This window comes from Cygnus atratus, chromosome 10, assembly GCF_013377495.2.
Source record: "Cygnus atratus isolate AKBS03 ecotype Queensland, Australia chromosome 10, CAtr_DNAZoo_HiC_assembly, whole genome shotgun sequence".
NCBI classification, from domain to species: Eukaryota; Metazoa; Chordata; class Aves; order Anseriformes; family Anatidae; genus Cygnus; species Cygnus atratus.
Window position 1 is genome coordinate 10,580,072 of NC_066371.1, and position 143,250 is coordinate 10,723,321.

Sequence of the window (143,250 nt, forward strand, 5' to 3'; positions counted from 1 at the left end):
CAGTGTTAGGCTATTTGAAATGCAAACTGTGTAATTTGGTATCAAATTCATAGCCAGAGCATGAAGTTCTGTAGGCTTGAAATGGTAAGATGTTAGGGGTTTTTGTGCTCTTCACTGTAGACTAATTTTGACTGCTAGGGAAGATGACTGGAGTTCTAGTTCTGTAGCTAAGCATGGAAGAAGAAGAAGCTTGTCTCTCAAATACTGATGTATCTTGGTGCTATGAAGACCAAGAAATAATGTCAAAGACTGCTAAAATAGTGTGAAGTATTGGTAAATGTAATATGTAACTGCTTTGAAAATGCTGTGCATCGGCCAGTGGTTCAAGCTGGAAAGGCCTTTTCAGGCGTTCAGATCCACTGAAAGGAGCCCCACGCAACACTGAAATGCTTGGAATGCTGCTTAATTTTCTGCCATTTGCTAATTTAATTGAAATCATTAAACAATAGACCTTTTGTCCTCCTTGTTATGGGGACTGCAGTAACTGTTGCTTCTTGATATACAAAAACTGATTATTTTTTTTTTCAATTCAAAGAAAATAAACTTGAGGTGACAGGTTTCCCCCAGTAGTGTCAGAGGTAGAATGTACGGCAGTGGCTGCCTAATGTAGGGCTGTGATTTTCTCCTGTCTGCTGCTGACTTTACTTTCCTCAGGAATCCTTGGACATTTTATTTTTTTGTGCTTCCTCTAGTGAATTCTGTGCTCTTAGCATAAGCTATGGTCAGCAGTCAGAGCCTGAATGGAGATACAATCTCTAAATCAATAACAAATGCATTTTGTAAAAAAAATTTAGAGATAACACATTACAGACTAGTCTTGATGAATTAGTGCGCAGACCATTCATGAAGGCCCTGTTATAGCCAAAACAAAGAGCACAGGAAGATTTGTAATGATTGCACATTGCAGATTAACCCGGATGCCACAATGCTTTGAAGGGTCGTAGGATTTGCTGTACCAGATCTGATGACAGGTCCTATTGATTTGTTTGTTTCTGAAAGTGGCAAGTCCTTTATGCTTCCTAAGAGGGTGAAAGCATCCTCTCAAAATACTCTTACTCCTTTCACAGGGTGCTGTATGAGAGAGGGGTATTGGATTTCTGCATCTGTTTCCAGTGCTTTTTCTTGCTGTTACCATGCTGTTTCCACGCTGTTCCTTTTCCTTTTTATGTTGTCCCCTTCTCATATACTCCCAAATATTATTACTGCTTTCTTTTCATCCCTCTTCCACTGCAGCCAGTCACCTTTCTCCTTACAGATGCTTCGTTCCCTTCTTTGGCCCAAGGGGCCATCACTTCTTTCTCCTTGAGATACAAAGAGCCTAAAAATGACCTAAGTTGGATACAGCTGATACTGTTCTGATTTGGGACTGCATTGCACGGGACAAGCAAGGGTTGGCAGAATTTGATAGTTGGGTTCAGTGCTTGTAGTTTGCATTTCCAATGCTGTACATGAAGCTTCTGATTCAGAATTAGTTCTGTTTATAACCATTGTTTTTATAGTAGGAATGTGTACACGTGTTGTTAACATGTGATTTTCTCATAAGGAGCCATATTATGAATGAATTGGAGTTAGTATTTTCAGAGCTAGACTTAGAATTTTTGAAATACAGAAGAGCCGCAGTCCTGAGAATCTGAGCTACCAGAATCTGTATTGTATATTGTCCCTCTACATTGGTACCATGTAGCAGCTTTATGTCAGGTGTAGTGCTGCCATGACAACGTAACCCAATGCTGGACAATCTCCTAAAACAAAATTTTAATTCAGGACTCAGACCTGTGCGTTTAAAAATGGTACATCATGGCTTTCTCATCACAAGCTGCAAGACAAAAGTGTGATGGCAATATTCATCACATCATTACTGTATGAAGAAAGAAAGTTAGGCCTCAGAGGTACAGTTTTACAGTATATTGAAGAGTAAGTTCAACTACAACAAAATGTTGCAAAGGTAAGTCTCTGTTAACTTGTTGGGTTTGGTTTTAAGCATGGGGACCAACACAAGCAGCCTTCTAAGTGCTGAGCATTTATAGGTAAGGCATTTTCCACATACCAAAAATACCTATTTTCATCCCTTGCATCCCACAAATCAAAGGAATGTGCAAAGGAATAGTTAAGGACCTGGTAAGTATCTTTTTAGACCTCAAACTTGTAAAATTTCATGTATGTGTTTTAATGGGGAATTAAATACCTACAAGTACCTGCATGTAAGGTTTTGCAGCATTGAATTGCAATCAGTTATTGGATTAGCATAAATTAACAGCATTTGTTCTGTGTTTAATCTGTACATTTTCATACAAAATGGACATTTTTTTCACAAGTTAGTAGAAAAATAACATCATGGTTGCCTTATTGGCTAGATGCTTTTCTCCATTTGCCTGACTATGCCTGACTGTTGAAGCAAAAGCCTGATGTCTGTAATGCGTGTGGTTTATTAATTTAAAAAGAACTAATGTGCATGTGGTTTGAGGATTGTGTGGTTTAAAATTTTAAAAATAGATCCCAAACCTCACATCAGTGTAAATGTTTTGAGTATTTTTAATTGAAATTTGAAGTACAAAAAAGAATGTGCTGTAACACTTAACAAATAACACACTAACTCTTCCAGGTTTGGGGGGTTCTTCAGAGAGCACATCAGATGAATTATATTAATTCAAAGAAAACTTACATCAAGCAGCATGGAAAAATCATGAGACACAGTAAACACTACAGAGAAAACTTGTTCTTTATAGCAGTGAGCCATTTTCCAAAGAGCACTGCACAAGGGTATGCATAGATACATTTTCCTTAGCTGCTTGCCAGGAGCAGAAGAGGAAGAAGCATTAGTAATGATATGTTACTACGTTGGAGTTAAGGCTGTGCACTCGCAATAGCCATTTAATGAACTAATTTGATGCTTTGGGGTCCATGTTGCAAGAGTAACCATGTGTTAATGGCTACACATGCTGCACAGCTGCTAGAGAGCTATTTTGACCAGCAATACCAAGTTTGCTGCTGTGGAAACTTAAATGTGCTTCTCCTTCAAGCAATTGCCCGCACTATTACAAATTTTCCACAGCTTTCCAGATTTGTCTTGTGGGTAAATGCTTTTATTTAATCCTTATGCAGGATTTCCAAGTGATGCATTATTGCTACTGCTTGGTATGTGATTGCTACTGCTCCTGAGCCACCTTATCCATTTGGGTGTTGTAGGGTTGTTCATGGGGACATCTTGTAAGGTGGGTGCTAGTAATGAAAGAAGCTGTCCAACCACTTCTGTATTGGGCAAATACATCTTCTTTTCCACGTTAGTGCTATTTATATTACTGTGCCACCTATGACAGATGGGCACAAAGAGGATCACAAGATATTTGACATTGAACACAGATCTACAAAACAATTCCTCTTGGAAAGAGAGATCTTCTGTGGTAGGGTTTTGGTTTTTTTTTGTTAATTTACTGTGCCATGACCATGTGTACTTGTTCCGAGAAATATGTAACAGCTCCTGCTAGGAAAACAGTTGTCATCTTGCCCTGTCTCGTGCTCATCTTTTCAGATACCAATACGAAAATAACTTTTTTTTTTTCCTTTTCTGAGTCACATAATGATCACTTAAACTTTCTCATCAGTACCTTAAGCAGTAACCGTTCTAACTTGATTTCTGCAGTTCATGTTGACTAATTTTCAATGCTTATTTTCAGATAGACTGCTTGGATTTTAACACTGCAGAACAAATAGATTGCATGTGCTAGTCTGAGTTGGAACTTTATTCTTTGATTTTTCTTCTGTTAATTCAGATACCAGATCAGCAGACAGAGACATCAATAAAACGTCAACTTGCAGTGTTGACTCACCCTCATATGCTTTCATTTTGTATTTTGAAATTAAGTTCCATACTTATGGAATACCTGTTACTGTACGGAGCAAAGCGATTAAACAAGAACTAGTAGTTGGAATAAAATGTGCGTTGTTTCTAACTAATGGAGGGAATTACACTTAATTATACAGCTATGAGCAAATAAATTAGAGATTCAAAAAAAGGGAAACTAGGAAAATAAATTGGTTGAATGTTTTTAGGGTCACCCCCCCCACCATCTCACATGCTTTACATAACCCTCTAAAATGTGTGTGTATGGATATCACCCATTTTTGAGATATTTGAAGTGTGATATATTGATGGCTATCTTTGCACACAGCAGTGCTTGCAGTATGGTAGTCATTAATCGCTGTATTACAGTAGGTCCTAAGAGAACATGCTGGGGTATGAATATTTGCGTTACAGATGGTATTTCTCCTAGCAGTTGCTGGAAATACTTGTGAATGACCCTGTAACAAATAATTTTCGCCCACAGAAGGAACTATGCAGCTGTTTACTCTCTCCACAAAACCATCCATCTGGCACAAAAATTGAAACATGGAATTTTACTTTAATACAATACTGACTGTAAACCAAAGTGGAATATGATCACTGGTAAATGGGATGCCCCGCAGGTAAAATGACCTGTGTTGAAAAGCATGTTCCTTAACTTAGTTATAAACCTTCACTTGATTTTCATTTATACTGAGAGGCCCTTTGAGAACAGACTGTAAATTAATGTGCACATCTTTATTGCTACTTGGAAGGAAGATCGTCAATCTTTTTGTGCAGACAGCCTGAAGACTATAAAGAAAGCAGTTGTTATGCTTTAACTTCTATAAGCTTAATATAAATTAAGCCAAATATCCTTGTTAAAATGTGTTCTATTGCATTAATTAAATGGCTTGTTGGAGATGCCATATAGTTGGATACCACTTTAGCAACAACAAATAAATAGAAGGGAAGAGGAAAATCAATGGCAATGGAGAAGGGGAGCACTTGGAAAGGAAGGGGAAGAAACACTATTTATGCACAGTTGGGAGAAAAGCAGTGCTTTCATTTTGTAAATATCTGCCTGTCATCCATTTCCAAATGACCTGAAGATTTTTCAGCTGTTCAACCAATACAAAGTTAAAAGGAAAACAGTGACAAATGGAATTAATGAAGCTGATTTTTTCAGGTTCTCAGTGATAAAGAGAACAAACTGATGGCCTGAATGTAGCCTGGAACAGACATCCTTGTGCATTAGCTTAAGGTTTTCCTAGCTACTCCATGCACCGCTCAAGGAGTGCTAAATTAAGATATCTCCTCTTTCTTGAGAGCCCAAGTTGTAGACATGGAGCAGAAATATGCAGAAGTGGCACTTGTAACTACCTGGAAGTACAGACCGATCCATTATAATTTCTGCTTTACTTAACGAGGGAAGGCATTCCAATGAGCTTCATTTGCTCATGAGTCCCCTGTCCCACGGACAGAGTCTAGAATTACACTTTCCTCAAAATGCTTTGTTAGGGAACAATTTAAGTAGCTACCTCTCCCTTCCTATGGAGAAAGGTAAAAGAGATTTAGAAAGAATGCTTTTGCAGAACAAAACTACTACCTAGAGTGCAGGTGTTAACCTCCCCTATGTTTTTGTGGGGGGACACAATCCTCAGGTGCGATGGGAAGGCAGCCTAAGATCAGATCTTAACCTCAAGTATGACCAAGAGAAATAAAGCAGAATGAAAGCACTAAGTGCAAATCAAATGGCAGTGGTCTTGAGCACAGCTCGAATAGCCAGGTTGCTCTCACAGTACCACATCTCTCTCATAGCTACCTCATCTAAAACACAGTCCAGCCAACCCATTTACCTCCGCCTACCTCTGCAGCTTCTGTAGAATTACAAATTCAGCAGTAGAGCAGCTGATGTTCTTCACTTGTTTTGGCTCTTTCCTAGCGTAAGGCTTTTTGGTGGTAATCATTGTGAAACCTTTGTGTGGTGTTACAGACACAAGTACTACAGGAAAGAGCAAAATGACCTTGGAGAGCAAGAGTTGGATTTGGAATCAAGTTACTTTTTGCAGCAGGCCTCATCACTAAGCACTGATGATAGCAATGTACATCTATAGAGCCTTGTCCGATCTAAGTCCCATGTTAGTTTCTGTTCAGCAGTGTGATAATATTGTCCTCTAGAAAGCAGCATGTTATATTGGCATAACAACCGTTTGATGGTAAATAAAAATATCTGAGCTCTTTTAAGTAATTGTTATGTTTGACATACTTGACTACTATTATGCCACTTGTAAAGCTGAAAGAAATTGCTGCCTGTTAGTGGTCACTTATATAAAGAAAACTACACCCCAGTAATGAATGCAATATGTAAGCAGCTTATACATGCTAATATCAGGCTCTGACTTGAAGTATGGAAACACTAATCCATGTCTTCAGTTTGGCCTTGTAAAATGATTCTCTGGATACGTGGAATCAGGCTCAAATTAAAAACTGATTTGCAACCTAAGTATGATGCACTAGTTCATTTTGTGTGATAAGGCTGTGCATTGCTGGAAAAAAACGGTCAGATCCCAAAGTTTTCTGTCTAGGGAAATGAAAGGAGAAAGGGTGGTGAGCCTGCCTTCATTACTTCAGCTAGGAGCACAATGAATGGAAACATACAAACTACCTAAACCTTTCACTGCAGTGTTATTAAAAGGCAAAGTTCATCACTGTGAGTTTTGAAGCAGAAGTTACTTGCACCCAGTTCGAAGAATATCTGCTACTTGTTTTCCCAAATGTGCTTTCCAGGGTTTTACCAAGCTGTTCATGTTCACAAGAAGTTTGCTGGTCCTAGAGTCTTCCTGGCCTGCTATAAGGTAGTCAGTACCTAGTTTGGAGGAGGAAAAAAAAAAAAAAATGAACTAAGAAGAACTAAGAAGAAAGTAAGACTAAACACAGAATTTCTCGATTTCTTAATGATCTGGCATGTGGTATTGTGGCATTTTAGCTTCATGCAGTTTTTATATCCCAGCTTGTGCACGTGCAGGCTTACCTATATAGATACCTTTGTGGGCATGTTGTCAGTGCTGACTCCTGGACACTCAGGTTAAACATCGTACAAATATGTGCAGAAATTAGACTTACAAATTGATTTAGTTCCAGTGGATTTACCACTTGCAAATTCACTACCTCAGTGTGCAGGTGACCAGTTTTGAGTCTGATCTCTGACCTTTGTTTTAAGCCAGTGTAACTCTGTATGCTTCAGTAGCATTACTTCTGGTCTGTATAGGTATAATGAGTAGCAGAATTAAATTATTATATATGATAATAGTAAGCCAGACTTCCTAGACCTATAACCTTAAGATACAGGTATGAGGGCCTCAAAGAAGAAGGTCTGTGAACAAGCAGATAACTGCACATGCAGACTAGTAACAAGTACCACTGAAAATCATGTCCCTGACTTAGTAGATAGATAAGCACTCTGTGTTTTATGAACTGTGGCAATTAAAATTCCCTTGTTGATCAGAACTTGGAGGAAACAAGAGGAACCCACTGCAAATTATGTGCGGGGCTGGATATTTTGGTTTTGTAGTATTATTAATAGATGTGCGGAACATGGACTGCACATGTGTATTTTCTGGTTTTGAAAGTGCCAGAATACGCTATGCACGACTAGATTTGGACTGGCAGTTTATGATCTTTTATTTTCAGCAGCCTCTATGTGGAGGTGTTCAGGGAAGAAAAGTGTTTTAAAGTCATACACCCAGAATAAGTTTTGTATGTTTGCTGTTTTCTGTTTGTTTAATTTTACTTGTTATTGTAAAATTTTGTGCTGGCTGTTTGATCTTAGCTGAGATTTGTACATCCATCCTGATGGAAGGCAGACAACCTTTTTATATCCACCCACTTAACTTCCAAAGAGCAATTCTTTGGGTTCCATCTGTGGAACGAAACTTTTTGGAGTAAAGACAAGAAGGAACTCAGAGTCGAAACTCTTGGCAACAGAAAGACCACATTGTCAGTGTTCTGGAGAGAAACAAAATAAACACAATTACTGAAGTGCCTGAGAGAGGCTGCATGCGGGCTGGCTGGTGGGCAGCCTAAAGGGCCGGATTAATCTGCGTGCCCTGTGCAGCTCAGCTGGCGTGGCTGTTCAGTATGACAGCCATGTGTTCTTCTGCCACAGCAATCCACGCTTCCTTCTCGCAGTTAGGAGACTCCACAGCAATTCAGACCTCAGGAAACAGAACCATCAGGCATTCATGGCAGGATAAGAGGGCTAACATGCAGTGGTGGGGCACCCTAATAGGTGATCATTCAGTTACTGTCTCTCACAGATGTTTAAGGAACTGTTACTCAAAAAACTCAGAATTGCCACCACTGTTTACAGGGGAAGCAAGCTGTGGGCTGGAGTAGCTGCACTGCTCATACAGTAGCTGTTGAAGGTAGTTTAAGTCTAGCTCCTGTCCAGTGGATAAAGGTTCAACTTACTGCCTCCTAGCACACCCACCACAAGGAAGTGTGGTTTGGCTTTGAGTGTTTAAACCTGGAGTGCCTTAGAGCTGTCCCTTTTCTTAATAGTCCACAGAAAGGAATAGGTTTACTCTGCTTTACGTACCTGGAACTGCTTTACCACAATTGGTTTTGATCTCTGTCAGTCTCACACTCCATGAATTTCTTCTTTTCAGGGAGTTATTCCCAATTTGCAGCAGTGCAGATATAGAGTGTGAGACTGATGAACATCTGAGTGTGACCCCACAGAACAAGTACTATAAGCATTTTGTCCTTACCAGGATTGAGAATGGGACAGGTACACCCCCTGTTGGTCCAGGATTCGGGGTAAATGCTTCTGTTGCTCCGAGCAATTTTCACTTTGCCTGATTTCAGGATCTTCTTCACTTTCACAACAACTTCTGCATGTGTCCCTTTGTCATGAGCTGATAGGATTCTTGCTTTTATCACTGCCAGAAAACATCAAGATAAGACCAACAATGAATTTCTAAGTGATGTAACACCTTGGAAGAAGACATGAAAAAAACTGAAGTTTTACAGAAGGTGTGTTCCACAGCATTCATAGTTCCTTCTAAATGAGTTTGGAGAAGGAAAACTGGATTTTTCTGTTGAATTAGCTGATCCTTTCACCATGTTATTTATCAACTACTCTTTAATAGGCTGCTGTCAAACACCTGGAACTCATAGTAAAGCACTTGTGTGTAGACAGAGGAAGGGTGTAAAAACTGATCAGCTGTTAACAGTCTGATAGAAGCACACTGATTCTTTGCCTTATATTTGACAGTTTGAAAACTTGTGTTGAATTTGTGTAGCTTTAACTCTGACCTTTCAAAAGTCATGTCCTGTGGGAAGGGACTGTCTCTTCCACAGTAAGGAAGTCAAGAAGTTTCCTGTGAGGCTGTAGGCATGTCACATGGTGAAATTCCATGATTGCACAACAAACCAGAAAAAGTATTTTTGTTTTGTGGTCTAACATCTGGTTGCCATGATAAATTTCTGCTCCTTCAACTTAGTAGGATCCATAACTTTTTGGCAGAGTAGTCTCATCCAGATAGGCCCCACAAGCAGGCTTTGTTGTGTCATGACACAAACACATCAAACCTTTGAATCTCAAAGCTTTCCTTTCTTCATGTGATGGCATAAACCAGGTGTTCATAACCCACAGTATTAAATACATTCTCGGTAAGCAAGCATGGCCACGTGAGCCTGCACAATGAGTGCAAAAGTAATGGCAGTTTAGATGCAAGGCTTTTATCGTTTATTCTTGATCTAGAGGTCAGCCATTCTGCAGACTTCAAATCGTAGCGCTCCGGCTGCAAAAACTGAAGGTGGAAAGGAGACACCAAGGAACCTGGTATGAAACAGGCTATTCACTGATCAGCTCTGATCAGAAGTTGGACGTGTCACTGGACAAAAAGGGCAGAAGAAATCCTACCTCTTATTTCATGACTTTGCCAGTTCTGTAATTCTTCCCTGCTATCAGCTAATAATACACATAGAAAACATAGTGAAAGTATCATACCTTGAGGACACGTCATCTACTTACCATAAGCATATTTCATTTGGCAGAAGTCAGTGACACTTCCAAGCACCTTCTCTTTGCACACACACTTTTCTAGCAGGAAAACCACAGAACACAAGGTGTTGGAGAAGAGCCAGGACATGAGAGAGGAAAGAAAAGCAAATGCTATTCAGTTATAAATTTAGATGTATGTAACTTCTATAATCTGGGTGGACCTGAAGTTTGAGAGTGAACTCAGTTATTTGCAAATCTGTTACTTGTTAGATGATACAGTAATTGGTCTGATATCAGTACTGTTGAGTAAAATGAGGCCCTCATGGGGCCTATTATATAGATAATAAACTGATATTTAATAGAGTTTTTTTGGATCCAGGTATAAATCAAGTAAGTAAAAATACATTTTATTCAATCACATAAGCTAAGAAATGCTGAACTTTGCTGTTATTAAGGCAATATTCCTCTCAGGGGAAGTCTTGATATGCAACAGGTGGCACTGTTACCTCTGGGCCTTACAAAGTCGTTGATGCTACTAAGTGCTGACTTTCACATTTGGCAAGCAAAACTGACAACAGTTAAAGTATTAAAGGCTCCACCTCATTCCATAAGCTTGCGTCATTAGCTGGATAAAGTATAATTCTTTGCTTTCTCTTTTGAGCTGTTGTGCCATGAGGAATTCCTTATTCTTAAAATCATTTGAGTGCCACCCCAGAGGTGGCTGCATTTCAGTGACAGCTGACACGATATTTTTACAAATAGCATCTGAAGTTGTGGGAAACTGAATAAATACTTGAGAAGGAGCTGTGCAAATTCATAAGCATTGTGACTATAATTAGGATCACAAATGGGGAGTGTTTTTTCACACAATCTTAATTATGTCTCATCAGTTTCCAAAAACAAAGTGCTAGAAAAAACTAGAGCCTTGTTTGGAAAATAACAATGTAGGTATAATAATAATCAACGATAGTTCAAATCAGCAGATGTTGCCAGCAGATGGGGGACAGATTGGAGCTAGAGATGAGTAGGTGAATTTAAGTAGGGGTGGAGAGAAGAAAGAGCTTGCACTGAGGGAAGCTTCCAGCTGTTCCCAGACTCTGGGCTGTACCTGGGTGCCTCAGGGCAGAGAATCCCTGCTCGTGATCATTCCATTTCCACTCATCTTCACTCTCATTAGTTGGTGTTTGCACAAGGTCAGGGATTCGTCCCCCAATGGGGATATTAAAGAATGGCTCATTGTCATAGCTGGAAGGGAACAAAAAAGAGAAGACTTGGTTAGGACACAAGAAGGGGGGAAGCAAGTGTTTGTAGCATGTAGCTGCATCCAGACAGGTAAACTTTCTCTCCAGGTTGGGAGTGTAAATAAGTGCAAGACTTTATGCCATACAGAGAAACAACAAGATCTAGGCTTTTATTTAGGCCTCAGCAGTGCTGCTGACTTAATATTTTTAAGAAATAACTGTGCATTGAGCCTTCCTTGCCTTTTTTTTTTTTGAGGTTAGTTTTGGTTTTGTTGGTTTTTTATTTTGTTTATTTTTACTGAACCAAGTGACTCAAAGTTAGTGGTCACTTGCTGGCATCACTATGATCTAAGGACACCTGCAGAACCAATAATGCTGCAGCCAGCCAGCAAGCAAGCCGTGGGATTTCTGTACTGAGATTAAAGCATGTTTGGGGTGCAGATGCCTGTCTTCCAGAAACAAAAAGGGAGACCTTGTAACTTTTTACCCTGGGCACAGAGGAAAGGCAAGCTCTCCAGACTCTTCCATTTATTTCCAAGGCAAATAGGTGCATTTAGAAATGCTGTACAGACTACTTTGGTGCGGTGGACTTGCCTATTACTGCCAAAGTCATCATTTCTAATTCGCCTTGGATAATACAATGGATTTACATGTGTGCCAGCCACCAAATGGAATCCAAGAGACATTTTATGACTTACAGCCACCTTTTCAAACCACGTGCATCCCCTGGTCCCCTCCAGCAACCTCCATTTACTGTCATCACTGCACTATTTCAGCTAAACTTTGTTTCATTTTTACAGAATCCCATCTCAAAGCGAACCCAAACAAGGGCTTCTTTACCCATTGAAACAGTTTCCAGTATGCTGGTCGCAGTCTCTGGCACAGTCACAAGGACGACAGCCATTCTCTCCAAAGCCCCAGTAGCCCATGAGACATCTATCGCAGTTGGGGCCCGCCACACCTGGCTTGCAGTAGCAGAATCCCGTCTTGGGGTGGCATCGCCAGCTTCTGCTGAAAGTTGCGTTGGCTGAACCCATTGGCTGGCAGGAGCAAGCTATGGAAATACGGTAAGAGGTGACTGAGATGATGTGTCCAGGGGTCATCTGGTTAAGTGACATTTTTGCAAGGCTTGGTAGACCCCTTCCCTCTTCCTGATGCTCAGCAGTTTTACATCAGAACGATGCAGGTAACCATTGCATTGTCAGCCTGTGCTTGCAATACTCTTTTTAACTCATTAAACACAGCAAAACAAATCCAACCAAGACTCATGTATGTGAAAGTAAATTCTTTCCTGCTCCACAAGTCTGGAACATACAAGGTTTTGAAGCAGTGGCAGGAGGCCTCCACTGTGTGTTCAATTTTCAAGTGGCTTTCAGGTGATTCACAGAAAGATTCACTAACATGGATATGGTCTCAAATGACAGCTACTGCCTGCATATATTTCATCTTTCCTATGAAGGAAACAGCACAAAACTAGTGTTTCTTCTGGGGCTAGATGTGGCTTATGCAGGTGGTTCAGATGACCTGAAATATTTCAATTTCTGCCTCCAAGAAGTCCACAAATTTCCTTCACTGTGAATTCTAAGGGATGTCTCACCATGCAGTACTGTAGGTGTGGGGGGAAGCTGATTAAATTTATTGTCCAAATACACAAACAGTCTTCTTGAAAGAAAAGGTGACAGAATGGGAGAGGATCTCTAAACTCACTAGACGTACTTCATATATAGCTGAAGAGCAATACAAGGAAAAAATAAAAGATCTTCAATGCTATTGCATGTTTGACACCAGCCTTAGCAACTCAAGACAACATAGCAGTAGTTACATCTCCTGTGGGCCACTCTGCCTTCAAATACTACAAATAGCCATAGTCCCATGCCACCAGTATATTTCCAAGGTGACAGCATAAGGGAGTGAGACGGAAAGTCATATCTATATCTATCTATCTAGTGTTGCAAAGCCAGGCTCAGTTGACTTCTTCTCATCAGGGAAGAGGCAAGTTGAAATGGTTAAGCCTTGTGCCAACAGCTCTGCATAGGTAAAATAAAAGCAATAAACATACCCACCCATTTTGATATTCAAACAAATTAGATTAAAAGGAGAACTAATCTGAACTTTTATATTAACAAAGCAGTGTGCCCTGGCTTTTGCTTGTAGCAGAGACTGAGAAGTAAATGCATCACTACATCATCCATCTGGAAAAGGGGAGAAATGAAAGTCTTATGGCTAAGACCTGCTTTAACAGAGATTTTCGGTTAAATGTTGGACACCCAAGGTGTTTGGATAGCTTCGATCAGGGGCCAGCCTTTTGGATGGTTATCTGAACCAAACATGATCTCCAAAGCTTTTGAAGTTTGCCCATCGTTGCTACTAATCAAACTACTTTTCTTCATGAGCTCACAGATAGTAGAACAAATGAATGCTCTGATTCCACACGTCATTTTCCAAGGGGCGGGGGAGTATATGACTACAAAGAGTGTTAACTGTAGCAAGTGCAGATTCACTTTCATCTGCAACCTCACATTTGATGCTCAAGAAAAAACATCTTCCAAAAACAGTGTGAGAAAAAGGATGAGCAGTTTTGTTTAATAGGCATTTTTCTTATGATCTGCTTACTACATAAGTATTTTTTTCACCACGCCCTGTGTTCTTTATGCCAGTATTTTTAATAATATTATTACACTCTGCTGTAGACAGATCTCAGTCAGTTGTTTTCAAGGGACATTAGCACAATAGCCTAAGGACAGAAAATAAGCGTGCTGTCATGGGCAATGTACTCAACACAATGAGCTGGTAGGCGAATGGCAGCCGGCTCGCCTGTTTGCCACAAAGCAGTCTTGACTTTGGGAGCAAACCCAGGGATTTTGCTGTCAGTTCTGGAGAGCAGGTGTAACAACGAAGCGCTCATTAGCATTGACAGTTTCAAAGACAAGTTCTGATTTGTCGCTGCTCAACTTGAATTACTTTTGCTCAGATTTTTGCAGGGCTGACTACATCATCCTAAAAAACAAGACATTTAGTTCCATCCGCCACTGAAAAAAAATGGATGCCTTAGATTTGGGGATAAGGAGCAGAAACACATGCTTTCTTTAATACAGGTTGTCTGAGGTTGACAAGAAGTCAGAGGTTGCCAACATCTATGTTGGCTTGAATCCAGGTTTCTGATTTCATTCTAGTATCTCTGTAGATAGGATCTACAGTTTTCACCTGAAATTCCTCATACTTCTGCAACTTCTGGATCTGTCTTCATTCCTATTTTACTTCCAGTTTTCATGTTTTATCAGTGAGGGTCACATAACAGATGGGTATATCCTTAACATCATTAGCCTCCCTATTACCAAGTCTAGATTCTGATTCAAGACGAGGCCTTCTCCCAGCCTATCCCTAAGGGAAAGTATTGCAGGACAGTGAATGACAGCATTGACAACTGATAAGGAGGTAGAAAAAAAGCATGTTTTTTGTTGCTGTTGTCTTGTTTGTTTGGTTTTGAGTTTGTTTCTTAATTTATTTCAGGACTGCAGTTGAGGAAAACTGATGTTCCCAAATGAACTGTGAGGCATATTTCCCAATTAGAAACATGGACAGCCTTCTGGAGGATCAGAGAGCAAGCTGGATCAATAAACGTACAACACTTTCAGATGAGTTATACAAGTGGCTTGCAAATGCTTTACTCGGTCTATGTTTATTTAGCATTTCAGCTTGGGTGTGTACATTGTCTGGCTTACAGAGTGTTATGGCCAAATTGCAGTTATGCATCTAAGGAAACTCCCCAAATAAGAGCTCACTTGCCACATGCTGAAGGGGCAGTTGTTGATGACTGGGTTTTATCTGCTTAACAGTATCACAGATTTGAAAATAAACCTCATAATTAAAGGAACAGAAAAGCAAGTTTCCAAAACCTCATCCTTTTACATTTCCCAATATTTAACAAAGAACCTTCCCCTGCTGAGTTTTGCTTCTTTCCTCTTGGCAAACCCTCGTCTTCTCTTTATCCACCTCCCTGTCTAACAAAACATAAGCCAGCATGACAATGGCCCTGTTTGTCAAAGGCATCATCAATTATGTTAGGGACGGTGTGCGGACAGTTCTGGCCCAGAGATGGCTGGTTTGTATAGGTTTTCCCCTTGACAGCAGCGTAATGAAAAACGCTTCACTGTATATTAGCAGCATCCTCTTGGCTTTTACTCTCCTAAGTTTTTTGTCACTCTACTGGATGTAACATACTGTAAAAGAGGGAGACAAGGAATAAAAAAAATGAATTATTCATACAACAGTCTCCACTCAAGTCCTCAATAAATCTGTCTGCCCTCAGCACAGCTGTCTTCTCCATGTAATTAGACACAGATGTAAAATGTAATATGGGTTGCAACAGTGTGGTCCCACATTATAGGAAAATAGCAAGAGGTCCAAGTAGTTCAGTGGACTTTGAGGCATCTCCCCTTAAACTTCTGTCTAGTTACACTGCAGAATATATAGTTGTGAGCAGACTGGCTATTTGATGAAAAACAGGCAACAACACCTTTTGAATCTGAAATATATACATGTGCATCTTTTGAGCATATGACGACCAAGTCAGAGCAATTTTTAAAGCATGTCAGATGCAGGGATTGACTCAACCAATGATGCTTCTTAACTGAAGGCAATAAGATAGACAGCTGTGTGTGTGGCCGGGGCTGATTAAGACAGACTGAACCAAGATGTGATCAGGCCTTTGTGATATCACAATTAAAAGTTTACTCCCTCTGTGCAGAAGTAAAAGGAAGAGCAGCAGAGCTTTTCAGAGTGTGTGTGCATGTGCGTCTGGTCACATTTTAATTTTCAACCCTTGTGCTTAGAGTAGAAAGCTTGTTTTCCTGGAGAGCCTTTCTAATGGGTCTACATGCCTGCATTTTTTTTTAAGCTAAGCAAAGTGTGAGTACAAAAGATGGTGCCATTTCAGAAGGATCCTTTAAGCCTCCAAATAAGCCACAGGAAAGAGCCAAGGATACTGCAGCTTTTCTAACCATTGGTTAGGAAACGATTAAATTTATGAGTCAAAGCTCTCATACAAATCTATATTCAAACTGCTTAATCCTGTGTTGTCACCCCCAATAACAAGCAGGTGTCCCAGGCTTGGCTCTGGGACTTTTCTCATGCCTTCCTTTTTCTTTCTTTCTTTTTAAATTTAATAAATCTAAACAGTGTTGAAACAAGTCTCTGTACATGACCTGGCTCTCATTCATCCCCAGCTGCAAGGAAGAAGAGAAGCAAAGGGATCAGAGGCAGGCTGTCTCTGCAGATGAAAAGGGATAGCAGATTCACACTTACATGTCAAACTTCAACAGATTTTTTTTTTTTTCCAAGGGAATGTCTTTGCAGTCTCATACTGGAGGGTCAGCAAAGGGTGGTTTGGATAGTGCCAGGACATCCAATTGTTATACACCTTTTTTTTTTCCTAGCAGTGATTAAGAGACAATGCTGTTCATTATTATGACTAATGCTTAAAGACTTTCTGGGCCTGGGCAGCGTCCTGTTCACTTTCTGGGAGCCTGAGGGGGCTGCCACAGCTGAACCTAGACTTTGCTCTGGATGGCAGAGCACTCTTCAAGCGTGCTTTCTCAAAGGGATTAGCACAGCATTTCATTCAGCTTTTTCATCAGATTTCCTTTCCCAGCTCAGTATCCACTGTACACATGGGTCAAGTTTTGATCTCCCATGGAGATTTTTCTTCTCTGATTTCAAAATGGGAAGCTGAGGACCAGGTTGCTCTCACCAAAATAATCCATTCAGTCTGATGTGTGCAGTTTATTACTGCTTTTCAGCATTTGCCCAGCAGGTGGGTTATTTAGTGTTGTTTGCCTGGTACTGTTTGCATGGTTTTCTCAAAGTGAGTTGATGAGGTCCCTTCCAACCTCAACTATTCTGTGATTCTGTGAAGTGGTACATGTAAATCCTCACCTTCTGGTCCAGAATTGGCAGCTCTTCAATTTATGATCAGCAGGCTGAGAAAAAAAATGTACCTGATCTAATTGTTGCTTTTAGTACTTTTTAACAAGTAACCAGAGTTTTTAGGGTCATACAACCTGAACAATTTACTCATACCACACCAGATTACACTTAATAGCAATGCAGGTCTTGCAACATAAAGGATGGAGAAGATGGTCTCTGTCTTACAATCTGCATGAGGTCTGATTCTAGTCTGATTAATTATATCTGGAATACCCCTTCTTTTTCCACACAAGTACAAGCATCATGCACACACCAGTCTACTGGAGTCGATGCTCTCAAGAGTGAAATGCATGCCCTTCTCTTATACCTTAATATGGCAAGCATTCATGCACGACTTTACATGCCTGTGAAAGGTCTCATTGACTTCAGTTATGCACAGATAAAGTCAGGTTTACTTATTGGTGTTAATGCTTGGTCAAACCTGTTCGATTCATCTCAACCAACAGAAACTGTAGTGCAGGCTAGTGATCCAGAATACCTCTTAAGTCAGGGAAAAGAAATAGATACCCTTTAGAGGGCAATTCAGTTCATCTATCACAGGCGTCTATGTTGGAACGCAATAAATCATCCCCTGGACATCCTACTGCTTCTGCACTGACTGTACAGGGAGTATGGAAAAGACATAACTTTCAGGTGGCAAGAGTGGAATGGCAGCAATCTAGGCTTGATTGCACAAGGCAGAGTGGAAACAATTGCATTTGGGGGCCTTCTGCTGGCAGCAGCATGTTCCCAGGTGAAAAGAATGTTATTGTGCTTGATTGGCATGATAGGAATAAAGTTCTTTCAGCATGATAAATTTCAGCTTATCCCTCTGAATAGATTTTCTTTTGCTATGCAGGAGGTACTACAAGGCTTGTAACGGGACCAGACAAAAGATGCAGAGGTAGAGTCAAGGTCTGATTTCACCCAGGCAGACTGTTCTAGGGTTTCCACACAGGTAGGCTCTATTTTCAAACAATTTTTTTTCCTCTGCTTCTCTCCAGTGCACCTTGATTTTACTGGTTATCTAATATTACACATAACATTGCTTACTACACCTTCACCCTGCTGTTGTATACCAGTGTTCATACACAAATACTTTCAGATGCCATAAGACTGAAAACTAATCTTCTGGCATAAAGATGTATCCCCATTACAAACATGTCCCTGTAGAAAATCTGCGCCAAATAAAAATAGGACTGAAGAGAGACCACTGTAGAACACTATGGGATACAGAGTAAATTAGGTAAACTCACCCTAACCCTGTCTGTTGATCAGTTTTCTTTGGAAATTATGAAATCAAAGAGAAAGAGTCATGTGGAAGCAGTCTGTGCTGCCACTAATTGGGAAGATATTCCAGTGGAAAGCGTACAAAAGACCAGAAGCATAGTATGTGCTGTTCACAGAAAGTTTAAGCAATATCACAGGACATTAGTCCCAGGGAGAGAAGTGTTTAAGAGAAATCTTGATGAAGGCCATCAAAGTGTTAGGAAAGCTTCAAAGGCATATGCTGCCAACAGACATGAGTATAGATGACAGAGGCCAAAGTTCTCCATGCTGGCAACCGATGTCTGAGTTGAAGGGAAGACTATCCAAAGGGAGAATCAAAATGACATACATTGTTGAAAATAGCATCCTCCCAAATAGATGCCAGATGGAATAAGAGGCGTGAAGCTTGGCAGAATACTCAGAGAACATCTACAGTAAGTAAGGGAGATTTGGGCTTGTACTGGCTATGTTCCAGACTGTCTGGGTGCAAACTACCTTGATCCAGAGGTTATACATGCATGTTAGTGCCTCTGTATGAGAGTTACTTCCTAACACATCCTGCTGAAGTGTTAATGAGGCAATTAATTTGAGCAGAACACCCCATAATACAGCTGTAGAATTCAGAGATAAGACTGTGAGCTCTGATTCATCTGTTCCCATATGGATATGCACCTCCTGTAGCCGTTATCATATACATTTATGTTCACAGATGTTGCACAATCAAATGGAATTTAACAAAATCTTACACATAAGCCCATAGTCTTAAGAGAGATGCAGGAAAAAGTTAAATGAAATGTGCCTCAAGTGAAAAACAGAATCACATTATTTTGAATGCAAGCACAAGAGGAATGTACCTTTTGCCAGGATGTAATGATTTTGGAGAACTATAGCAGTTGGCAGAAAAAAATAAATTGTGACGCCATAGGGGAATAGACACAAAAAATCAGGAAAATTACCTTTGATCAGAAAACTGGAGTCTAGGAACAAAATACAAAGAAAGGATAGTAATACTTCCATAGTAGTTGATTCTTTCAACAGGCTTCCACCACTCATTTATCTTCACTGGATATAACAGTAATCACTTACGTTTGCAGACCTCTGTAGAAGACATGGGTTTCCCTTTATCTCGGTAATACCCTGGTTTGCACCTTTGACACCGATGTCCCTCTGTGTTATGCTTGCAGTTGTCACAGACTCCACCACTGCGTTTTCCTGATGCCAGCCAAACACTCAGATCAAAATGGCAGCTGTCAGCATGGTTGTGACAGCGACACTCTGATGGGAAACAGGGAAATGTACTTCAGGCTTATCCAATAGGCACGACATGCTATTTAAATAGTATCATTTTCCTACTGTGAATCATAGAGGAAATATCTGAATACAACACATTTCCTCTGCTTGCAATCCTTGATTTTCATTTAAAAAAAAAAAATCAAAATTGCAACACAGAGAACACCCAAGAAGCTTGGGTGGTTGCAAGTTGTGTCATATTCTCACAGTAAAACAAACCAATCTGATGGTATCGTAAGCCTTACACAAAACCCTAGAACGCTAAAATGCAGGAGGGGAATATAAGTGTGGGCAAAAAGATTTCCGCCTTGTGAATTCCACTTTCCAATAGCCCAAATGCATCAGCTGCAGTAAAACAATAAGCATACTGAAATATTCCATCAAGGACCAGCAACTTATCACCATTTCTGTAATGGCACCATTAATGTGAATTGATGACGCCTCAGCTAGAGAACTTTGCCTGCTGTCATTGTCAGTGCTCAACCTGAAGCCCTGGATCAGTAAACCCCCTCCCACTTACTTCTGCATTCATTTGGTGCCCCTGTTTTTCCATCTCCTGGCTTCCAAGGCTGATCGTTGTATAGTGGTGCACATTTCTCACAGTGGTCCCCTGCTGTGTTGTGTCTGCACACACACTTCCCATGGACCTGTCAGGAAGGAGAACACAGTTACAAGCATTAACACAGTGTAGTGCCCAACAGCCTCATGAAGATCTGGGACTTCTGCACAGCTCTCCCACAGCTGCCTGACTCTGTTAAGAAACCCACAGAGCCTGGAGCATACATGTAGCTTCATCTCTTCACAAGTGGATTTTTCTTTTATCTTGTAGTTTAAACACACATGACAACAATTTAACCCTTCTGCTGGCTATTTCACTTCTATGGACAATGGACAGAGGCCAGACTGTTTAAACTATGTGAATAAATGCAGCTTATTTTAACTGATAAATTCAGGATAAGAGCATGCAAAAAGCCAGAGCAGGTTGTCACCTCCAGACAGTGTCAAATACAGTCTTGGTTAGCAGAACTGAGTCACAGGAGAACAGAACACAGCCTAACTGAGGGTGTTGGACCCCGTCGTATTTGGTACTAACAGTGATCTGGAAGATGGTAATTAAATCATCATGAATTACTAAAATATAAATTGTTAGAAAAACAAGCAAGTAATCCAGGACCTCCCAGCACAGTTAAAAATTGAGCAAAAATAATTGTGAAACCTGGAAAAATACCAGTCAGCAGACCCACAGAGAAACAATCCAAACCACATGTTCTACGAGGACAGCACAGATGCTGAAATAGACCTAGGTACAATAGGCACCAATTTACCAGCCTACATGTGAATATGCAAAGAACAGATGATCAGGAATGACCCAGTTAAACTTTGGACTGGGTAAGGAAAAGCACTGTGATTCTAAGTAGAGAGGAAATAGTTATTTATTGTTCAGTTGTGAAAAAACTGTACCTCCACTACTGGTTTCAGTTCTGACCATATTGTTACCAGATAATGAGAAACTAGAAGATGTTCAACAGAAACTGGTGTGGATGAAGAACAGAGTTGATCTACAGGAACTAAACATATGAACCTACCTAAGCAAGGAAACAGAAGTTCACAAAATATTTGAAGGGGAAACAGTGAAGTGACAAAAAGTCTTGACTAGAGATGGCTGAGTACTGTAGTTTCCTCTGTGACTATTTGCTTGAAAAGTTATCTGAAGAAAGATCTTGCTTCCTCTGTACTTACCTGCTTTCAGTGGAATACAATAATTTAATTTTACTCATGAAAATATTTTAATACATATCAGTTTTGAAATCAGGTATTCACGCTAGAAACTTGATATTAGAAACTGGGCGAGTCCAACCTTCAAATGGAAAGGTACTATTGAAATTAGTTTCACACACAATAATAATAACCAGGTCCACTACAGGTGCATGAGATTCTATAATTGAACTATCTCCAAAAAGTGCTTTACACATTTGTTGTTATTGTTGTTAATTTATTAAGAAAAGATTGCAATATGTTTGCAATGCCTCAGAGAAAGGCCTCTGAGAAATTATTTGAGGAAAGGTGGAACCATAGGTCTTGTTCCTTGCCCACCACAAAAGAAGCTGTCAATTACTGGCATGTATTTCACATGGAGGGAGACACTTGTTCTACAGTAGCAAATGAAATCTGGGACTAGACTCTCTCCCTCGTGCACAGTTCAGGATGCTAAGCTCTGTAACCACCATCACAGCTCTGCCCACTGCACATTACACAAAAAGCAGAAACTGAGATTTAATTTTGACTGTGGTGTGAATTGAATGTAATCCTTTAATCTCACCACTAATGTGAATTATGCTTCTCCACAGTCTTTCCTGAAAGTCAGATTTCCCCTTTGCAGTCCTCCCTCAACCTCATCCCTCATAGCAGGTAGCTTAGGATCAAGACAGAAACATTCAAAAGAGTGAACGCTCTCCCCTGCCCCCAAAGCCATCTCCCTGCAGCAATTTGCTCTCCGCTGCCCTGGTTTTTAATCCTCCCAGACCAGATATGTCATGCAGCTAGCAAAGGGGATAGGCTGCAGCTGATGCCATTGCCCCTCTCTGGCCAGCTGGCAGATTTGCTGCTGCACAGAGCAGTTGGCTGCCTCCTCACGGAAGACTGAGCACAGACTTCAGGGTATGCATTTCTCTGTCAGGGCTCAGCACCAGCAAACCTCAGGAGGATATAGCATGTAGCACATTATGGGATGCCTCTCCAGACCTTTGTCCAAGAAAGTCATCCATGTTCAAAGTACTAAATATGATGACAAATTACAGAAAAACAATAATACCAGTAAGAAACAGTGTTGGGCTTTTCTACATCTGAATTCAGGTCTTCAGGCTTTTTAGTTCCCCCTCTGAACACAGTGACTTAAAAGCAATGAGCCCTTTTCAGAAACCATAGAACAGAGAAAAGGACCAGGACTGAGGAAAAAGTGAGCCTGACCCAGAACTATAGAATTATTTTTTTTTAGTGACCCCAAACTTCAGACTTTCTGAACTTTGCAACTGATTCCAAAACAGACTAGAACCAAAAATTTCTTAGTTTACAGGAAATGCCTGTGTATTTCAGCACAACATTTGTAAATTGTCTTTTTTCAAAAAGATTATAGGTATACAAAATATACATTTTCTTTATACAATAAAAATCACATGAAAGGAATACAGAGACTACACAGCTGGGAAATGGCAGGATTAACTATGCAATCTTGTTTTAGCCTTGAATGATATGATCAAATATTCATTATTCCACAGGACCCTGTGCCTACAGTGCACAGCACAGATGGTGTGAACACTCATGAACAGTTATTAAGAGTAAACAGGAAAGTTCAGTGAGAAAGGAAGAATGAAGTTGTTCTTTGAAGGTAAGTAGATGTGTTCATTTATCTGTTGTTCACTGATTTGTTTTGTTGCAAGTTGTAGTTTGTGGATGCTATCTAGGGATGACATGTTGCAAGTAAGACAGAGGCATAAAGGAAGCTTCCTGCCTCCCTACTCTTGAACAGTTGCAAATATACTTTAAAATACATGGAAGGATGACTGGCTTAGAACAGGGAAGAAGCACTAATAGGCATTAGGAAAGTAATAGAGGATAATTGAAAAGAACACAAACGTGCCTGTGTTTCATGTGACTGGGTAGAAGATGTTTAGTCAGTGAGAATGATCTCAGGCTGCATTCACAGGAGAAAGTAGTTAAGGAGGAGAGTGCAACATGAAGTGACAAGTACAGAAAGACTATCAAAAGAAGAGAGCAAAGAAGCAACTCAGTAAGTGGTAATGACAGAAAGACTGGAAGAGAAATTGAGCTGTGAAGAGACCTGTTACACTTGAACAAGATGTGAAATGAGGATAGAAGAGGCAGAAGTAAGTAACAAGAGAAACAATGTGTTCCGTTAGAGAAGAAGAGATAGGAAAGGCAGCCAGGGATTGAAGTCCAGGAAGTAACAAGAATGATATATAGGAAATTGTTAGATAAAATAGGAAATGAGATATCTGCTCAGGGAAGGAAGAATGTGAGAGTCACACTCAACACCACAAGAGCAGGCAGGTCTCTGACTTGTTATTCCCTGCTGAAATACACTAACAGCTCTTAAGTGGGTCCAAAAAGCAGTTTGTGCTCCCTGCATAACACAAGACCTCAGGATACACAGGATCTCACTGGATGATCACGCCACAGTAAATAAAATAGTTAAAGAAATACAGATATAAGGGAGAGACACATGTTTTTCTAGGTCCTAGAAAGGAAAGTAGAATTAAAAGTAGATGATATGATAGATGACTATCATGGAACAGCAAGGACATTAAGGGATAGTGACCACAGCAAAGACTGTGCCCTCACTTCAAGAGCAGCAAGAGACAGGCCTAGAACCAAGCTTACAACACCTGACCAAAGCCCATGCTAGAAGCAGAAAGGGAGACAAGCTACAACAAATATAACAGGTCTACCAGGAGGGAAGCCACCTATAGCACAAGCCCAAGGTCCATCTAGGAGGTAGAGGTGCAGGCAAGAACACCTACAGCAGTGCTCAAACAAGAAATACAGGCCCAGGGCTGAGCTTAAATGGAGCCTCTGGGCCTATGGAGAGAGGGCATGGGGTGTGAGTCCCAGGTGGGGCTGGTTACAGCCATTAAAGCCCTATTAAAGCCTTCAGGACCCTGATAATTGTTTGATTACCACTGGATTCATGTTATTGGGAGATTTAGGATATCTGGCTGTTAGGAGGCATTTGAGGCAAAAATGCTTCTCCTTTCTAGGCTTGGAGCTGGTGATCCAGACGGAGGGGATTTGAAAGTAAGGTGTGAGCAACACAGACTTATTTGAGATTCATGCAGTCACTTAAGAAGCCTAGCCATTTTTCAGCTCAAGTCTGATTAGTTTTTGACAGGGATTTATATGAATACATATAAATGTGTTGGTACAGTAGGGGAAAGATTAAGATCCAGGAGATTTGTGCCTCACAACTCTAATATTTCACTTTATCTTTAACATGCAATATGTGACACCACACCACTCAGCGCTTACTGAGCCGTAGATATAAAAGAATTTAGGCCTATATGGGCCTTTCTACAGTGCTCATTGCTGCAATAATTGAGTACTTCAGAAATAATAAGGAATTTATTTTCATGACATCTCCCTCCATCTGCTTCTCCTTATTACTGTGATAACTCTAGTTGTCTCCAAGGATCATTCCCCTTCGTTGGATCATCATTGTATTAAGAGTTCAGTTGGTCTGACAAAATTGTTTGAAACTGAATGGTGCCTTCCAAAGTTACTGTGCAAAATGGATCAGAGAAATAGGCGCACTCACAGGCAGGCAGACTGTGTGATTATATAAACTACTACATTTATAAAACCAGTCAGAAGTACCATGTTCATAACCTGTGATGGTTTGTATTCTTGCAGTCCAGCTTTTAGAATGTTTTCTGCCAAGGTTAGTCATGTCACTAATGCATGCTATGAGCTTTGAAAGATGAAAACTGTAGCTTTCAATACTGATATTCTTTCTACATCAAGCTTCCAGTTTTCTAATCAGCTTTTGCAAAGGTTAGAAGTTTACAGGCTGATATGCTGGCAGTCTGAAGATAGTATTAGTCCAGGACAGGAACAAAAATGTTATACTACACTCTCAATCACAATCATGTTGGATTTAGCAGCCACTTGAAAGCAAAGTCTGCTTTTATGTCTTGGTATAGTGGCTATGTTCTCAGGCAGTGGTTTTAGGATGTAAAGTCTTTGTCAGCAAGCAAAATTTAAGATATTTCTGCTTTTGTTACTGCTTCTGTCTATGCCTTTTGCATCATGCCCTGAGTCATGTGTAAATTGGACTGTGAAACTAAACCATATTAAAAAAAATATTATTTTTTAATTTTTTTTTTTTACCTTGGCAATAATATTCTTAATCTGGATTAATTCCATGATCTGACTCACAGTACAGTTGTGCTGTTACAACAGTCTGCTATTGCTGCCAAAGGCTGTGATTTGTACATCTACCACCTGAGCAGCTTTGAGTCATGACTTAGAGGAGGTTATAGCTTCATGGATTTTAATGCCTGAATGATCAATTTCAATCATTTAGCTCTGCTAATCATTTAGCCTGCTACACTAAACCATGAATTTCATCTGGTAGTTTTTGCATGAAGCTCAGTAACTTCTGGTTGGTTTATAACAAATAGTGTAGGACCATCTCTTACTTTTGTACAGTGCTTCCAAGAAATTACACAATACTTATTCACCTTTGCCTACACAAAATTATTTCACCTAAATTCTGATCTGCAGCTGAGAGAACAAGTGCATATTTTCCATCTCTATTCCACTTTTTTTTTTTTTAAACTCTGTTCAGCTTAGAATAACACCTCAAGCTTCTTGCTTTTCTGTCTGCCTGTTCAGTTTCTTTTACCTTTTGTCTTTTCAGCAAATGTTGTGGTTGTTAGTCTTTCTCCTGGGCTATTCTCAGTCTATTTTTTTTTTCCCTAATGAATGAAGGTTAAATTTGGAAGCCTTCCAGAACAGAGCAACTGTTGCTGATTCGGAGAAAATGTTTGTCTTTGGGCTCTGTATTCACTTTTGTAATGTTGCCAGAGCAATTTTGGATACAGCAGTTTGCAATGACATCAGAGGCTGGTCCCTTACCTGCTTTTAGTAAAATGACCTTTTCTGGGCCGTTTGAATGGTTAAGTACAAACTAGTGTCTCCTGTTCCCCTTTGTTTGCCTCACAGTTCAAATGGGCTCTGTTGTCTCTTCTAATTAAGAGGTGTATCTGTGCAGATTTATAATAAATTCTTCAATATCAGGTCCTGAGGAGAGCAGATTTGACTTCTAAGAGACCAAATTAAAAAATTACGTCAACTTTTTCAAGTTTGCAAAGACTTAAAAGAATTAGTGGCTTGGGAGTACAGTGCCTGCCATGGGTGGGTTGATAGTTCAAATTCCTGTTCTAATCAGGAATGAAAAAAGCCATTATTTTCCTATGTCACTTGCTGGTTTCTGGGGAAAGGTCTGATAAGTGTGTGTGTCTGAAAACTAGTACACATATGGGTGTTTTCAGAGGGAATTGGATTTCTGGCTTGTACTTGGTCACTGTGGTAAATTAAGTCTGAGGGAACTTGGCAGGGATAAGGAGAGCTGGAGCAGTTGGGGCAAGGCCACCTGAGACCATACAGGCTTTGGTCTCTACAGCAGTGAGTGAGTGAGCTACCACCAGTTCCAAATTCACTAACCAGGTAATGGTGACGAAAAAAATCAGTGACAGTGTTTAGCTGCATATTCAGACTGGCATCTCTAAGCCCCTATCCGAACAGTAACAAAGAACAGGATAAATAGACCGGAAGAGGTACAAAATCCATGCTTCGTGTGAGGGAATATAGCAGGCTAACCTCGGCCTGTGGCAGTTTCAAGACACAACTCCATCCTCTGCCTGCATTCACCTCTGTCTGTCTTTACACACACGCCTAGGCCACATTTCTCTCTGTTTTCCTATTGTTTTCTTCCTCAGTGCTAGCTTGATTTCTCTTCATTTTTGAGCTAGTGTCCTTTTATTTTTGCCTACAGTGCCAACAACTCCATTATCAGTCTATAACAGGCTGCATACAAGTAACAGCTGTCGCGCTGAAATGCCCGCCCCTGAGTTACAACAGGTCACAATATCTGAGGGACTGTCTTATGAAAGGAGGAGGCAGAAAGTGGAGCAGGGCTCAATATTTCAATAAGTGAATACCTGAGTCACTGTCTGGACTAGATGAGTTTCTGCTGTTTAATCCATAGTGGCTCTGGGGGTGTGAGATTCAAAACCCACTCCAAGTGTGGGCCTGCATACTCTTCTCTGAATTTTTACCTCAGTATTGAGCGAATTTGGCAACGTGCGTAGCTCCCATTCAAGTGAAATTATGTTGAGTAATGGAGCAGAGGAAGCCAAGAGAAAAATAGTTTTCTACAACTCCTCTGCAGATGGCTGCAGTTCGGAGAGTGGGGGAGGGCAGGGCTGACGTAGCACTGGACCAGCCAAATTTATGAGGAATCTGTCTGGCAAAATGGAGAAAAAGGGAGAGAAAGTCCATAATTTAGCAGAAAAATTGTACGTTGCAAGAGAAGGACTCTGAAGCCCTAACGGGCACAAGACTCATCCTCAAGTCCCTTCTAGTACAGTGAGTGAAACAAGGCAAGGAAATGGATGCAGAATTTTATAACTTTTATGCAGAGTAATATGATTTTTTAAAGATCCTGTGAAAATTTTTTCCATATGTTTTTTGCACCTGCCTCCAAATCACTTAACTGCAAACTCCATGTACCCACAAGGTATAACTCTAGAAAAATTTGCTTAAATTACTAGGAGATTTGTGGGGTTGAGTGCACTGGCTGAAAGGCCTTGAAAAGCTTTGGTAAAAGACTGCAAACTTTTGTTGTGGTGAGAGGTAGGTGAGCTGAGGACAGAAACAACATAGCAGTCTATTCATCCCAAGGAAGCTTAAAAACACAAGGACCTAACGTATGAGGCCAAACACAGCAGCTTCTATGATTGTCACATCACAGCAACTTCCTAGCATTGGTGGCTGTGTCTAATTTAACCTAGAGACAGAACAGTGTACATTGTGTGGAGCTTAAATGAAAGACCCTCAGAAACATGCTGTACTACAGAACATTAGAGAAGTGTTGGTAGCAAAATGGTGGCTGATATCTCTGAGATAAAGCAATTTTTTCTCCCTCTCACGCGTACACAGACTCTTGTAGCTTTATTGTGAAAAACAATTCTTAAAGGAATTGTAAGGCATCTCTTACCAGCCCTAAAGCATACTTACAACTGTTTTCAGTCAAATGTTTCTAGTAGCAGGGTTATCGTGGTTCCTTCACAGGGATAAAATTAGCAGAGAACATCAATTCAGCGATTAAAACACAACAACAACAAAAACATTAATGAAAGCAATTAAGCAATAAAAGTGAACTACTTTTAAATAGCTCTTTCATAGACATGCCTTTAAGAAAAACACTGTTTAAAGGCTAATAATGTGAGATAAGAAATTGTTTACCCCATTCCAAAAAATAAGAGACAGTTTCCTAAACGTAGTATGAGTGTTGCATGGGTGAATCTGCCCTGAGCCATGACTCAGGAAAGCATTTAGACATTTGTTTAAACACCACTCCTGAATAGGCATGTTTTTCTGATTTGGACTTTAGCCGTAGTAAAAGATATTTCCACAACAATAATAAAATGCAGGGAAAACTTGTTGACGTTATAATTGCAGAATTCCTGCTGGCTGAACCACGATGTGGATCATACCATCAAAATTGTGGTTATTCTCTAAACCATACGCAAAACCTCATGTTAATGGTCTGAATGCCAGATGCTGTGGTGGCGAACCACAGGTTCTTAGTAGTGCTTATGGAGAACCTGCATGGACGTCAAGTTAAACACACCAATTATAATCAGCAGAAACACAGCCCACAGACCTTATGTGCAACAAGTGAATTAAAGGTACAGAGTGACATCATATATTTTCTGGGTACACCAGAGTAGCCAAATAAGTTGTCTTTCATAGGATGAAATAGCCCTCACAGATGAATTTCATTTCAGAGCTCAACAGAAGGCAGGGTATGCCCCCTCCAAAAAGACGTGTCAGCCAGTGCAGATGTATGGGGCTGCAGAGCAGCACAAGGCTCCTCCTGCTCTTGGCTATAACTCAGTGGGTAGTGGAAAGGTAGGGAGTGGGCAGACCTGTCCTTACCTGAACCTTACCTGAATGTCAGTTCACAACTACTTACACATGTCCTGCTATTCTAGCTGAAACAGCAAAGTAGCAGGGATGCTGTCAGCGTGGGGATGACAATCTTGTTCAGGTTTGAGTCTACTGGTGACAGCCAGCAAAACCAGAAATGTTGTATGGTATTTTCACTTGGTTGCAAATTTTTAACATCTCAGAAGGAGGTGCTGATTTGGGGGTTGGCCATATCAGCATAGGCATCTGTTTCTATAATTTATTCTGAAGCTTTTGTGATTCTTTTTAACATTCACGATGCTACTCACATGGCTGATACTCACAGACTAACTTTTTTCTAAACAAAACCTGCTCTTTGGGTTGCCAGCTGCAGCATAGTGCACCTCCTGGCAGCTCTGAGTGCTGGACATCATACAGACTGGCACAGTGTGGATCAGATAATGTGAAAACTTAGTTGGGGGATTATCAAGAACTGCACAAGATATTTGAAGAAGAGATAATATTTGCAAGAGAGATGACAGCCAAGTTGCCTAGAAAATCACTGTAGAAAAACAAGTTTTACCTTATGTTACCTACTTTATGCCAAACAAGGAATCTTACTTAGGACCAGATCCTGCTCCCTTTGAAGTAAATGGAAAACTTTCCATTTGCTTCATTGTGGAGTATCAGACCCACAGGGAGTCTAGTTTGTCTCTGTAAACAGGATGAAGAAGGAAAAGAAACATCCGAGGCAACTTGTAAGAATTTCCTGGCAGTGAAGGTACCAAAAATTAACGAGTGAAAAAACCTAATGCTTTAGTCAGTAACATTTTAATCTACGTTTGCTTTCCTCTGTCCATGCTTATTTCCCATGCACCAGAAAGAGAATTGTGAAATGTTTGGCAAATGGAAAGGAATTTGGTCTAGATTCAGCAGAATTGTCCATGTGTGCTTTCTGCTTTGTAAACATTGTAAGCTCTGGAAGCCCCCCTGGATTCAACTAAAATATGTCATCAAAGCAGATTCTAAACCTGAAAGGTTCCTAACTTTGTTGGAGCTTCTTAAAGAAATCATGTACTGTAAAACAACACATACCCTTGTATACTCTTCATCAGCAACATCTTGGGCGGGATTAATTTCCATTGAATCCAGTGGCGGAAAAGATGAGATATGTTCAGATGGCTAGGTGCTGGTATTTGTTTCCCTTAGAAGAGTATATTCACGCCCTACATTTAAAAGCAAATGCACCTCTGCAGTTTCTGCAGCAAAATACAATGTCAATAGACAATTTTGCTCACTGACAAATGAGCTACCTTTAAAAGTTTGAATATTACAGTCAATGAAATTAAGAAGGAAGAAATTTGTTCGTAGTTATCGTAAGAAACTATTTAAGTTGGGTATGGCATCTCTGTGCCTCTTGTCTTTGGTCTGAAGAAGGGAAGTAGAAAAGAAAATATCACTGTCTCTAGCAACAAACCCCAAATTCAATATATGCTTGCCCAGAAGTTTCTTGACTATTGCATACAGTTCCCATCTTCATTCCTCAAAGCTTTTCTCCTGTCTGACATGATTCTCTCAGTAGTTAAGATGGGAAATAAGATCTGGACAAATTGCATTGAGGTGGTTGCAAACTAATTTAAAAAAAAAAAAAATGTTGAAAGAGTAATTATTACTGGTTTGCAGTCCAACGAAGAAGTCAAAGGACTTTTCCATGGTATCCTTTGCACCTCACTTAGTATTTTCACTAGTGACTTATGGCCAAATAGAGTCAATATACATGAAACTATCTAGATTCCAAGGTAGGAATAATTATATGCCATTTGGAGGGTCAATATGATAATTTGCATTTGTCTTGTATCATTATTTTTTGTGACACTGTGGCATCTGTGACATTACTTCTCATATAGCTGCTTGTCTTATTGGCTCTGTGGAAAAGCCAGAAGCTGAATGGGTTGTCCTGACTGAACTGACAGATCCACAAACAAACTGATGATTGATAGATCATCTACTAGTAATAAATCATCTAGTCCCTCCAACGTAGAATTGAAAAGTTGTGGTTCAAAACTGTGAAGAAATTTGTTTTAGTTTTCTCCATTATTTAGTTTCCATATAATATAGCAGTGGAACAAGTATTACAAATGGAACAGATTTCTTTCAAGAGTAAGAAAAGCAGACTTAGAAATTATTACAATTATGTCTTTTCCAAGACCTAAGTGCAGAATGATCTCAGTTTTTGGGCCTATCCCATGACAAATAATTACAGTTGTTTTCTACATGGACTTGCTTTTGTTTTTGTTAACTACAGAAAAGACCATTGCATGAGGACTCTGAAATCTTAAGAGACGTTGACTCCTATTACTTAGGCCTTTCTGTGGAGGTCTGTATTTTTTCCAGCATTTTATTTAATTACATGACAGAACGCAGGAAACTTGAAGTTGCTCTGCATTCATGCTGTTTTATCACCCACACTAGCCACATAATAAACTCTGTGTCTTGAGCCTTTCTCTGCCCATGTGCTTGTTAAATATTAGATGTGGCTAGTGGAATGCATCAGATTATTTCTGAATGTGCAGTGTTTGTTTTTAACATCCCTTTCTTCTGTTCTGTTTTAGTCTCTGTGTGAAAGTAGAACACCTTCCATGTCTCTGCTGAGAAAGGAGAATTGCAAGGTGGCAAAGATTTTTGTTGCAGTGTAGTTTGGCTAATATGAAATGTATCATTGGTGTTTGCCACTCAACATCAGAGACCTTTTCCTTCTGCTTGCAGGCAAGGAGGTTACCGTATTGTAAGATGCGGAGTTATACACTTGCCTAAATACTGTCATTTTAGCCAATTTTCAATGTATATATGAAAAAGAGCTAAGATTTAATTACCAAAGCATAGAAAACAAGCAAAATAATACGACCATCTTTACTTCAGGCTTGCATGATCTGGCATTAGAATTTTCAGTTTTGACCACTAAGGTTTCACAATTCTCTGGTTAGTAGAAAAAGCAAAAACCAGAAGAGGACATGGTAGGAACCTTCCAGTTCTATCAGCAGAATGAGGACTGACTGCTCTCCACAATCACTGGAGGAAAAGGGACGAGAAGGAACCGCCTTATTTAGGCAGGCACTATGGAAGATCTTTCAAACTGTCGGAATAGGAACAACTACTGAAGGTTGCTATTGAATCTCCTTAATTAGAGATTTTCAATAACTAGTTCAAAAGGTATTCACTAGCAAATGGCTTAGGTATGCTCGATCATACCTTAATGCAAGGACTTAAAGCAGCTCAATCACAGTCTTTTCCAGCCCTCACCTAGGATTCAAGAAGTAGTTAAAGGTCTGGAAGGCTTTTCTCACTTCCTGCTGTCTTTGAATCCCTGCTTAGGCAAAGACTTGATAATATCTATGCCTGTGTTGAATGTTGGGATGCATCCACCCTCTGGTCTCCTGAGACATGACTCACTCATGAAGTGCATTTCATCAAAACTGCTTCATCTTCTGCCCCATGAAGTCATTGATGGCACTAAAAGATTCTATTCCCTTGTGAACAGTGTAAAAAAAAATCCAGTCATAGTTTACAATGGTTATGTCAGTAACATACACAATATTTTGTTTTCCTCTTCTGATGGACAGAGTGTTTATTCTTCTACCAGCTGTATTCATTTAGCCTGTTATTCATCTATTTGGTTTCACCATGTGTGTATTTAACAGTTTGCAATGGGGACGATGCACTCTTTAAACAGCTTTTCTCCACACAGTTATGTCCTATGTGGGTCTATATTTGTAGTTAACAGAGTCTCATGACATCACCCAGTGCTAGAGTACTGTAAATTAGATTTATACCACAGATGGTACAGATTCAGAAACGATCTTTCAAATATTGTGAAACTCATACAGTCCTAATTATCCATACAATTTCTATGTCTCAGCTTAGAAAAGCTGAAAGACAATGAATATACATTCCAGAAGAAAATAAACCAAAATGTAAAGTACCACAAATCTAAAGGGACAGAAATTACCTGAGGATGTATTTCTTAAGTCTATTATGTCAGAGTGCATCAGGAACTAAAAAAAAATAGGGTTATTTTGGTTTTAAAAACACATTACAGAGACAGACAGCCTACTGGAACCAGTGGAATCATTGACTAGTTCAATGTGGCTTGACGTGTGATCTGTGATGTACATGTTTAGAAATACCTGGGTATTGGGTTAGCATCATTTCCCTGTGACTGTTATTACAGTTCTTCTGTATAATACTTGCAGCTAAATCAAAATGTAGACATCAGTGATTACCCCTGACTAGCAACATCTGAGCATGCGTATAAAATACTGAACAGGGGGCAGTCATAGTATTGTGGAAGATGATTCATGTGAAGTTTGGCTTCTTTTATTTTTTAAGTTCTAACTTATTTTAAGCAAGTTAAAGAGTAAAAAGGGAGGGAAGAGAAAATATTTTGACATCCTGAACACCTCTGGCTATGCAGTGAAATTAACAAAAACGTACAAGGCTGACAACCTAAAAGTAAAGACTAAAACCCCAAGTATGACAGAGATGCTCATGTCTCACAAACTCAGAAAATCTGAAATTCAAGATCTAATAACGAAATTCTGGCAAGTCAGGGCACTCTTTGCATTAAAGAGATTGGTTCCATTCTGTGCAGGTAGATTTCAGTCCCTGTATTTGGATTTGGACCTCTGTTCCTGTTACAAAGCTCCCTCGCAGTTTATAGGTGTTTGGAGATCCAGGGGTTTTGGAAAAACTCATCTCTAGCAATGCAATTAATGCTTGGAACTGTAGAAAGGGTTGTAGAAAATCTTTTCCCAGAGTGTTTTAGATTTCACTGATATGGATTAATAGTGCCGTCCTTTTTTTAGACAGGCTTAAGAAAGGTGGGACAGAATCATACACAAAATCCACACTTAAACTGAGAAAGCACAAGCAGGTAACGAGTCTAGGAAATCAGTGACTGTCTACAACTCACCACGTTCTCTATGTCTCCCGTCCTGTTGGCAAGCTCACATTCCTCTGCATGTCCATTGCAAAAGCAGCTTCCTCGGATGATCAGGTCATAAATAGCATAGTGGGCAAACCTCTGAGGTTTCTCTACCAAACCTGAGCCGTGACATGGACATTCCTGTCTTTTTAACAAAAGGAGGCGAAGGTTGGTGAGTTTCAGTAGATCTTGAGCCTCAGGGCTGTAGGGGTCTTCAATCTTGTTAGCTGGAGTTAAGGCACGATAAATCACCTGGAAGACAAAAAATACACACAGCACGTGACTGTGTACCTGCTTTCATTCCGTCTCAAGTGTGTAACAGGAAACACTTTAGTTTACATTTCTGTCACTGGGGTTACTGAGCCCAATCACTTTCTACAGGTCGGGAAATATATGGAAACTTGTCAAACACTGTTTACTTCCTCGTGTTTCTGAGCCAAGTGACAACAGAGTGTCACTCAGAGAAACCCAAGGCTTATTGGCATAAATACAGTATTGATGCCATCCAAATTTCTTGAGCATTTTAGGAATATGGCTTTAGCATGAGTTCTAGAGCCAGGTAAACTAAGGCACTAAGGGGATCTGTGACAGAAGTGAGAACTGTGATCACACTTTTGGCATGGTCACTTGGGACTATGTGCTGGAAAACACAACTTGGCTTAGGGTGAGTAAGCACTGAGAGAACCCTGTTTTCAAACAAAGCAAGCTGGTTTATTCATTGGAAGAGGAGAAATAGCTACATGGCAGCGAGCTCACAGGATAGGAGGGCTTTGTGCCTGCCTGCTGTCTGCCGGCTGTCTGCTGTATTTTAGCTCATGTACCACTCTGCCCCTCTCTGTGTCTCAGGGTGTGTTTGTCTCTGTTGGTTTTGTGGGGAGAGGGTGACAATGGAGGGCTGTGCCACAGTCCGTAGCAGTGAGCTAGTGGGCTGGATGCGTTCATTCCCAGGCTTAGACGCCCTTTATGGGTATGCTAACTCCAAACTGAGAGCTATTTTCTCCTCTGGTTCAGTTTCTCCATCACAGCAGAGGGACTTGCCCTCAGGGTTCTTTGGCCCAGCTTAATAAGTGGTGACAGTCTCTGTCTGACTAACTCTGTTAGTGGAGTGAAAGCTTTGTTTCCACAGGGATTCCCTCTTTCTCTCTCTCTATTTATTTATTTTTCTTTCTTTCTTTCTTGGTTGGTGAACCAGCCAATTTAAATACTTGCAGCATGTAAAATACTTTTGTTTCATTTTGCTCATAGGATCCAGGAAAGAGCTTGTGGTACACACTTGGAAGATAATTTTGTTGCATGTTGATGGCACATGGAGAGAGAAAACCCCTTAAATTAACAGAATCAGCTTCCAGGCTTCACACAGAGCTGCACCTGACAGTAGCACAGTGAAGGCAGCAGTACATTTCCCACCTGTCTGCAGCATTTTCTGTTTGGTTAGTTTTGATCTTTTTTTCTTTTAATTCCCTTATCTTGTACTGTCAGCTATTTACAGAGCTACAAACAGCCCTGTTTGGTGCGATCAGAGGTGTCTTGTTTGATAGAGCTATGGGCAGATTGCCCAGGCTGTGCAGTGCAGGTGCCTACATTCCCCTGACCAATGAAGCCATGACAAAATAGCCTGGGCCTTTCCACACCAATGTGTACATTCCCCCAGTCAATGGAACCATAAGCAAATGACCCATCTGGTTTTGTCCTGGTGCCTAGCATTCCCCTTGTGATGGATTCAAAGGACAAAGACCAATCTCATCTGTCCAGTTCCCCTAATCCCAGGCGGTCTGGTCTTTTTACTGGAAGCCAGCTTTATGAATCTTTTCTCCCTCTTCCCAGTCCCCTGTGGACCACACAGAGGTAGAGTGGTTTGTCAGAGTCCTGAGCACCTGGTCACGTACAGACACACACATCCTCCTGCATGGGTTAGACAATTCATCTGAGCCCAAGGCAGTGTACTGAACAAAATTCTTCTGCAGAGCCTGCTAAGCTCAAAGATCCCAAAGCAGGGTTAAAAACTAACTACTAGGACATTAATAGCTAAAAGCCCTGGTGAAACTGTTTTAAATTGGTGTGAAACAGAGGAGCCAAGGGGTAAAGCAATCTGTTCGGTTACCAGTTTTTATAAGCTCTGTTCTCACACTTGACTTTCTTGTCTGTGGCTTCTCTAATATATATGCTTAGTAAAAAATGGTCTCTCCTTTCAGGATAGCTCAACAGAGGATACCTAAGAGATCACTGGCTCAAGAACATAAATGTTAGAGGTTTTTTGCTCCAGGACAAGACATCTGAAAAAAGGTAACCAGTATGTCTTTAGCTTCTGCAAGATCTGCACTGGTCCTTCCAGTGACCTCCTTATACAAGCCTGAGCAAGAGGCTTAATGTATCTGGGCACCAGAGCTCCCAGTTGTAAACAGGTATGCATTTCCTCACAGGAGACAGAAAGGAAGGGTGAATGAGGTGAAGAACCAGAGTTTTTACTGGGCTCCTCTGAAAGAAATGACTAGATAATGGCCAAAGTGTTTCTTTTTACTCTGCATCTCCGGCATTATACTTCTACTTGCTGGCAATACCCTTGCGTTGTGTTATGATAAATATGAAGGAAACCTTGTATATTGTGCTAGTAGAAACTTATTTTGCATATATTATGATAAGTTTAGAGAGATGTCCATGTCTTGGGATCTCCAGTCAATCATCCATCCTCGCCATGTCTTAACTGGTATCCAGACAGCACTGAGTTCTTTAGGCAAAAGAACAGATGTTGGATGCTCTTCTCTCAGCATAGTGACATTTGCTTTCATGAAGCTGGGTTGTTTTTTGTTTCTTTGCTTTACAGCTTGGAAAAAAGATTGGGTTTCCTGTGGATTTATTGTTTTCCAAATATTTTCATTTCAGGCTTTGCATGTCTTCAGGAGAGCTGTTTTGACATTTCCATATTCCCTTAGAACTCTGAACTTTATTTGTGAAAAGACATGTTAATAGCTTAGTTGTCCCATAGGGATTGCAATATCCTTTTAAGCAAAAAGAGTGTTCCATTCCAGTTGAGATACAAGGGTTTGCTTGTATGATTAATTCATGACACATTTCTGTCTGGAATAAGCTCAGTGGTAAGGCTGGATTTGTTTGTCCTCACCTCTCCCAAAGCAAGATTTGTTAAACGTTAAAGATCTGATTTGGGTGACATAACACTAGTGAAATCTTTTGGGAGTGCCATTTAGATGTTCTTGGATTCAACAACCATTAAAGAATTAATCTTCCCTAGCTTTGTACCAGTCAAAGATATTGAGGACTTAATTAAACAAAGATTGTGTCAGCAGAGTCAAAGCAGATATGTTGTGCCAATGTAAGTAGGTTTAGGTGAGCTGCACTTTGTGTGGAGGTAGCATAGTTTTAATCAGTATTTAGTACTACTTTAGTACATACATCTACTGTATGTCCTGCTTACATTTTTTAAAAATAGGATACAAGTACTCAAGTACTTCACAGGAGGGGAAGAAGATTAATAAATTTATATCTGTAAATTCTCTTAGAATCTCTAGGGATGGATGTTTAATACACGCAAAATTTTAAAAATAATAACAGGTCAAAGACGAGTTTAGCAATCTCAACATTTTGACATAAATGTTTGAAAGATTAGATTAGAAATGGATCTAAGTCTTAATGAACTCTTAGAGTCGTACACTGTGGGAAGAGACACTTCATTTTCACTGTATTATCTGTTCTTAGTTTATTTCACAAGGTCGTGTTTTGCTTTCTGAAGCCTATGAAGGAGATTCCGTCTGTACACATAGGCATTTGGCTTATGCCTTTTGCTTAGCTTAAGAAAAACATGTGCATTGTTCATTTCCCAGAGATATCTTGCAAATTTGCTGTTTGCCATTATATTCATGTAGAAGAGATTAAGAAAGTGTGATGAAAAAGAAGTATGTTCTAATAATTAAGATGCAAGCTCTGAAAAGAGCTTCCCAGTGATATTATTGCCACAAGAATATTTCTCATCTAACTAAGTCTCTCTCTGGTGTCAAGCTCCATGGAAGATCTGTTCTTTTCCTGTTGTAACAGGCTATCCCCCAGTCACTTCTCTAAGCATCAGTGTGTAGTCTTCATAAAAGTAACATATGCACAGCTACAGAAGAAAATCTGCTGGTGATTAAGTCTGCTGAGGGCTGAGTAACGTAAGGACACCCTAGGAATCTTTCAGTTTCCATAGAACTGTGTGCAGGTTAAGGGTATTCAGCACCTTTATAGTCTCGACCCTTTGTGGAAATACACCCTAGATCCTGAGTTTCCCTTATAATCAGGAGCTGCCACTGGAGCTGAATGCTGAGTAGGGCATTCATGCTTATCAGCATATCTGCTATCAAGCGCATATTTGTCATTCTCATTTTCAAAAGTCAATCAGCTACGCCTCAAAAAGATGGTCACTACCCTGTCCTCTCCTGACCTTTCTAAGAGCAAGGAAGTTTGGAGAATGCTGTAAGTGTGCAAAGCTAAAAACGATAGCCACTGTTAAAGGGCTGGTTTTGCTGTATGCAAGTTGGCACAGCTTCACAGAGGGTGATGTTTTATCCCCAGTCAGGAGATCATCTTCATTCCAGAGACAGTGTCTCAGATTTTTGATTTTTTGCCACATGTTTTGCCTCTCCATTCTTGATGCAGATAATTCTGTTTTCTTAACCTGATCTTCCAGCCAGTATTAGTCAGAAAAGATGTGGACACAGCAAAGGTTCCCCCTTGCAAGCTTATAGCCTAAGGTCAAGGAATATGAGTCACAAATGGAGGGCAGAGCCAATGCACGGCCTCCTACAAAAGAAGATCCTTGTGCAGAACAAGAATTTGGTATTACAAATCATCCTTAAGCTATGCTGATCATGTTGCACACGATCAGGTTAATGAGGTCAGAAATGTCTGTGTGCTTATACTAGGCCCATCAGAAGGAAGCTGCAATAAAAACTCTCATCAGCCCTAAATCCTCTTCATTCAGAGATTTTCATGTGAGTTGATTTTGCTCATAAAGGAATAGTAAACAATTGTGTCTCAGAATTTTTCCTACCCAGTGGCAAATATCCTCTGATCTATTTGATGGAGCCTCTTGACTAAAATTCTTCCATCTTTTGGAACAGTAGACTTTACTATAAAAGCAGCCTTTTTTCCTGTTTTGAAATAGCCTAGAGCACAAAGAAAGTCTAGGTACCCTGTTAACTATCAGAAGGCTTGTTCCGATGATTCATGGAATAGGGTTTCCTAGTCAAGATCCTCTGCGCTTCTGTTCTTCTGGAGAACAAAACTTAGTAGCCAGTATAGAATGTAAGACTTTGTTAAAGAAATAATCTATTTGTGCATTTGATTTTTTAAATTTATCTGATCTGTGTATAAACCAACTACTTTCAATACAGTGGTGTCTTGAATCCATTCTGTGTTTTCCAAAACAGAACAGGTCAATGTCCCTTCAATTTGCATCTGCTTTGAGGTTATTCCAGTAATCCAGTCAGTGTGGTATTACTATTAATATTTAAGCATTGCTGCCAATATGATGATGGGGAAAGACTGCACAATTATGATCAGAGACAGACAAATCTGAAGAACCATGCAGACTTTTTTCTCTTCCTCGAACCAAATGTTTCCTGTAGCTTCAGGTTATCTGCAGATATAAATTTCTACATCTGTGTAGAAAAATAAGGTTTGTAGGAAGGAGAAGTATCTTTTGTCAAGCCAAATAATGTAGCTGGAGTGCAAAATCTAGACTGTTGGGCACAAAACCCTTCAGTCTGCAGTCTGCATATGGGGAATGGACAAAATTCCTTCAGTTCTACACAGCATCACCTTACATGAGGATCTGAGAACACTTCCTTGCTCCCACACAGAGCAGTGTCCTTTTTCATTATGAGTTTTGATATTTGCTCTGAAATGGCAGAGGGTGGCATGAGGAATTCTGTGACGCAGACAGTCCTACTGGGACCTGGACTGAGAACAAGAGTCTCATTTCACTCTTCCGAATTGTCAGGGAAAGTTAAAACACCCAGTTATCATTAGCAATCGGCAGTGTCTACTGCATCCTCATGGGAGAGCATCCATTTCTCATAAGTGGAGCCACTTATATCTTTAGGTCTTGGCTGAAACCTTACACATGAAAAGATCTAGTAAAGAGTATAGTCTCATCAGGAGAGTGAGGTGTGGACAACACTCATCATCAAGAGCAAACAGTAAGTGGTTTTTAGCCTGGAGTTCAAAACTTACAACAATGAATCTCTAAGATCTGTAACATTTTAGACAAGAACTTTTTTTTCACAGTTGAGACTTTAAAAGTTGAGTCTTTTTGACACTCTGAAAGCTTTCACTAAGCTTTCATAAAACAGGGCAGGAAGAAAAATTGATTTGATATCTGCTGCCTATTATGTCAGGAAATTCAGAAGTAATGCTCAAAATACTGTTTTGTCTTCCTGGCTGGTTTGTAAGGTGCCAAATATCTCTGAAATGGCTCATTGCATGCCAGGTCAGAGCAGGACACTTGGTGCACTCCTGAATTCACTTGCCACGGATAGGAATCCTGGACTGGTCTCATGTCAGTTCAAATTCCCTTCAGACACAAATACTTGAGCCCCTTAATTCTTCCTCCAGGGAAGCAGGGCCTGGCAGTGCTATCTGTTTGTTTACACTGCTGGTGTTAACTGCTTCCTCTCAACTTTCCTCTGCATTTTATCTCCTCTACAGTTCAAGTTAAATGAAATGCTGAACAGACGGCCCTAGTCATAACAACCAGGCACTTACCTTCAGGAGTGACTAATCCCTCCTGGAATCTTTTCCATCTGTAAGTCAGAATAACATCATACAACTTTTAGAGGACAGCCCTGATGACTGTTGGACAATTCACTCCAGTGCAAGACCCTGCCCTTGCACCTTAGCTACTAGGAATTCAACCTCGTGACATGCTGAGCATGTTTCTTTTTAGTGACCCCACTGCTGTATGAGATCAGACCTTTAAGAAGTCACTGAAGTCTCAGTGGTGACCTCTTGAATTATTGATGCTGCCACTTAATGAGGTATGTGTGGGAGGGGAGGGGGATCCTCCTTTGTTTATCAAAAGGTTTGGTATGAATACAGTAAAAGAAAAACCTGAGAAAAGACAGCAAAAACTGTGGGTTTTTGGAGCAGGATCACACACATTCCACACAGAGCCCCATCCCTGGCCTGGTTTGGTGCACAAGTGGTTCCCCTTCACAGTAATCATTGCTTAAGGAGTCCCTGTAGGTGGAGAAAGGCAGTAGAGATCTACAGTGTCAGTGCAGAGGCAAAGACCTTCGGTAGGGTTGTCTGTGGCTTTTGTCTGAACTGCCCGGTGGCTTTTGAAGCAGAGGGAATTGCATCCCATCACACCATGTCTTGATCTGACACTCACAGAGTGCATTTAGAAGAGTGGTTAAAAGTCTCTTAGCTATAAAGCAAGTCCACTGATCTTTGACAAAAGACACTGATGGGGACTTCTGTCCCTAAAGAGGTCACCACAGGCTACAAAATGGAGAAGGAACAGGTCTTCTGCACAAGGCACATTTAACTTGTTGCCATAGAAACCAGTACCTAATTCAGCCACACACAATTCTTCCAGCCCCCAGTGAATTCCAGTAATGGGTTTATTATATCACACTTCGTTGGTGTCATCTGTCACGCAGACATTCACATAAATGAACCAGCTTTTGATTTAAAACTACCTTCCTCTAGCCAGACCCAATAGTGGTAGGGTCTTCTTTAGGGTCTTGTGGTTATAAGCAGGTTAGTGTTTTACCCAGCTTTGCATGCTAATGCCTTCCTTTCATGCAAACATCGCTGTAGATGGAAGAGAACATTTGTTTTCATTTCCCAATATTCCAGTTTATTAAAAACCTGCTCTTAATTTGTCAGATAGTTGACTGCACTCCTTAACTGCACATGCTGTCAGGATGCAGGTTGAAACATTTTGGTCCCTGTTTTCCCCAGCTGGTGTATGAACTGTAAGTCACACTAACAACTGATGCAAAATAGTGGTAATTTCTCCTTTTGTCTGGGTTAGAGTTAGATTTCCATTGGCTGACCTGAAGGTTTATTTTAGGCTTCTACTTAATTTGTAACCCAAGAAACTAGAGACTGAACTGTGGTAACTCAACTAACGCACCACCATTTTGGAAGGAAAGACCCGCTAACAAGCTTATTGGGTTATGATAGGCAAGTGTGTTGCTAGACAGAAAAAACGGCTTGGTTTTTAAAACCACTTTGACTGCTGTACCCCTAATTAACTTGACTTATCGAGGCGTGATTCAAACCCTTGACATGATGTTTGGAGCCAGCTGTCAGTCTGGGTTGGCCCTGACTCAGCTACAATTTGGAGACAAAGAGGAAAAATTGTATTGGAACTGGCAAAGGCCTATGGAGACACAGGTTTTTGGCATATTCGGTAACAAGGACTTCTAGGAAAGAGTGGCAAGAAACCAATGTATCATGCTCAGGTGGCTTGCAGATCAACACCAGTGAAAGAAAACAAAATGCTTGCAGGGATTGGAACATGCTTTGTAGTTTATTTCTTCCCTTGCTGCAATTCAAAACATATTGTATATGGCATTATAAACAAATGATTAAGGAAATTGCATGTCTAGTGCTTCTCCTAGTAAATTGCAAGACCACTAAGTTGAACTGGCAAAGTTTGAATGAATGAGTGTCGGGCTCACTATTCACTTTTAGATTTCAACATTACATGACTTTGGGTGATTAACTTAGCAGTGTAAAATTGATCTATAAAATATGTAGAATTAGCGAGTACAGGTGCAAACATAACAACTAATAGACATTGCTAAACAAGCTCGAGAATTAGAGGATCCTTATCACTCTCTAGTGGTTACAAGGACTGAGGAAGGAACAGTTTGCTGAAAACTGGAGTTCTGGAAGTGTAGCTGGAAGTTTGGACGCCCACCATAACTAATGAGCTAATAGTCAGTGTAGGTTTCATTGTGGCTAAAAGGTGAGACAAATGACAAGAATGATGTCCTGGGAATTCAGCCAGTGGAAGTTCGTGTTCGAAGAGATGAAACAAGTGAAGCAAATGATTTGTAGGCAACTGGCAGTGAATAAATTGCTCTTACTCCAAAATCAGAAACTGTCAATAGCCTAAGTTCTTTGCCAGAAGAATTAAGATGGGGAGATCCAGGATCTGAGATTTTATCTCCAGAAGTGCAGGAGCAAGGGATATAATAAATGCTGGAGTAAAAGAAAACTGCAAAAGGGACACTAAAAAGTCATCTCCTTGCATTTCTACTTGACTTGTTCCTGAATGTATGACACCATCTGTCTCAGCTCTGCCCCATCTGAGGTGAGGTGGAGATGTGTGACCCTGACAAGAGGTGAAAGATAAAGGATAATTTACAGAAGAGGGGGATACAGCTTAACTTAGTAATACATTGGGTTCTTTTGTGACATTGTAATATCACCCCCTAAAGGGATTTTGCTTCCATTCTAACCACCTCAAAGTTTTTCTTCTGCCGAGTTTCCTTTTATGCTTCCAGACTCTTTCATTGGTCTTGAAGGATCACCAGAGTGTGCCGACTCAGGGACATGCGTGTAGGTTTATGGATGCATATAGGTTACTGCAACTCTGCCACCTTCTCTTTAACCACCTACATTCTCAGGTCTGGAAGCCAGCTGACCAGAAATCTTGTCCCATGATGTGTCTCCCATGGGTTTTAAACCTAAGTGTTCTTAGTAAGCAATCTCCTTTTTTCAATTCCTTTTGTGCCCTGTTAAAAAGGAATATTGTGTCTCTTCTGAAAGTGATTAGAACAGCACCCAAGAAAAACCTGACTGTCCCTCAGTAGAGAAAACTGACATTCATCTCGGTGCATTAATTAGAAATTAAGTTGGAAACAGTTTTGATCATTTCAGAAATGTCAGCTTGTGATGTGAGCTCCTCAGCTCTCCAAGGCTTAGCCACCATCAGTAACTGGATAGGTCAGGGAGAAGGTGCAAAAGGAGAGAACACTGCACAAAGCACTGATGGGGATTCAGCTTCCATCCACCTCAGTTGGGAGTCAGTGCTTTTGGGGATACCCTTGTGACATTTGTGACATCTTTAAAATAAATTGTACAACTGCATTTCTGAGATGTGTGGGCAAAGCTCCCATGAGACTTGTAGTAAGAGTAGCAATGTCACTCAGGCAAATCTGATCAGGTATCACTTTAAATAACTACGCTCTGCCGCCTTTCATTTTCATTCACAAAAGAATCTGCTGTGTCATATTGTTGACCTGAAAAGTCTAATGCTTTTGCACCCTCGCCATAGCAGTATTTGATGGATTGGTTAAGAGTTCTCTGTAAAGTCTGTTCAGAACTCCAGAATCCTTTTGAGTTTATTTGCTGTGAAACTGTTTAGCTTGTTCTCTGTTAAGTAGCTGTACAGATTCCCATGTGCTGCTTTCAGCTCTCCATCCCATAGAGGAAGTGACCTCTGCATGTATTCAATTCATGTAACAGTTCATGAAAGTATTTGGGATCTGCAAGGGTATGACCTGTAAATATATGACTGTTCTTACTGTTACTGTTATTTTCTAACATCTACTACCATAGCATGAATTGATTAAAGATACACATATTCATTTTGGTCTGGTGGCTGCCCAAGTTGAAAGAATCATTTGACACTTGTAATGACAAAGGCTTTTGTTGGATGTATGTTTTATTATTTGATTTTCTGCCATCCACCCCTCGGATTTGTTTCAGCAGCAACACGTGGTCTTAATGATATTCCCCAAGGTTAAGCAAGCACAAAACCCTACATAATGCAGGGTAACAAGAGATACTGTATAGAAAAGGAAGAGTTGTTTTGTGTCTAAGGCCAAGCCATTCGCCTCAAACCCTGAATTCTATTCCTTATTTTACCAGAACTGTCCTGTTCCACCACAAACCACTTCCACCTTTCTGTGGAAGCTTTCCGCATCTGTGAAATGGCAACAGGACCGCTGTATGCGTGCTGAAGATCATTATATAGATCTTGCAAAGTACTTCCAGATTTTTCGTTGGATGGCACAAAACGGTGGAAAATCATAATAGTTGCCTAGATTATGTATTGACGTGGCAAATTCTAATCTCTCTACAGAAGACATTTGGATGTATATGACTTCATTGTATCCTAATAACTAACTAGCAGAATTACTACTCCAGGAAGAAGACAGTAGTTAGATGATTTGCTCCAGATTTCCAATACACAGAGATATTTCCCAGCCTTGTTGCACAAAGATTAACTCAGTCTCTCCTTACTGCTCTTTTTCTGTCTCAGGTATAGGACACTGATTTCTTTCTTCTCAAGTGCATTTTGAAGTGCACTGCTGAAACCACTGTGTTTTTCTGAAGGCTATTGGGATCATTTACCTCACACCTGAGCTTAATTTACAGCAAGTATTACTGCCAAACCTGTGTGATCACTTCCAGACAGGGAAACCAAGAGGACTGTGACTTCTCTAAGGAAGAGAGAAGGAAGTGAAAGGATTCCAGCCTCTGGCGGGACTACAGGAATGTCTCATAGTCTCCCTGTGTGCTTTTCTGTCTCCTCTATAAAAAAGACACCACTGATATTTACCTTCTTTCCCATCTAAATTGTTTTCAGATTAATGAATGCAAATATAGCTAAGCTAATTATCTGATTACTAAGCAGTCACTTATGTTCTCAGAGGAATTTATCAGAACAATTGTGCATTTATTTTAAAAGAAAACATTCTGCATGTTTAATCAGAATATTCATACCAAAGGAGGACCCTTTCCCCCTGCTGAACAGTGGAATCTGCCTGCTCGGTCACAATTCCTGTTTCTAAATGGTTTCATTTTTGGAGCCTTTGTCTTGATACAACCAGAATGGACACCGCCAGCAGGAGTAGTTGCATTAAATGTTCAGGGAAGGTTGTATTTAAAACATCCAGGACCTTTTATATGGTGAAAGACAATTTGAAAGTGCTGTTCATGTCATCCTAAAGGAGGAAAACATTTTGGATAAATAAGGCTCTACAAATGTGTATTTTTTCTATATCTGTTTTGGTGGTGTTTTACTTCAGTTATGGGCATCTGCAATGTAAAAATAGGCAAAAATGTTAATCCTATCCTCTGCAACTCTCATAAAAGAAACTTGCTAAAACATTTCCATTCAATTTCATTGATATATCATTTCTTTATTTCTTCCCCTTTATTTTCTTAACATAAAACCTTCGCGAAGGGGCTACCTTTCTTAATTTATGGGCAGTGTCTTTTTGAGCTTGTACTCTCCAACTTTCAGCTCGTCTTTAGCTGTTTGACATTAAACTTTGTCCAAACCTTAGTTATCGCTTACCTCTCCTCTGGTGCAGGGCACTGCATCTGAATATCTGGAAGTACACATGGAGCCCTCCTCATTGAGATCATCCTGGAGCCCGAAAGTCGCTGTACAGTTGACAGAGAAATACTTGTAGGGCCTCCAAGTCTGCCCATAGTCCTGGGATCTTTCCAGCACCATCGCGGCCGGGCGGGGGGACTTGAACACAGCGATGACGTGGGTCAGGTAGAACTCCGTTTCGAAGTCCAGCCTGATTTCTTCCCTGTGCACCCCTTGGGCAGACTGCCACCAGGAGACTGGATTTGCGAAGAAATCATCTGTCATGTCAGCAGGGAGGTGGGAGTTATCAGGCTGGTTGGCATTGCATTTGGTGCAGTGAGGCTGCCCACAGCCACGGGAGGCCAGGTGGAGGAGATTTTGGTCTGGGTAGAAGCAGTACAGTTCTGTGCTGTTCTGCCCACATGTGGTGAGGGTGACTGGTGTCCTCCCTCTTGCAAGGTTTCCCACTGGAGGGTTGCAAGAACGGCCATTACAGCGCAAAGCTTGTAGCCTCATGGGATCTGAAAGACAGGCAAAAGAAATAAAGCTAAGCAGAACTCCTCAAACAATTCTAAAGCTGTAAGACTGGTGACTGTGAAAATGGTTGGTGTCCTCTTCTGGGGATCGACGTCCAAGAGGACTTCTCCTAAGGAGAGCTTCTTCTCACACATAGTTTGGAGGCACTTTCTCAGTAAATCTAGTCATTTTTTTAGGTGTCTGACTTGGAAACTGAGGTCTTTAGAAAACTCAGCCTTTACCCATAAGCACTTGAAACTCTAACTTTGATACCTGTTGAGAATGCAGTTGCATCAGTCCATTAAGTTATACATTTAACTGCAGGAATCTTGTGTTTTCTTACTCTCACTCTTGTACAGCTGCATATCTGAGGGCTGAATCTGTGCAATATGTTTATTTTACTGTAATCAGAAAGCTAAGCTAAACTGTACTGTACATTATAGATTCATTAAGAAAAGAGATGATTCCTGCACAACAAATTGCAGACACTGTTTACACATAAAAACAGATGAAGAAAGCATATATCTCTCTAGTTATGTGTTATGTGTTATTGACCTAATTTTAAGAGGTGCTGAATTTCTGCTACTCCTATTGACAGGAGCTGGAGTTTCCAATACTTAGTAGAGCTGAAAATCAAGTCTTTCTTTCCATTTTTTTTAAACACATTGACATGGAGATAGGTGAATATATTCTGTTTGCCAAGTTTGCAAATACAGCAAAAAAAAAAAGTTTTGCTATCTTCAATGTATGCATCTACTTATTTCTAAATTAGGAAAGGTAGGGATAACTACAAAATCCTAATATTGTTTGGAAATTAGTAGTGCTTTGTGACACTGGATTTATAGGTCACTCCCAAAAGCTTATTACCAAATTGGAGAAAACTGCTTCTCTAATGACATACAATGTCCTCTTTGCAATTTAACAGTCCAGAATGAGTTAAAGACTGACCTTGCAAGGTCATAAATCTAATCCAAGAGGTCACAAGTCAGATGACTCAATATAAGTCCTACAGGAAATGACCCTTCCAATGAAACATAGGATGACCGTAAACCCTGGGTAATCTAGGAGCAGTTCAAAGGTCAGCTATTAGTTCAAGATTCTAGGTCAAATTTTAAAATCCCTGCTCAGGTTATATTTGGTCCTTCCTCAGGCAAAATAAGTTTTCAAATCAAGTTAGGCCAAAGAAAATTAACTTTGATTCAGCCTTATGAAATTAGCCAAATCATAAATGTATTTGGGTGAAGCTGATGTTCTTCTTTCCCAAAGAATTGTTTAAGGTGAAAAAATGCATCCAGCCTGCACGGTTTTCCCTCTGAGTTGCTTCTGTCCTTAGTTCTTAATGACAGTTCTGCACAGGCCAGAAGAGAAAGGGATAGACATTGTTTTGGAAAACATCTCATGCATTTTGCATTCCAGGATTAGGACACAAAATCAAGCTGCTGCACGTCCACTGAATCCCATTGACCAATGGTGTGTGCTATTTTAGCTTACATACAATGCAAGGTGATATTAAATTTCAGGTAGCATGGAAGTGCATAATCCAAAAATGCTCTTTACTTAGAAGAAGACGGAAGCCACCTTCAGAGGCACTTGGATTTGGTGTGTGTTTGCCTTGCAGACATTTTAAGCAGAAGTCTCAGGGAAGGATGGTTGTCAGGAGACACAGTATGTTTCCTCTTGATGGAGGTGCTCTTCCACCATTGACTATGATGGGATGACCAAGATTTATTTGGGTATTCCAGTGAAATCCTAGGAGACTGGTAGAGCTTGGAGGGCAGCAGTGCCTGATCTGCACCTAATTGTCCCTGGATTGAAGGAATGAAAGCTGTCCCACCATGAGGAGGGAATGAGGAGAATGAGGAGAATGACTTTCACAAGTCAGCTGGAAATGAAAGCAAAGAAGATGGTAATGCTTGACTCTATCAGTTCTGTTCTTTGCTCCACATCTTCAACTGAGCAGTTGATTCTTAGCACTGCTGGAGGTCCTCCACCAAGCCCTCTTACCATCCTGACTGCTTGACAACCATGTCAAGTGATTTTCTTTCTGACTGTAAACTTCTTATCTGAGGCTAGTAGAGTTACAGGGGAACACCAGGAGGTTCAGACATTTTACCTGGAAGGTTTCTTGCAATTTCTCTGAGTCTTTTCATGAGAAAGGACTCAGGTTTCCCCAAAAGTTGTTTAGAGCTTTGTCCTTTTTGCAGAACAATTGACATTGCAAATTTTTCTGCCTAGAGGGTGAATTTCACTGAGTCATGCACAGTTCCTGAGATAAACATAAATCCATCCTTGCAGGTCAGCAAAAATATAATGGCCTGCAACTGCAATGCCTCAAGAAAGTCTTCACAAGTGGCACTTAAATGCCCATATTACCAGGACTGGGTTGTTCATGTCTCAGCTGTTCAGTAGAAATTACTGGAAATAAGGAAAGCACAGCAATTTCTGTGTTTCAAGTAGATTGGATAGTAAGTGCTTTTGCTCCGTGCTGCAGAGAGGTGTCATCTTTGCCTCCAGAGAATTGTAGTGGGACCAGCTTTATAGCTGAGCTTTGAACAAGCATTAGCTCTGACAAGCATCCAGATTGCTAAGTTCTGAACAAGAGTGGGTTCGTGTTACAAATGCTATTGGGTTATGGATTAATATAGTGTGTAATTAAAAGAAAGTCCATCTTTATTGATGCACCACACCACTGATGCTTTCACAGAGGAAATGGCATGCTGGAGTTCTAAATTTAAGGAGTTGCACAGGGGAAGCTTTGCAGACAAGAATGTGAGAAAGTAAAAAAGGAAACATTTTTTAAAAGGAATGGCTGCTTTTTACATTTCCCATTAATGGGCTATCAGTCTTGCACCAAGTTTTTCAGCTGTTTTTATCTGAACCTGGAAAAGGAGGAAGAACGTGGTTGTTCTCCTGAACAACAGTCACAAGAAGCTTTATCTGCTCCGCCTGCTAATGCAGCAACATCGATAAATAGTTCCTGTCCAAACTGCTGTGTCATTAGGAAAACGGGAGAAGAGCAACATCTGAATTAGCAGAAGGGAGTTTGAGAGCAGGAGAGATGGTGGAAAACAAAATCTGCAGTTGATTAAAAACTTTGCATTTAAAGAAATCAATTGGCAGAACATTGCTTGGCTACAAGGATAGTGCAGCCTTCCCATCACTCACCGATTCTGTGGAAACAACACCAAGTGTGGAATTTGGACAGCGAGGGGGTACTGCTGCAGAAGAGAAACAGCAGCCAGGCAAGCAAGCAACTTAACCCGAGAGGGCTCACTGAATAATTCATAAAAAATGAAACAGTTTGATTGTGCACGGGCACTGCCTGGTATTGAAGTTGATTAGCTTACACTCCATGGTGGACGGCTTGGCTCCAGAAGTGATATCATTAATCTATTTGTCTTTCTGCTCCCTCCGAGCTGTGCCACAAAGTGGCAGGTCAGTGGCACTTGGCGGGCACGTGTTCTTACAATGGTGTTAGCTGGTGGCTGGGGAGCCGTACATTTCAGGGGAGGTCACACTGATGATATGACTGGGACACCATTTCAAAGAAAGGTGTCTTTCTTCAGGGTCTTGTAACCTTACGGATATTAACTAAAAACATATTCAATGTTTTATTTATTTATTTATTTTTCCACCCTCCATGGATATCCAGCGGAAGAAAGGTCATGTGGGAACTGAGTCAAAGCCTGCTGACATGAGTAGAAAAATGCCAAATATTTTCTGTGTGATTTGAATTGGGGGTTTTATTTCTTTTCCATATGCAAAAATTGTGATTTTGTGCATTTGAGTCTCTTACAGTGAAACAGGAGAGCAACTTTCACCCTTCTGAATAGAAGATCTTTGGGCTTCTTCTGCAAAGTTTTTGATGGAGCAGTTTCAGCATCTATGTCCAGCCTGGATTTCACTTGTTCTATATCTGCTTAACTTTTTTCTTAATAAGCAAAGACTTTTAAATGCCATTCTAAAGCCTACTATCCTGGGGACATGAATTGCTCAAGGTTCTATTAATCAAATCTAGGACTTTGGTCCTCGATGCTGGTTTCAAAAGAAGTGCTACAACCCTTTGGTTTGTCTGGGGCCAGCATGCAATAAGTTTGGCAAGTTGTCATCCGTTTGTGAGTGGCCTCACAACTGAAGCTAATGAGCTAGCCTTCATAAATACCCTAACGGTGATGTTCTGAATATGCTACAAGACCGACCTGCTCCTGAGACATGGCCTGAGGCACGGGCAGAATGAGTATAAGATCCCAGGTCTGGGCGCTCTTTCATATCAGGCAGTTGCAGTCTGCCCGCAGCATCCTTCCTGGAGCAGCAGTGGGCTCCAACACCTGCACCCTTATTGCAGAAGAACTGAACAATCCCAGCCCAGAGGAAACCAAACCCAGCTGATAACGAGGTCCTGCAGCTGATTATAAGCTTGGTGCAAGAAATGGCCATTTTTGACCACACCACGCCCCCTTTTGGAGGGCTGCCATCGGGAGGAGAGCTGGCCCAGCACCGCTCCCCTGGGTGCTGCTCCCTGGGGAGGGCTGCGGCTGGCCAGGGGCGAAGGGAGAGCCCAGGCTGCTGTCAGCCCCGTGAGCAGCTTGCCCCATATGCAAGAGTTTTCAGGCTGCTGTGGGGTTTATATGAGGGGAATAAGGTCCTCCACCTGGGAGAAGAGGGGAAGGTCCACATCTGACAATATAAAACCTAGGTGACTCCTCCAGCCTCACAACTAAGTTTTTTTTCCCCTTGCATTGTATTTAAAGATCTAAGGAGCCAATCCTGACAACTGCAGCTGTCTCCTCTGCACAGAGGTGGCAGAAGGCAAATATGGCACTTCCCACAAATAATGTACTCCATGTACTCCCCACACAACTGCCCAGCAATTTGTTTCACTTCTGATCAGGACGGACCAACTATAGTGCTGAAAAAGGAATTTCCTGGGTAGGCAAATAGATTATGACAATACTTCTCTGTATACCTGTCTGCTTCCTTTTACACAGATTGGCTAAATACTGCCAGAATTAGCTGTAGTCCAACCAATATTGACCCTGCCTCCGATAGGACCTGGAAAGATTCGAGGTTAGTTCAAGATTTTTACCTTGCTTCTTAAAAAGAAAAAAGACTTAAAAATGAACAGGTAGACCTTGGGCTTTCACAGACTGGTGGTTTGTGTAACCTTTTGGCCAAACAGTATATATTTATTTAAAGCGACTTTGAATCTTCAGTGTCATCACCTTCAGTAGCCAATTATTTTGCTGTTAATCACGGTGTCCTACACTGTTATTCTGAGAGTGTTTAGCTCCACACAGTCAGCTGCGGGCTGCTTTTCCTTGAAGATTCATTTTCATTTTGTGTATTGGATGCAGAGCAAATTAAGGTTAGTTTATAGCAGGCTGCTTTCTGCAGCAGCATCAGCAAGTTTACAAGACATCTTTGTAACCTTCCTGTGCTACGTTTCAACATATGTATCCTGTAGGGAGAGTTCTAGCCCAGGAGACTAGTAAATGCCCAAGATAAAACACTAAGGGGACTAAGATACCTTGTCCTCCCTCCAGTCAGTCCCTGTAATGTTGTGATAGCCAAATGTTTTCCCAAATGAGTCACAGGATAATCTGGCAGGACTGTAAATTTATGAGCTATTTTCAGTTTTTAAGAAAATAACTTCTGCAGTTAGGAAGTCTAATGTCTGTGTTATTAAAAAGGTTCTAACTAAGCCATAATCTGAGCTGAAGCCTCCTGATCTGCCTTTGATTTTACCGAATCCTGCATGGTATCTGAACACTTCAGTCACTTTAAAATCACTGCATGAGGAGCATTGCTCCAGTCCTAATACTCAGAGCACGCAGGTGAAATTTAAACCACTGGTATGCTTTGCTATGCAGAAAGACAGATCCCAAGCCAGTATCCCAATGGGAAAGTCACCAAGGACATATTGTTGTTTTGTCAATGCTAATTTATATTTTTCTGGGCTGATCTGCATAATTCATCCCTTTTAACCTTAAAGATGTGTTAAACCACAGTAGGAAGAAAGCAATCTAATGCTTTGCTTCCTTTCCCTTAAGGAATTAGTCTCTATCATAATCCAGGTATTTGTAGAAGCCTATGTAAATACCAATACAGCTATATCATTCCTATGTATGCTCGTTTGTACACCCACATATACACACACAGCTTACCAACTTCTCTTTCTGCCCTAGTCCGTTGTGTTTTTTTTTCTCTAATACTGATTTAATCTTGTCCACTGCATGTTAACTACTGAATCAGTGAATACACTGAATGAATGGGTTTTCTTTGATTAATAGGAACTCATAAGCAGTGTCTCTGACTTTTAATGATGAAAAATGGAGTTAGCAGAGAATAATTCAGATTCCTTCAGTGGTGCTGTCCAAGGATCTTGTCATTTCACTCTTGTCCTGCCCAGGAAGCCAGTGTTTCTTCCTCAAAACAAACATCCAGCATATCTCAATCTATCCACCTCTTTCTTTCTCTCCTATTTTTCTTTCATTCATAGAAATAATACAGCTTTTCCCTTAAAGAATGTATGAAAGAGTACATCCTATTATAAGTCTTTGGGGGCAGACTGAGCTGTAAAGCTGTGTATCATGGAATAAGAGGCATTCATATACATCGACTAACCCAGATTCCTTGTAAAAATGCAATCTAAAATAAAGAGGTTGACATAAAAAAATTACCATACTTTACAGATTAGATTTCTATTCCTTTTCCCCTTGCTCAACTTAGGATAAATTGTTTCATGAATGGCAATATTGATTTATTTTGCTTACCTGCTCCTCCGTGGCCAGAAATAAAATATTCCAAGAACACAATCAGCACGATGCCTTTATGCTGCATGGCTGTCAGTAAAATATCTGTCCTCGGTGAAGCAAAAAAGAGCTGCAGTAATCTACAGGTTTGGTGCTTGCATGGCTTTTCTGTATTTTCTTTCTTTCTTTCTGCTCACCTTCCTCTTAGTGCAGGGGTCAAGGCTGCTGTCTCATTCTTCTTGTTTTCCTTTGGGTCTGGAGGCTTTTTTTTTTTTTTTTTCCTCTTTCAGGGCTCAGATGCCTTCTGGGTGTCACCCGTACATCGCTTCCAATAAATAAATAAATAACAAGGATTTTCCGTGTCTTCACCCCTCTCCATGCAGCGGGCCGGGGATGTTCACATCCCTGCTGCAGCCCCCTGAATGCACCATCGAGGGCTGGTGCGACGCGGGGAGCTCTCTTCGGTCCGCTCTCTTGCGGATGCTAGTCCGAAACTTTCCTTTCTGCTCCTTGCTTTTGCTGGAGCTTCGTTTTGGCTTCCTTCCCCCTGGCAACCTTCCCTACCCCCCTGGCAGCCCCCGCAGCTAGCCGGGGTGGCGATGGGGTCCCGGCTGCGGGAACCCCGCTTTGGTGGGAGCTCTGCCCCAAAACCCGCTTCCCCTTTGCTCCCTGCAGCAGAGGGTCATAAGAAGAGAGTTGGCTTTTCTCGCTGAGAGCTGATGAGAAGCAAGTGCTTTCCTGGCTCTTCTCTCTTTTCAGTTTGGGTGGCTTGATTTTATTTCCTAGCCCTCCTCCCTCTGCTGGCACGGAAGCCACAACGAGCGCCAGGGGCTAAGAGCAAAATCCCAAAGCGGGGGGGGGGGGGGTCGCCGGGGCCGGGGGACCCCTGGTCGGGGTCGGGGCTGCCGGAGGGAGCCTGGGGCAGGGGCTGCGCTCAGGTGCGGGGGAAAAAAAAGGGGCTGGAGGGCAGCTCCTGCCTCCCTCCGGCTGCAGCGAGGCTCAGGGTTGGGGTTCCCTCCCTCCGGGGCTGGGAGTTAGCCTCAAGTTTCCTCTCTGCCAGCACATCCCTCGGTCCTGACCGGGCAGTTCGCCTCTCTGGTCCTGTCTGGCTGCAGAGGGGATTATTATAACATGTGATCTTCTTCCTGTTCTTTATATGTGCTTTTTTTTTTTTTTTTTTTTTTTTTTTTAGGGTGGAGGAGGAGGAGGATGGGTCGGTTCCGCACCTCCTCGTCGGCTGGGCTGGTCCTCGGTGCGCTCAGATGCAGGCGTTGTTCTCCGGCAGCATCTTCTGCTCCAGGAGCCTGCCCGGCCGTCTGCCCGTCCGTCTGTCCGGCCGTGGGTGTGCGGGGCGGGGGCAGCCCGCTCAGCCCGCCCCGGCTGCTGCCTGCTGTCCCTTGTCCCTGCAGCACCCTCTGCCAGCCCTGCCGGCACATGACAGCTGCCCCACACCGCGGGGACACAGCCCCCCCAGGGCACCCCAAAGGCAGCCCCAAGGCGTGGGGACAGCAGGGAAGGTTTGGGGGGTTTGTCCCTCGCAAGGTGGGCGATTGGGAGCGAGCATCGGGTTTATTTCCATAGGCAAGGGCAGACACGAGCTGGGAGAAGCCAGCGAGGGGACTTGGGGCTTCGCTGGGGGGCTGCGCTGGCACCGCTGACACATCTGCCTTCATGCAGGGCATGACCTTGAAGTCGGATTTGCCAGCCCCAGATTTTTTTGGAGGCAGTAAGTCCAACACCCAGCGAGGCTCCAGCATCAGGGGTAAAAGCACTCAGCCCTAGAAATAATTTTAATTCTGGGAGTGACAACCCCCCCAACCCACCCCCCAGCTCCATTCTTTCTTTCTTCAGCTTTTAAGGCAGTGTAATGCCATTACCTTCTGTTTGATGTCACGGAGGGAAGCAGGCTCGATGGGAGTAGACGAGGTTATTCTCGTGCCCATGTGTGCACAGGATCAGACCTTAGAGGGATTTGCAGAATGTGGGTCATACAAAGAAGAATAAGGAAAGATTTATTTCCCTTTGCGGTGGGAATGTTTATGTAAGGCAGAGTTATTTAGCTATGTATTGGAAGAGAATTTTCTAACTTTACCCTTATCTTTCTTTTTTTGTGCGTTTTTAATAAGAAAACCAAATAGAAAATTTTAAAATATGTAGGAAAAATTTCCTCTCCTTTTTGTCTTTGCCTTTTGTTTGAAAACAGTTAAAATACTGAATAATTACAAAACATAATTCTCTCTCGTAAGTGACAGTTAGCATCCTTCAGAGGGTTTGAGAGCGGTGCGCTCAGCTCCCCTGGGACGTTCTGAGTTCTTTCAACTCAAGCATCTTCAGCGGGAGCTGGGGAAATGCAGTATGTCCTAGAGCTACAGGCAGTGTGACATTAATGAGATGCTGTCATTTGATAATTATGCTTTGTCGCCATTGCTTGTTGATTGCTGCCTTTGTGAAAAAAATAACATGGCATTTTTTTTATCCCTAGGTTTTAGGCTTGTCACTAACTGAAAAGTTTCTTCCAGATAATTTCATCAGACTTAAACTGTGGCACTTGAGAAAATTCCCTGGCCGTGAGTTGTAGTTCCGTGGATGTAATAAAGGTCAAGAAGCTCCTGTATAATTTAAACAACAACTCAAAATGGGGAGCAAAGTTCATGTTGCTCTTTAAGTGGAAAGTCAAAGTTAAGCATATTCGTTTACTTGTGATGTCTGGATGGCAACAACGTAAGACTTTCCAGTTGTTGTTGACTGTAGGTTATAAAAGTGACTTAAAACTGAAAGCCTTAATTTCTCTTCCTTATTATTGCCTGTCTTGAGGAAAGCAGTAACAGAGCTAATGTTTTCAGTTTAGTACTACTAAAACCCAGGCATGCCTGTGAGCTAAGAGGAGCTAAAATCTAAGGGGGACATTTTGCTGTTATCATTGACAGCTGCTGCTGTCCAGAGGACAGCCTGATGATATCTGAGGAACAGCCCATACGTAGAGGTGTCAGGCAGAGAATGCACATCTTAGCTGAACAGTGTGTATGAACAATGACATGAATAATGATGATTTGCTTTAGTCAGTTCCTGAACTATAGAAATGTAAAAGCACAATCCCTGAAGTCTCAAGTTCATGCTCCAGACCCTGACTTTTGCTGGGGTGCTGGGGGAACCAGATAATGTGGAAAGTGACTGCTCTAGTAGCTTAGCACAGCACCACCTGACAAAGCATCCAGAGAACAAACAGCAAAACTGTGAATCATTCATTTTGGAGGAGGACAGGAGAGCCAATGGCATGGCACAGAGGGGGTAGGTGTGTCACCTGTGCTGCCTGCCCTCTGTGCTTTGCAGGCCTGATTGCAGAAGCCAGAGGACGGGCTGTCCTCTTGGAGATCGCCCCAGAGTGGTGGCACATCTCAATCGCTTAGCATCTTGTTTGCCTTCACCCTTTGTCTCCATTCCTTGTGTCTCTCCAATTTACCTTGCCTTTCCTCTTTGTATTTCTTCAGCAGCTATGACCAGCCTGAAGGAAATCTGTCGTGGCCTTCCTCTAAACCCTTTGCCTGAAAACAGAGGTCGGAGGAAAGGAATACCCCATGCACCTGTGAGAACCCCTAATCTCACTGCTCAGGAGAAAAAGGTAACACGGGGTTTCACAAGGCCTCACTTCTCTTCCTTTCAGATCAATGCAGCTTGGAGCGGCAGACCTGATCACCTCAAATGCTCTTCTGAGTGCCAGCAGATATATTTCCTTGGTGTTATATTTTCAGTAATGGTTAGTGAGACAAAATACTGGAAACTTTTCTGTGTGCTTGCTTTCTCTTTCTCCCCAAGTTGATTGATATGAGGGAAATTTGCCACACAACAGCTTTGTGCATGACTTTAAATGGCTAAACAAGAGGCCTTAGACTTCAATGCTGTCAATCCAGCATTGTTCCTTGGAGATGAAATTATGAATGCTGCTGCAAAAACGCTGCATATGTATGGGAGTGAATACTAACCCCTCAAATACAGTTAACATGAAATGTGTCAAATCAACATCGTGGTACAAGCTATGTATCTGTATGTTTGCGTAGGGATCCAAAGATAAATTAGTTTAACCAGCAGTCTGAAGCATCCTGGAATTTAGACAAGCTTGTAAGGGATTGAGTTAATTATTTGTCTTTAGTTGTGTAATTCTTTTTCTGCCTCTTTTTGTTTAAATAGTCTGTGTACACTCTAAAGTAATCGTTGAATTATTTCATGTTAGAGACAATAATAAAAAAAAAACAGCAGCAGAAATTAATGTTCAAGGGGTAGACATCCTTAGGAATTTTGTGCAGGACATGATGATAAGGTTGGTTTCTTAGTTTGAAAGCCTTTGCTTCATCACATGTAACTCTTACAATGTGACTTTCTGGTCAGAATGCAGAAGTTCATTCCCCACTAGCAAGTTACACGCAACTTCCTTGCCCTCGTGGGAGTTCCTCACTGGCATCAGCACGGAAATTCTTTCAAAGTCCACTTCCACAAGCAGAGGAGAGCCCAGCCAAGGGGTAGAAGGAGGAACAGCTGTGAGATATCCAAAGAGGATTTACTTCAATGTCAGGAGCATTCATGGCAGAGGCATCCTGTCTATGCCTGGGACAGCTCAGACAGATGGAAGTGTGGCTACTGAGTGTGCAGAAGGAAGCTGTGGTGATAGTTGTGGAGATAAAGGAGCAGGGAGTGAGCTTCACTGCATGGTAGAACATTGCCAACCATCTCCACTTTATTCCTTTCCCCAGGAGAAGTTTGATTTATCATGAGAAGTCCACGTTGCAGGAGAGAAGATGGTATCTCACAAAACAATGCCAAACCTTACTCTTTACCTGGGGAAAGATTGGTAATGACAAAGCCCTCACTCCCTATACAGAAACTGGAATTGTTTCCTGCCTCGTTTAAGTGTTCAAGGAGACAGCAGTAGACTGCTTTTCTGGTCCGTCTACTGTCTAACATCCTACCCTCATCTCTCCTTCTTATCTACCACATGTGATAAAAGGTCATGCTGACTGGGTCTTTTATTAGCCTGTTAAAAATTTAAAAGCTTCCTTTCTGATTTATTTTACTCTTAATCCTCCACCTTAAACTCTTAACAGGGTTAGAGGCTCAGATGGTATTTATTTTATATCTGAAAGGCCGAATCTCTTTTTTAAGAGGTGTTTCATGCTGAGAAAAGGTTGTCTGTCTACAAGGTGGTTCTTAAGTCTTGAGACAGGCTTCCAGATTTTGTTGGCAGTGTGTAATGCTGAGCATATTGTGAGGCTTGTCATGTATGACACCGCGTTCATTTTCTAATTGAAGTGTTCATGGGAAGCTTTGACAGTAGTGAAGTTAATAATGCTCTGCTAATTTTCTCACAGTAAGGATCTGTCCCTCTCTTCATATGCTTTCATTCTGACGTTTCCCTTTTTTACAATAATAATCTGTAGTAGTGCCATTTTTTAAATTTTTTTGAGGCTTCCTTTTGTGGCTATAACAGAAATCCTATAGGCAAGATTTATAAAGTTCTGCGTGTTTGGGGGCTTGCTGAAAGATATACAATTCCTCCTATCATATCAACTTTAATCTCTTTGGATAAATCAAGCTATTTCTCATAACTGATTTTTGTTTATATGTTTCCTGAGTCCTCTTCCTTCTGCATTCTTTGCCTGATGCCTGTAACATCCACATCCTCTCCCTTTCCCTCCGCAGGAGGAAACTCTGGTTTTCTGTTTCTCAGCATCTGTATGTTTGTGTAAATATGCTGCAAAGCAGATATCCCTAAAATCTTATGTGTATTGCGTCCTTTGCAAAACAAGGAAATTGCATGCTTGATATTCATTGACGTTCCAGTAAAGCCAGTGCCATTTGGGAAGAATGTACACTTTTTGGTGTTGCTTAGAATCAGAAAAAAAATGACGTCTTCATCCATGTAGCAGTTCCCTTAACTTTGAGCCAAATCACATTACAGTTTCTTTCTACCCAGCAGGATCACCTTCTAGCTGACTGTATTATCACCTGTGTTTCTGTCACAGGGCCCTGAGGGAATTAACCAGCCTTGATGGCTCTGACCAGCCTCACCTGAGAGCTCCACACACACACACCCTCTGCCCATAGGCTTAGGGGCTCCATTTAAGCTTAATCCTACTTATGTTGGAGATTTAGCTTATGTTAGAGCTCTGGGGTGTGCCTGTGCCTAGCCAGGGGCCTAACTGATCTGGACCCCAACCTGTAGGATGACTTGACCTTGAGTCTGACTTGTCATTATGGACCTTCCTGGTAATCTCCTTCTGGTAACCATCATCTGGTCCTGACCTGCATTCCTGATTTCACTGAGACCTGCACATTACCATGACCTTGCCTGATGACCTAGACCCCTGTTTGAAACTTGCTGCCACCCCATGGCTGCCCTGCTTGCTTCCCTTGGACATTATGGGCCTGGTTCTGGGCCATGGTGGGTGAGGTGCCTGTCCTGTTGGCTGTTTTACTCTTCTTGTCTCCCTGTCTCTCAGGGAGCATCTGGTCTTTGCTGCTTTGTGACATCCTGATATAAAAAGCTGAAAACCAAAGCCTGTGAAGTTGCATAGTACCTGAAGTTCCTGCTGAATTTTCTGGAGAAAAAGCAAGACATTTGTTCTTAATGGCTGCTTTACATGCCTAGAAATTAGGTTGCTTTTGGATGTTTGTATATGGATTGGAAAGGCTAGCCTGTTGTCTTCTGTTTTGGAAAGTCTGGATGATAGAGATCTTGGCATACTTTCCCAGCCAATGGGACATTTATAGCAACTGCTACTCAGAAATTGCCATGCTTACTTCCTAACAGCTGATCTGAGCTGGGGCCTATGAGTGAGAATACATGCAATCACAATCTTGCTTTTGCAGTTGTTTAGACAATAATACCACAAATGATTCTAGACCTGGATGTCATCACATAGAAGACTGGGAGGCAAGCAACATCTCCAGTGGGAAAGAGCAGAACTAAGAATGTTTCTCATTTCTTCTCTTCATGCTTCCCTTTCTCCTCAGTAAATGGGGCGAATGCAAATCATAGTTTTTTTTTTTTCCTTACGATCCTTAAACTAGAAGTCCTGATCAAGATGTTAGAAAAGGAGACTGAATGCCATTCTCAGAGAGGCACTGGCTCTTCAACAAACACCAATGGACCAACAAGCTGGCATACTTGGTTTCTCAAGAGAATCCCACCGCAAAAAAAATGTACAGATGATCAATTGGAGCAGGATTTCATGGGTTCTTTTGAGTATTTAGCTGACATTAAGAGTCACTGAATCTTGACTAAATGGCAGCAAGATCTTGGTTTGCTGTGTAAATGCCAATGAGAATCAAAAAAAGACCCTCTATTAATGACTAGAGCTTATGAACAAAAATTAAATGTTAGCTCTGCCGGGTAGATCTAAGAGCAAGATTCTCCATCAAATGTTTGCATTGCACTGAGCTGAACTGAATCATTAACTCAAAAAATTCACAGTAGGTTCTTAAAAGCAACGTATCAGTTTCAGAAGTATAAGTGATTTTTTTAATATATTTTTCCAGATATAAGTGATCTCAAACATGTTTTTTCAGAGGTGCTGAGCAGATAAGTGCAGCTCATGCTGCTGTCTGACGAAACTATGAACAGGAACACCTAAATATCAAATGCATGCTTTCTAACATCAGGGTGGAATGTGTCAGTTATGGGTAAAACTAATTTTACTTAAAGCTCAAAATAATATTTTGTATGGTGTTTTATTAAAACTTAAGGAATAATGGCCTTGTATTGAATTTCCATGAAAGCCTGATGATCAGTCTATTTAAATTTGTTCCTTAAATGCCCTTCTCAGGTTATCCAGGTTATGACTCAATCATGAATATGCAAAATTCTCCCTGATGCACATGGCAATTGCTTTTTCATGAAGCAGTCAGGCTCCATCTAAGCAATTTTAAGGGACCCAGCACTGCTATTGAGAGACTGCTTCAGAATTCGTTATTTAAATTCCTTGAATTTCAAGACTACATTTCTTCATGGCTAATTTACAGCTATTTATTCTTCTCCCAGCATTTCCCTGAAGCTCCTTCCTGCTTTGACACTTATCCAGCAGTAAGACAGCAATCAAATGTCAGCTTTGTTCTGTTAAGATAAACAAGCCACAGTCTTAGTCTTCTTTTATAAGATCAGCTCTCTATTGTCTGTGCAACCCAGGAGCCCTTCTCACCCTTCATGTAACATTGAAGTTCATGTTTCATTAATGTTTGCATCATCAAAATTCAGGCTTCTGCTAACATGGAACACTAACAGTACAGGGGCTCAGTCGAAGTGAATTTATTTGAAAATCCAAACAGATTTTGCCTTCTTATATTTTTAGAGCAAAGAAAAATATTTGCCCATCAGTTTCATTATAATACAAGTAGTATATTGATCAAGATGATCCTTGCCAGAATGGAAGTAAAACACTTTCATCCTGATAGTTCTCTGTAGCCAAAATGCCAAATGCAGCAACTTTTTTTTTTTTTTTTAATTTCTGGGGAAAAAAATATCACTGTTTTCCTCTTGTAGAACTTGATTTTGTTGTTGCAAGGTGTACAGCTGATTTCATTCTCACTGTAGGAATTTCTTAGAGCTAGAGCCCCTGTGATGGCTGCTTGCCTCTGAGATACTGACTTTGGAAATCCCCTCGTATTTTGTCACAGTGTGTATATAGCTGGAATTTTTGTGTTTAATAGCCTGCTTTTGAAAAAAAACTGCTTATCTAGCTGGAGAATAAGGCAGTATATGAAGGTGGAATTTGTGTTTGCTTGTCTTAAGTGGGTTTTACCCCTTGTCATTCTCTGTGTAGAATAGCCAAGCCCATTTGCAGGCTTAGTGTTGCTGGTCTGAAAGGGTCTGACCTGTGTTCCTGTTCAGTAGCAAGTACACCAACAGGAATGTCTCTTAGTATGGGGTGTTTGTAGATTCAGGGCATTGTACTTTGTCTGCTCTAAGGTACTGAGACCAATGTGATGAAGAGACTGGAGAACTCTCGCCGTAAGAGATGGAGTATACTCATGTTAAATGAGGAGGCTTGTCACTGAGCTGAGAAGAAGGCTTTGTAGAGCTTTTCAGATTTCATACTAGCATGTTTTATCCTCCCAGAAGAATAAGGAGAGTAAAGTTACCTAGGCTGCATGGCTCTATGCGCCTTTGTTCTAGATACCTATTTTCTGTACTATGTGCAACCCCTTCACTTCTTCCAGTAAATACTTCCATAACTCTTTGATCTTCCAACAGCAGGTTTTACAAACATGAATTATCCTTGCTATAGTCAGCAGTCTCCAAAACTGGGCTTTCCTGGTTGTTTTGTAGGCTGTTATCAGATCAGGAAGCAACTTTGATCCCTTTCTATCCTTTCCAAAACTCCTTAAAAATCATCCTAATGAAGATGTGGAAATTCCACGTGAGTTGTGAATCTCTTCAGTTAAGAGTCATTTGGAGAGTGTTTTCATTTATTGGGGAACTTATAAGAGCTTCTAGCTTTGCATGAAATTGGCTTTTTAAAGATTACAAAGTCTTTATTCTCATTATGGTTTTAATCAAGTGGAACATGGAATACAGAGACGACTTAACTATCAGACTGTTACTAAAGATGGTGATTTATTTATGATTTCTTTCATCCAAAAGGACACCCTGTACTTTGCAAAATATGGGTAATGTCTTCGAAGGCCATAGGGACTATAAGCCACTTAGTATCATCTGCAGAATTTAATTCAATGCCTACTAATCACTTTAGCTAATTTAGAAGTGATATGTGTAGCTTCAATAAAATAATGTAAACCACCACCCTCTGCAATATATTAGTATGCTAAATGTAGTGAATCTTTAATAAAACTTAGGCCAAGAACATCTTCATCTGTTAAGTCTCATAATTCAAGGCTAAGGTTCCTTTCTTGAACAGAAAGTATCGTAAGGTCTTCAGTGCCTCTAAGAGTTCAGGGTCTCAGGATAACGATTTCTGGACAATGTTTTTCTTGGTAGTTCAGTGCCCCCTAGCACTGTAGGAAGGGATTCATCTGTGTCAAGTGTCTGTAGGATTGAACGCCACATAACAAATCTTTGAGGTCTTTCCATAAAGATTTGGGGGGTGGGAGGGAAGGGGAAAGTTATATATGTACAGCAAATGAATTTACAAGGAAAGATGCAAATGGAAATATTTCAATGGGAAAGCAGGAATGGAAGCTGCCCTGGTGTGAGGTTGGCCTTTTAAATTAAATCATCTTTGTGAGAGCTGGGGCATGTTTCCAGCTGATAAAATTCAGGGCCACCCACTTACCTCCACCTCTTTCAGCTCAATTATTTTGTCTCTTTTTTTTTTTCCCCCCCCCGGCAGCTTGCTTTGCGTAACGCCTTGCGTTATTTCCCACCTGAAATACAAAAGAAGTTGGTGCTGGAATTTGCTGAAGAACTCAGGCTCTATGGACATATCTACATGTACAGATTCTTTCCAGATATTGAGATGAGGTAAGAACTGAGGGGTTCACACTGCATTTGGCTACCATTTGCTTACCAGCTTTCACCTGTGGAACTGACTTTAAATAGTGACAGCACTGTGGATGGCATTGGGACCTGCTGTGAGAGGCTGGTTATTTTCCAGTCTTCCTGGGCTTAAAAGAGAGGCAGTGCATTTTTTTTTCCTTCCTTGGAACCTGTAGCTGACCCTGGTTTTTAATATGCTGTGCCTGTTGATCTTGGAGCATTGCTTCATTATAGGGCTGATGGGGCTAATGTTTGTGAAGCAGAACAATTTTGGAGAGGGCTGCCAGGGGCTAGCTGCTTTTTTTAGACTGATTGATTCCTTTTTGCATCCAGCAGGGGTCTGGTTAATGTCTGTACATAAATCTGAATAAAGCAAGCAACTAGAAAGCACTCTGATTTCCACAGACATACATATTTCTATGCTGTCCATACTAGGCTGGGGTCAGCTCTTGCAGAAATCAGCTACGGGGACAACAACTGGAAGAGAGTCTGAAAGGTATTGCAGAGCTGGACTGCATATTTCTCCTAACTAGTTAAGTGTTTGAGAGCTTCTTTGGAATCGAATTTCAAGCTGGGCATTTTTTCTTAGATAGGATCTTAAATAGCAAGGGCTGATGAGCCTGAAGACAATTTCTCCCATTGCTCTTTTCCTTGATATTGCAGGACGGACTGAGCTGCTTTACCTGGCAATTGGGTTATAGAGGCCAGTGCAAGTGTGACCCAAAAAATTCTCGTAGAAAAGCAATGAGAGCTTGTGGCTACCATATTTATAACTGGTTGTGATTAACTGATTCAGCAAATGATAAGCTGAATATAATCTTTTTTTTCTTTGCTTAGTTCTGATAGAAATTGAAACCTTGTTTTCCTGTTAAGGTACATGTCATATCAGATCTGCACTTTCTCCTTCATTTTTTTAATCCCTCCTGAATAAAAACCTGTAACTCAAAGGGATGTGTTGGCATGCAGGGATATTTCTGTGCTGTGTGTTGTTGTTGTTGTTACCCTTATGAGTCCCTTGTGTGACTCCTGAAGTCTGATGAATACCATTTCAGAGCGTACCCCATCAAAGACTATCCTTGCAAGACCAAGTCAGCTGCTGCCATTATGCTGATGATCATGAATAATCTGGATCCCTCAGTGGCTCAGGTAAGCTACGGTGATAATAAAGGAAGCTGGATGCATAGAACAGAAACAAATCTGCAAGTTCCTTCCTGCTCACATAAAAATTGGAGAATTTAAGCATATAGGTGAAATTAATCTTTGCGCAAATGATGCTCCTTCAATGGATTAAATAGGATTTCAGTTGTTCAGAAGCCTTTTGATGATTCAGTGCCCCAAGGTACATGACAGTCCCTGTACATGTGGAGCTGGCTGCTGTGTTAGCTAAGCAGGCCAATTTTAGTAGTGCTAAGGCACTCTTTACAGAGTGATGTGCTAGAATGATCATTTCTGCGAGGCTAACCTTGCAATAGAGTAAAGGTGATTCTACCCTTTTCCTGTGATTGTTTTGGTACCTTGAGATTTGGGTCTTACTTGCTAAGTTCTTTAGTTTTGTGCTGTGCATTGTTCTTCATTCTGCACATGGGGTTCTGGTCCTATTTTAGACCTCTGAGGACTCCTGCAGCACTAACAAGGCTCACTCCATCTCCCACTATATACAGGAGCTTGGTTGCTATCTGTGAGATAGGCAGAGTTCAGCTCTTAGTACGCTGCTTCTACAACATATGTTGAAAAATTAGTGTTGATATTTCCTGTAGCTTGGCAAGCTCAGCCCCCAAGGACAGATTTACTAGAGGGTTACAGGACAAAGTCCCTCTTTACAAGCACTATCCAGTGTAATGCATCTGTTCTACAAATGGCAGGGGAGAGGCCGTTCAGCAATGCCCTGCTGGTCTTAGACTCTTCCAGCTGTAAAATCTAGTGGCAACCAAGCTGTAAGCTCACTCAGGGTCGGTTTAAGGGAGTTTACTGGTGTGTATGTTTGTTGTAGAACCTGCAATCCAGGAATTACTTTCTAGCATTCTGTATCACCAAAATGCCATTGTAACAATAACAAAGGCTTACTTTGAAAAAGAATTTTAATGATTTTTTTTTTTTTTTTTGCTTAACCTATAACTCTTTGGATGGTATTCTCTGTTTTTGATAGTGTCGGTGCAATAAGCTGTAAGCTATAGAAAGAATTCATTACTGAGATTTTTAAAAAAATACCTTGGAGATAATGTGAAACGTTTCAGAAAAATAATTGTGTTATTATTGTTAAATTGTCTTTCTCAGTTTCCCCAGGAGCTTGTCACTTACGGAGGAAATGGGCAGGTCTTCAGCAACTGGGCACAGGTAGGACACTGCTGGCTTTGCAGCTTCTTTCATGAAACCCATTTCAGTGTCCCCCAGGCACATTCTGCTTAGGCAGAGTTTGTGATAATTCTTGGCAGTCATTGTCTCACAATACTCCAAAACATCCTGTCTGGATAGAGGAATGCCCAGTTATGAACTGCATAGATGGGGAGAGCTTTATTTAGTAAGGAGAGCACAGACAGCCCAATAAAAATACTGTATTTTAAACATATCAAGCTGTGTAAGATGATGTAAAAGTTCTTTGTCTTTCTCTGATGCATGTGTATGTGCCTGTACTTTGCACAGATAGTTTTAGAGGCAAAATAAATTCTAGGAAACAACGTATAACTTCTGCTTGCCTGTTTGTGGTACTTTTGCACAATATATAGTGGAATAAAAAAAGAAAACAATATGGCTTTAAGAAAGTGTAGTCCTTAGTCTTTTTCCAATAAAATCAGATGAGCTGAAAATATTTACATACTAGCTGGTCAGGTCATAGTGCACTTTATTTTCAGGCCTAACTCTGAACTTCTGATAGTAATGGCAGGTGGGTAAAGTCCTGTCTGAAATCTGAACTGGGATGTTTAAGGTATAATTGTCTATCCAAAATTGGCACTAAATACACTTGATTTAATCCAACAACCGCAAAATGCATGTGAAAAACATTTTGAGGTATTTGTGGCTTTACCTGAATCCGGCTTCATGTTTATTAAAAATTCCAAGCAAAACTAACCTGTAAATGATGTTCCTCATTAAGGAAAAAAGAAATGGATTCCTCACTGTAGCACAGAACTGAGAGACCTGGTCTTTCTTCTTTGTGATTTTCATCTGTAGCTAAGAAAAAAAATCATGCTTCAGTTTCCAAATCCGCTAAATGGGAGTTTAATGGAAATCTTAGCTGTTGAGGTAAAACTGTTCTGACTTTTTTTACAATAAAGGTACTATGGCAATGCACACCATTTCTTTATTCCATGTTAATTCATAAATGTCAGTTATGCCAGTTAACACGTTGCATGAAAGTTTTACAGCATTTCTCATGTGTCCAGTGCCAGCAGTTCATATAGTGGCATTGCCTGGGCTGGCATCCCGAAGGCAGATGTTGGGCTGCAAGGTGAAGTAGAAGCACTGCCAAAGTCAGAAATACTTTCTCTTCTCTTGTTCTCATCCAGGTTAGAGCTATGACCTGCAGTTGTTTCACAGCAGAGCAAACAAAACCTTTCTGTTTTTGCTTGCTTAGAGTAGCAATCACATGAATGATTCAGTTATGATGGAACATTTTGTCCTCTGAGGCTTGAAAACAACATCCTTTTTGAAAATCTGTCATTGCAAAATTCCTAGGGAAAAGGCTGAGTTTGGTTTATATCATCCACACAGGCTGGTGCTTTCTTTTGAATGACTTTTAAAGAGAAAAACATGACCAGAGGTAAATTTCCCCTTACTAACTTGTCTGCAAGCTTGCAGGCTACGAAATACAGACTCCATCTTCCTTTTCCTTCCTACTTACTAGTTGTATCTTTCAGTCAATGCAGAAAAATCTAAGTATCTCACAGCTTCTGGTTTTGTTACAAGTTTTTCCCAGCCTGCTAAAGTTTTCACAGCTAGTTACTTGTTCTGTACTGGAACAAGTTCAAAACTTTTCATGACACAAACAAAATGAAAAAGCAAACAAAAAACCACAAGTAATTCTTTCCTGACCAACTTAACTTGCTAAACCCATCTTAGAAATTATCTGGGTTAGAAGGGACTAGCTTCAAATCTGTACCACTTTAATATGGGTGAAAGGCAGCCACAGAAGTTAAATGTGTTAACAGCAGTTAACAGCTGCTCTTCTTGGACCTGGTTGTCTCATGCTAAAATTCCCATGGAATATAATGGGCTTTGTAGTAGATGATGATGGATGTGAGTTAAATTTATAAAAGTTTAGATGATCAAGTCTACTTTTTGGCACAGATCAAGAGTAACTATTGAATTATGCAGTTAGATTTGAGATGCATTTATTTACAGATTCCGGGGTGTCTCAAGGGTTCTCTTCATTGTCCATAGTGAAAGCTATTTTTTGAGAAGTTATTTCATTAAGTGCATGCTGTAATGATGATCTCTTGAAAAGATGACAAGCACCAGAAGATGTTGAATTAACCATATCAGGTTAGGATCAACATTATACATGGGTGTTTTGATCTCTTTTTTAGTGAAAATTTCACAGATTGCTTTTGGAAAGATTGCCAGAAAATTGCTAGGTCCAAATGGTTAACCTCAAGATAAAATTAGAATGGCTTTAAAAATGATGCACTGAAAAGCTAGAAAAGCATTTCTGGGGTTTGTACTGGAGAAATTACTCTGGAACTTATTCAGACCTTTGCTAGTTGATTTATGTTTCCTGCTGAGCGGTGTCTCTTAATGGACTTTATTAAAAGCAAGAATGTGTTGAGAGCTCTGGCTGTTATTCTGTACATCAATACACCTCATTATCTCTGTAGCTGCCTTCATACTCAGTTTAGCAGCTTCATGAAGAAACATAATGCAAGATAGAAACAAATTCCCTCACTTTCCTTGCTTTTCCTTTCAGTTCTGGTTGGTAATGCACTATTTGTCAGAAATGACTGAAGAGCAAACATTAGTAATGTACAGTGGACATCCTCTGGGACTCTTTCCCAGCCATCGATACGCTCCTCGGTTAATCATTACTAATGGCATGGTAGGTGTTAACATCTTGTTTTCTTTCCTTTTTTTCTCCTCTTTGGTTTATTTTTCATGTCTCTGCAGAATTAAATATTGTTTGTGCTACCTGAACTTACAATATAGCACACCAAAAATCTGGGGTCTAAATTCTGCAGCATTTATTCCAGTACAGTCACTCTCAACTCAAGTGGGCTGATCTGCAGTGACGGAAGGAACAATTCTTGCCTTGTCAGAGGATTTATGTTCTGACTCAGCCTGAGCTATACATGTTCTTGACCAAAACAATTAATCTAGGCTCATTTTGGAAGACATGAAAGCCCTCAACAGTCAAACAGATGACCTGCATCAAATGCTCAGATACCTGGACTGCTTTGCTCAGAAGGCAAGCTAGACAAATGGGCCTGCTGGTCCATTGCCTGTTGTCTTGACCTATTCAATATTCATCTCTCTGTAGGCTAGTTTTGTGGCTAGACAACTGTGTTCTTTAAGACTTGTATGAAAGTCATGCTGATGGAAAGACCAGACATCCTTTTTTTGTGTAATACTAGAATGCACAGAATAAAACCCCTGAATTACTACTCCTGTTTTACATCTTTTTTTGTGTGTGTTTGACCACAGAAAATTCAGGTGGTGAAAAAGATCTGCTTAAATCTTTAATTTGCTTATCTGGATTTTCTTTTTGATTGTTTTCCTAGGTTATTCCCAACTATTCTACCAGAGATGAATATGAGAAGATGTTTGCTTTGGGAGTAACAATGTAAGAAGATACTATTAAAATATATAAAACATTTATCTAAAATTTAACTCAGACATTGCGCAGCGGCTGGTTAAAATCTCCAATGCAGGTGGATTTCAACTGTACTGCATAAAGTCCTGATGCTGCAAAGCATTAATGTACACTTAAGTGCAATTGCTTAGGAGTTTGAGTTATGTTCAGCCACATATATAAGGTTGTCATTGAGGTCTGCTGGGAATTAGTATTAGGTTTATGTGTAAGACTTGGCTGAATTACAGCCTGAAGCCATAATCATAACCTAATTATAGCCTGGACTAGTTACACTTGGCAGTGGTTGTTTTGCAATCTTCGAAAAACCAATTAACCAAAAAAAAAAAACATAAGTTATGAAGTTTTCCTTTAATTCTACACTAAGAAAAGGCTTTGAAGTAGAAAGCTATATTTTTTTTAATATATTTGACATGATTATTTACCCGTTTTTTTGAATGCTCATCTACTTGATGAGCACAGGGTTGTTATTCTGCTGTGTACGATGGAGAGAATGAATTTAAGCTATGAGAGAGCTGGGTGTGTATAGACCAGAATGCTGGAGGAAAGGAAAGGGCATGAGCAGAGTATGTTCACTGCCGCTTTCTCAGGGATTTTGTAGGAATGTGGACAATGATTTTGGGGTTACAACCTCAAAAACAATTGTGACTTAAAAGTGGGAGTGCCACTAAAATCCAGTGGTATATGCCCAAATGGGAAAAGGAGTCTTTTTGTGTCTTAGTTGCTATGCTAAAAGACAAAATTAAATTTACACTCAATTCTTTTGTTCTACACATTTTGGAGCTCAATTATTTAAAGAGTTAAATGATCTTCTGAAAGCCTGTTTGTGCATTGCAAATGAGGAAGGTCAGTTAAGTTAGGAATTTAATAATGCCAGATCTTTAACATCAAAAAGAAACACAGGAGATTGACTTGTTTCTTTCTTTGCTTTATTTGTTTTGTTTTTGTTATGCTAGAAATATATGTAGATGTATACAGCCCTCCTTCCAGCCTGAGTAACTTGTGGTATCATTGTTTTCATTGATATTGCCAGGTATGGCCAGATGACTGCAGGAAGCTACTGCTACATTGGACCTCAGGGAATAGTCCATGGGACTGTGGTAAGAAATTGAGGAAAGATTTATTTGTTGATAGCTGTTGGAGGAGGGTGTCCCCTGCAGTGGCTGGTGACTGGAGTGGCATGGTGACTGGAGTGGCATGGACTGCTGTGAGAGGATGTTCTGATTACCAAAGAAATTCTCATTGCCTGCTCCTTAAAAAGTTGGTGTCATTCTACTCAGTCCATGACATCTTAAGCAGAAAGCAGACCTGAAGGAATCTGTTATCAAGGTCTCAATCTGAGATCACATCTAGCTACAGTAAATGAAGTATGAATTGACCAAAAGGAACAGAATGTCAGTTGGACGTAGGAAATAAGTGCCCATGAGTCCCTTTAACAGTCCTGCTTGCAAACAGCCATGTGTTACAGGTATCTGTGGAAATTAATTGGGAAAATGTGGCATTTTTCATTAAATTTTGGTGACTCTAGAAGAAATACCTCCTGATAATTTCTATTTTGTGCTGTGTGTAGCTCACAGTGCTGAATGCAGGCCGTCGCTACTTGAAGGCAGAAGACCTATCCGGAAAGGTGTTTGTTACTTCTGGTCTTGGAGGGATGAGTGGGGCTCAAGCAAAGGCTGCAGTCATTGCTGGGTGTGTGGGGATCATTGCAGAGGTGAGAGCAATTCTTTTGTTGTCTTCTTGTCTTCATGTGCTGATTTAGACGCCTCATTCTCCTGATCAGATGTGTTCCTCAAACAACCCTGTCAGGCAAAACTCAAGAAAAGATACTGCCTTCCAAGATCTGTATGTCTTTCCATTGCTGAGCATTTTTCACTGCTATTCCACCCTCTATCTGTTTGCCCACTGGGTTGTACTGTAAAGATATGAACTGTTACTTCTTATAGTTGCTTCACAAATAATGCAGAACAATTCTGTTAGATAAGCCATACTCAGCACTTGAACTACTATCATTACATCTGTGAAAGGATATAACTTCCGCAGGCAATTCCCATGGGAACTATATCCTCTTTATGCCAAAAAGTCTATTAGGTTAAAAAAGTATTAGTTATATTACGATTAACCTTTAATTCCTCTAACACCCTTATCAGGTGCAGTGAAAATACCTGTTAAAAATGGTGGTATGATTCAGTCATCCAGGTTGGGACTAACAAATTTGCTTAGTGTTGCCATTCTCTGAAGTCAATGAGATTTTGTAAAACTGGAAAACTTAAAGTTGGCTTCAGTGTGAAAACGGTGAGGGTAATTACAAACACTGATGAGAATTTCAGTTGTAGGCTATCTTGGTAGACAACAAAGGTAAGTTCTGCTTAGAGAAAATGCTGTTGGGCAGAAGTTGTGTTATCATTTTCGCTGTTCCCTGAAGTTCACCCACAGTTATATTGTTTTGTAGAGTCTTCCATCCTGATGTAATATTAATGTTGCAAATATGTTAAAATAACCCAGCTGTTTCCTCCCATAAACAAAGAGAATCTAATAATGATCTGTGATTCAAAGATTGCTAATGTTCGAGTGATTAGAATAGTGTACGGTAGGATCCACTGGATACATAGATATCTCTAAGTATCCTATATCTGATGCTGAACCTGAACAAAGTTTTGATAAGTATTCATATGTGTAGTTTTCAAGTAAAATAGATTTTTATATAAAGAAAGTAACGTTAGGGTCTCCTAATGCTTGCATTTTTCAGCTATCATGGTTATCGCAGAATTCTGTTCTAACAAATCAGAAGAATGGACTATAAAATCATTGCAACAGTTTTTAACTGAAAATGTTGCTCTGCAATTCTGTGAAAATGGTAGTGAATTTCTTTAACGATAGCGACTATTGGGAAGTAATAAACCCTTCCATGCATTTCCTTCTTCATGACAGCCTTTGAATTCAGTACACTGGGGAAACATTCTTAGTGGAACAGTTATAAGAGCTGACCAAAATGCATTGAGCTCTTTGATTGGTAGGTAATCAGCTCTTGTTACTGCTCCAGAGGAAGAAAGATTTTGAGAAAATAACTTCAGAGCACACTAGAGTGGGAGTTTAGCTTTCTCAGCCAAAGTAGCTTATAAAAAGAATTAGCTGGCAGACCTCTGCTACGGACATGCCACTTGCTGCAATCAAAAGGGTAAGAATATTGCAATCTAACCTGTAATAATTGTAAGTTCAAAACATAATGGGTCAGACTGCTTACGTGGCACGCAGAAAATCTGTCCCACTCTGGCTAGCAGAAGTCTTACTCATGGAAAGTTAGGATTTCATCCATTTTGTAATGATGGTGCAAAAATATTTTTTAGCACAATGTGAATTTTGCGTGTGTTTGAGATCTCATCAGATAGTCCATGAAGATCAAATTTACTATTGAATAAATTATTATTGAATAAATTATCGTGTTCAGAATTTGACTCTGTCATCATGAACTTTCAAATGCTAGAGTACAAAAGGAGAGATTTCAATGAATGCTATTCAAAGCAGTCCTTTGTCCTTTTCATCTCCACGGCTGCAGATGATTTTGTTCAGGAGACTGAATATCGCCTGGTTTTTATCTCCTGTGAGATGATCCTTGTCGGAAATGAGTCTCAGGAGCACATGTGGATAGCTATATATATGTACATATTATTTATTTAAGGAACTATTTATGCAAATGGCATTGATGAATTGTGCAAGAGATGTCATTTTGTCAGCCAGGGCTTCCGAAGCTCAGACAGAAGGGATTAATGGTGCAAGTCTTTTACCTCTTCTGTTTGACATGAAGCAGATTGTAATTTTATGAAATAGCTGTGTGGAGGGCCAGAAGATCTCCTCTGAGCTGTGCTAAGCTCTCTAGGGTTACACTGGAGGTGACATTAGCTCATCATATTTGTGCAATTTTTAAAACCGAGCTTTAAAAAAAAAGATCCCATATTTGAAAAGATGGTTCAAAGGAAGCTAGCTTTGAGTGTGCCAGCAAGTCTGAAAGACTTTCCAAGACTGTCAGAGAGGTCTGAAATAAAGTATATAAGATGTGGTAACAGATTTAAATAGATCTGATCTGTATTATGCAGAGCTTTAAATGAACCCCGTTCCTGTAATTCATACGGACCATTTAATATCCTTTTCCCCTGTGATGATTTAAATAATTCCCAAAGCAGCTGTCCCCCACGGCACCTGACTTTTTGTTGAATAATTCTATTGGTAGTGACACTGCTATTATCATAATCTGGGGTTTTGGAAGGATAGTCTTTATTACTGATGTGGGAAATGATGGAAGGTTTCTCATGCTAAGAATAATTGGGAAAGAAAAGGTTTCCTGGTGTTCAAGCAACTCCTGAATACAGAACTTATTTAATTTACATATAAATACTTTGTTAATGAGAAATAATGAAATGGAAATGATGGGGGTGGATTATAGAGAAGTAAAAATGCTTTAATGTAATATTGTAAGATACTCAGGTTACGCATTCTTGTGCGCACACACAACACTCTGGGTGTCTAAATCAGTTGCCATTACAGAAAATTGGCTTGAATTAATTTTGCTACTTGCTTTATGCCACTGATAACTCATTATAAATGTCTTAATGATGTACAAGTTTGTGCATTGAATCATTAATATGGAATCTGTGCCAAAGCCTCCACAGTTTGTCTATCCATTTATATTTTTATCCTGCTGTCTCTGGTGCATACACACAAACTGGTTCCAGAAGAGTACCAATTTGGGATTGAGCTTGTTTGGACCTTCAAAGCTCAAAGCAAGAGGGGATTGAAGACGTAGTTTTGTTTTGATCCATTCCATTTTTCACAGAGGCACCAGCCAGCTGGGACAAGAAAATACTTTCTTCTTTTTTTTTTCCCATATTTGGTTGAGGTTTTCAACCAGCAGTCAAAGTACAAAAGTGAGGGTCAAAAGCAAACCATTCTTTTGTCCTGGGCAGTCTGGCAGAAAAGTCTGAGTTATTTAAAAAAAAAAAAAAAAAAAAGTTTACAGTTTTCAATGAAAATCATCAAAACAAACATTTGCACAATTTTAATGAGAATTTCTGGTTTGTAAAATATGTTTAGGAAGTGATAGGTCAGGTTTTTTCTTGCTTCTAGCCTGAAATAATAGAGAATGGGATTGGTAAATATCAAAGATGGAAAAGAAGTATTTGGACAATCACTTCATCTTAAGGCCAATGTAGGGCTATTCCTTTCACTCACTTGCTACTTTCTTATTTAAAAAAAAAAAAGGTAAAAGGGACTCAATGGGAGAAACAGGAGTTTTAAGATCCTCTGTTATTTGTCTTAGGTTGATGAAGCAGCGCTTTTGAAACGTTACAAGCAGGGCTGGCTCATGGAAATCTCTAACAACCTGGACCATTGCATTGCTCGTCTTAGGTATGATTTGTAACATTCAGTCACTTTATCTCTACTCCCTAATCCTTGCTTTACATCTTACTGCATTGTGCTATTTTAGTATGCACAGAGGGAGGGGTTGAAGGACACCTCCTCTTACCCCAGGTCTGCTTTCGAATGCGTATCTATCCTTCCAAACAGCAGCTTTCCTTGTTAGTGATTACCAATGATTACAACTTGCCATTACCAGTGCTTCATATAGTTTATATGTTAAATGTCTTCATTTTTTCATGATTATGCATATAGCAATTACAAATAATGTTACACTTGAACAATCAAGCTACATAAAGGTCAAAAGTTTTATTGCCTAGATCAGTGTTGGAAACAACATACAGACTTATAGTTTTGTTTGCAATTTGTATGTTGTGAGATAGAATTACATGAGGTACTTTTTCTTCAACCTGTCTTTTTTAAACTCTATTCTAGGGATGCAAGAAAGAATAAAATTGCCCTTAGTTTGGGTTACCATGGGAATGTAGTAGATCTGTGGTAAGTAGTATATATGGACATATTAATGTTCTTGCTTGCTAAGTCAACCTGGGATTAGTTCCCAGACTTGGAATAGAAGCAACGTTAAATGTAGTGCTGAGTTCATGACTCTAAATATTCATGAAAAACTGTATTGTCAAAAGAGGGATTTTCATCCTTGTGTCCCAGTTTCCAGTTGCATGGGAAATGCATCATCTTTCCTCACGGAACAGTGAATTTCTTAGGGAAAGAAATCACTAAGATTCGTCTTCGGATGAAGAGGGAATTTCTCCATCTCCTAAGCTTTTGCTATTTGGTTAGCCAGCAAATGTCTTTGACTTCAGTGAAGAATAGGAGTATTGAGGCATCGATTGAATAAAAACAATCAAATAATGGATGTAAATTCTAGCACTCTTGTGGCTTTATCCAATGGTAAACCTTGCTGTTACACCATACACCAAGGGTTGAAACTGATCAATATATGACTGATACATCATACTGGCATTTGACTTACCTGTTGGCATTCCTGTGCAGGGAAATGTGAAGTGTATGGTGACGAAGATTTGCATGCAGCTTTTAGTTTCCCACTACCTGCATGCTAAAAGACAGCTTGCCAAGGGCATACCTTTATAAACAACTTCTTTAGATGGAAGGAGTTCACCTGAAAGAGGAGCTTCAATGTGAGATAACAGCTTTTGTTCAAACATTTCATTCATTCTCTTCCCTTCCCTCTAGGGAGAGGCTAGTGTATGAGCTGGACACAACAGGAGAGCTGCTAGTTGATCTGGGGTCTGACCAAACTTCATGTCATAACCCATTCAGTGGGGGATATTATCCAGTCCAGCTTGGCTTTGAGGAAGCAAAGCAGCTCCTGTCCACCAATCCAGGGAAGTTCCGGACCATGGTACAAGAGAGGTAAATGTTTTGTTGATGCATGCTTTAACCTTTAAATTTTGTTGCTCTGCAAGTGATTGGATCTTTGTCTTTTTCACAAGAAGTTTCACTGAATTAAGTATAAGATACTGCCCTTCAGTAGAAAGCTGGGGTAGAGATATTGTACCAATAACACTAGTAACTGCTGACTTGTACTTACACAGGTGTTACACAAAGTCTGGCAGACGAGTCACCTACCTACCATTTTAGGAGTCGTCACTAGAATACAAAATCCAGAGGCCTGAATGATTTATGATTTATTTCACTTCTAAATATTCCTAAATTGCATTAAGTTTTAAACATCCAGGGCAATAAATACAATTCCATGTAGACTAGCAGTTGGTTTAGGTTCACTGACTAAGGCATAAAACAGCAATTGGTAAGCCAGGAATCCATGTAGCCTACCACACTTCCATCTGTGGCTGGTGATAGTTTTTTATGGAAGGATATAACAAGGGAACAAACTTTCCCAATGAGTCCTCCCAGCTTTCTGCAACTGTAACTAAGTTCTGTTTAGCATTTTGATTTCAGGGAGCTACTCCTGATTTACAAGTTTGCCAGTGAAATTAGAATTGGATATTATAAAGGGAAAAATTTAGTATAATTTATCTATAAAGAACTGTGGTATAGAGGCAGCAGACTGTACTGTTGTTCTCAGCTGGTACTTTTGAGACGTTATGACTCTGTTATTGTTCACCTTAAATATTCTCACTGGAGAGCTATTTTCTAGTAGAAGCTAGAACATGGGCATGTAATCTATTTGATTTTGGATTAGGAACCTACAAAGACCTTTCCAGTTTCCCAAGTCTGTATCATATGTACTACTGTAAGACAAAGGTAACAGGTAAATTTCTTGGAAGGACTCATTTGTAAGAGTCTGGTATGACCTAAACAAGCACAATTTAATTTGTTAGGCATTGGTTTACCTTTTTAGAGTTCCAAGAGGTTACACCTATGCATGTACAACTCCATATGCAACTATGCATTGAGATTAGAATTGGATATTACTAAGTGAGAAAGGTATCAGAGAGGATAGTCCTAGGGTATAGTCCACTATTGGAAGCAAAGGGAAAACTGGGCTGTTCTGGCCAAGGGAGAGGCCAGAACAGTGATGTCTGGCCATTTTAAATTTTTGTCTTTGCAGGCTTTCTCTCTGAACTCTTTGAATTGTTTTGAATGTTTGTATAAGCTGTTATTACTTTCAGTCCTCAGATCTGGCTGCACTTCTTTGCTGAAAGATATGACCCTTCACTGTTAATTAATTGTTAATTACAATGGCTATGAACCAGTTCAAGATTTGGGGATAACAGGCGCTACAGAGATCGAAAATATCTTATATATCTTATGGGTTTATGTCTGTTTTGTGTTTTTTTTTTTTAGTTCCATCTGTCTCCACACTGCTTCCCTGCCTTTAGTGAGCTCATGATATGATTCTCTTTGATATTTAATCAATCAGGAATAATGGTTTCATTCTTTATTTCAGTCTGAGGAGACACGTGGCTGCTATTAACAGACTAGCTGATAAGGGCATGTTTTTTTGGGATTATGGCAATGCATTTCTCTTGGAAGCTCAAAGGGCTGGTGAGTAGATTCTGGAGTTCTTAGGTGGGAACAAGAGCAATTCTGAATACTTCTTTCCATCCCTATTCTCTGGTAGGATAGGGTTGGTCTCAGTGTTATGCCAACTCTTTAGTCCCTCTTGTTCTATCACTGTTCTCTGGGGTCCCTTACTTCCTCTGTGGCTGAGGGAAGGCCTTCATGGGAACCCAGGTGCAGTCTGGTTATACATTTAATATTTTTTTCTTCATCGTCAAGCCACTGATGACTCTAAAATCCTTTTATAGGTGCTGATGTTGAGAAAAAAGGAGCCAATAAAACAGAATTCAGATATCCTTCCTACGTTCAGCACATCATGGGGTACGTTGGGTAGATCTTGGACTAAAGTACTCTAATGCTTTATGGCTATTGGAGACTTCACTTAGTGAAAATCTGGCAGTGTAGTGTATACAATGAAAAGGACTCAACTACAGCAGTAGGAAATTTGATCTTACAGGTGTTATGTCAGAGTTAGTCTAATTTTCCTCTGCTTTGGAGAAGTGCCCAGTGCAGCTTAGGAGGATGTCCTATAAGCATCATGCTTGTATTTTCTATTGGTTTCAGTAGAGCTACAATGAAAAGAAGTGCTAGATCTAGAGGGACATGTTGTGCGTGACTAGTATAAGACTGATGGCAGAGGTGTTTTGCTAATAATTTGTGGTGAAAGGCATGACAAGTCTTGTTAACTTGGTGTAAAAGCTTCATCCTTTTAGGATTAAAAAGCCTTATGAAAACAGATACCAGATGTCTGAACAGTAAGCTAAAACATTGCCAAAACAAAACTCTTTATTCCTTTACATGAATAGTTGCATTTTCTCTTTTGTTGCATCAATTTTCCTTAAGTAGCTCTTCTCAAGAAAATAGCCAAGTTGCTGCCTCAAATTGTAACTATCTGCAAATTCACCTCTAAGAGCTTAAATTGAAGAGCTTGTCTCTTCAGAGCAGTAGAGCATAATTTCAAATCATTGGAGCCTGTCTGCACCGAACTCAAAACACGTCTGAAATAAGACTCTTTTCTGCCTGTGTCACCAACTGCACTCCTCATTCAAGCTGTCCATGCACTACTTGTAGAAAGACCTGAGCTCAGGACATCCACTGAAAGACTTGGTTATACCACCACCTGACTCATGCTTAGCTTGCATGTGAATAAAAGCTTGAATGTAGTGTAAGGCACCCACCAGATTCTCTGAAGCTCGAATGAAGTGTGTCTTACTCTTGTGTGTAAACAATGTGGACAACAGATGAGTCTGGATTCAGGCATTTTCTCAAACCTACAATAGTCTGATAGCATAGATGTACTCTGAGTTAGCCTGGCTTAAGGAGGAAAAGACCAGGCAACAGGTATAGTAAATTCTATGAAACAGAAAACAAAATTGCAATTCATCTGATGGTGCACCTGTTTGATTGAACTGTCTAACATTTCTATCAAAATTGTTGTCTGGCTGTATTTTTACACACCAGTCAATGGCTGCAGGAAACAGCACTGTTTAATTAGTTAATGGCTCCTGATGCTTCTGTTTAGATTAGTTCATTGAAAATGTTTGAAATTCTTCCGTCTCCAGCTAATGAAAGAAAAGCACTGCTAGCAGCCAGGATAAATAAAGAAAGAATTTCAACCATCTGTTAATGAAACATGTTCTCTTCCCAGGGACATTTTTTCCCTGGGATTTGGGCCATTCCGCTGGGTTTGTACCTCAGGTGACCCACAGGATCTTGCTACCACTGACTCAATTGCGATGTCTGTGTTGGAGGACTCCATTCGTCAGGGAGGTAAGGCAACAAACATCCCATGCCTCCATCACTGGGAGTGTTTTGGGAACAAAAGGGAACTGAGTTGTGCAACATGTGATGGCTTTTGGCTGAAACCATAGAAAGCAGTCTCTTGCTTGTTCCATGTGAGCAAGAGATCTCACTCTTCCCCAAACTCCTATAAGGAGTGTAACCAGTAAGTAAGATGTAAAAACACCATGTAGAGAGGTTATCGATCCCAAAACTATTGTTTCAGTTTTGGCTAAGAGCATTTCTCTTCATTTGTTAAAGATTTTCCTGCACTCTGTCACCTTGAAAATTTAAGGCAAACAGTATCTTTCATTAGGCCTCCAAGAGCTTCATAAAGGAGTCAAATTGTTTTGCCCCTTTCTCTCAGGGGAATGAGGTATGGGAATCTACAGAGGTTTGTAAGAGGTTAGTAAGCAGATCGGTGGCATGAAAGCCAGATTTCATGGGCTTGGTGCTCCATCCAGTGTCATTTATTTGGGATTACAATTTTGAGATCTAAAAGTTTTTTGCTACTTGTTAACAAAGTGACAGCTGATTCTGCCATTTGTGGAACCAATTTGGGATTCATGGTTGTGTATACTGCTCTAGTATCTAGGAATTACACTTTCACTCTTCCATATCAAAATACTGTAGTTTCTTTAAAAAATAATGTAGCTATTCTTCTGCTGTGTACTGAAATCACCAGTCATCTCTCAAGACTGAACTGGTGCATGACCTTTGGATGGTTTGCATTGCAAGACTCAGAAATGGATCAGTTACTGTGTGTACAATAGGATGTGGGTGTTTATACAGATATTAATGTAAAGCTGAGGAGAGAATTCTCTTCCACATTAAAAAAAAATAAAATAAAAATTGAACTCTTGCATGTATATTCTTAATTCAAATTTTAAAACGGCATTTTAAAATCCCAACAGGTGAAAACAGGCATTGCCAGGGCAATGCTAGCAATGCTATTATTGGATTTGCTGTTGTATTTGGCAGGACAATGGGAATAGGATTTCAAAGAGAAATGAAAACAGAATTTGGCCAGAAAATAAACAGCCATTCATGGGTTCACGTTCTTAACTGTTACACTTGCTGTCCAGTCCCTGTGGGACGTGGGCTTGGACCAAATTCCAGGGTCTGAATATACTCATATACATATGTATCTAAAATCTGAGCCTGCATTTGAATTTTATAAAAGAATTGGTTGTGATGGTTGAAAGAAAACTCCACAAAGCTGAAGTCTATTGTATTCAGTCTAAACTTTTGACCTGGCCTTGAACTCAATGTTAAGCATTCTTCCTCTTTTGTGGAGATCAATTTTTATGCTTAAACCTCACAAAATGAAAAAAAATCCTATATAGTTTTACTTGCTTCCAATTCCAAGGCACCTCAGCTTTAAATTAGCGCTTGTGCAAGAGATGCAGCACTGATGACTGAAGTATAACTTGGATTTACTACCTCTCTGGCAGCTTGAAGGCTGAGCTGTTAACAACAACACATATCTCCCAAGAGCAAAAGGGAAGCAATCTCTGTGTTGATGAAGACTGTTCCTCTGCATACACAATGTCTTCTAGTATTTTTTAAAGCCTAAAAAAGCACAGGAGCCCATGAAATTCCAGAAGCAACACAGTAGCCTTGCCTGATTTAGGAGGGGATTCCTTTTGGGGTGTTGGATTGAGGGCTGGCAGCAGTTTAGCAAATGAAACACATGGAGCTAATCTAAAGTTAAGCTCTTTCTAGAAAAAGCTGTAAGATTTTCAGCTGCAGGAAGGTGTAAATAAAAGGGAGGATTCTTCACTTCCCCAGGGCTAACAGATGAAAACCAACCTGGTGGTCAACACCACAGCTTAGGACAGAGAATGACTGTTACTGGAGCTGTCTGGGAGAGACAGACGTGCTGTGTGGAGATATGTCCGTGTAGGCAGTTTGCTCATCTGGCTACCCTTCTGGTGATGATCTATAGAATTAACAGATGGATCTCTTCTATAAGTCCATGCACAGTGAGGTTATAAAACATGATAAGTATTCTGAGATGGCTTATAAATGTGGTAGAAAGGAACTCTTTCAGTATTTGGTTTTCTAGAGTAACACCTGTAAACTCTCACAAAATGTCTGTAATAACCTAAATGAGTACTACCCGTTACATTCTAGATGTTTCCTTGAAAATTCTGAATGGCAGCACAATCCTACTAGGACAGCACAAGCAGATGTTTCATCTTTCGCTCCCTGCGAGTCTAAGAGCTGACACGTTAATCCTCATCGCAATGTTTAGAAGCTCTCATTTGGAACCAACCCATAAAGCCCTGACAGGTCCTTTTAGGATTGTTAAAACTGTGTGGAAGGCCTGCCTCTGCAAGAATTAATGTATTTTGTATTTCTCTTTAGTGATATGTTTAACCCAGAGTAGTTATAGTTTTACATGCATATTTGCTGTCATATTGCCTAAATGGAAAGATAGCAGTCTCTCTCTGCTCAGTTACCTGGCCAATTTCAAGTTTGCAGTGTGCAGTTACTCCAGTTTGACTTTCAAATGCAAGTCATTTGTACATTATAATCTGACTTGAAAATGGGTGAGAGCTAGGAAGAGCTAGGAGACGTGCTATCTTGGCATCTGCAGAAATGATTATGATTTGGAGCTCCAGTACACAAGCAACTCACTGTGACTTAGCATGCTGCCACACACCAGTCCTGGTGGCTGCCTGTGTCTCTCAGGCCAAAGTGATGCAACATACCTCTAGACCAAACTTTGCCCATAACTGTGCCTACAGTGAGTGACTTCCTAAACCACTGTAACCTCAGCTGAGCTCACAAGCACCCTTTGTGGAAAGGCATAACTGTAAAAGTCTCCCAAATTAAGATAATAAGACAATGCTTCTGTGCTGTTCTACACTCCCTCTCCCTTTTGTTACTCGCTGCAGACGGTGTCATGCCTTTGGAAGCAGCAGGTTACTGATGTTGCCATGTATCTGATTGATATGTGCCATATTTGCCTGTCTTTCTCTTCAAATATCTTTGTTCTTTGTCCTCTTTGGTTTGGTTGATTGAGATGGAATTGCACAGGTATAAATGAGAGAAGCTGGAGAGTAGTTCAAGATGTTGTATTCAATTCTCAGATAACATACATGTCTAGACAAGGTGTAGGGTGGATTTACACACAGTTGCTAACCCATAAGAAGTTTTTCCATGCAGTTTGTGCTCTGCAGTGATGTGAGGCAATGTACCTCAGTTTGTAGGATATACGTGACTTTGGGTTTATCTTGGGATAAGAACGTTCACATGAGCAATTCAGTACAGGGCAATTGCAGTCCTATAAATCTATATCCCAAGCATAGATGTAACTTATTCTCAAGTATATATTACCAGCTGCTTCTGGGAAATTCTGATAGATGTTCAGAAGAGTTATTTACTACCTGACGCAACACTGGGCTGTGGTACCCAATATCATGGAGTTTGCTGAAGTTATTAATTTAGTAAAGGCTCAGAAAGGGTTTGGGCATCTAGTAGGCAGCAAGCCAGGTCACTGAAAATGAGCAGTATGTGCAGCCCATATTTCAAGGTTTAATTTAGTTTGCTAAAGATCTGAATGAGAGCTATCATTCTAACTGCCTCCTGCACAACATCTCATACCTTCCTCTAAATATATTTTACCAATTACTGAATTGGCTGTGAAGAGGACTCTCTACAGCTCTTCATATACACGTGCTTGTATCTCAGAGCAGAATATGACTTGCTAGCGCTGTCAGATGAATTTAATTTAATTTAGAGCATATTGCATTCATTTTCAAAACCTATTTTTTTCTTGCTTTCTCTTGCAAGTGAGCACATCTGTGAAGCAGCAGTACCATGACAACATCCGCTGGATTCGGGAAGCTGGCAGGCACAGCTTGGTAAGTGCACAACCTCCTTCAGCACAAGTGGTCCAGAACAGTTTCATTCCTGGTCCAGAACAGTTTCAAATGCTGGAGTGAAAAGTAGGAATGTGTATGAATGAAAACACTGTCTGTAAATACCAGGGTTCATAACTAAACATCTCTCCACAGCAGGGGTTTAGGGTGAGCTGGAGCAGTTTTCCCTTCACCTCTTCATCTGGAAATGTTAAAATAATACAGCAAGCTGTAGTCTTATATCTGGAGTGGAAGAGGCTAGTGATTCATTCTCCACCTGATTTGTAACTACCTTTCAGCACCATTCAAAATGTCCTTCATTTGGCCCAACCTCATTAGGCCTGCAGTTCTCAGTTCCCCTTTCAAAATAGGCATATTGTATTATAGGAAGCAGGATGGCAATGAAACATCCTTTGTTTTTCTTTTAGGGCAGGCTCTCACTGTGAAGCTAACTGGTAATACTGAAGGGCTTACATGTGCTCTCTTCATCTGGAAACCAGACTGGTCTGTGGAGTAAAGGCTGGAGAGGAGCATAGCTGTGCAGGACAGATGTTCTTTGACATTCTTTGTCTCTGTATTTCTCTTCCCTTCCAGCCCACCATCACCAGTTCCAAACCGCTGCTTCTCAGATGTTGATAAGGGGTTTGTTGATAGGGGGATTATAGTCTAGCAATCAGGTTGATTTAAAAAATGGGATTTATTGGGCAGTAGCGGCTGAATACAGAAATACATCTCACTGTTTGTGCAAGTGGAGATAAAACTCAGTTCAAAGAGGGGCTTTAATTTCTATTTTCTGGAAGCTGGATGTTGATGAATGAATAATCTGTACTTTCTCCTACAGAAGGAGGCAATCCTGTGACTATATCTATCTGGGCCTGAAGATAAGCCAGTTGCACAGAGAACCTTATCACTCTGTTTTTTTTTATTTTGCAGGTTGTTGGCTCTCAAGCTAGAATCTTATATTCTGATCAGAGGGGTCGTGTGTCTATAGCCGTGGCTATTAATCGAGCGATTTCTGAAGGAAGGATTAAGGTTTGCCTTTTTCCTCTTGATATGGTCCAGTAATTGTGTTTAGTATCTGAGACTAGGGTGGCAGGTGGGAAAGGAGAAAGCTTCAATCAATAAGAGGAGAAATGCCTGCCATTTACATGGGACCATTCTGTTAAAATATGTTAGAGGTCAGTCCTCCTCTGTATGTAACCAGTATTGTGTTGTGTAAAGGAAGAGACAGGTTTAGAAACTGAAATACATTACCCTTTATTTCATGTTGGAAATTTGCCTTATTCTATGTCTGAGCAACTACAAGTACAATGCACCACACTGTGACTTGCTGAAAACACAAGACAGGGTCTCAAACTCCTTAGCAGTGCCCAGACATCACGCATAACAAGAGGCCATGCCACCGCCCAGTGTTTCTTACCCTTAATCCCTTGATTTCAGCCATATTATTACATCTAGTGATTTAATTCAAAACCCTTTCCTTCTCTGGATAGTAAAACTTTTGAAAGATTGTGATACCTGCTTTTAAACAGTCTTCATCAGTGTCCCTGCTGTGTGTATACAGCAGCAGCAGACCTAGGCATGTTTACTCATCTCAATCTCTTTTATAGCCAAACCACAATAATTGCCATATCAAAAGGGGCAAATTCAAGTAAAATTTAGAATGGATTCCAGCTAGGAAAGGCTTGTGTTTCTGTTACTCAGAAAATGTTTGTTAAAATATTTCAAATGTTGAGCTGTTGACCTTCTCAGGATTCAAAACGAACCCCACTGCAAGCTAGTCTTAAAAAATAAACCTGACCAGGCAGAGCACTCCCATGGAGCTGTGACTGACAGGGTCAGACTCCCAGGCCCTTCAGATTTTATGTACTTTTTTCATTTCTTCAAATCTCCATTCTGCCTCTTGCAAGCTGGATGCTCATTTCTATTTTCGATTATTTTCTAATCCACTGCCAGCATAAAACAAAGCCAACTAATTCTATACCAAACCATGCCAAGAGAGTGAATTATTCTTACAGAAGCCTGGTGTAAGACCTGCAGCTAGTCTAGATTCACACTGTTAGTTAAATTCCAAATCAAGAATGGACTTGTTTGAGCTGCAGGAGATCACTAATTATAATTGTTGCCTTATTTTTAGTCTTGAAGTCTTCCAAAAGAATGAAAACAGTAACATTTTCTATTTGTTTGCTGTTGTTCAGAAAAAGAACTACTTGTGAATGAAGATTTTTTGCAGTCTGAAGTGTCTTTGAAATTTCAGTAAAGAAAGGCTTCAGATGAAATTGCCACACTGCTTTCCTTCTCCCTGTCCTGTTCGAGGATGTCATTGACATGAAAACAACCTCCTGTTACTGTCTATGAAATGATGATGACTCATGAACATTTCTTATATCTTCATATCAACATTTCTTTGCTGATAAATAATAGCAGGGAGAGAAGGAGATTTAGGGGGTTTAGGACATGGAACAAAGCTGAGATTTGAAATGACTTCAGATAAAATGAATTCAGCAAAATATGATCTGTGGTAACATTGACAGTCCATGAAGGACTCCATTTGCTTGTCCTTGGCTTTTGCAGGCTCCGGTAGTCCTCAGCCGAGATCACCATGATGTGAGCGCGACTGACAGTCCTTACAGAGAAACGTCAAACATTTATGATGGATCCGCCTTTTGTGCAGGTCAGCAGAGCATCTGAGACTTGTCTGAACAGGCAAACAAGAAAATTGCTTTAAAAGAGAATTTTTTATGCAACATTTTGAAATGTTTTTGTTCAACCCTATAATCCCAATTAATCAGATTTTCTGTGAACTTAACGTAGCTGTCAAGAGATAAAGAAATGACGGTAGAGCTAGTTAAATAGGAGAGGCTCAGAACAATGAAAATTCAATGAAGATGCACCAGATTTACTTCAATGTAAATGGAGAGCAATCTGTCTTAGAGGACTGCATCTTGTGTTTGATTTTAATTTTGCCCCTCACTCTTTCAAAGAGGTGATCTGACCAGAATTACAGCAGTACTTCCTTGGGATGCACAAAATCAGATCTATAGCAGCATTTTGCTTAAAGCAAAATCAAGGACTCGGGGAAAAGTCTGGAGTCTCTGAGAGGAACTTTTCTGGGCATAAGGTACATACATACTTTGCTAGTGAAAGCACAAAAATGGAAGTCAGGAGTTCTGGATTATATTGCAAACTTTGTTGTTCACTCAGTGTGACTGTGGGCAAATCATGTACATTTGCTGTTCAAAAGAAACCTGACCTGAGCTAACCAGAATCTGCTTTTAAGATTGTGAAATGGTGCTTCAGAAAAAATAAACTCAACAAATATCAGGCTGCAGATGTGAAAAATGAGTGAAGCACTAAATGTTTTTAACCTAAATCTTCCTCAATTTTCCATCCATAAGTGGAAATGATGACGATAATTTTAGCCCGGTAGTGTTTTCACATGCCATGAACTGACAATCATAAAGTGGCTTCGGACAGGAGGATGCAAGCTGCCATAAAAGGAGAAATTATGATTGAGGTAGCTGAGACTATTGAATGGCTTCCATTATGACAGGGAATTCATAATAGGAAACAAATTATGGCTCAATGTTAAGGAGAAAAGTTCCCTGCTATCTTAAATGGACTGCTTGAAGAAATGAGGCTTTTAGCAGTACCTATCAGTCCCACTTCAATGTTTTCTGAGTATGTTGGCTGGTTCTAATGTGCCAGATGGATAGAGGCCTGAAATAATGTTTGCTTCTGCCAAGCTGTGAGAAAATGGTGCAGCTGCACGGAGAAAAGCAATCCAAATTGATGTCTCCACCAAAGAGCCTAACCATATAAGTAAACACCAGGCAATGCCCTCAGAAGAGGGCAAATGGAAACAAGGCCTGCTAACCCGGTTGTTTACTATGTTATCTGTTTTTCTTTGAGTTTTGTGAATTACATGAACTGTTTGCCTTCTCCATGGGCTTATCCAAATCCTGTTGACCACTGATTTCACTGGTCTTTGAAACTAAGTCTAACTCTGTTTTACCAGATGAGCCTCTGGAGGTAAAGAACATCTTACATCTTAGGTCTTCCTCTCTCTTCTCTCAATCCTTTCCCGTTGTTTTAATGCCACATTTGAGCTAGTTCAGTTGAAATTGGCTCCTCTCTGGCACACAGGAATTTTTGAGTCTTTGCCTATCTCATTTTGTTTTGCATTAAGGACCTCAGTCTGATCCCTGTCAAACAGGGGTCATTGCTGCTCTGCAAAGAGTATTTCAGCACAGACATTTGCGCAGTTAGTGACCTTTAGTGAAACCAAGGAGCACCGTGTTATTACGTTGTTGGTCTATTTACCATGCTCCTTGTATAAGCTCCACTCTTATCATGCTAGTGGCTGAGGAAGAAATCTGTACATTTTTAGAGTATAGGGATTTGAATCTCTCCCATTTCCTCCTGACAGCACTGTAATTATGATAATTGGGTTATTAAAGTGACATAATGCCAGATAAAAGATGCCATAATAGGGCTTTTGACAGGGTTTAATGTAGATTAGTGCTCAAGAAAACTCATTTTTCCATCAGACGTGGAACAACTGTAGGTCTACAAATGTGACTAGTGGGACATTTGCTATGTCCTATTTTTTGCCGTTAAAAGCATAGCAAATAATCTATTGCTCCTGAATTAAATCTGGACAAGTGTTTTTGGTAATTTTACTCTTATCCTCTGTGTGTACCTCTTTCCACCTCTCTGGGTATATCTTTTAGCACAAGTTGTAGCAAACATGAAATTCTAGTGAACGCTTCAGCAGAAATTATGCATTTAACATTAGTCAAATTACATTTGGCTCCTACATTTATTAAAACAAAAGAAACATCCCATGTGATTTCAGCAGTTCCAGTTTTGAGGGCGAAATTCCTGTGTCCAGAGAATGGCAGCTTGTATCATTTTCATTGTGACTGTTCCTAAAATGCAACCCGTCAGCTTTAGACTGGTTTTCTGCACAGAGCTGAATTAACTCCTCAGTCTGATCTGAAAATACTTCAGCTCAGGCTCTCCTGAGAACTACAAGGTGTGTAGTTTTCCAAGTGTCCCCTCACTTTGAAATCTTCTATGTGGATGTGTCCAGCCTGTTCCATGACTGAGGCACTCCCAAGGAGGGGATTGTATTTCTTTCCACCCTCAGGAGCTGTCTCCCAGCTGAGGAGCAGTATGTTCTTCAGCTACTTGAACTGGATCACAAATACAGAAAACTCCTCATAAGCCATGTTGTGAAATTAGCATTTGGTTCCTGCAGTGTAGGGAGGAAAGAAAGAATGGGAGAAGAACTCTTGCCTGTTTGGCCCCCCACCCAACATGAGATGTTTACTATATATGTGAGAGAAGCTGTGTGTAAACCCTGCTTCCAACACTGCCTTCAATCAGCCATAATCAAGGTGGCAGTGGAAGGAAGTGAGCAGCACAACAACAAAAAAACAAATGCAGCATGTCAGAGCCCTGGTAACTCCTTTTCTCTCCTCACAGACATGGCAGTACAAAACTTCGTAGGAGATGCGTTCAGAGGAGCAACCTGGGTTGCCTTGCACAATGGTGGTGGAGTTGGCTGGTAAGAACTTACTTTTTTTTCTAAAGCTGGACTCTGAATCCAGTTATTGCTGCTGTGTATGTGTGTGGGGACGAGAGACAGGAGGTGAATTTTAAAGAAGGTGTGTGTATGACTGGAGAAGTATGATGGGAAGGATGGGTTTGGAGACAAGGGCTGGAAGGATGCATTATAAGGTAAAGTGTGGTGTTGTATGAGGCTCTCTTAATTAATGCCCATATGTCAAGAAAAAGTGTTTTGGACATTGGCCACAGCACAGTTTGGAGAACTTAATTTGCGAAACAAGGACAGTCTGCCATGGTCTTTTTGAACAGATCCCATTTCTAAAGTTGTCTTCACACATGCACAGCCAGAGTGTTAGTGGATGGATTATGCTTAGGTTTCCCCTTAAGCTGTATTTAAATCTGTGACCTTAGGACCCCAATATAAATGCCCATGTGCTAAAGTGCAATGAGGGGTTGTTGATACAAAACAGCTCAGGTGCCAGCAAACCCCCCGGTCTTCTTTCTCCCCTTGTTTCTGCATGGTACCATAAAAGACCACAGTTAAGCAAGGACTTGATTAAGCACCTTCTTCACGTAAGATGCAGAACTAGGATAAATGCCTAGACTCAGAAGCAGAGAGAAATATCATGTATGGAAAGGGAAATTAATCTCATTCGTATGCTACTAAAAGGCTACTCTGGCTTGGCACAGACTTAGGGAAAATAAGAGCCTGGCTACATTGCAGAGTCTTTAACTCTTGTTTGTTCTTTATGGTGTAGTCCAGCAAAGCCTCTCCCATTTACAGTCATGTCTTCATTTTGTCGTGTAGCCAGTCAAAAGGAGGACAACCCTCTGTTAAATACTCTGGTGATCTCTCACTTCACTGTTTCATCCAGCTCTGGAATATGCCAACAGCAGCAAACCAAAGAACTTGTTGCAGATGTTTTCCTCAGAGACAGTTGATGATACCTAGTTATTACTCATCTGGATGAGCTGGAGCTAGAAAAATAACCCTTCAAGTCAGATGGAGAATTCCCTCCCCTGTACTCTACCTCCTTTGATTTTTCAGTGAAGTAGCTACTGAATAGAAGGTATGCAAGAGCAAAACTGAACAATGGGATACGAAAGCTTTCTGAGGGCTTAGACACATGGAGTGACAATCTGACTTTACTGATTTCAGTAGTAACAACCACAATGGTCAGGATTTTATTCACAACTTCCGTAATTCTGAATGGAAAATACCAGAATATCTACTTACTCTGGTCATTGCAGTCACAGACTCCAGACAGTAGCAGACTAGATCTGTCTGAATGGCTCTAGTTGAGTTTAACCTTTTAAAATATTGCTTATGGAATACAAGAGAAGAAAAACACTTTCCCTGAACTGTTGTGCAAAATACTTGGAATGTTTTTATGGTGTTTATAATTACTGGAATAGCTTAAGTAATTCCTTATGCCATGAGTGTTCTGTGCATTAATGATGCTTAATCAAAATGATTTTATTCCCTGTCTCTTTCTGGCCTCTATAAAGCCAATCCTTCCTGCACATTCCTAGTCCTCTGAGCAATTCAGACTGGATCAATGGTGAGACTGCCCTGACTTCTGGAAAAACTGGCACTACAGTTTCACTTGTATTGTTGCTGCTTAAGTGAAACTGCACCATTGGAAAGAAGTTCTCCCTGCAGGCAGAGGAAAGGTGCTGTCATTTATGTAATGAATTGGGAAACTAGTGTGTGGCTATTCACTGAAATCAAAATATCCATGGAAAAGTAGAGCTTGATTACCCTCTTTACCAGCTCCTATGGCTGCTTAGTGACTTGTCATTGTGGCACAGTGTCTGCTCACCTTGTTCTCAGGAGTAGTCTTAGCCCTCTGTGATTAAATTACTGTGCTTCAGTGAAGAAGGCAGAGCCTGAAAATTAGTCCTGTCTCTGCACGAGCTTTAATAAGCCTCCATGCTGGGACTCAGATGCAGTAACAATGTCGTGTCATTAGATGCCGCGGTCTGCAGAGCCTCGAAAGCCGTGGCACGACAGGTGGTTCTGCTTGGTTTAACTAATCACGGCACCACCCGGGCTAGTTAAAGCACTGTGCCCCTCTGCCTTCTCAGGAGAAAGAGAGGGATAATTTAAAGGTGGGTAAAGAAGCAAAACCATCCCCCAACCATTATAAATGACTTTCTTTGCCTGAAAGACAGATGCTTTTAGGTTTTAGGACTGTTTTGCTTTCTCTCTGGGGAAGTAAAAATTCAGCTGACTTTGTCGTAAAAAATCACCGTGTGCCTGATAAAATCTTCTTGTCAGCTGATCTGGAAATGTAAAGCATGTGAAAGTTTATATTTATAAGCAATAAACATATTTATAAACAAACATGCATATGATTAGAAGGAAACGAAGTTGCCATTGTACTTTTTTTGTTCAAGGAGTTCAGAAATAGTATTTGCACTGTGCCAAGCTCCCAGTCCTCCTTGTAGAGGCTGGGCTCACCTGGATCTGTTGATAGATCCGCTGTGTCTTCTTTCTGAGACCAGAGAGATGTATTTTACCTGCTCTGACATCCTGCACTATAGCCTGGTGGGCAAACAGAAAAAAAGCAGGATTAATATTTAGCTGGAATCTGCATCATGTGCTGTTGTAGAGATTTAAGATTAACATAGTCTTGACTATAATTACAGCAAATGATTGTTATTCATTTCTTGCTGCCTCTTTATTTGCAGGAGAATATATATTAGCATGGAGCCTGGGTAACCCATAGTAACAAAAAGGCAGAAGTAATTTAAGAATTGAACTGAGCTGTTGACAGTGTGACATCTTGTTTGTGAGAGAGGCCTTGTTTTCTTTGATCACCTTAGAAGGAGACATCTGGAAATTATAGGAGGTAGCTTAGGTCAAAATGCCACATGTTTCTTTAATTACCTGAAAATATGACCCAATGCTAATGAAGGCAGAGAGTTCTCCTTTAAAAGTGAGAGGTTTTGCCAGAAAATCCATCCTAACAAATGTTGGCATCTAATTTATGAGTGATTTTTAGACAGTAGGACAGATTCTGATGAGTAATTCTGATTTACACTGGGGTAACTCTGTGGAAATTGATGGAGAGACTTCGAATTTATGGAGTGAAAGCAAGATCAGACGCTCACTGCTGATGCCTGAGCTTCAAAGGATGCTCTTTGGGATGCTGTGCACAGAGGGGATCTCTACCATTGACAGAACATCATCTGTCAGTGTGAAAAATCTTTATAAAGCACCAATCCAGAGGTCTCATCTTCTTATTGTCTGAAATCATCAGTAGGCTGCCTTGAGGTGTGATCATACTATGATCCTGATTACATTGCGATGACATAACTGATGTTTGTAAGTGTACTCTAGGCTTATACTTTGACAGTAAAGAAAGACTAGTGCGAATTTGGTCTCTGTATGTGGAAGAAGCAGAGTGTAGTGAGGTAACTGGCCCTGGTCTTCACACAGTGATACTTGTAACGTTGTAGGCCAATCTGGTCACCTCTTTTGGAGAAGACAGTAACAATGTGAACCATTCAAAAAGTAGAATTTGCAAGAAATACAAATGTTTGGATGCTTGTTTTCATCCCAAAATGAGACCAAGAGCGGCATTAATGAAAGATTTCATACAGTAAGAAGATCCTGGGAATTAAATTCCAAACTGAAACGTGTTGAGTGTCAATCAAAAAATGTTTTATTTTGAATGTCAGAGCTTAGGATATTCAAACATCTCAGTTAAAACGTGATTTTGTTTCAAATTTTCCTGCTAAAGATAAGAAAGTGATTCATCTTCTGATGTTCTGTTATGACAACTGTTAGTTACATTTTCTGTTGAAGTTGTTTTTGTTTTTTTTTGCATTTGTAATAGTGGTATATCTAACAATGGCAAAGTAGAGGGAGTTCCAGTAATGGGTAGGATGATTGTGAGACCTGGAGCTCTGAGCTCCTTGCTCGGCTATGTGGTAAGGTTCTACTTATCACACAGGTAGTGTATATAACTAGTGAAAGGGAATTAAAATCGCGTAAGTAACAACATAACATTGAAAAGGGGAAAAATGTGAGTTCTAGTTTCACAAAGCAGAGCTCAAGTTTGTTGAGGCTCCAATGCAGCTTGATTTTTCCCATTTCTTGAGAAGATCAAGTTACTGCTGGAAAATATTCAATAAGAAATGTTTCTTTTCTGGACACCTAACTCCTGCCTGATTCATGGATATGTCCGATGTTATTCTAAGTAAATTTTGTGAATGTACTCATTCTATTAACTATAAAACATTGAGGACAAAATCCTGCCCCCAGGACCTTCGTTAGTATTCTCTCATACCACATGTTGCTTTCCTGTAAAACATGCCCCATCTCACACACTGCTGATGCTGGGTTATAACGCTAGAAGTCTCTTACAGATTTACTGCAACGGATAATTTTCAAACTGTATTCTCCACTATTCACCATATGCAACAAAACAGGAACTTGAGCAGACCAGATTTTGAAGTGAGATAAGATGTTTTTCTCTGTGTTTTCCCTGTTCTTTTAAAACCAGACTGGTATTTCTCCCAAGTATAGTCTGTTAGTTTGGAGCATGTTTCTGTTCCTCTTCTGCCAATAAGTCTGCTTCCTGAAAAGTTGGCACTGGTGTCTTTAAACATCTACGTATCTCATACAAAATGAATGACAATTTTTGAAATGATCAAGGCAGATGTGCATTAAGCAGTGGTTAACACTTTTTAAATTAGAGATGCTCTCTCATTTGTCTTGAGAGAATATAAATAGATCCATCTGTCTGCTTCAGTAAGTACACAATCCTCCTCACGATCCTAAGTATATGGCAGGCTCTAGTGTAGCAAACACGATCAGCTTAGCCTTCAAAAATACCCTAAGAGAGGTAACTCGCTAGTCCATCAGAAGTGCTAATCTTTCTTTACTTGTTTCTAGAGCCAGTACAGAGTGCGGTTCCCAGGAAGCACAGCATAAGCTTAGTTTTTGGCACTCCTGCTTGGAGGAGATACTGACTGCTAGCAGCACTTTACATGAAAGGTAGAATAGGTTTTATGCAGCTCAGGAAACTAGTTCCACCCCCTTCCCCCCCTTTTTTTAAAGCATAAAAGAGGTCACTTAGTTTCTCTTATTCAGCATAATTTCTGTTTTCTTCCTTCTTCCAGTGCAACTGAACAAATTCACTCCCGTAAGTTTTGTGGGATTGGCTCCAGTTCTTTTGATTCAATTCTCTTATGTTCATATTTTTAGGGGTGAAGTGATCAATGGGGGATTCGGCTTGGTTTTGGATGGGTCCACAGAGGCTGAAGAACGAGCTAAGATGATGCTCAGCTGGGATGTTTCCAATGGAGTAAGCAAAACTCACTATATGCATTCACTTTAATATCTTCTTAACTTCTAGATCTAGGTATCTTGAAAGGCTTGTCACTGAAGTGTCAGTTTGCACAGCCCTTGCTACCATTAGCGTTTTTGTCTTCACTAGTGTCTAGATAGATCCTGTTTGGTTTAGTACTGTGATTTCCATCTCTGAAGTGGCCAAGATGTTGTTTTTTTTCAGTTCAGATAAGTCAGTATTTTTGGATCAAGAGGTCTTGATTCAGACACTATAGTGAACCTTTGAAAATATACTGCCAGGAATAATCATAGGTGAGTGGCAGGGAAATTGACTTGCTGACTTGAAAGGTCATTTCTAGCTGTTATTGCTATGATCCTGGCAACTTCTTATTAGCCTTACATTAATCAAATGTGTAAACATTTTGCTAAATTGGAACCGAAGGATTTTCTTGCTTGAACACTTTTGAGCCTGAATATTTCACACTCTGCTATGCAATTCATAATACAGAGACTTGTAAGCCATTGTATACAAGGAAGTGCTTATTCCCTTTGTGTCAATTTATGATGTTTTTTCATTTGGGGTACCTTTCTTGTACACAGACCTAAATGCAGAACTTTGCTATTGGAAGAGAGGTTTTATAGCTCCCTGCTTGTCTGTGGAGTTTCATTCATACATCCTGGCAGAGAATTTGGCTTTCGTATTTTGGATTTGGATTTCGTATTTTGAAAATGCATTGAGAGACATTTACCCTTTTAAATACTTATCCAACTAAAAAAGCATCAAGTGTTTAAATCATACTGTTATCTAAAGAAACTGCTAGTTTTTACCAAACTAGGATGGAGTACACAAGTTTTTGTAGAGAGAACTTTGGGAAGTTTATAAGGTACTTGGCCCTACCAATGTTATCAGCCCAGCAATATGCTTCTGCATGAAAATGTTCCAAGACCATCCAAATATTCATGAAAATTAAGTATTTAAAAAAATGAAGCTATTTAAAAAAAATTTACTTCCAAAATCAGTAAGGAAACTAGAAACTGGCAGAGTTGAAAGATATATTGTAATGAAATTGGGTGCCAGTGTTTGCACAAATATTGCATAAGATGGGATGTGGCATGAGAAATGTACGATTTTTACACTCACTGATTTTCTTGTCTAACAGGTTGCAAGACGCTGCTGGTCAGGTAATGACTACGCTTATGAAACAATCTGCCAAGCAATGAAAGAGAATGTCACATTGAAAGTGACTCTTCCTCAAAAGGTGGTAGATGAAGACATCTTAGAGCAAGCCCTGCAAAGTTAGTGGTATTCCAAGTGCAATGTTGTCCTGGCAGAAATATTTGAAGCTGCTTCCTTGGTATCCTGCCTGTGCGATTGATAAAAACCTTGCAACTGTCTCTTCCTTGTGAGTGAGTTTTTCTGTTTTGTGTGGGTTTTTTTTGTTTTTTTTTCCCCTGTTAATAGAGCAGGCCTTATATCAGTCTGTGACAGGTCCCCTGATGTCAGGAACAGCCTTTTCACTAACATAATGGAAGGCTATTTGCAATAAGAAACTATTCATTTTAAGAAAATGAACTGGAATTCTGTCCCACAAAATTTAAAAACAAAACAAAACAAAAACTTATTCCTGATAATTCAAAATTTGAGACTTCTTAGCTCTGGCAGATCAGACTTCAAATTGGAAATTGGAACTCTTCATTCTAATTCAGAGTCTGCTGCTATCAGCAAATAGTCATGAAATCCAGTAGTCAAACATGTTGATATGTAAAACAAATTTATTGTTTGGCTGTTGGAAGATGCACTAATATTACATATGCTAGAATCAAGCTTTTCTATATCACCATAAAAACATTTAGTTATTGCAACAGAAAGACAGGTAAACTGTAAATGGCCAGTGTAGCTTGCCTGCATGTGTTTCTCCCTGAAATCATTACCTGAGAAAAAAGAACATAATGTAGTGCCAATTATTTAGGTAGCATTTAAGTAGGTTGGGAGGGGTGGTGGTGGTGGAGAATCAGAGGGTGTTAAGTAGTAGAACACTTCCAAACATCTTAGACTAAAGCCAGAAAAACGTGCAACAACTCATGGTAAATTCGTGGGAGTCATTCTGCTTCAGTCTGAGGTAGTGCCCTGCTGCTGAATCTGCCGTGTGCTTTGCTGCCCCACACTGATGAGTTTCTTCTGTAGAAACACATTGCACTCGAGCAGTTTCCAAATGGATGAAAACCTCCATAAAATCTAGATCCTGAGTGCTGGCTGACTTTTTGATATGAAATAAACTAAAGCATCAAGGACAGGATGATAAGGGCTTCCTTCACACAGAAATTGGTTATAAAGTAAGAAAAAGGTCTTTTGGTCTCCCTTCTTCCAAGAAAGAGAGAGGAAGACGCAGACTCCAATATGCCTAGATGCAACCAAAAAGAAACTTCCTATTTTGTACTTGAACCTACCATTATATTTGTTAACAGTAACTCACTGAAGTATATATTGTTCTAATCAGCTATGAGGCTGAAGTGAAAACTGAGGCTTTCTGTGAATGAACCCCCTATACACATACGTATTGTCAGATACATATAGCTATATTTATATGCACACAGAAATATTTTACATATTGGTATGTGTACAAAAATAGTTCTCAGCTATCATTAGCCTCATGCTAAGTACAGCCCTTGCCTATGGGCCTCATTCTGACAGGAACACAGAGTGCCAGCAGTCCTTGCCTCAGTACGTGCGTGGTTCTGGACATGTATCGCTGATCCAGCCTGGCACTCGATCTGCTTGGCACGGGATCCATCACCCCGTGGTGGGAAGGGGGGGTTACACAGGTAAACCTGTGCTGCCTGCTGCAGGTGAGGAGTGATGAGCTGAAGTCCTCTGGACTGTGGGGTCTCAAGAAAGCAAATAACTGTTAGACCCTGTGGTACTTACCAAACATGTACTCTCTCTATTGCCTCTTGTGCCACGTAAAGAAAACTTTTATTTATTTTTTTTATCAGAAATCAGTTCTTTACTCTGCTCACATACTGCGTATGTCTCCAGATGAATAGTGAGAGTCTGGCATCTGCTTGCAGCTGAACCTTCTGTGAAGTGCAATCTGCAGTTCATTGGTATTGCTTTACCTTATGGAAAAAATGCACACATTGACAAGTTGTATGATTGAGACGTGAGTAGCTGACAGACAGATTTGACAGCCTTTGCTTTGACATATGTTACGCGTTACCTATTATTAATAACCACACTGGGTTGGGCCTAAAGTTGGCATCTCAGTAGCTGTATCATATAAAACCATTCTAGTTTTCACAGCCAAAAGAACTGGGGTACTGTTTTGTCATGAGGAACATACAAAAAATATAATGGCTTTCTGTATTATGGAATGTATACCTGCTCCATAGTAACCCTAATGCTGAACTGAAAATCTATCAAAGACAAAACTTTGAAGAAATATTATGGAATTTTCACTTCTGTGTTATTTAGTACTGACACCTGACAGCATGCTCACCTTCACATCCCAGACAAAAAAAAAGAAAAAAAAGGGAACCCTGTTTTCCTCTTTGCAACTTTACTGCCAAGAGGACATAACCTTGCAAGTACAACTATATTTAATGTCACCCAAGTCCCTGGGAGTTTGTAACTCTGCGCTACCTGTAGGGAGATACAGAACCTGAAGGCATATACAAGAGCTTCTAGCTGAAGATCAGGTTATGAAATCTTTGTCTATTAATTAGTATGAATATTGCAAACGGATTACAGAAAGGCAATGAGCTGACAAGCAGTTGGTCTTATTTAAGACTACACACTGATGTTAATTTTTGAGTTATAAAGTACATAGAGTTATGTGTTTACTCCTAAGCCTACTTTGTGGTCCTTTAACTGTATATTTCAAAGCACTTAACATATGCAAACTGAGGTTTACAGTACCTTTGGGAAAGCAGGGGGAAACAGCAACCTTTTCCTGCCTGCTGGGAGGAAAGAGCAGGTGATTTCGAGCATATAGAAGCCATAGACCCGGCCAGGGTGAAGATTCCTATTCTGAGCTTGGCTCAGCCTCCTTATTTTTTCTGCTCTCTGCTTGTTTGCAGAGAAACTGTGACTATGAATGAGCAATTGTTCTGCCTCGTTCAGTGAGGATGCAGATGTCATTTCTAGGTAGATGACCCCACTGCTGTTCAATGCAGGCAGAGCAGTCTCTCAAACCATGTATCTGCAGTCATTGTATCAGACCCTGACAGTGGATATAGAGGTAGTGAATTTTTGTAGTGAGGTTTCAAGCTTGCCCCAGGCTGAAATGTCCTTCCTATGAGCTGCAGTACCTCGATGCTTTCCTCGTAACAGAGACACCTATCTGAAAACCTTGCGCGTGGCTGCAGATAGAGGCAAGAGAATATCAGAGCCTGGGAAGGAAAAACAGGGTGCAAGATGTGTGTGTGTCTAAGTACAGTGGCTTTTGAATGCATACATTTTCTGATGTCTGCTGCTTGCTTTCCTAGTTAGAATCTTGTCAAGTCTCTCCTGGCAATGGCAAGTTAGATTTGTGGCTCTTTTTTTTGGCCTTCAGCTTTGACATCCCTCAACTGGGGATGAACCTATGGCTTGAGCAGTAGGTCCTGGGCAGATTTTTCTTTTCTAGGAACATGTAGGAGAGCTGCTCAAAGGTGAAGTCAGGATGGCCTGGGGCAGCCAACAACAGGAGTGACCCAGACCCAGCCCCAGTCAGCAGGGGGGTAAGAGGGATTTTGGGGAGGCTGAGCTCAGGCAACCAGAGCCTTCAGCGTCTGCAGAGTCAGCTGTGGAGGTGCAGAGTGGGGGTACCTACAGCGGTATTGCAACAAGTATCAGTTCCCCCAGAGCCAAGTGTGGCTGGACAGCAGTTCCCCATCCTTGCTGTTGGAGATTTGATGCAAAATTGCTCTGAGGAAAGTAGAAGTGATTTGCCCAGTGGAAGGATCACAGCACCATCTGCTGGGCCTGCTTGAAGGACTTATGTTATTTCCACCACGAACTACAGGAAAATTCTGTTTTGCTTAAAACTGGAAAGAGAAATTCTCCCAAATAAGTGGGGGGGGAAAAAAAAAGACCCACACCACTTTTTATGCATTAACTAGCTTTCTAGGTGGTGTTTTTTTTTTTTTTTTCCTCAGGACTTCCACCACCTTCAGCATCTGCATGTCATTTTAGAGCCCCTTTCCTACTGCCTGTCCCTCCCTCTGCTAGTGACATTGGCAGTAGGGTGAGGGTTGGACCAGGTGGTCGTGAAGGCCTTTTCCAGCCTTAATGACTCTAGGATTTCTCACTGGCCTCCCTCCCTCACGTTCCCTCTCTGAGGGGCTGGGGTGAAGGAAGCAGCACAGCCACGCTTTCAACGTGAGGGAAATAATTTGCATCCCTCCTGGCTGGTCCATAATGCTGTTTTTGTGATCCTAATAACAGTGAATGGGCTATTTTGCCAAAACATTCACATATTCCAACTCTCCCACCATGGCTGCACGTTTAGAAGCGCTCTGCCCTGGCACAACTTCTCCTTCGGCTTTAACAGGAGTAATAATAATAATAATACCGAAACAATTCCAGCGATGCCTCTTCGTAGGGCAGCCAGCACCACATCCCCAACCCCACTCCTGCAGCACCTCCCGCCCGGCCCCGCTCCGCAACTCCGCTCTCCGCCTTTTCCCCGGCGCCTCCCGCTCCGCTCCGCGCGGCTCCGCGCTCCGCGTTTCCCCGCGGGCCGCGCCGGCCCCGCCCCGCGGCTCCGGTTTCAGCCGCTGCTACAGGGACCCCCAAGATGGAAACGCAGGGGCTGCCCGCCGCGGAGGCGGCCCGGGCCCGGCCCGGCGCCCAACATGGCGGCCCCGCCGCGCCGCCCGCCGCCCCGCCGCCCGCCTGGCAACCGCCGCCCGCCTGGCAACCGCCGCCCGCCGCTGCCTCCTCGCCATCCTCCTCCTCGCCCGGCCTCTACGTCAGCTTCCCGGTGCTGCTGCTGGAGGAGAAGCCGGAGCCCGGCTCCAGCCCGCTGCCCGGCCCCTGCGCGCCGCCGGCGGGGCCGCCGCCGCCGCCCGACAGCGACGGGCTGCTGCTCGTCTTCAACGTGGTGCGCGGCGCCGCCGAGGCCAGCGGGGAAGCGGGGCGAGACCAGCAGGAGGAGGAGGAGGGCGAGGCCCCCGGTTCTTCGCCGCCGCCGCCGCCGCCTCCTCCTCCTCCTCCACCACCTCCTCCTCCGCCGCCGCCGCAGCCTCCGTCCCCGGCGCCCCGCGAGGTGCCGGAGGAGGAGGAGGGCTCCTTCTCGGGCACCATCACCATCAACAACCAGAGCCTGGTGGTGCGCATCGAGAACGGCGTCCTGACGCTGGGGCCCGGCGCCGAGCAGCAGGCCGCGGGCTCCGCGCTGCCTCCTCCTCCTCCTCCTCCTGCGGCCGCCTCGTCAACCTCCTCCTCCTCGTCCTCCGAGCCCCCGGGCGGGCCCCGGCCGCGCTCCCCGCCGGCTTTCCCGTGCCCGGAGCCTCGCTGCGGCCAGGCCTTTCCCCGCAAGCAGCAGCTGCGGCTGCACCGCCTGACTGCGCACGGTGGCGGCGGCGGAGGGGAGGAGGAGGACGGCCGGGGGACGGCGGTGACGGCGGCCCGGCCTTTCGGCTGCCCGGTGCCGGGCTGCGCTTGGTCGTTCGCCACCGCCTACAAGCTGCGGCGCCACCTGCACTCGCACGACAAGCTGCGGCCCTTCGCCTGCTCCGCTCCCGGCTGCTCCAAGCGCTTCACCACCGTGTACAACTTGCGGGCCCACAGCCGCGCCCACGAACAGGAGGCGGCGCACAAGTGCGAGGCGTGCGGGCAGCGCTTCCCCAGCGCCGCCCGCCTCGCCGCCCACCGCCGCCGCAGCCACCTGGAGCCCGAGCGGCCCTACCGCTGCGATTTCCCCGGTAAGGCAGCGCCGCGATCGTCCCCCGGGTTTTCGTGCCCTCCTTCGCCCGGTGGGGCTGGCACCTGATGGGGATGGGGTCTCCCGTCCTTGCCCGCTGGCTGTTTCGCAGCCCCCGCTCGGTTTTCTTCCCTGCCGCCTCGCCTTCGCCCTCGGATCGCCCTCTGGGTCTCCAGCAGGCTCCTGTTCCCCACCGCCTCGGTTATCTGGGAGTTTGGCACCTTCCTTAAGGCTTTGGTAGCCTGAGGTCGAAGCACAGGTCTTTGGCTATGTGCCCTAGGCCGGGCTCTACATGTTCTGATCACTCACCTTGTCTAAGTAGCTATAACCTATGCAAATAACATAAACTATGATTGTGGTTTTTTTTCCTGTGTGTCTGGATGTACTATCCAGGAAGACGATGAAGGTCCCTGACTAAAACAAAACAAAACAACACACCTTTCCTGAACCACTTGCGTATCAAGCTGATGTGCTGTTTCCCTTCTTTCCTCAGGCTGTGAAAGAACATTCATCACAGTGAGTGCGTTATTCTCCCATAACCGAGCCCACTTTAGAGAGCAAGAACAATTTTCCTGTTCATTCCCTGGCTGTAACAAGCAGTATGACAAAGCCTGCCGACTGAAAATCCACATGAGGAGTCACACAGGTATTCACAGGGGCAACTTGCACCTTGGGGAAGTACATAGAAGATAATGTGTGAGCAGTGAATTTCAGTTTGCTGGAAAGGCTGATCGTCTTGAAGACAGGAACAAAGACAAGAGTTACTTAAAGGCAGTGAAAATGTTTGATTCTTGGGATTCTAGGAGTTCACTAGACGTACTTGCCAAATCTGAAATAACGATCGACATGCGAGAGATAAGGCTTTTGGCATGTGAGCTTGTTCATAAAAATTATCCTAGTTCTATTTCCAAGTTTGTAGACGTTCAGATCATTGTGTAAATTCTAATCTTGTTCAAAATAAGATGCTAAAAAAGACTCTCAGAACACGTAAAATGTCTGTGCTAAGATTTGGAACAACGCAAAGATGAATTTCAGCTCAAGCAAGCACTCCTGACTTGGAAGGACTACTGCTGAGCTGAAATCTAGCATTTTAATATTTAAAAGACAATTTTGTGTACTTGCTGCTGTCCTCTGTTTTTGTGGTTTCATGGCTTTATGGTGCGTTTCAAGAAGTGTCACTTTATTAAGTGAAGGTTAATAGAAGTGGTGGAAACTAAGTACTTCATTGTGCTGTAATCAACATATAGTCACAGGTCATGAAAACAGGAAAACATCCTTTCAGTTATGTTTCTGTTTTGAACAATATCATCACTGGTTATTGAAGCACCTTCAAGATAGCTGTGGGTTATTTGCAAAGAGTGTTTGGGAGAAAATTAGGAGAACACTGGGGAAGGTCTGGTTTTAGAAAACAAACAAGGAAAGGTAGGGTGGACCGTGACTGCTGAACATAAAGAGCACAAAACCAGGAAGGACCATGGTTTTTGATAAGCATAAGATGGGTTGATAATGATCTGTGCTCCCAGGTGCGTGTGAGAAAAGGCAAAGTCCTTGTGTTAAACAACATTCAGACTTTAGGAGAGGACTTTAGGAGAGGGAAGGGGACATCGCTACTCAGAAATTATTTACTTGAGGGGATGGTCAAGTCTTCTTGTCTTAATCTTATTCAATTTAAGCAGCTTTTGAGATTCCTTGATAGTAGTGTGTAATTTGGTATTAGATTATTAATGTAACCTTTCTTTGCTTAAGGTGAAAGGCCTTTTATTTGCGACTTTGAAGGCTGTGGCTGGTCTTTCACCAGTATGTCCAAGCTGCTGAGACATAAAAGGTAGCCTTTTCTGGTTATGCTCTTCTAAGTCACTTGCTGTTGTGTTTTTTTTCGTTATTATTGCAGTAGTTAAACAGCGGGTTTAATCTTGCCATTGGTGGTTTCCTTCCTTCGTAGGAAACATGAAGATGACAGGAGATTTATGTGCCCGGTAGAAGGCTGTGGGAAGTCCTTCACAAGAGCAGAACACTTGAAAGGCCACAGCATAACCCACCTTGGTACAAAACCATTTGAGTGTCCAGTAGAAGGTATAGTTAACTTTTGCATTAACTGATAATTGGTGTATATATAGCCCAAAGGTAGTGTGCTTTTCCCCAGACACAAGCTAGTTACAGGATCAGAGAAATTTAGAGTCAGCCTTTTAACTGAGTTTGAAGAGGTAAAACAGAAGATGTAACTGAATTTAAGTGATCACTTTTAAATTTATGGATTGCCAAGAAAACAGCGTTTCTTGCTATAGTTTTTTTTTTTCTTTATGCTAAACAAAACTGCTTTACTCTGGAAAATCCTACTTTTGATGCTCAGTTTCTGCAGCTCAGATTTATGACTTGGTTCATCAAAAGCAGTGAAAAGTGGTACCATCCAACACTTCCAAGGCCCCATTTTGTTGCTGTGACGTGATCTTGGCTGTTCAGTGGTTGCTCTGTGATAGGCTCTGCTGCTGGAATGGCTGTGTGAGTGGTTTTCTTTTGTGGTTTGTGGTCACGTGGGAACCTAACTGACGCTCAGAGTTTCTTAGCACTGCATCCATCACTTCAGTAAGATTCCAGGAATGTAAATGTCTTGGGTCTGATTTTGAATATTCTTCTTCATAAAGTAAAACAGCTCCATTTTGTGATTGTTTCTCCTTTTAATGTTTTTTTCCAGCAGCCAGCATGAAGAGTTTTCTCTTAAGATGCCGTAATGAGGAAGGGATGTACTTTACACTGAATGATTTAGCATTTCGTGTTGTTGGAAACGAGGTTGCTGAACTATTCTACCCGCTGAGATATCCTCAATGTAAAACAAGAAAGTGTATATGTGGCTGTCTTCTGATTTCCTCTAAACATATGTCCAGACACTGCAAAGCAACAAATAGAGTCTGCAGAGCTCTTTTGATTTGTTTTGTTAAGACACTAAAAAGAAATATCAAATTGAAGCTAGATGAATCTATAAAGCCTTCTGTATCTTTTTTGCAGGCTGTTGTGCAAAATTCTCAGCGCGTAGTAGTCTGTATATTCACTCCAAAAAACATCTTCAGGATGTGGACTCGTTAAAGACGCGTTGCCCTGTATCAAGCTGTAATAAATTGTTCACTTCCAAACACAGTATGAAGACACACATGGTCAAACAGCACAACTTCAGTCCAGGTAATGTATTTGTTTCAAACTGTGGCAAGGTGTAGTCGAACACCTAAAAGTTTCTAAAAGCTTCCTCCTTTGATCTTTCATATTCTTTCGTCCCCATTGTCTGATGAAAAGGGGCCCAAACCCTGCCCAGAAAGATTAGTTGCATTTAGTATACTGTTGCTGTTTTATCTTCACTGTGTTCCCCAAGAGCAGATGATAGTATGGTCTGTTGGTGCATTTTCTTATCCATGTTTTTGTATCCTAATAGCTCCTTCTCCTGATAAGTCATAGCATTTTCTCCCTTGTTTTGTCCTAGCAATTAAAGATGTTTAAACTGTATTCTGTTGCAGATCTCCTAACTCAGCTTGAAGCAACCAGCTCCCTCACACCTAGCAGCGAACTTACCAGTCCGGGACAAAGTGATCTCAGCAACATAGACCTCGTGTCCCTGTTCTCCAATGTGTCAAGTAACAATTCTGGAATTGCAACAGATATGGCGTTAGTGAACTCTGGAATAGTCACGATAGATGTTGCTTCGGTAGGCTCAACTCTTGGAGGAAACCTGCCTGTCAGTAACAGTTCTTTAAGTCAGGCAGTTGATCCGTTGATACTGGTGGCCAGCAGTGATATGCCGCAGAGCCTGGACAGTTCTCTCTTGCTGGGAACCAGCACAACAGTTCTACAGCAAAGCACTTTAAATTTGGATGATGTACAGACTGTCAACGCAGAAGCCTTGGGTTCGCTAGCGTCTCTGTCGGTGAGGAATTCCAGTCAAGATGTGCACAGTTTGACGTCCAGCAATAATTTAACAATTGACACAGCCACTTTGACTCCTTCTAGTAGCCTTGGTGGTACCAACGTGCCTGAGTTACTTACGCCAACTAAAATTGAACGGAATTTGCTTCCCAGCTCGGACGTTGTTGGTCAGCAAGAGGGCAGCAAAGTAGTGACTCAATTTGTTTTCTCCAACCCTCCAGGAAGCTACAGTGCTCAGAAAGAAATGGATCTTAGCGCAGTCACTGGCAGCTCATTTTTGGTATGCGGTAGCTATATTCATTTACCCTTAGATGAGTGAGACACCCCGAATTTGGGGATATCCATTGCTACTTACACCTCATAGGCAGACTCTTTTCTTAGAGTTTGCAGGTGATGTGTTTTGGCTTTTTTTGGATGAAGGATGTAGAATGTTATGTTGAATTGTGTGTTGTCGAAATCAGCATGGTGGTAAGTTCTCTTAAGAACAGTTGGAATTCTGGTGGGGAGAGTGAAGGGAAAACCTCTCAAAATAAGGGATTTTAAAGATATCCATCCATCTGAGGATGAAATGGGATGTACAAGAAAACCCAAGAACAAGATATTCTCATGTACATTACAAGTACATGTACATACAAGATGATCATGTACATACAAGATGATCTCATGTACATTACATGTACATTAGTTGCAGGGAAAGATTTAAGTTAGGAGAGTAACTGAAACATATTCATCTCAGTCTTCATTCCCATAGCTGTTTCAAATAGTCATTCCCTTCTGCTTTATTATGTTATTGGAAGCCTGTTTACTTACAGCATGAAGTATTCTTTCTATTGTGATGTTTACCGTATTAAAGCTTATAAATACAGAGCTAACTTCTTTTTGTGTTGAACTCCAGATATTAAGTACATGCAGGTAAGTTATTGAAACCCTAACCTGAACAGCATGGGAAACTAGAATTCAGTGGTTGCAATATAAAAGATAACCATGACTGGGAACTCAGTCTGTTCTCATTGTCTTGGTTAGTTCTTGCATTCAAAACACTTTGCACCCTTTGCGTTTTTTTTTTATTTCTCCCCTCAGGAGAGCAGTGGGTCTGCGAGAACAGACTACAGAGCTATTCAGCTAGCCAAGAAAAGAAAACAGAAAGGGAATGGGAGCAGCATAGGTGAGAAGATGCTCATTTTGTTAAAGTTGTTAAACACAAGTATTTAGGGGTTTTGGCAGTGAAATGGGAGCAGCTATCAGAGTACGTTCTTAACTAACCCATCCATTTATCGGTAGTTAAAATAATTGTGCCTATGGTGTACCATTTGTTAATAATAAAATCACGTTCTGTGGAATATCAAATTCACAGTAAGTTTACAAAGAATTTTGCACCCTATGTTCTGTGATTGTTAAAAAGGTATGATCCTTCCATCTCTTCATCTGCTGTTGATTTTTCTTATTAAAACAAACAAACAAAAAGCTAAGGTTGCTTTTGGTCTAACCTTGTGGGTTCTCATTTCTTCTGTACAGACAATGAAAAGATCAGCTGGATTTCTTTAGCTTCTGTTTTTCACTTAGTAACACTGTGTAGGTAGTGTTAAGGAATTGATTTCTTCAGTTATCCAGAAATACTCAAACCTCTCTGTTAGATTTTAGTCTTGTAGAGAGCAGGGTGAAATTTAGGTCGTAATTTCAGACGTGTCCTCTTTATCTTAAACAGTAGTTTGACTCAAAGCTGTGTGATGTGATCATACACTGTTACTTTGTCAGATCAAATGTGTTCCATGACTCTCTAGGCTTGCACAGACTTGGGTATTTGAATTATGCCTACCCTTGAGGCTGGCGTGGTCTTTTATACATTTATATATAGTTTAGTTCTTCCTTGCTGCCTCTTCTACCTCTGAAAGTAAAGGTGGTAAGTTTTAAGGTAAGTTAAGAGACTAGTTCTGAATTGGTCACTGTCATGTTTCTGTATCTGTAAAAGCTATAGCGGCATGTGTTGTCTGGTTCAGTGAATCATCATGCAAAAAGATAGCTGCTTTATGAAGTTAGTTCTAAGTGTGTTTGTATCCTCAAACGTGCATGTATCATCAAACATACCTTCTGTACATCGGTTTAAACAGATGATTGCACTTAATCTGTACCTGTTTATGAAATGGCCTCAGAAAATGCCTATTTCCTTTCTTACTCAAGACTCCCAGTGGTCAACTTTTCACCAGCTGTTACTGCCTTAATGCTACTATGTGATTGTATTTCTAATTAGGCTAAATAAAAATTGTAGAGAGAAATTTATTTTTAAAAGGAAGTTACCAAAGCCTTTTATTTACTATAGATTAAAAAATAATCCTGTCATCTGGTTGTTCTTTGTATCCTTATGTTTATTTTGATTACGTTTGTGGTTTTCAGCCTGTAATAAAAGAAGCTGGTTCATCTTGTTTTAAGCTGAAAATAATTCTTAAGGTGGTGATAGGTGTACTTCTGTAGCCTATTCTAACAGTACTTCAGTTTTTTTTATCTGGAAGTATGCGAGCTTCATTGCTTCACTATGCTTTTTTCAATTTGGAAAAATTGTGTACATGACTTCTCAGGAAATGAGTTGCAAAATTCAAAATAGAAAATGCAGTTCTAGTTCCTAGTTCCTCTCTGTAACTCCACAAATGTGCTGGTATTTCAGTTCTACCAGAGGGGAGAGCCCTAGGCTTAGCAATTTGTGATGTGGTTTTAATGGCGTTCATGTAGAAAGATAACTGCTCAGTCAGCAGTTGGAGTTCATCAGCTGATTGCTGTCTGGCCTTTTAGCTATCAGATGGTGCTTAATTATATTGCACTGTTCCAGGCATTTGCTATGTAGTGCTAATTAGTGGTGCAGTGTAAATTAACTGCATAAAATTGAAAAATGCTAGCAAGAAACTTTGGCAAATTGCTTCTGACTATCTAAATATTAAACCGTCTTTTTCAGGGGCATCTGGCTCTGGTCAGAGGAAAAGCAAGGGTGGTAAAGTAAGCCCTACTAACTTTTCGTCATCCAATACTGGCAGTCGACTGAGTGGCAACATTGTTCTGCCAAATGGGGGGCTGACAATAAGGGACCCTGCCACTGGAGCACAGTATGTGCAAATTCAGCTTCTTCAGGTAAGAGTTGAGGAGGACAAACATGCTCGTCTCTGTTACTTGAACTAGCACGTTTATAGACGAATCTGACTGAACTCAGGTACGACTGCCCCTGGAGAAATACTCTCCTGGAAGTTTGTATGAAATGCGGCTGTAGAGAGGTCTAGAAGTGCCTGAGAACAGCTGGTTCAGTCATGCAACAGCTGGGGCCAGAACTCCGATGCATTGCACAAGTGGATAAGATATTTTTATTTGGTTTAGTGCTAACATTCAGTCCAGTCTGGACCATATGGGCCAGATTGTAGGGAGCATCCTATTTAACTTCTTAAGCTGGACTTTTTCCTCTTTGTAAAAGAAAGTCTTTCCCTTTGACAACCCACCTCCACTCCTGTCCCTACCTTCCACCAAAATTCTTGCATTGCTCCATCTTTGTCACATATACAAGGTAAATAAAACTGACATGAAGAGTTTCCTGCAAAATGAAGTTTCATCTAAAACTGGTATTCCTCTAAACTGTTGAAATAAAGTTTGGCTTTTTTTCTAAAAATGCCTAATAATCCATGTGAGCTAGTTAGTGGAGCATGTTGGGCAGTACATTTTTGGTCTGGTGCATATCTTTGTATTATCCAGAGAGAAGGTAAGTTCCACTTTATTCCTAACAAGGATATTCAGTATGGAGGAAGCTGTGGGCAGAGTTCTTCCTTTCTGTCTTTCTAGGTTTGGATTTAAGTGGTAGTTAGCTTTATACATATCTTGGTGGGTTTAGGCTTTATACTAGTACAGAGCAGTTGCTTTATCAGATCTTTTAAGACTCTAAGGTTGAGTGAAATTTGCTGTATTGTGCCAAGATGCTTCAGAGTCTTACAATTGCATCATGTTTCTGCCTTCACAGGATGATCCCTCAGGAGAGGGAGATTTACCCTTTCAACTGAGCTCGCAGTCCTCCTCATCACATTCTCAGCTTACAGTGGATTTACCTGTTCACATACTTCAGGTACAGCATGTCAAAGCTGTTGGGTTTTATTGGCTTGCTTGAAAGTGAATATAGCTTACGTGAACCCTGATGTTCTGCCTAATGGAAATACCCCGTTTTCCATTAGGAGTTCAGAACTATACAGCAAGATTGATCTTCTGTGTGTTACCAACCTGTGACGCATCATAGCCACTTGTTTTTCTTCCTCTGCTACTGAGCAATGAATAACTAGGCATTACTAATTTATTATTGAAGTGCCCCATTCTTGTTTTCCTGATCCCATTCTGCAGATATTAAGTAGGTCAAGAAAGGGGATCAGAATTGATATTCTGATCTGTAACAGGCTACGTGAAGGGTGGGAAGTGGGCAATAAAATCTTGATCCTAGATGTCAGAGGTGTCTATATGGGAATGGCTCTTGGATTAAAGTCTGCTCAGTTCTGCAATCGTTGGTTTCATTGCTTGTTAACTACTGAGTGTCAGTGGAAATTTAGTTGTTTGAATGCAGAAAGCTTCATATGGCGCAGTGTCTTGCTGCTAGCGTGAATATTTTGTTATCTGCTGTTCCGGTAAGCTGCTTGTCATTGAATATGAGCAGCTGAGAACCAAGCAGCAATGAGTGATTAGCACCCGATTTTCTACTTGACCATGTGGAGCTATGGTTTTGTTAAACTCTGCCATGCAGTATTCTTACCAAGTGTGTGTGTCTTGGATAGAAAATATTTTTTTGTATTTGGGAGAAGCACCTTACGATGATAAATGTAGAAGTGCAGGAGTACTAGGATCATTGGCTGTGGTAGAGAGTTAACAGAGGAAAAGCAAATAGTCAGTGATTTTAAATTTTATCTCCCTTAGTAATATTCGTGTGAAATTTTCCAAAGAAAAACTGGAGTGGCGTTGTCTGAGTGGGTCCCCGAAGTAGGAGAGCTTTAGGTTTCCTCTAAACAGTTAAAAGCATTTCTCTGATCTTGGTTAAATGTCAAGGTAGTCTTAGTGATAAACATTAAGAGCATCTAGAGCACCACTGAACTCTTCATGCTATCTGTTTGCTTTAACAGGAGCCACACAATTCCACTGAAGATGATGCAGGTTCTGATAACTCTCAGTTCACTGGAAGCACAATAAACTTACAGGATCTGGAGTGACCATTATTAAGAACTATTACTTGAAAACAAATTGGGCAATCATGTCTTGACAAACTGAGATAACTGTGTGGGTCTTTTTCCAAGGAAAATATGAAAACTAGGAGTACTGGATTGTGGTTGCACTCTTTGCAATTTGCTAAAGACAGTTACACCTGAAAGATTTTCTTTAAAAAAATGTAAATCCTACTTGATGTGCCTGTGTAGTATAACCTGTCTGCCTAATGGTCACAGAGACTGAGGCAGGCTGCTGTACAGTGTTGTTTCAGGGAGAAGTACTGTATTAAACTTCAAACTGAGGTAATATTTACTGTTTTCACAGGAAAGCAAGTATTCTACAGCTAACAAGTACAAATTTATAAACCTGCCTATGACAGTTCAGACTTCCCTTCCATTGGTCTCCTGCTGGAACCAGTGGCATTGAGGAATTAAAAGCTAAAATTGGCAAGTATTTTACGCGTGCACACACACAGATTGTTTTGGCCCCCGTGTTTTGGCAGAAAACTGGAATAAAATGTCACATGTAACAAAGTTAATGTCCTACACCATGAAAATGAAATGCTCTAAAGTCTTTGTTTTAGCAAGCTAGATTCTAAATGTTAACTTAGCTGTGAATCAGTTTGTAGCTCATGTTGAGTTTCTCCCTTTCCTTGCTCCTGCATCCCAAATTATCTGCTGAATTCTTCCAGCAAAACTTGAAAAAAAGAACTGCAATAGAACTGTACTCACTGTAAGTGATTAGCTAAGACTCCAACAGTGTCTGAGAGAGGTTAGTTTTATCTTTGTGTTCCCTTTTTTGGGAGAGATGTTGACCGTCACGTAAATTTTAAGCACCTTGATTATATCTCATCTATGAACTGCTGCCAAGTTAGCTGTAAACTGGCCACTACCCTTTTTTTTTTTTATGGAACACTGTTAACACTTTTTCTTTATTGATATCACAGAGTATCACATGCACGTGGAGCTTCCATCTGGTTTACAGAATATGCAGTTGTTAGAATATGTTGGGAGGGGAAAAGAATTGTTACCTAGTGAGATTTGTCCCGCTGAAAGCTGCAGTTTCTGCTGGGGGGTGGGGGGAGAGGTTGTATGTACTGTACTTATCTGGATTGGATTGCAGACACCTAAGTAAGTTTACGGTTGTATAGGGGGAAAAAAAACACCATTTGGTTACATTTAAGGTGGCAATTTAAATGTTTCTTATGTACTGAATGCCTATAAAATTATGTATAGGAATTTGATAAAAGGGTGTATGTACTGTTTTTTATTCTCAATGAGGTGTGTGTATGCACGTATGTGTATATTTTTTATGAAATAAGATATGTCATGCAGAAGAACGTTGTGATCTTTCTAATCTTGCACATATTTATTTATTTTACAGTTTTACTGATGTTGAATTCACACGAGGTCATTCAGAAATGCTTTTACTTCCTGTGCCTTTTGAACTATGTATGTGTCCAGAAAAATACTTTTTTTGGTTGATGGGAGGGGGTGGGGGGGAGTGTATACAGGTTACGTTTAACTTCAGGTCCTGGTTTGTAGGCAGTATTTTATCTTCTGGTTGAACCAGTTTTTATTTTTTCTATCTTTTGCTTAACTATCTGAGCACTGAAGTCTCTTTGTTCCTCTCATCCTGAGTTTACAGCATATGTCCAGGGAATCTCATAACCCTCTCAGGTGGGGTTTCGAAACCAAGCTAATTGGTAGGGGATATACTTGATGGCTGTGACCACAGCATGGAATCCACTCCTGAGAGGTAGAAGGGTTGAGGAGGAATCATGCTGAAGGGACTACTGGTGCTTTTCCTAGTGGTCACCGTGCTCTCTCTGGAAGCTGAAACTCCTCAAGCTCCCATTGCCTGTGTTAATCTGTTTTCAAGGACCATACCAGTTCTTAATCTAACAAAATGGCCAAGGAACACTCCATCTTTTTATGGGACTTGCAACTGAATCTTTATACTTCTGAAAATGTACCTCATTCAGCTTTGTAAATGAATGTAAAGCGCTAACCTCTGGGGGCCGAAAATTGGATCACTTGGCTTGAAGTCCATTGCTGGCAATGGATACCTGAAGAACTGCTGGTGCAAAAGGGTTAATAAAGCTTTTTTTCTTATGGTCAGTTTGTCACTGGATGGTGTTCTTTGTATGGATGCATCTGACATAAAGCTAATGGTCAACAGCTTGGTTTCTATATAGCTTGTTTTTTCCTTTTCTGGAGTTACTGATGTGTAACAAAACCCATCCTTTGGATTAAGGGATAGCCTTCATGTTTATAGTTATTCACCGGATCTCTGATTTTAATAATAAATGTCTGGTAAGTTCCTGACTTAGTTCTGCCATAACAAAAAATCGTTACTGTGATAAATCTCACTAGCCAGGCTTGTAGGAATAAAGCTTTCTGCTTCAAGAACTGACTGAGAAAAGCATTGTTGCCTGCAATGAAATGAGAGAAAATTTTATTTTCTTAAGGAAAAAAATCAGGGGGTAAAAAGCGTTTACCTGACACTAGCTCTTGTCCCTGGGATGTTGTGGTATAAGATAAGGAATTTTATGAAGTTCATATGCTGAGTAAATGGCTTAGACTCTAACAGACTGTAGATCTAGGAAAACCTTTTTTTCTGGAATGATTATCAGCCCTACATGGTATAGCAAAGGCTGTGCTGTCAAGTGAAATAATAGAGTAGTTCTTCCTTCTCCTTATCCATTTGTTCTTGGCTGCGCTTCTTCTTTTCCTTCTTGGCGGGTGGACTGGAGCGGAACATCAGCCTCCTGCCAGTCTGCAGAGAAAGCAGAGGCCGTGCACATCAGTGCTGTGCTGAGCAGCATCTCTGAGCCCCGCAGCTCCTGCTACAGCTGCTTCACACTGTGGGGCTCTCCTGCTGCCTGGAGCCATGGCCCCTTGCTGGCTGCTTTCTAGGCAGGCTTGAGTGTGTCTGTTCAGCGTGGTTTTTCTGTTAAGTATAAGCATCAAGCACCTGAAGACGATCCATGTACTAGTACTTCAGCTTCTATAAAGTACTGTAGAAGATGTTTTTGCAGCTGTTTTCTGACTAAAACCATTTTGTACTGCAAGAGGGTGGAAGGTTGGAATCTGAGGGAATACCTGAGGGAGCCTGCAGAACTACTTTGAGTAAAGGGGCCGGGACTCATGGTACCTGTTCTTGGTCACCCATCCTTTCACCAGCTTGGTATGTGACAGAGATGGGCTGCCCTCATGGTCACCTTGACCTGTGAAATGTGCTCGCTTGGTGTGCAGTAGGAGCCATGGCCTGCGGTTCTGCACGTACCTCTGAGGGGGGAAGTCTCAGTTTGTTGTGATGAGGACCATGCAACAAAAGGTATGGCTTGGTGATACAGCTGAGCTGGTCTAGGGGCTTGCTGCTGGTGCAGGGTGTCCTGCTGCTGCCTCGTTCCTCCTTTGTTGATTTTCCTGCCCATTTTTTTTTTTTTTTAATACTGCCAGGTTATCAAGTTGAAATGAACTTAATGAGAAAATTGGCAAGAAATGGAGAGGACCATTTGGTCAAGTCATAAGAATAGGAGGACAGTAGAAGGACACACAACTGGAATAACTCAGCACAGCTGCCTTCTAGCAGTTGTTTAACTTATATGAATCCTGTAAACTGGCCTACACCTGAGTGTGGGTGTCATCCCCACGCAGCTGTGGAGGCCTCCTTGTAACAGCTCTTCCCTTGAATGCTTGATGGTACCCCCAGCTTCTCTGAGGTGGGCTATGGAGACAAGATGTTCCTATGGATTATTGCACTAACCTTTATTTTTATGGTTGCCTGTGCTCTTTCCAGGGCCCGTTGCAATCTCTCCTCCTGCAGCTTCTTCTGTTGCTTTAGCTTTTCCTCTCTGAGCCTTTTGAAGGGAATGAAAAAAGGATTTAAACGTACACAGCTACAGAGAGTACGCTTTTGACATACGTGTCGTCTAACAGTGTAAGTGCAATGGAGCGTGGAGGTTGAGTACAGACAACGTTGGATTTTAAATGATCTTTGAATGGTGTTTTTTGGCATGGGGGGTGTGGAGGCAGGGGCAGGGGTTGGTCAGATTCCTTCCTGGGTTCCTCTCTTCCATTCCCAGAGCACGCTATGTGTGTGTCTTGTTTCTTTTGTCAGTTAAGAGTGCAAAATCATTCACAGCACATCAGGAAGAAGTATTGCACCCTTTCTACTACAAAGGTGAAGAAAAATGCTGAGAAAGAAACTAAGTAGGAGCAAAATGTCTGTGTTCTGGCTTTAAATGCTCAAGCTATTTTCTCTTCTGATTAATCTGGTTCACCTGGGGACAGCCAGATACAGCCAGCTCTCCAGTTACTACTTTGCTGTTTGCAAGGGGAACTTTCAGGTGGGTAACTGAAGCAATAGCAACATCTCAAAACCTGCATTTATTGTGTTAACTGGCTACTATTTCAATTAAAAAGCACAAATTAAATTTAGAGTTCTGTAGAAGAAACATTTGGAAACTGGTGTTGCTGCCAAATGCCCTTATGTACTTATACAGAGGATTAATTTTCTATTCAATTACTTTAAATATTGTTAATGCAAATTGTCTTCTTAAAACTACAGTTCTCATCAAATTTGCTCAGACGACTTTTTTATCTTTTCTTTTTCCAGATTTTGCCTTTCAGTTCAGGACACAGGCACCTTCCAGGTCTTTTCTAACATAGCTGTGGGCTGCTGCTTGCCAGTGAAGAGTTGTGAGTACTGTGAATTTGAAGCAATACAGGAGTAAAATGGGATCTATTGGTCACCTGGGCAGTTAGATTACTGTTACAGTTTCCAGGGTTGATTTGACAAATTTAGTTCTTTCAGTGGTTTTGCTTTTGATCCTCAGTGTTTAAAAATAGAGGCCCTGTTTCCAGAGGGTCTTGTCTTACCTTATCCTCCGTTCCTTTTCTTTGGCTTTCTCAATCTGTGCTATCTTTTCTGGTGGCACTCTCTCCAGGTTGTCCAGTAAATCATTGAGCTGTTTTTCTATCGCTGCTAGCATCTGCACTGTCGGCAGGTTTGCCTCATTGTCTCCAATGCACTGGCTGTAGACCTCCTGCACCTTTTTGTTCAAGCTTGTGAGCATTTTGTCCTAGGGATAAGAGGAGATAAGATGAGATGCACCAGTGAGCTTCTGTCCAGTAGAAACACCACATCCCTTCAAAAGAATAGAAAAGGAAATCAGTAGATTTCAATTCCCTCAACAAAACTCAGTTGTTTGCTTCTCAATTTGCTTTGCAGTGCCTGGGGTGGATGGCTGTATTGAGCCATTCTTTTGTTGGCCTCCTCATCCCAGCTTTGCTGTGGCCTGGGCCAGGTTGCAGCAGCCTGGGTGCCTCTCTGGGTCCTCGTCCCACCTCACGGTAGCTGCGTGGTGTGGGCACGTTCGTCCCAGTTTGCTGGCTCTGCAATGCCCCAAACCTGCCCTTGCTGCAGCTCCACTGCTGAGAAAAATGCTGATCCCAGCCCTCTGTCACTTTTTACCCACAATGATTACGGTCAGTGGAGAGGAACTGCTCATTGCCATGCTCTCCCACTTTGCCTTGATCTCAAGGAGTACCTGGACATCAGCATTGTGTTCTTCAGAAGAAAAGACTTGAACTCTGTGCTTCAGATCTGCTGCCCTCTCTTCTTCTTTGGCGATGGTGGATTTGAGGTTGACCACATCCTGCTTCAGCTGTCCTATCTCCTGCTCCCTAGGCCAGAAGAGAAGGGAGGTATTTTGAAAAAGGCATCTCAGAACCCCTTGGCTGCTCTTCTGTTTTCCAGCTCAGGACCATCCCTCCTGCTGCCGGCAGATGGAGGTAACACTGCATGCCATTTCTGGACAGCTTGCACTGTAGCTCTGAGAGCAGAGAGCTTTGGGTTTTCTGGAATAACAGTTATTGTGTTGGTGTGGGGGAGGGAGGAGTACCATAGCTAAATAACATTCGAGAATTTCTAATGAGTCAATGCAGGAAGTAGATTGCATTTAAAAACATTCACAAGGGGTTAAGGTGCACGGCAAATGGGAATAGGTGTGCCTACCTGCCATAGAAATACTGTGCTGCAATTACACTCGGGTTCCCTGCTGGCTTCCTCTGGGAAGGGTTTGCATTGAGTCAAAACAGATGCTGGTCTGGATCGCTCCAGGTTCCTTGTTTCTTGCTTTGATCTTTCCTTATGAGAATTACATGATACTTCCTGGTGTGTGTACCCCCACAGAATGCTAATTGCATCAGTTCCCCAGCCTGTGCCTTGAGGACTGTGCAGCCCGGTGGGAAGGCGCTAGTAGATGGGGGGGTCACTTGTGTTTGAAAGCTGGGGCACAAGGGACCCCATTCCCATCACTCACAGAATCGCAGGATCACACTTACGTCCTTTGGTGTGTGGTGATGAAAGTGTTTTGGAGCTCATCCAAACATTCCTCTATCTCCTGGGAATTCTGCATGAAGGACAAGTTCTCTTCCTCCATCTCCGTGAAAATAGACAGCAGTTGTTGGGGATCAGTAAAATATAGCTCAGGCTCCTGAAGAGGAAAACACGTGATGAGCTTTTGCCCTTTCCTAGCTTCTTTTCCATTGTGCTACGTGGAGGGTTGTCTACAGCTGGTGTCATCTGCCAGGAGGTGTTATGGCATTGTTTTACAAACAGCACAGCATACAAAAGAGTGAGGGCAAGAACTTGTACCTGTGCCAAAAAATTCGCACTGGAAAGACTTTTCTTCCATTCAGAAAGAAAGCATTCATTAAGCATTATTAAGGAGTTATTTGTGGCTCCCCCCAGCAGGACAGCCAGGCATGATCCCCAAATATGACTATGTTCCCTTTAAAAAAAAAAAAAAAAAAGTTTACTTAAGGGAAACTACCAAGTAGACCCTGCCCTAGGTTAAAGAAGTTTTGCTGCTCAGTGGAGTGGCTCTCTGGTTTCTTAGGGCAGTGTGGGCTGGAGGAGCTGTGGCTACAAAAAGCTGAGTGTTTTGCGCCCAACTCTGAGCATTGATTTTTGACTCCTGAAACCTTCTGTCTCTTTTTTTTTTCTCTAGGACCAGGCCTGTCTCTGAAGCCTTGCCTTTTTATGGAGAAGGTTTATGTGATTTGTTATCTGCAGCCAAAGTGATGAACTCAAGAAAAGAGGGAGGTAAGGCTTACTTGGATAGAATGGCAAGACTTACAAGAAGTCTGTGTGCCTTATAGCACTGGCTGATTTGGGGTGGTGATGGTGTTAGTTTTCCCTTTATTTCATTCAACTGGTATAAAATAGGGGAAGCTCTTATTTCCGTTTTTGCATAGATGGTACAAAACAGGCATGAACTGAAATAAAGGGAGTGAAGAGCTTATTCAGCCCCAGCTGTCAAAGTGCTCTTGCATGTAGAGAGGTACCTGGCTGTCCACATACAAATGTCTCCTACTTCCTGCCAGGTGTTTAGCTTGACACTACCTCAGTAGCTGCACCAAGTTGAATTTTGGGGAGTAAAAAGTGATGCAAACATCTGAGTGAGAAAATTTCAGTTTTGGACATAAAATGATAACTTTGCTAATCTCAAAACCTCCTGTTGTGACATGTCATATCTTGTTGTGGGTTGGCAAGCTTTGAAGTGATGGTCGGTTTTTGGAAAGCGGAGGAGGAAAGTTATATGAAGATACTTATAATGAAGGTTGCTAAAACCATGAATGTTTATGAATATATAAACATACATTTATAACTAGTGGCCACAATAACACCTCAACCCCATAATGAATGGTTAGAAGGTGAGAGAAATTAATAACATCAATAAATGACACAGGACAAAGTGTAAATATTTCAGTATAAAGACTTCTGACCTCATCTTCTTCGTCTGAGCAGGTTTCGCTGTCTTGCTCCTCCAGTGAACTTCTGAAAAAGCATTTTGTATATCAGGCCCTTAGAGAAAAGACAGCTCAAAGGAGACCTTGTTAGTATACTATGAACATGGCAACTAGCCAACACTGACACCTGCAAACAACTCCTAGTTTCAGCTGCAGGTAGCTGGCAGCTTCCCTTTCCGTTGTGTGTTGGCTGTTTGCTCCTGAATACTCCTTTGAACATTTGCAGGTTTGCCCCCCATTTGTCTGTGGACTACTTGGGGGTCAGTAGGAGCTAGAGGTCACACCAAGGTGCACTGTAGAAACTGTGTCTGTCCTCAGGCAAGATGGTTTTTGAGCTGCTCCAGGCTCTGCTGGCCAGCGGGGTGAGGACTCAACAGGTGAGCCTGACCTGAGGGTGTTGATCCAAATGCCTTTAAATGTGGTGGGAAGCTGGGCTCTTGCGTAATGAGAAGGCTGAGGCAAAAGACTTGTTAACAAGACTCAGCAGCGCATAAGTGTAGAGAAAGCTTTGTGCTCTGTGTGGAGTGTGCTACTGCTCCTGAACAACATGCTGTGGCCACCACAGGAGTCTGCAGCTTTTACTTGCCCTTGGAGAAGGCTGTTAAGTGCTTCTTCTGCACAGCCATCTGCCATTTGCCAGCAATGCAGTCTCTTTCTTCCTTGCTCAGCCCCAGGGATGAGGCTGAGCTGCAAAAGCAAGGCAAGAGGAGCCTCTCTGGCACTGGCAGCTGTCTGCTCATTGCCTTCATTTGCACCTATTGCCCTGGGGCCATGGGAGGGGTGAAAAACCTCAGTTTGCATCATTTTAGTGCCAGCCCCACTTGTGCATGCATTGTTTCTGCCATGTGGCAGCAGCCCAGTAATTGCAGTGGCTTCACAAGGGGTGGCACAAAGCAGCCCTGCTTGGGAGGGCCTGGCACCTGCAGTGCTCTGAAGGGAGGCTGAGGAGCTGGCCCTGCAGGTGGAGACTTGGCTTAAACTCTACTGATAACCAGGTGTTTTTTGGTCTCAGGAGGCTATACAATCACTGCAAACCCATGCTTTGCATTTGAAGGCAAATTAAACAGTTGCCTGGGAAGAAAAAAAAAAAAAAAGTGGGCCTTGCTTGTCTCTTACTATCACCTGCCCTCCACTGCTCAGTCTGGGCCTGCCCACTTTACGGAAGCCTCTTACTGCCTGAAGCCTCTTACTGAAAGCAGGTGGTCAGTGCAATATGGACCTCATTGATGAGATCAATGTGACCAACAGTGGGAACCAGTAACCCAGCCACAAACTGGCCACGGAGAAGCTTTGCTCCAGGACAGCGCCCAAGGTCTATGATTCCTCCCGGGGTCACCTTTGGGCCCAAACCCTGGGCAGGCTCTTAGCAGAGGATTTGGGGATGGAGCTCTTTCGGGGTAGGTGTACAGATACTGACTTGCACATCTTTGGAACATCTGATATGTTGATTCGTTCCAATAAGACCCAGACCTATGCATGCTGAGAGCAAAGGTGAGGAGTAGGCTTTCTCTATCCTGACTCCCAGTTGAGTGTTCTCTGTATTACTTAACTCTGTTGTTTTTGGTGTCTTGAACTTACATTTTTTTTGTTGAGAGAGGCTTCAGAAGGCTTTTGAGCTGTGGCCTGATCTCACGTAATAGGCTTAAATTCAAACTTTCTGCAGACAGCAGAGAACTTGGCGCATCTGTATAACCTGTAGTGTATGGACAGGCAGCATTAATCCCAGCTGTCAGGTCTGGGCCTGGACACAAGAAGGGGTGTAGACTTAGAGCATGGAGCTGTCCTGGTGAGCAGTGGGCAGCTCTTCCATGGCACTTACCCTCCTCTGCAGCGGTGGGAGAGGAGACGCTTTCTTTGTTAGCTTTGGAGGCTGTTTTCAACTGCTTTGTGTTCTTTTTCACACGTTCCTCCTGCCACTCTTTTGGAGATAGCTGATAGAGGAAGTCCTTGTAGATCTTGTACTCCTGCAGAGTATTCTCAAATCTGGATATGTCACTGGAGTGAGAGAAGTGGGCAACATGTTAGCAAGAAGGAAAGTCCCTGTTTGAGCAGGTTCTTTCGAACTCTTGACAGTCAGCTCCACTCAGAAAAGGGACAAGAAGGCACATGTCCTTGTGGACACACAAAGACAAATGCAAACCTGCCCTGCATGTGCTCTCTGTCGTTCCTGATGTGAAATCCCTCTGGTCACATCTCTGTGGCCAGACCCATTCTGTGGCACTGGGCTTACTGATATAGGAAAAATATGAGAAAAGTTTGACTGAGTGACTGGCATCTGGCCAGCCTGAAAAACAGACGGACGAGTTCAGATCTAATTGCACATGTCCAGAGAGAGTTACCTGATGTCAAAGCAGCAGCATTTTACCCACATCTCCAGCAGAGTCTTGAAATCTGAGCAGCAGGCCTTGCAGCTTAGTTTTTACATCTGTCAACTCTGCAAGGCCTGTACAGCTAGAAGGGAGTGAACAGAGATCTCCTTCGCCCACGTGTCTCCAGTAGGAGTGGTGACTTGCTGCCATTTGCAGCTTTGCCAGTGTCAAAATACACTGATGAATGTCAAAATACACTCTAATGGTGTCAATTGAGATGAAGAGGCAGAGAAGTACATTTAGAAGAAAAGAAATGCTTCCATTTTGCTGTCTTGTCCCACCCAAACTTCAGCCCCTGTGCCTTGGGAAGCCAGCAGAGAGCACCCATGCTCTGCAGATATCTCCAGGGGTTTAACATGGCCCGTGTCACCTTTGGTGTGGAAGACGGAAGCGGTGAGGTTAAAGGACCTGACCTGGCTCTGAGCTCAGTGTGAGCAAACATCTAGAAGGGACATTACAATAAAGCAGTCAAGTTACCTTCATTAAACATCTGTGTTTTACTTCAGAAGGGCTCAAAAGATGCACGTGATGAGGTATTGTGCCTTGGCTGGCAGGTAATAACTTGTTCAGCTCTTTTACTTTCCCCCAAGTATCTGTCACCTCAGGAAAGAAATACCTGCTCCCTGCACGCTGCCCATAGCAGGGAGCATGGCAGCATTTAACAAAATAAGTAATTAATGTATTACCAAGTGCTCCTGCTGCCTCTAAAAAACCTCAGTCTTTCAGTCAGTGAATCAAACCCCAAGCCACATTCTTAGCTTTGGTGCCAAATAATAGAATTTTTACTTGAAAAATGAATACAAATCTTGCCAGCTCCACTTGTCATGGGAATTATCATTTTTAAAGACACTATTAAAATGCCTTGCTGTAGTTTTGTTTTTAATCTGAGACTAGGCATTTCATTTTGGTTTTAGATTAGTTCTTTTTTAAAATACTTTTAAACTTGTTAAACTGTTAAATTGTTTTAGAGAACAAAATCAGCATCTGGAAAACAAAAGCTCTAACATTTTGTCTAGAAATCACTGAAATCTTTTGACTTTTAAAATAGTAATGTTTTTTGAACTTTTTTCCCCCCTAAGGATTGTAAGGGTATAGTGCTGTAGGGGCTGTTAAAGGCTGAGCAAGAATAACGTGCTGCTCTTACCTTTGGAGGTTGTTTATTTGGGAATTGATCATCTGGATCTCTGTTATTTTCTTTGTCTTTGCTGCAGATTCTTTTTCAGCACTAGAATGCATCAACGTAAGCCATGAAACAATTTAGCGATAAGCAGGTAGTGAGCTGTGATGCATATAAAACAGATCAAAGGTGGGGAGGAATCCTAGAAATCTTTTTTTTTTTTTTAATGGTACAGATGTACCACAAGTGACACTTTAATCCTGGCTGAAGGCCCCACTTGCCTTGGTAAAGGGTTTGTGGTCAAGGTCAAGGTGTCCCTAATTTGGCTGCTGCTGAGCATCACTTGCTGCTGTACTTTTATGATACCTGTAATGGGACAAAGTGCCCAACTTGCCTCTCTTAGGGAACTGTTCCTGCTGTGATGGGTTGGGGAGAAGAATCTGCCTGTTGTAAGGGTGTTGTGAGAAGAACGGAAGTGGTGGGGACGTTATGTTCTTCACTGCAGCCAAATTTTTGCAACAGGAGCATTCCCCTACTATTGATTCCTTCCTCTCTTTCATTGAATGTATGGGGAGAAAATGCTACTGGGACTGTAACTCTGGGAAAACCCTGACACACAGACTTTGAGGTTGGATGCTAGCCCAAACCCTCTGGGGAGGTCAAGCAAAAAACCTTCTGTCCTATGCAAAAGACTATGTGTGTGATTCCCTCAACGTCCTTTACATTTTCAGGGCTTGAACAGAATTTTTGTGGTTCTCCTTCAGGAACTCGTCAAACATGGCAACATCCTTCTCCAGGCGGTGTTCAGCCTTTTCCAGCTTTTTTTCCTCTTTCTTTGCTATGTTCTCTATCCTTTGAATCTCCTCTCTCTTCACTGCCATGGCATACTGAAATGAACCCAAAAGGCAAATTGGTTGGTATTAGTGGTGTGTTGTTTTGGCTTTATTCTTGGTTACCTTTTTGCCTTCTAGTTGTTGGCAGAGAGGGTAAGGATTTCAAACCAAGATATGTCTTAGTGCAAATGAAGTACACAGAGGCCAGGAGATGTTTCAGAAATAACATGTAAGTGGTGAAACTGAAGGCAGAATCAAGAAGTCCCATCACTGAATTAACTCCTAGCTGATAAAGATTGATTCAATGGTGTTATAGTAAAACAATAGGGGTGAATAATGGGGATATTCCCACATGGCTCCCATATTTTGATTTCATAATGGCTCCCAGCTATAAACTACACATGGTGCAGCAGAAGCCAAAAGGTCAGTGTATCTGCGCATCTTGTAAATGAAGGGGAAATAGTTGGATGGCTGCCACTGGGTGGTGTCAGTGACCTATGTTCACTTCTTAGTTGTGGATTGCTGGCCTATGTATAGATTATGAGCCTCTAACACAGGGCTTGGACAATCAGTTCATGAGGTCTCATGTATGCCCTACTAGTGTAACCTCTATGCAATGGATCTCATTATGGGCGAAAAAAGCAACACAGGGAAGAATAATTAAAAGAACAGAGAACAACATCCTTAAAGAAAGCCAAGTACCTCAAGTAAAAATATTTCTCTTCTGTCATTTATGTAGTCGCGGAAGGTCTCCTTTTCTAATGGGTAATCTGAAACAAAGACAAAAAGTTCATCAAAATTGGGGGGAAACATGGTCATGCAAAGAACAGTGAATATGGTGGCTGCTGTGAGCATGAATGTGCTTGGCACTGAAGGCAGCAATACCAATTATTTTATTACCGTTTTGACATCAGTTAGGCTCAGTTGGCAAAGCTATTCCCCATGTTAAAGGCAGGAAGTTTAGGGTCATGTCTACTAAGCTGACCTAAATGTGAATTTTAGTGGAAATGTCTCCATGACACAAAGTCCAGCAAACTCTCAGCTGACTTCTGTGCTGCTTCCCAGGACTCCCAGCTACTGTTGTGGCCACAGGGGATGGTGAAACCCTGGATACTGTGGTGGTGGTGATACCTCCTGCTTATGTAAATGCATGAGATGGAGACAGCCTAGCCACACAGAGGCTGGCAAGATGCAGCAGATAACTATCATGTCTGCAAGAAGAGCTCACCGAAGTCAGCTAGAGCTAACTGCTAGTCCCATCCCCTGTGTGACTTTTGATGTAGTCTGCTATCCAGCTGAGCAGCACTGCTACAAAGACAGTAACTGTTCCCTACCTTTTTTAATGGCTATCTTCCACGAAAGACACTCCTGAAGAGCTTTCAGTCTTTCTTCATCTGTTGCCTGTTTTCTGTTTTCTTCCTCCTCCTCCTTTTGCAAAGCTTTCCTGAACCCTTTTTGCTTTGCTTTTACTTTAGTGGAGTATGTCATTTTCTCATGGATTTTCATGGTCTTCATCTTTTCACGTTCCTGTGAGGAGGAGTCAGTTATGCAGACAGCTTGATAATGTGTTTTGTCTTCTGTGGTTTTTAATGACATCAGTGGTTATTCACAGTCTAGAAATTTGCAGCAATTGATACCCTGCTGATGCCTGTTTGCCTGGTTTATCTGACTGATCTCAGTGATACCCTCTCTTGGTGCAACCAAAACACTGTTTCTTTTCTTAGCATTTGTTCTCTTTAGTTTGTTGACTTTGCGTTCTGCATCCAGCCACCAGCTGTGACAGCTGGTACCCACTCAGTGTCCTCATTTTTCCTTCCTGGGTTATTCCTGGGACAGAATGGAAATTGTCAGAGATTCGTCCTTCCCCTATTCAAAGGGTACAAGACAGCCCACATTCAGTTATCACCTCAGCCAGCCTTCACACAGGCATGTAAACCCTCAAGTTTGAATTGAGGGTGTCTCTTCAAACCCTCTTTAAAGCTTTGGTCTGAAGTCTGTAATTCATTGCTCCATCCTCAGTGTGGGTCTGGGTTAGGCTGAGGACATCACGCAGCAGACATCCTTAGTGCACTTCCTGCTAGGCCCTTCCCCATACTTACATAGTGATATTGAACCCAAGCTAAACCCAGACTATCAGTCATCAGTCGGTGAGGTGAGGAGGCTTGCCTAAGCTTGTTTGGAGCCTTCCCTTTGTGATTTAGAAACAAAGACCTCTTGCTTCCACACTACTGCGTGGCTTCTGCAACCACGTCAATGCTCAGGCACCTCAGAGACGCCATAAGCTCTCCGTGACTTCCCACCCCCTTGGATCACATGCCCTAGGGAAAATCCACAGTGGAAATAAGGAAGAAAGAGATGTTCCACAGACGCAGCTCTCCGGTCTAGTGCACTAGTGACCAGCAAGCTTAATGCTCACATCTGCCCTTGGTAAGGGTAATCTTTCATCATGGACCTCAGTGGGCTTGTAGCTGATCTGGGGGAATCTCAGCTGAATATGGCAGGTGTTGTTTCTCTCATGCAGTAAATTTTGGTCTCATTTTGTATTAGTTGGTTGCCTCCCCTAGTGAGCCCCTTCTATACACACTGGTGTAAAACATGTGTACGTACCGCCTTAGCCTTTTTTCTTTCCTTGTCCCTTATTAAGAAAACATCAAGATCTGGAGGAACTGTAAAAGGATTTTTCATTGGTTTTTCTTCATCCTCTTCTGGGAATTCTGCAAGAAGTAGACAAGGATGTAGAAGGTGCAAGGCAGAACATCAGGACCTAGTGCAAAGGGACACTGCTGTGTTGCACCGCAGCAGCACATCTCCTGATCAGAGACAATGTATGCCTCTGGCTGGTGACAGCTGACTGCCTACTTTAACATTTAACATTAGCATTTAACAATCCTGCTTCAAGATTAGGAGCCCCAATGTAACAAGTGTCAATTGTTTGGACCTTCTCCAGCTCTCTTGTGACTGGTAGGCACATAGTCCTCTCAGGAGAGGTACTTGGAAAAGTATTATACGTAGGTCATTCCTATTAATATAAATATAAGCTTTTAGTTAATTGTCGAAGCCTCAAAAGAATTGGTTTATCTGGAAATCAGGAAAGCTTTAGCCAGACCCAAGTCTGAAGAGCAGAATGCTTTTTGCCCCTGTGCAGGGAGACTCTGGTTCACAGTTTAATACTGTGATATAAAGTCAGCCTGGATAAATGCTCGAGGTAAACTCAGTGTCTGAGAGACCAAGAAAAACTCAGGAAGGACCTCAGATCTTGGCTGTACTAGATCTATCAGAGACCAGACTAATTCCTTTGCCCTTCTCTGAGGAACTGTTGATGACAGAGCAAGAGCTGTGTTCCCTTACGGTCCATCTTCCCATTTCCAAACCTCATTTACTGAAGTGTTTGTTCACTGTTTTCCTCAGGCAGAACTTTTGCTGAAACTTTTGGGAGTCTGTCTAACCTGATCATGGGCAGAAGAGTATGAACACAGACCTCTCCTTTGACCTAACAACAAAAAGCTGCCAGAGCATCATGACCTTACCTGACAGCACAAGGTATGTTTCCATTCCAGGTTTGGAAGAGAGACTTTCAGAGATTGACTCTTTATGTGGAGATGGCATTGTTGACCCTGGCCCAAAGAAAACCATAAACAAATCGATCAATTGGGACCTGCCAGTAAGTGATGCAGTAAGGTTTTACAGCAGTGACGGCCTAGGGGCTTTCTGGATCTTAACCGCTGAGCCTTGTGCTTCGGTGGGAATTAAAAAAAGCTTCAGCAAACTGGAAAATGTTTGTGTTCTGACACCAAACAGGAGATGTTGATCCTTGGCTGATGTGAAGATTCTGTAAAACAAGAGTCCTCCTTACATACGCAATGATGGGAAAGCAAAGACAAAACAATTTGGAGACAATAAGCAGCTCGAGTCCCTTGCCTTTTCTTGTTCCATGCACAGCTCTAGTTCTGATCCAAACCCATGCTTTCATCTGCCCATGCTGGTTCACAAGCAACATTTTTATTCCCTAAAGCTCTTACCAGAAATTGCTCCAGTACTGTGGGTTTCTCGTGATAAGGCTGAATGACTGCTGGACAACACAGACATGCTGTAGGGAACTGGTTCGTGTTTAATTTTAGGCTGGCAAACTGTTGAAGATTAGCTTTTTGTTTCTCTGAATCCAATCTCTTTTGTAGTCTTTGCTGTGGGTCCTAGGGGAAAAGACATAATTGTAATGATCTCACTCACAAAGAACAGATAGATCATTGTTACAGTTACCCTGTAATCAACAAAGGCAGCAAGCTGGGTCCAGGGAGGTATTAGTTCAATTGATTTAATTCTGCTGCTGGGACCATTCCTGATCCACACTGGTATAAGACACAGCAGAAAATATCCCCTTCCGTTTGCACTAGTTTTAAGGCTATTTTAAAGCATCATTATTTGCTCTGAACAGCCTCCAGTTTTCATGTATTTTGAGCTAAAACTCATCTGGCCTAATTTCCACGTACGTCCTTGGTGCTTTGTGTTTTCTACTGGCTGTGTTTCTGCAGCTGCCCAATTAGTATCTTATTCTTCAGAGGTGTCAAACTTTCAGCATTGATGAGACACAGAGACTGAGGTAGAATTTAAGCTGTTTGAATGCACCCCAAATGTTTTCTCTCTGCTTTTCAGATCCTGAAGTACCTTTTCCAAAAGCATCGTTGTCTGTTCACTTAGATTTCATGTCTCTCTGAACCTTGGTGTAACTTCATGGGATTTTTTCTCTAGGGGTCTCCCATCTGTGTCCTGCCACAACATAAACCTTGCTGATATTGTGAGTTTTGGAGGAAAAACACATCGGTCCAGGTGTAGGAAGGCAGTGTTCAGATGAGTACACTTTGTGAAATACACAGAGCAGTTCTAGCAAACATTCAGCCCTCTCAGTGCACACCTTGGCTTCTGTAATCCCAAAGCCTTCTCATAAAAATCTTTTTTTTTTCAAGTGGTTGATTCCAATTTCTGTTATAGGGAATGGGACTGAAAAGCAGAACTAGACAGAGGATACTGATATGTGGGAAATAATTTGTCAGGGAAGCTCCCTGAGATAAAAAGTGCTTTGTAATACACGTAGCTAAGTATACAAAACCCTGTTTCTAAGATTAACTTATAAATATTAATTTTATGAAGGTATTTTTGTTTTGAGGATATTGTTTTTGGTGTGGTGGTTTTTTTTTTAATAGATTGTTTGCACAGCACTTTGGAAATAATGCCAAAAGCTACAGAAGCGCTAGTTGTGCTAATTATAATTATTAAGCTCTATAATGCTAATGAAAAATACTTTGCTACTAGAATCATTTGGCATATATTTCACTGTCTCTGACACTTTTATGTTTCAGTAGCTACACATCAATGTCCAGCAGTATGTGAATCAGAAGATAAGGCATTCATGGCTTTAATCTACTGAAACATTTATTCAGTGATTTTCCAAGCACCAATCTGCTGTGCAAAAAAAAATTAAAGCCAAAGTAAACATGCAAACAATTCTAAAAATAATACAATAAAATCCATCCACCATGTTCCCAGAGTATGTGATAAGTGTATGTGCTTTATACTCAAATAATTTAAATGATACCATCACTCACAGAGAAGGCTTGTACTCACTGGGAAATCGCTTCAAGTTCTGAGCTGTGGGGCAGCTATTGCAGGGACAGATGTGTCCCATTTCCCAGCTGGCACGGAGGAGGAGACCATTAGTGTGTGTGATTTCCCACTGAAACACCCCAGTGCCTCTGCTCGTCTGAGTACGTATTTATATCCGATGCTGACAAGCAAAGAAAATGCTGTGGTTGCCCTCACCCCTTTATTTTTATGGCTTCTCACCCAAAGGAGACCTCCACCGGGCTTCTCTCCGCAGACGGCCGTGGACGCGGTGCAGCAGACGCGGCGCAGCTCGGCTCCACTCCGGCTGTTGTCCTTCTGTTTGTGCTGCCATGGGAACCCCTGCGCCTGCTGTCGGGTGGCACCCGGCCCATGCACCGAAGGGATGCCTTGGCGTGGGTTCCCTGCAGCAGGGACAAGTGTCCCTGGCCTGATGGCACAGAGCTGAGCCAGGTGGGTCCTCCCAGGAGGCTTCCCAACACAGGTGCTGCTATGTGCCTCCGGAGCAGGCAGCTCCCTTAAGTACAAACCATCTGTCTGGATGGTAAAGGGAGAAAACTCACCAGGTGTAAAAGGCTCCCCTCCCTTGCTGGGTTTCTTTATTTTGATCCACGTGGCCTGGGGATCAGGCATTTAACCCCATCTCAATGAGCAAAGCAGTGGGTTGAGGAGACGAGAGTTGGAGCCCTGGACTGTGGAAGTGACTGCAATTTTTAGTCATCGTGTGACTTCAAACCATCTTTTTTTTTTTTTTTTTTTTTCCCCCTCTGCTTTGGTCTTTCTGTTCACAAGGTCTGAATAGTCTCAGTTCGGGGGGCTGACATGTGGTATGGGTGAATGAACTGTCATTTACTGGATTCTCCCCAAGTCAATAATGCTATAGAAACCCAAATAATTTGAAAGATGATTTGATACTTTATCAGTTGAAAAAAGTAATATATTTTAAGAAGGAAAAGATCTTTACCATTTTTTTTCTTTTTCATCTTTCTGAGAAGACCAAATCAATTCCAAATGGACCATGTTCTTCTCTAGACTCTTTAGATTTTCTATTAATATATAAGTTCAGCTTTCTGAAATAGTGGTTTCCTTCATTTACAGATAGGTTTCCAAACAGCTTTCTCCGTCTGAATAAGTCATGCAATAAATAGCATGATTTTCTGTAAGTGCGAACTCTCATTTGATTGTTATTGTTCTTTTCCGTGATTGCTGATTATCGAGAGATTGGATTCAGGCAACAGAAGGAAAATGCTTATAAAGAAAGAAATTTCTCTTTTTTCTGCACATGATTACTTTGATTTTAGCAGTGATGCAGAAAAGTGCTATCTTTGGTATATTTTGGGAAATTTTCCAAATGTACTTGGGAGTATGTATCGAAAATGAGACTGTAAAGTAATTTCCATTACCAAAAAAATAATTCAGGAATGAAGTGTACTTAAGACGCACTTTTCTAAAGGCATAATATCAAATGGCCTTTGTTCGGAAATACCAGTTTATTACAGAATTGCAAATTTGCAGTAGTAACAGCAGTAGCCATCACAGAAATAGATAACAGGACTAAGACATTGGAACAGCTACAGCTCTGTCTGCCGTAATCTCTACATCAATGAATGATGCATTTATATAGCCATTGCTCAGTTCTGTGCTATCCTTCCTAAACGCTTATCTCTGTTCCTGTTTGGAGAAATTATTTAAAATTGGAGATGTATTTTGTGAATTCTTGGAAATGCACAAGCTCTTCATAGTTTTGGTTCCTTTTTCATATCCCGCACATGCCACAAGCCGCTTAGGCTTTTTGTTTCCTTGAGGGCAAAGAAGTTTTTAAGGCCAGAAGGACATCTGGGGTCTATTCTTGGCCACCATTAACTTGGTTAATGAATGGAATAAATATCATGTGCACATCATGGGAAAGCCTGCTTGGTGGCATAGGCTGTAGAGCTGACTGATGCTGTTGCTTGTTAGGGATTTCCGGGTTGTGCAATGTAGCTTCAGGGCACTGCATTTTTGGGTCTTATTAAATGTCTGGACAGTGCTTCCCTGGTGCAGATCTGAGGAAGACAGGCTGCGTGATAAGAATTACAGATTGCCTCTTGTATTTCCAACAGAAGGATGTTTTGGGGGCTTTTAGGGGATGGTTTTGTTAGGAACTGGGATTAGGATTGCAAGATATAGTTATTTCTTTCTTGAAGGAGTTGCTTGTCTTCTCTACTAGCACAGAGGTGCTGTGAGGGTTAATTAGCGTTGGCAAAACATTTTGAAATGGCTGATTGAGAAACACTGCCAGAGATGAAAGCTAAGTAAGTATCTAGATAAACAAATATTCCTTTGTAGTCTTATCTTTACAGGAAACTCCCTGTGTACCCAGGATACTGCACAGGTCACTGAGCAGCCATCTCCCCATTGCCTGGAGTCTTCTCAAGGGGAACTCATTCATTTAAGTATTCTGCTTCAGTTTCTTCAAAGTGAGACAGAATACGTACCACACAAAGGGAAAAGCCTTAGTAACCAGCAAATGGCACAGGAATACCAAATGGTTTGGCAGCTTTTTCATTCTCTGGAGCTCTTGTTCCTCTGTTTCCTGCTGAATTGTGTGGCTGCAGAACCCAGAGCATCCCAAGAGGAAGAAGAGGAAATCAGAACCTATTTCCAGTGTTGCACACAAGTTAGGAGAAGGGATCTACAAGTGAGTGTCCACAGCACAAAGTGTAAGAGTTCCACCGAAGGTGATGAAACCAGCACTCTGCTTCAGTGTGTTCAGTGTGGTCTTAGAGCTTCTGGGTGCTTTTCTGCTGGCGGGTCTCTTAGGGAGACTGTTCTTGTGCCTTTTCCCTGCTCAGAGGGGAGCAGCTTCAGGTTGGTTGTGGAGACGTGATGGGGAAATTACAGCTGCTCACACCCTTCTTGCAAGGTCCATACACACCGCTGAGCTCTGTATAGATACTGAGTCAGGGAGGAACACTGACCAGGTGGTTCTCCTCTGTGCTTTATTTACAGTACACATCCCTGCATCAGCACCACAGCTCAATGAAAGACGCCATAAAGAAACAGTACTGTAGACCATATCTATCCCATCTGATCAAGCATTAGGGCTATAGCATGTCTCTGCTTCTCTGCAGATTTTCTTCCTTCCCAGCACCTGACTGTTGTAACGGCCATCCATGCTGAACTGCTACACATACCAACTACTGCATGTGCACAGCAAACCCAGGGCCTCTTGACAAAAATGTGGATGTTTCCTTGTCTCCTTAGGTTGTGGGGCACAAGGAAGTGGTGGCCTAACAGAAACAGAGGTACCACGACTTGGGCTGGAGCCATCCCAAACAGGGACAAGCAGCTAGTGCAGAAGGTAAGCAGAAGACCCCCTGTGCACAGCAAAGCTGTGATACCCAGGTGCCCTGGCTCCATGGGGTCTATCTACTGGCACTGCTGTTTACCCCCAACTGAAGCTCACTTCTAGGAGGGATTTTTATCTCTGTGTAAAATTTTCCAGCTGGAAAAACATGCCCGGTAACCTTCAGACGGCCGGAGCCAGCCAGGAGGTGGCAGCAACCTTGTATTGCCAAGGCCAGGGATTTGGCCTTGTGACCCATATTTCCCACTCTTACCATATAGGTGAGGTCTCTAGACGTGAGGGACACCAAGAAAAATCTGGCCCATCCTCTGGCTGCTGAAGAAAGAAGTGACACTGAGAAGTGTCCCCAGACAGGGGGCTCTGCAAGAAGACCTGTGAGCTCAACTCTCATCATCGCAAACAAACTGATGGAGCAAGACTCTCTCAGGTCTTTGAGTCCTGCCACTGATTCTCACACCCAGTGTCTTCCAGGGCTGCCTCATCCGAAATGAATTAGTGATATTCTTGCAACAAGAATCCTTCTGGATTCAATCTGGTGGTTGAAAGCTGATAAATACTCTGAAGAGACATGTGGAAATGACAGGACAGCCCCTGTCATCCATCCTTTTGCTGAGGGTACTTGTGTAATGACTTGGACAGAAAGCAGCAAGTGCACAATGATTTGTACTTCACACTCTCTTTTTCCTGCTGAGATTGTGGACTCTTTCCTGCTGAGAAGAGGAGAAAATACTCTGCAGTCTTTTTTTTGGGACCCTCTCCAGACCTGGGCCAGTTTCTTTTGCAATGCAGACCTTATTCTAGCGTGTGCCATGGTGGCAAGGATCCTCCCTTGCAATGACTGTCAGCAGTACTCTTCTTAGACAACTGCATGCAGATAAGCTCTGGGCTTTGCTCTGTCTCCTGAAATAATGCAGCCAACTCTGAAGAGTCAGTTGATTCAGGCTCTCTGACTTCTGGCCTGGATTAGTCAGTGTGGGGACACCTGCTGATCTGTCTGCTGATAGTGGCCTAGCAGAGCATGATGCAAATGCAGCTGAAGATGACAGAACCACAGAAAAATACCACCTGGGAGAGACCACTGGAGGTCTCAGGCCCAACCTCTTGCTCCAAGCAAGGCTAACTTCAAAGTCAGATCAGGCTGCTGAAGGCCTTGTGCAGCTGTTTTGAAAACCTCAAAGAATGGACATTTCAGAAACTCTCCAGGTGACGGGGAGGAGATCTGGGAGGCCGAGGTTGGGCCCCTGAATGGCCTCTCACGGCCTTGTGTTGGTAAGGATGATAAATACATGACATAGTTGTGATTTCAAGGCCAGTTCTGAATACCTGTTTAGACCTAATCCCAAATTGAAAACTAGTTCCAGATTTCCCTCAAAACTAAGTACGTTTGGGGCCTAGGAGTTTGTGTTTGGCCCATTGGAAAGAGAGCCACGGAGCTGAAGTCAAGGAGACTTTCCTAACCAGGGCTATAACAAGGGCTATAAATTCTTGCTATTTGCAGGGACAAATGACCTAGGAACCTGAGGTTGCAACTTCATGATTTTACATTAAGCTCTTACGGCACAGTTCCAGCTGTTTTCCTGGCCCTTGCTTCATGGCAAAAGTACAGCTGCTGTGACTGTCCAGCTGAAAAATACCCTGCCTGAGGAAAAGATCCTTTTATTTTGATCACTGTGATCAAAGGCTGGGGGAAGGTGGGATTGGCCCTGTCAGTGCCAGTCTCTGCTTAGGGAGATAGAGAAACTGTGTCTTTTTGTTAGTATAACAGGTGGTGCTGCAGGCTCCCTTCCTGTGAGAGAGAGCACATGCTTTATGGCTCCAAACACTTTCTGTTCATGTGGAAAGGATTAAAGAGAAGAAACAATCCTGTTATTCACTTTGCTCCTGAGCTGTTTCGGTCCTGTCTTCTTCTCCAGAGAAGCTTTGACAGGAGTTGTTATCTATGGTCCTAAACTGCAGCTCATATCCCCAGGGCAGCTCATGGGATCCGTTTCCCTTGCCAGAGGACTAGGCGTCAGTGGGTACCTGTCATAATAGTTCCTAAACATGTGGTGCAAGCCTGGCTGTTTCCTTGCAGGACCTGCCTGCTTGCATCTCTGCTTTAAGGACGGAGTAGTGGGGCAGAGAGAAGCCAAGTGACTCCTCTGATGTCGCATGGTGGGGCTCTGGCAGGTCAAGCCCCAGATCCACAGCTTCTCGTAGCTGTTCAGCTGCAATCACAGACAGTGCAAACATGCCCCTCATGCAACAACAGCCTTGTTACTTGGAAATGCTAGAAAGTTTCCACATCCTGTTCCTATTCCATTGACTGCACCTGCGTGAATGCCCGCTGTTCTCTCCACCAGGGTGTCAGCAGATCCTGTAGCTTGTTTTCCACTGAAATGTCTCCTCTTAGGTAAATATTACATCTGAGGTTGCTTTGCCAGTGGCTTTCCTACCTGGAGTTTGTACAACAGGTCAATGCCCTGCTCAGAGATAAGAGGAATACTTGCTGTGAGTGCTGTTTGCTGCTGTGATATGCCATCCTGCTTTTCCCTCACCAGCTTCTCCTTTAAAGGTTTTTGAATGCTGCTGAAGTCGTGGAGGTTTCAGCAAAGTGAGGGAAATTTAGGACAAGCTCTCTAGTGCTTGGACAGAGCAGAAGGGCTTGTTTATTCCAACAGCTATGGCTTGTAAATTATTCATCTGTGCGTAATTGAAACATGCAGATCCTCAAAGGTCATGTTACAAAGGGTGAGGTGAAGGATCAGCAAGCTTTCAGCAAAACAGGAAGGTTAACAGGTCCTGGGGAACCCTTCTCCATCCACCTGCTTCTGCTCAACAGGAATTCTTGCTTGCAGAAGAAAACTGAGTCTCGGATAAGTGAAGCAATGCACAAATGTGTGTGTGGTGGGGAGGACATCTGTAAAAGCTCTTCCTGTGCCTGTTTTCCCTCCAGTGGAAACACAGATGGAAGCTGGTTGCAGTGAAACTTAGAGAGAGCTTATGGGCGCACACAAATATCAGTGCACAATAGTTTTTAGCCTCTGTGAAGTGTAGAAAAAGTTTCCAAAGACCAAGAGGGATCAGAATAGCCAACTAAGCAGAAAAGAAGCCAGCACGCTTCTGCTCAGCAATTCTGTCTCCAGACAAAACCAGACTTCAACTAATTAAAAAGAGCAGATGCTAGCTGGAACATTAATTGGAACAAGTATCATCTTCTGTCTGCTTAAATCTGTATTCTAGCTCTCTCCTAGTAGGTTTGGAGATATATAGAGAGTTAACTCTTTAGCTGGCTTATTATTTTGTTACACACAGCGTGTACTTAGAAGAGTTTAATGAAATATCTATGAATAGATTTGTGTGTGTATATATATATATAATTAGGAGCAAACAATTCTCCATCTAATAATGCAAAGCCATCAAACCCAGCGTTTTCAACCCTTCCTTCTCACAGTGTTAGTAATAAAGCGATCTTCCTCAGCTTTGAGAGGTCTTAGAAGTAGCACTGGGCACAGGGCCAGCTGCTGTTCTTCCCCATCTGTATTGTATTAAAGGACACCTCTTCTCCAACCTGTGCTCATTTGCTGCCCTCAGCCCATGTTCCGTCTCGTTAATCTTGATATATGCTCCATAGAAAGTGCAAAGTGCTTAGCTGATATCTGATACACTTATAAATAGCCTGTCTGCCCTGCTATGGTTCTGCAGCTATCCCAACACGAGTAAACACCCAACGTATTGCACTCTTCCTGGAACTGGGATGCTATAGAAGATTTTCCTCTAAAGCATCCAAATTTCCCTCCTCTGGAAGCCGGGTACTTGACTGCAGGCACCGCTGCTCTGTTCCAGATTGGCAGTTCCTCAGTCTTGTCCTAGTCTCCGATTCCTCCCTAAGAGATGAGGAAAAGGCATCATTTGGGTAATGGGGCTCTTTCACTGTTCCCTGCCCTCCCTGCTCCATGGGTGCAGGTCGGGGCTCCCTCTGCACAGCTCCAAGTCCCAGACCTTCCCCTCTGCTTCACACACAGGTTGCCCCCAGGCTCCTGCTATTCCCTTCATCCTCACACTCCCAGTTTCCTCCTTCTCCATCGGGGACAGATTCTGTTTCCTTGCTGGACTCACTGAATCTGTCATAGGTCTGGCAATCCCTGCAGAGATCTGTCCTGTGATGCTTTCCTGAGCACCAGTGCTCCCATCTAAATGCCACGCAGTCCTCTGCCTTCCAGGGAACTAGGAGCAGCAACAACCCTGTGCAAACTCCTCTGTGCTTCCTTGGTGCATCTCTTTTAGTCCCTTTTTCTTTTGGTGACCTCCTTGAGTGATAACTTTCATTTCCCACCCGCATTTGTACTGAATGAGCCTCAAATTCAGCTCCCCAAGAGCCCCCAAATAGAGCTAAATGTAGGCAGGAGAGGCCAATTGGGATATTAGAGATTATCCCTGACTCATTTTCTTGCAAGTCTGATGCAAGAAGTGAGTCAGACCACTCCGACAAAGCTTGACCCAACAGCCCCAGCCGGCAGCCGGCCGAGTGGCAGCGTGTGGAGTTTGTGTCGTTTTGCAAATGGAATAAAGTTCACTTAGCACAGCGGCTGCTTCCTGCATCTGCCGTTAGATCAGAGGCATCTCGCCTGAAGATGCCTTGCAGCTCGCTTACCCCATCGCCGCTCGTGGGTGGGATAAGCTCCCCAGAGCCCTCAGCAAAGGGGTTCGGTGCTGCTGAGCGGTGACCCTCTTTCTTTACCAAGATGGGGCAAAGGTCCCTGCCCTGCAACGCCGAGCTGGTCACGCTCAAAATGCTGCCAGTCCTCGGCCCCTTTGCAGCCAGGGCTCAAAAACCCTCTCCCTCCTCTGGGCATTCTCTCATAGCAATGCTGCCAATACTAATCCTAATGTAACTCTGCTTTTTGGCTGCTTTCTCTTCCTAGGTGTTGATGCTGTCATTACTGAATGACACCTCCTCCTTTCCCCGCAGCTCAGCTGCAGACAGGCATCTCCTGGGGCCAGTGGCTGAGGTAAGTGGCTCCGTCTGACTCCTTGCGTTGAGTTCTCAGTGCCCATCCTCCTTCTGGAGGTGTCTTGTTGACTACCAGGAGCCACGGGTGAGTGGCTCATGCACTGCTATCTGATTATTGAGGTAAGGAGATAAAGTTAATTGATACTTGTCTCCTTATATTCATCTCCCACGTAGCACCAGCATCTCCCCTTATCAGCGCCCACCCAGCTTCTCTGCCATCTAGGTCTCAGCGGTGGTCTGCTGTCTGCCCTGTTTTCCCTCTCAGCTGGTTTCAGGTTCAGACTGTGCCCCTTTTCTCCCAAAAGGAGACAAACTCCTAATGTGGATTCTGCAGCTGGCATCCCCTCAGCCCATCCCCACCTCATAGGGACACCTCGCATGGAGCTGCCCTGAGAGTGGTGCGTGCAGCTGGGCTGTCTGGAGCGAGTACCAGTGTTGCTGCCTTTGGGCTGGGGCCTGCACCACTGCAGGTTTCATGATCCTTAGAGTTGCTTTTAGTGGCTGCTATCTCTAAATGTGCACCCCAGAGATGTAAGGTGGATCCTGACCCAGGACTTTTCCCTGGGGAGAACAGGGGAAGTGGTGCTCAACACCTCTGATGGAGCTTCTTTTGGGTATGGCAGCAATCGCGCTCTGCTGAATGCAGACTTATGCCAGGTTAAGCCCTCACCCCTGAATGCCTCTTCTGTTCTTGTTCCAACGCAGCTTCTAAATTGGAAACCCTACCACCTGCATACGATATGAACAGGGATTTTGCAATGTTGGGAGGCTGAGTCAGGGCACAGGGACGAGAGCTATTTCTACTGCCGAAGAGGCTCGATTGCATTCAGGTGCCCACTGCAATGGTTTCCCTTCTCACCCTGTCTCCCCAGAGGTTGTGCAATGTTGGCACCGGTCAGCCTGGTGGTGGAGGAGCGGCCGGTGCAGCTCGGTGAGCTCACTGCCTGCCCATCGCTTTTCCCGCTGTCAGCAGTAGCATGTCCAAGGTAAATCATCTCGTTTTGGAACTGCTTTGGTTCAGGCTCAGACTGGCAGCCCCTGTCTTGCTGTGAAATTTCTCGATATGGCAGCTCCCATTCAAAGTTTAGTATCGCAGCAGGACACCACCCAGGCATGGAAAAGAGCCTGCAAACCCTCGCCGTGCTGCACCCTCTCCAGCGGCCTGCCCTGCGTGTGGGTTACACGGAGTAACCTTCCCTGAGCCCAGTTACCCCAGGCTGTACCCTGCAGCAAAAGCCATCTGGTGCCTGTCCCTCAGATCCAGCCCCTCTGGCCAGCACCCCCTTTGTAAGCTTCCCAAATAAAATTTAATGGAGCTTGTTAAAGCTGTTGAGATTGGTGGCAGCTGTGGGAAAGGGTCTTGTAAATAAGAGTGCTTAGATTTCTCTTATCCTCATATTTAGTTTCCTGTAGGCTTTTCAGTGCTTTCTGAGCCTGAGCTATGGCTAAACCATTCTCAAGGACTAGTTGAAGTCTCTTGTTTGTTTTCTTGATGCTTTTCCTAGTGTCTTGTAAATCATCTTCTGTCTTTGGCACTGGTAAAGGGTGAAGCAAGCAGTTCCACCACTGCAATATAACTACATTTTGTTACAGCAGGAGAAACAGAGCCCAGCTCCTGACTGAAGGTCTTTTGAGTTGTTCTAAGTTTTAATGTAAAGCATTGCTTCGGGATCAGCCCAGTGAACACTCTATCAGTTTGCCTTATTTACCTTCCACTCCTCATGCACTGTTAGACCTGGGACTTCGTGCTATGCTCCTCTGGGTCATGGCTTGGTCTCTTTTCAGAGGATAAATCCTGCAGCTCCACCAACGTACAGCTGCTCACAATGGCCCCATGAAGCAGCCCACATGGCTCGTCTGCAGGCATGTGGCCTTGAAGTCAGCCAAAGAAGGCTCCTGGCATGTTTTCTCCTCAAAGTTGGGGATGAGGGAGGAGGAGGCTGCAATAACTGAGCTGAGAAAATTTTTCATCTCCTGTCTGGGTCTCAGTGGGCTCCAAAGAGGGCTGAGAAGTGCCAAGTTCTCAGGTTGGCCCTTTCCCATGTGGCGGCTGCCTTCCAGTGTGGCTCAGGAGCCTCTGCTCAAGGTGACTTTTCAGCATTTTAATTCCTTTCTGCACCTCTTCTTCTGGGTTGCTGAAGCTTTTCTGCTGGCTTGTGTTTTTATGAGGATTTGTCTCACCCACTGGGCTCTGATGGCTGGGACACCTTTTGGTCCCTGTTTCCAGAAAAGCATCGCCGTTGCTGGGCCCTACCCAGGATGCCTGGATGTGTCCATTGGCCGCCCCGGCAGGCTGCCACTACGGTTCTCTGGTCCTTCTTCAAGCCCATTGCTCCCTCCCCATTGCTCATTTTCTCTTGGCTCAGCATAAACACCAGCCCTCAACGTTCTCCTTGGAGGTGACAGCCCATGCCTGAGTCCAGCAGTGAACCATTTGCTCCAAGAAGCAAACGGAGCCGCCTGGAGGCCCTCAGGGCTTGCTTTGCTCCTGTCTGTGTCCAGCTCCTTTGGTGCCTTTTGCACCACATGCTCTGATTTCTTTCTCTTTCCCCAAAACATCATCCCCTTTTGGCTCCCCCATGAACCTTCCTTAATTCTCTTATTCCAAAAAAGATCTGAATGTCTCCATGTACTTATCCTGACTGATTGATCCCTGAGATTTTTTTAACCTTTATTTCTCTTGCCCAAGCCCAATTGCACTGTCCTAACACCAAACAGCAAGTCCAAGGGGGATTCAAACCCTCTCCTTCTGCCCCATGCAAACTTTCTGGCTTGAGAGGGGAAATAGCTCTTTTGTCTATCATTTTTGCTGCTGCATGTGAGCGTACCCTCTTTTAAAATGTTTTTGCTTGAAGACAAATTATTATAGAGTTTTCTGAGCAGACTTGCACCGATTTCATTTACTTCTGCATGCCTGAGGCCTGATCCTGGCAGTGCCGAGCTGATTCGCTGTGAGGCAGAGTTATGCCCAGTTCCTCAGCAAAGTCTGTTCTGGTGTTGCACAACGCATCTGTTCTCGGGGGGGCTGTACGCAATCTCCCATCCGGACAGACGTCTGAGCCTGATCCTGCTGGAGTGACGTCAAGGGCTGCAATACTGTACCTCGCCCTGGCACTCTGCTGCTGCAGCAGCTGCAGCCGCGCTGGAGGTCGTGCAGCCGCTGCTGCTTTGACCTGCAATTAATAGGTTACCGACGGGCAGCACGGGTGGCCCTGCAGCTCCAGAAACCTCAGACTGGAGGCAAATGGAAGTTGCTTTTAAAAGGAGGATCCTCGTGTTTTGACCTGTGAGCAGGGCACGGGCTGGGATAAAACTCCAGCAAATTTGCAGCCTTTCCTGTGCTTGGGGCTTGGGCTGGCACAAGCGAATGCCTTTTGTCATGGAGCTGCAGCAGCCAGCACCACAGAGAGTGCCAGTAAATCACTGGCCTTGGCTTGGTGCTCATCCCCGTGCCACTGATTAAGAGAACAGGAGTACATTATTTAGAAGCAGCTATTGTGAATACTTGCTGCTGAGGTCTGCTGAAGGCAATAGTGACGGATAAAACAGCAGCCTCAGCTTGCACCCAACGCACCATGGTGGAATATAAGGGTGGCAGATACAACGGCTACACCTGACTGTAGCAGGGAGGTTTCCTGTTGCTGCAGGGAAGGAGGAGATCCTCACATCCTCGGGGCAGCACATACTTCCATCCCTACACCTCGAGGCACCCTGGTGTCTTGCACTCCCCAGAGGCAGGGCAGGAGAGCTGTGAAATGGCATTGAGCTGCTCAGCAGGAGTGGATTCGCTGGGACCTCCTGGCATCATCACAAGCATTGCCTGTGCCTCACTGGCCCAGGCTGATTCCAACCCCAAACTAGAGAAATGATTCTTTCTAAATCTTTCGGCTGGTTGGCTGAGTGCTGGCCCAGGCTGTGGTCCATCTTGACAGCTCTTCACATAGGTCAGAAGGAAGGAAAGAGCGTCTGACAGTTTCAATTTTTATATGAGTGCCCACGCACTTCTTCGATTCTTCTTCAAAGCTTCTGACAGAATAAGAACCGCTCCCAATTTTAGATTTTGGAAGTACTTGGATTTTCCAAGTTTTAAGTCCAGCAGGAGAAGTTCCAGCATGACGTGGGGGCACAAAGTGTCCTTTCCTTCAGGCAGATCAGTGCTGTTCAGCAGTGGCTGTGCACAGGGCATGGCTGCATGGGGCAAAAATAGCAATGGGAAGTGGGAAAGTAACAAAAGGTGACCTGCAATGTTAGCGAGAACATTTATGATGGCTCATGAAGTGAAGAAACTGTAAGACACATAAACCTGTATAGATATTTTTTTAACAAAGAATAAATTTTCACAGAGTTTAAGAAAATGGGAGAGTGTTTTTTAACGTGTAGGAAAAGAGGTAAGGAAATTATCCTTAAAAAAAAATGTAATTTTGATCTGGAAATAGGGCTGAGACAAGTCTCGAAGGTAAATATTTAATTACTGGATCAATGTTAATAAAGATCCAGAGTTTGCAATTGATTCCTTTATCCTCTGCTGCACCAACCAGTGAAATTCCTGGTTAGTACTGGTGTGGGTCCTGTCAGCGAGTAACTTATACTTGTGATTATAATTGACTTTACATGCTAAAAGTGAAAAACTTGACATCCCAGAACCAACATGCTTTCTGTGCTCTCTCATCAGTGAAAACTTTTTATTTCTGGGGGTAAAAGCAAAATTAATTTTCTTGACTGGTCACCCTAGTGAGGTTGCAATACTTTGCAGGGCAACAACTAGCCTGTATTTACCTTAGGGGCTGTGATATTTAGACAGGAATTCTGTTGCAAAATGGAATTACAATAGGGAACTTTAGCTAAAGTTAGCATGACCAATACTTGACTGTAATAATGGAGTTGATACTTGTTTATTGACAGGAGCCATAGTGCTATCTAGAGAAGCCCTACTGCATGCACTAGTTCATGGGATGCTCACAATTAAATACAGACTTAAGCACTTCCGTGCCAACGGCTGGTGCTGCTCTGTGTCTCTGCAACAAGTAGATCCCACATCCACTTTGTCAACTATTGGGTGATGTGCAATGGTTTAGTGCCTTTTTTTTTTTTTTTACACTGAATTAGCATGTCATTAAGTAGAGGTTATAGAAGAGTGAAATGGTTAAATAAGATGTGTTGTTCTCTCCCATTCAGTGATGGCAGGTTCTTCCTGCAGGAGCTGCCACATTCCCTGTGACATTGGCACAACTCAGGTGTCCTGAAAAAAAGGCTTTGTCGTCATCTTTTTGCTATATATTCTGCACTGGACAGTCTAAATGCTTTTTATGGACATCAGTTTGTTCAGCATCAAGACTGTTATCCTCAGGGAACCATTGGAAAAAACGAAGAGCGAGGAGATGAGGTGAGTTGCTTCTGGCCATATAGACATTAATTAAATAGGAGCGGAGTTGGGAAAGGACATGTTTTCCTCTAAAGCAGTGTTTATGGGAAAAAATATATGCCAGTGATCTGAATTCAGCTCTTAGTTATTTCTTGTGACGCTAGTGGAGGTGAATATTTTGCCCAGGAACACCTACAACATAAGAAAATGTGCAATTTTAGATCACAGGATGCATGACTAAAATTTCCCTAAACTTTCGGACGAGTCCAAGGCTGGCGTGAATGAAAACACTTCCTATGATCACGTCTGTATTTTGGGGAAGTATAATCCAGGTCTGCATCTGTGTTTTCTTCATTGCTTACACTGCTACTAAGGATTCAGTGGATGAAGAAATAGAACATTACATCACAATGGACCATTTTTAAATGAGCAGTCCCTCTGGCTTGTTTATTTGTTTGTTGTTAATTATTCTGTTGAGAATATCTGGCCTGTGACAAGCAAAGCAGTCAGCTCTCAACAGCAGCGAAATAAATCTCAGTCCAGGGCAAAACAAATTGGGAAGAAGCTCCAGAGAGTGGTGCTATTTGAAATAAGTTGAAGTATTATTTTGAAAGCTTGCATGGAAGAATGGAGTTTTGCCAACTATTACAATTGGA

General features: G+C 41.8%; 4 protein-coding genes across 5 annotated transcripts; 2 read left to right on the forward strand and 2 right to left on the reverse strand.

Annotated features, from left to right (window-relative positions):
* Positions 1–2,513: 2,513 nt before the first annotated feature.
* Positions 2,514–53,996, reverse strand: LOC118248033 (netrin-4-like). The gene is made up of 10 exons (XM_035546589.1): positions 53,910–53,996; positions 46,600–47,141; positions 34,272–34,535; positions 20,115–20,241; positions 19,391–19,579; positions 11,912–12,125; positions 10,939–11,075; positions 9,861–9,929; positions 8,593–8,763; positions 2,514–6,689 (listed from the first exon to the last, which is right to left on the reverse strand). Exons 1-10 carry the CDS (start codon positions 53,974–53,976, stop codon positions 6,553–6,555), a joined length of 1,917 nt encoding a protein of 638 aa, XP_035402482.1. The 5' UTR covers positions 53,977–53,996; the 3' UTR covers positions 2,514–6,552.
* Positions 53,997–57,381: 3,385 nt separating this feature from the next.
* On the forward strand, positions 57,382–96,514 carry UROC1 (urocanate hydratase 1). Its single transcript, XM_050712717.1, has 20 exons — positions 57,382–57,507; positions 64,226–64,356; positions 65,424–65,517; positions 66,646–66,705; positions 69,272–69,400; positions 70,080–70,141; positions 71,202–71,268; positions 71,739–71,882; positions 75,483–75,571; positions 76,016–76,078; positions 76,793–76,972; positions 78,474–78,571; positions 78,835–78,907; positions 80,235–80,356; positions 84,167–84,237; positions 85,168–85,266; positions 86,809–86,908; positions 89,725–89,806; positions 95,027–95,126; positions 96,271–96,514. The coding sequence occupies exons 1-20, from the start codon at positions 57,382–57,384 to the stop codon at positions 96,409–96,411; spliced, it is 2,031 nt and encodes a 676-aa protein (XP_050568674.1). The 3' UTR covers positions 96,412–96,514.
* Positions 96,515–100,887: 4,373 nt separating this feature from the next.
* Positions 100,888–113,750, forward strand: ZXDC (ZXD family zinc finger C). The gene is made up of 10 exons (XM_035546584.2): positions 100,888–102,016; positions 102,509–102,661; positions 103,762–103,840; positions 103,958–104,088; positions 105,019–105,189; positions 105,519–106,204; positions 107,005–107,089; positions 108,869–109,041; positions 109,913–110,014; positions 111,051–113,750. Exons 1-10 carry the CDS (start codon positions 100,888–100,890, stop codon positions 111,135–111,137), a joined length of 2,796 nt encoding a protein of 931 aa, XP_035402477.1. The 3' UTR covers positions 111,138–113,750.
* A 12-nt stretch (positions 113,751–113,762) lies between these two features.
* On the reverse strand, positions 113,763–124,804 carry CFAP100 (cilia and flagella associated protein 100). 2 transcript variants are annotated; one of them, XM_050712719.1, is made up of 12 exons: positions 124,609–124,804; positions 123,977–124,044; positions 123,165–123,328; positions 122,469–122,549; positions 120,775–120,950; positions 120,534–120,648; positions 118,932–118,983; positions 117,486–117,637; positions 116,690–116,825; positions 116,019–116,221; positions 114,904–114,997; positions 113,763–113,910 (listed from the first exon to the last, which is right to left on the reverse strand). In XM_050712719.1, exons 1-12 carry the CDS (start codon positions 124,787–124,789, stop codon positions 113,797–113,799), a joined length of 1,536 nt encoding a protein of 511 aa, XP_050568676.1. In that variant the 5' UTR covers positions 124,790–124,804; the 3' UTR covers positions 113,763–113,796. The 2 variants fall into 2 exon arrangements, with proteins under 2 accessions (XP_050568676.1, XP_050568675.1); XM_050712718.1 differs by having other exon boundaries at positions 120,534–120,950.
* Between the last annotated feature and the right edge of the window lie 18,446 nt (positions 124,805–143,250).

Excerpts from the sequence above, each read along its gene's own strand:
- LOC118248033 (XM_035546589.1), bottom strand. The coding sequence starts at position 53,976 with ATGCAGCATAAAGGCATCGTGCTGATTGTGTTCTTGGAATATTTTATT. Across the intron at positions 34,536-46,599 it reads TGCCCTGCACCAGAGGAGAG|GTGATTTATCGTGCCTTAAC; the intron begins GTAAGCGATAAC and ends TTTGTCTTCCAG. Across the intron at positions 9,930-10,938 it reads CTCTGCCCTGAGGCACCCAG|AAAAGTGTGTGTGCAAAGAG; the intron begins GTACAGCCCAGA and ends TTTTCCTGCTAG.
- UROC1 (XM_050712717.1), top strand. The coding sequence starts at position 57,382 with ATGACCAGCCTGAAGGAAATCTGTCGTGGCCTTCCTCTAAACCCTTTG. Across the intron at positions 69,401-70,079 it reads TAATCATTACTAATGGCATG|GTTATTCCCAACTATTCTAC; the intron begins GTAGGTGTTAAC and ends TTGTTTTCCTAG. Across the intron at positions 78,572-78,834 it reads CTTGGAAGCTCAAAGGGCTG|GTGCTGATGTTGAGAAAAAA; the intron begins GTGAGTAGATTC and ends ATCCTTTTATAG.
- ZXDC (XM_035546584.2), top strand. The coding sequence starts at position 100,888 with ATGGAAACGCAGGGGCTGCCCGCCGCGGAGGCGGCCCGGGCCCGGCCC. Across the intron at positions 102,017-102,508 it reads CTACCGCTGCGATTTCCCCG|GCTGTGAAAGAACATTCATC; the intron begins GTAAGGCAGCGC and ends TTCTTTCCTCAG. Across the intron at positions 105,190-105,518 it reads ACAGCACAACTTCAGTCCAG|ATCTCCTAACTCAGCTTGAA; the intron begins GTAATGTATTTG and ends ATTCTGTTGCAG.
- CFAP100 (XM_050712718.1), bottom strand. The coding sequence starts at position 124,789 with ATGAAGACCATGAAAATCCATGAGAAAATGACATACTCCACTAAAGTA. Across the intron at positions 120,951-122,468 it reads CAAATAAACAACCTCCAAAG|TGACATATCCAGATTTGAGA; the intron begins GTAAGAGCAGCA and ends CTCTCACTCCAG. Across the intron at positions 117,638-118,931 it reads GCTCAGACGAAGAAGATGAG|GAGCCTGAGCTATATTTTAC; the intron begins GTCAGAAGTCTT and ends TTTCCTCTTCAG.